The sequence below is a fragment of the Vulpes vulpes genome, chromosome 8, assembly GCF_048418805.1.
Source record: "Vulpes vulpes isolate BD-2025 chromosome 8, VulVul3, whole genome shotgun sequence".
Classification (NCBI taxonomy): domain Eukaryota; kingdom Metazoa; phylum Chordata; class Mammalia; order Carnivora; family Canidae; genus Vulpes; species Vulpes vulpes.
This window is the reverse complement of record NC_132787.1, coordinates 39745161-39889339: the sequence shown is the minus strand read 5'-3', so window position 1 is coordinate 39889339 and position 144179 is coordinate 39745161. Positions and strand designations below refer to the sequence as shown.

Sequence of the window (144179 nt, the reverse complement as noted above, 5' to 3'; positions counted from 1 at the left end):
CCTCTTCCTGTTATGAGCAGAGGGTGATGAGCTAGCTCACTGGGCTCCCAGATTCTTACAGCTCTTTGGGTGTACTGCTCAGACAGCATGGACAAGAGTATGTGATTCCCCAGGGCCAGCTTCTTCTTTCCCAATAGATTCCAAGTTGCCCAAGACAAGGATTGTGTCTTGTCAGGTACGTGATGCTGAATGGATGATTATTTCACAGAGGCAGCAGCAGGACAGGTGGATACTCCCCACATATTTGGCTCTTCAGGGCAGCATGAGAGTGAGAAAGGGGGCAGTGCAGTGTGAGGGGGAAACAGCATACTCCCTTCCTTTTGCCCCTTCCTCCTTTCCCCACTCAAGCCCCCCAATGTTTATTGTTTACAAGGCACTTCCGCATGTGTTAATTTAGCTGAGATGAATGTGAAAGCTTTAGACTGGTATGCCAGCTGGCTTCCCAGTACCACACTAGGGAGCTTGGGTTTTCAAAGCTACCTTTGTTATGAATACTCAGTAAGCATTTGTGGAAGGAATATGCCAAAGGTAGAGGGAATAAACTAATCAAAGTAGGTATGGAGCATATTTCTGCACTAGCTTTGAGGTTACACTGATGATTATTCACCTCTTACTTAGCTATATGAACCTGGGCAAGTGATTTAACCTTCCCTCATCTCGAGTTAACCTCCGTTCCCTTATCTGTAAAATGGGGCAGTAAGAATTATTATGTCATAGAATTGGAGTTAGCATTAATTGAAATAATGTACAGAAAATTATTGGTATAGGGACGCCTGGGTAGCTCCGTGGTTGATCATCTGCCTTCAGCTTAGGTCATGATCCTGGGGTCCTGGGATGGAGTCCTACATCAGTATCCCTGCGGGGAGCCTGATTCTCCTTCTGCCTATGTCTCTACCTCTCTCTGTGTGTCTCTCATGAATAGATAAATAAAACATTAAAAAAAAGAAAGTCATTGGTATAACACTTGGCACATAGTAAAATAAAAAATATTGTTATTACTATAATTCTTCTCTATCATGAACCACTTTGCATTAAAAGCCCTAAAAAACTTTGTCTTACTTTGTCTTTTTTTCTGAATCACCATTCCTGCAAAACCTGCTGTGGGTTATTGGACATTTTTGCTTTTAAGCTCTGCAGTTATTGACTGAATGACTCGGAGACCATGAACTTGTATGAGAAGACCACAGAATTAGGACATACAGAAGCTGCACTGCTCTTCGGAGCCTCTCTGGACCGTGGTTTCTTTACCTGTGCATGGGGTGTAGAGTAAGCCACAGAAGCTAAGATTGTTGATGATCAAAGCTCTGGAGCAACATCACTAGGAGCAAGGCACTCAGGATTGATTGCAAATTACTAAGGAATAAAACTACACTGATTAAAAGTCTGGTGCAGGGGTGACTGGGTGGCTCAGTTGGTTAAGCTTTGCACTCTTGATTTTAGTTCAGGTCATGATGTCAGGGTCCTGGGATTGAGCTCCACATGGGGCTCTGTGCTGACCGTGGAGCCTGCTTGGGATATTCTCTTTCCTCCCTCTGCTACCACTACCCCACTCTTACCCCAGCCCCTCTGTGCACACTTGCATGTGCATGTGCGTGCTCACTCACTCTCTCTCTCAAAAAAAAAAAAAAAGAATCTGGTGCAGATTGATGAACAAAATATAGACTCCAGAAGTTGATCCAAATATGTCAATATAAAATAAAAATGGACCTGAAATTCATATAAAATAAAAGTAGCATTTCAAATCACTGGAGAGAACATGGTGTTAGAACAACTGGATAATATCTAATAATAATAATAATAATAAAAATAATAATAGTAATAAAGTTTGATTTCTTATTTCACTCCTTATATTAAAGAAAATTCTATAAGTAGCAAAGGTTTTATTTATTTATTTATTTATAAGATTTTGTTTATTTATTTGACAGATAGAACATATGTAGGGGGAACAGCAGAGGGAGAGGAAGAAGCAGGTGCCCCACCCAGCGGGGAGCCTGATGTGGGGCTTGTTCCCAGGACTCTGGGATCATGACCTGAGCCAAAGGCAGAAGCTTAACTGACTGAGCCACCCAGGTGCCCTTATAACTTGCAAAGATCTAAATGTAAAAAAAGAGAACCTTAAGAGTCCAGAAAGAAATTTGATTTAAGTAATCTTGAGTCAGGAAGACCTTTTTGATGAGGACACAAAAAATTATGTACCATAAAAAAGTGAAACCAAATAAATTTGAGTCTGGTAAAAGTTGCCTTAAGCAAAACAAAAATATAAATAGCAAATTCAGTTAAAAAATCGTAGCAGTACTGGGGCACCTGGGTGGCTCAGTTGGTTGAGTGTCCAGCTCTTGATCTCAGGGTCATGAGTGCAAGCCCCATGTTGGGCTCCATGCTGGGTGTGGAGCCTACTTAAAAAACAAACAAACAAACAAACAAATAAATAAATAAATAAAATGAAAAATAGTTGCAATGTATATGTGTTGGAGAGTATATTTTGTTACCGTACCTTAACTGAGAAATGGACTGTTTATGAATAGAACATTCACAGAAAAGGAAATACAATTAACATTTGAACATAAGAAAATATACCTAATAAGAGAAATCTAAGTCATAATGATGAGGTAACATTTTTAATTGTTTAAGAGAAATCAGATGTTTTGAAAATATTCTTTTTTTCTTTCTTCCTTCCTTTCTCTCTCTTTTTTTCTTTTTTAGAGAGAGAGAAAGAAGGTGTGAGCAGGGTGAGGGGGGGCAGAGAGAGAGAGAGAGAGAGAGAGAGAGAGAGAGAGAATGCCAAGCAGTCTCTGCACTGAGCACGGAGCCTCACTCAGGGCTCCATCTCACGACCCTGAGATCATGACCCAAGCCGAACTCAGTAGTCTTGACACTTAAACCACTGAACTACCCAGGTGCCCCTTGATAATATTCTTTCATTGATGAGGGCATGAAGATTAGGAATTCTCATGTAACATCTGTGGGTGCAAATATTGTTAGAACCTCTATAAAGAGCAATTTGCCAGTATCTACTAGAATAAAAAAGGAATATAACTTTGACTAATAATTCTGCTTCCAGGAAGTTATCTTACCATCCAGCTCCTACACATGTACAAGAGTTACTCCCTGCAACATTATTTATAATAGTAAAAGACCAAAAACAACAAAGCGTCTATTAGGAGGGAAGTAGTTCATTCCATTCTGACAAATCCACACAATTGAATACTCATGAAAAAATACGGAACCGCTCTGCGCACTGACTTGAAGTGATCTCAAAGACATACCATTAAGTGAAGAGGCAAGGTTCAAAACAGTGTGTAGTATGCTCTTATATGTGTGACTTTATAAAATAACAGTGAGGGAACACCCTCAGGACACAGGTTCTTCTTGGAGCAGCACATAAGGAGCTGGTCCAGTGTCTTTCTCTGGGGAGGTAGGTACTAAAGGCTTCAAGATGGCAGTGTGAAGGGAACCAGATTTCCATGGCATATTCTTTTGCACTGCCCCCCCCCCCCCCCCCCCCGTGTTCATGTATTATCTAGTCATGTAAGTAGATTATTTAAAGCAGGAAAGGAATTCAGGATACGAGACAGGCCGGGAAAGGAAGTGAGAAAACATTTGTATCCAAAACCAGTGGTCCCCCCTTCTCCTGTCCAGGCCCTGCCACCCTCCACTTGCCCCTCTGTTCTAACTTACACATCCCTGGAGAGTAACCCAGCGTCAGCATCCAGGAGAATGCACTTCTGAGCTGGATGATGCTTACAGAGAGGTTTCGATGTGGTTTGCAAACTGTCGAGTGGAAATGAAACCCTGGTGCTAGGGGGCGGGGGACGGGGGAGCCGGTGGAGGGCGGGGGAAGGGAGACTCTTGAGGGCATCTGCCCATATCCACCATTTTAGGATGTGTCCAGTTTAAGAACCCAGGCTTTCCCAGCATCTGGGGCTCCTGAAACATTGTTGAACTGTGCATGACAGTGGTTGTGTGCACTGTGCTCATCCCATCTCTGCTCATCCCATTTCGATTACTCAAATTCCCTCTCCATTAAGAAATGTTTTCCTACTTTTGTTTCTTTCCATTTGATTCTTTTTTTTCTAGCCTCGCTCACATTCCTGGCTTCCTCAGAACGGTGTACAAGAGTGAAACAAGAGAACTTTGCTTTCAGAGGAAGTTTGCTTTCAGAGCCACCTCTTTCTCCTGAGGATCCCTTTCTTGCACCCCTCCGCCCTGTTCTTGGGGTGCAGGTGGCAGGAGGTCAAGACCCTTTCTCTGAACTCTTTGAAGTAGCCGAAGCTTCAGGCCAGTGGGATTTTCCTGCTGCCCAGACTGATGCCCAAAGTGGTATCCAGCCCCAGTCCCTTAATCCATGTCCACCGCATCCTGAGCCCGGTTCTCATGGCCCGGGAGTGCTGGCTGCTTGGCTCTGGTGAGAAAAGCACTCGTGCCAAGTGAATGCCGTGTTAATAAAAGCAGCTACCATATATTATTACTTGAACAAATGAAAATAATTCCACTGGATCATATTTCCTGGGCCTGCCGGGCCTCAGGCCCCAGCGTGACAACGTCTTAAATTCCATGTTGGTCTAATCAGACTTACGTGGAACCAAACTCCAAAGCCATCAGCTCTTACGTGGAGAAGAGCATTTTGGAGAGGGGTTTGTTTTGCAGAGGGCTGTTTCAGCATGTGACCTCTGCCAAGAAAAGCCCCTTATGATAGTCTAGGGTAGATGAGACATCCATCCTCTTGTCTCCAGGCAGAGGTAAGTCACCTGGGCTGGTGGAGGTGGATGCTTGTTGTTAAAGTTCTTCCTCCCAGGGCTGCCCTTGGCCACTTGCCCCTATTATTCCTGGTTTATGAGTGTGCATGGGAAGAGCAGGGATAGGAGGTATTTGAGGAGTCGGGTAAGGGGGGGGGGGAAGAATTTTATCCTAAGACCCTTCCTTCTGCAGCCCCTGACAACTTCTTTTTTCTGTCCTTAGCTGAAATGGAGAAATAAGATCTCCCAGCTCTGGAGAGGTCTATATATTGCAACTCCCTTTCATAACACACAATTGCATTGTCAAATTAGAAGTTTGAAAGGTTTTCTTTCTTCTTTCTTTCTTTCTTTCTTTCTTTCTTTCTTTCTTTCTTTCTGTCTTCCTGTCTTTCTTTCTTTCTTTTCTTCTTCTTCTTCTTTTCTTTTTTGTTATTGAAGTTCGATTTGCCAACATATAGTATAACACCCAGTGCTCATCCCTTCAAGTGCTGAAAAGGTTTTCAGCAGGCATATCATTCTTCTCATTCCTGTGTAGCTCTGTGAGCAGGCAGGCCGTGTGTCGGGGAGGGCTGTCTGCAGGGCTCTCAGGTCCCACCCCCCAGTATTTCCCCTCTGTGCTAACACATCCTATCAGAAATCTGTTCTTTGAGCTTTGCTGCTGAGTGTGGGCAGGGATTAGTCCTCACCCTCCCAAAGTAATGCCCGAGAGAATAATCAAAGGTCTTGATGAATGAAACAAATACTGTGTTTTGCACGTTGTCATGCTACTATTGATTAAAAGGATATAGACACAGTTATAATTAGTAAAACTAAAATTGCTTAAAAGCATAAGTGAATTCCTACTAGCTTCTTGTCAGTATACATTTTTTTCTGGGCCAAAGGATTCTCATGGAACATTGGCAGGTGGAGATCTTTGATAATTTTCAATTTTATTTTTAAAAGGATGAAGGAGAGTGGAATTCACTGATTTCTGCCTCTGTTGATATTGAGAGAACAGAGATCCAGCCTGAGAGAAGGTCAATGATTTTGCCACAAATGGGAGAGTGGTGGAGGGTAGATGGGGCAGGAGCTAGAACTCGGGTCCCAGTCTGTACACCAGATGCACCGCTGCCATGGGATTTCTGCGCCTTACCTGCAGAGCCCTGAGGCAGCTCTGCATACAGCTATGATAATGCAAACTTAGAGACCTAGTGTCCCATCTGTAAAGGGAGGATAAAGATCACACGCACCTCCTTGGGATGCTGGGGCATAATGTTTGGAAAACACTCTGCAGGGTGCCCGCCAAATAGTAGGTGCTCAATATGGGTGGCTATTTATATTGTCTAAGCCGGGCAGAGGTACCCTGTCATGAGGCTCTGCACCCCTCTTTCCTAGAGGTGACACATGTAGGAGGCCACTCTTCCTAGGTGGGTTTTCTGGGATCTTATTCCCTGACCCCGAACTGTCCCCTGTCCCTAGCCCCAGCATGGGTCCCCTCCCTCCATGAGAAATCACATTTAGTTGCAGGCAGTAGCAGCTGAGCCCTGGGAGATGAGGCAGCTCTAGGGGCTTAAGGGAAATAGTGTGAATGAAATCATCACCCAGCAGGAGTCTTCCTGGCTCCAGGGATCAGCTGGCAATTGTTTTTTTAGACTGTGATAACAGGCCCCAGAGGGGTAGCAGGAGGGGGCAGAGGTGGTTCAGCAGCATCTGATGCACAGCCACACAAAGCATCAGTTGCCCAAGCTTGGGGCACAGTTTGGCCAGACTCCCTCATCCAGCCCTACTCTCTGTACCCTGGCCCTGGGCTCCAGAGAGGACAATCTCCCACCTCAGAGAAGGTGCTCCTGGGCCTGATGCTGCTGGGGTATGGGACCAGGTGGGCAGAGAGTGCAGAGTGTACAGATCTTTCCTCAGGACAGCCCCACTTTTCTCTGGACTTGCTCACTTAGTGAACCCTCCAGCTCATGGGCCCACTTGAACGACCCCCCCCCCCAAGTCATGTGCCCTGGGGGCAGGGCGGAGGTGTCTGTGACTTCAGGAGTCAGCCCACAATTCAGAGTGGCTCCTTCCCTTTAACTACTCAATGCTTTACCACTTTGCCTGCTTTCTTGTCATTCTTTTCTTTCTTTCTTTCTTTCTTTCTTTCTTTCTTTCTTTCTTTCTTTCTTTTCTTCTTTCTTCTTTCTTTTCTTCTTTCTTTCTTTTTCAACATGGAGCTTGAACTCATGACCCTAAGATCAAGACCTGAGCTGAGATCAAGAGTCAGATGGTAAACTAACTAAGCCTCTCGGGGAATCCCTGCAGTGCTTTCTCTGCTTGATGAAAGCTCTGATTTTGGAATCTCATATAGGTTTTCTTACCAGGGACACACATTTCAAGTGGGAAGTGGATAATTGTTCCTACATATATGCCCTCTCTCTGCCTCAGAGTTGAGCATCCTTCTGGGTAAGGAGAAAGAAATAGGTTTTCTGTTGTCTGGGCTTCCTTCCAGGAGATCTACCTCCTAAATAGTCCCTTGCAGACAGTGCCACAGCCAACACCACCCATTCCTGGCTCTCCAATCAGGGGGACCCCAGGTACACACAGACTGGCGAGAAGGGGCTTTTGGGGATGACTCATGCCATGGAAGGGGCCCTGCTGCACCCAAATCTAGGTTGGTCCCAGGCAACCTCCTGTCTTCTCCATCACCTTTGTGCAGAGTGGTCTGAGAAAAAGGGTGTCTGGGAATTCCAAGCCTCATGCTGGGTTTCAACTGCCCAGCCCTCCAAAGTCCATGTTGCTTGGTGGTCCCCAAGCCTGCCCGTGTCTCAGAAATACCATAGAAGCTTCAAAAATAATAAACAAACCAATTATCAGGCCCCCATCTCAGCCCTGCTGAGTAAGCATCTTTAATGGAGGTCCCTGAATTCAGTACTTTGAACAAGTTACCAAGATGATATGGATGCAGAAGTTCTTCTTTCATGTCTTGCCTTTAGGAAAGAGGAGTGCAGAGCCTCATGGAGGGTACCTCTGCCTGGCTTAGACAATATAAATAGCCACCTATATTGAGCACCTACTGTTTGTTGGGCACCCTGCAGAATGCTTCTTGAGCATTATGCCCCAGTACCCTCAGGAGGTGTGTGTGATCTTTATCCTCCCTTTACAGATGGGATACTGGGTCTTTAAGTTTGTACTATCACAGCTGTATGCAGAGCTGCCTCAAGGCCCTGCAGGTAATGCGCAGAAATCCCATGGCAGCGGTGCATCTGGTGTTCAGACTGGGACCCAAGTTCTGGTTCCTGGCACCATCTATCCTCCAGCTATTTCCTCTTCAGATGCCCACTTTTAACCCATGCCTTGTCTCCATGCAAACCAACCCAGATTTAGTGTCAGCACTAAAGATTACAGGGAAGAAGCTGAGTACCCCCTTTGGGTATGTAGCAGACCCCTCGGCCTCCCGGAACCTGGCACCAATCCTGGATCTCTCCTCATTTCCCGATGCTCAGTCTGTGTCCAAGGAGAAGTAGAACAGCACTCCACGCCCTTCCCATAAATAACTCTGGTATTCCTTAATAATTGTTCAGAGGTCTACCTTTTTAGCCTTCTTATTTCTGTCAAAAGAACTCCCAGTTTCTTCAACTTCATAGGGATGTTTTCCCAGTCCCTATCTTGGAATAAGCTGAATCATAGGAGGAGAGCCCCAGGACTACTGGACTGGGTGTCAACGAGAGCAGAGATTTTGGTAAATATGCTTAGCGGTTGGCTGTGTTTACAAAAGGGCTTGAATTTGCCCTCCCTTGGGTGATCTGTGTGGGGGAGGGAGCTGGAGGTGAGGTGCCAGCCCAGAGGGCGGAATAGGAGGATGCTTCTCCAGCCTATGGGAGCAGAGGTCAGAGGACTTAAAATCTGAAAGTAAAATTTCAATACACCAGTGAAGGTGGGGAAGAGAGTCTCCATCTCTCCTCTTCCTGCATTCTAGGTGGGAAGGTACCTGCCTGAGGTGGGTCATGGGACAGAGCAGCCCAGGCTGAGAGACAGGCTGGCTCCTCTGGGCCTCTCCAGTTCGGGGGATCAAACCTGACCATAAGCTCAGATGACGGCTTCATGTCAGGGTGCAGGTCTCCTCCAGAACCAGTAGCCTCCTGAGCTCTGATTCCCATTTAATGACAAAGGACGGAAAGGTCAGGAAAAGCATGGTGCAGAGCAGAAGCCAATCAACTGTGAAGCAAACCAAGCATGAGCTGCCAGGGCTGTCACTGTGATGGACCCTTCCTTCTTATTCTAGACCGATATTCACTTCTCTACTCAAGCTTTTGTAGTATTTTTTCCAACTGTGCAAGCTGCAGCCCTCATACGACCTGGAGATCCCCCAGCCCAATGGACTCACCGTTGTGTATAATCTGCCTTTACTGTTCATGGCAACGAAGAGGGCACTTTTCACTCCAAAGAGACTCACCACACCCCGCTCCACTGTGGAAATCTCCAGCAGGCCTGACAAAGAAAACAGGGGGCGTTACCCAGGGCTTATGCAGAGCAGTGGGATGTTGATCTAGAGGCAATGCCACAAGGGCATCTAAGTCTGTCCTCTGCTCCTAGAAAGCCAGACCCTTATCACCTCTATGCCTGATCTCACTTTGGACTCGGCACGTCCTGTCACTATACTGTCAAAGGTCCAGTTCCGCAAGGAGGGTTCTGACATCAGAGCCAAGGGCTTGCAGCATATCTACAGAAGATTAGCTTTCACTGACTTAATCACATGAGGTCCTTGCCTGGAGTAGAAAAAGGAATGCCGATTGGTTTTTTTTAATAAAGGACATACTCTACATGTTTCAACAAATCTCAGCTCCTCTGAACTTGCAAACACTGCAGCCGCATGGAAGCTGATGGCTTGCCTGGATCCTGCAGCCCCCATCCTCTCTTGGGTGGGAGTCTATCTATGCAGCAACCCATCAACTTGTAGGACGAGGAAGCTAGGGAGGTTGGAATAAAAAAGAAAGATGTGCTTCAGCAGGGAAATTTTGCAGATCACTTGCCTTTTCTTCTCAAAGAGGGAAGCTAAGTAAAAATCAACCTGGGTTTAATCTGGTCCTGCTGCCCTCATTTACTCTCACCACCCTTGCCTTATGGCTTCCCGGCTGATGGTTCCCTGTGGCCTTGTACAGCCACAGGTGCGTGTCTGTAATGCTAAAGTAATTGGTGCCACTGGGGCTCCAAGGGGTGATGGCAAAGGACACCAGAATGCTTGGACCTCAGCATATTAAGCCTGCAACTAGGCAGGGTCCCAGTGAGTCTGGGAGAGGTGACTATGTTTATGAGCATCCAAGTAGGGAATCACGGTTCTCTCCCCATTATAATAGGAGCCCATGCACCAGAGCAAGTCCCCATCGTCTTTTAGTCTTGCTTGAGCCCAAGCCCCCAGCTTCCCAACTGGCTGCAGCTGGCACTCACTGTAGGGGTTCTCCTCGTGGGTCCCGCTGATCCGGCCGTCGGGGGGCACCTGGAGGTGAAAGCCGATGCCCACGTTGCAGTAGAGCCTCCTCTGCCGCTTGATCCCCACCAAATAGCCACTCTCCCAATTCACCCCGGCAATCTCTCCAGCTAGCCCGGCTCGAGACCTTGACAGCAGAGTGCCCCAGCCCCTGGAGTCCAGCAGTGTGCTGTTGGCGTGGGTACCTGCAGGCAAGGGCACCACCATGCCCACTAGGACGCCTAGGAAGACGAGAGCCCACAGCGTGCCCTGAAGGCGTCCTGCTCCCCGGGACATAGTGATGAACAGCCTCTGTCCCAGGGCCATCCACCTTGCCTCTCAGGCACGTGGTCAGAATTAATGGCCCTAAAAATACCGCCCTTCTTGTTTTTCTCCCCTCAGCATGGCGGCAGGGGCTTATTTTTGGAAGGCAGATGAAGGCTGCTGACATGAAACCAAAGCCTGCTTTGGGCACTCGGGTCGGGAGCAGAGGGACCCAGGCTGAGCCGCGGCTGGTAGGGACCATGGCTTGGGGACGGTTTCTAGCTTGCCCGCTCGCTCCGTCCCAAGTTGATTATATTTGATTTGACCTATCTTTATAGTTCAGCAGCCTGGCCCTCCCCTCCACCCATCATCACCCTGACGTCAACTGGCCCAGCTCATTTATCCAGGGCTGTAACATTAACCTGCTCCTGGGCCTGGCTGCCTCCCCAGACCCCCATCACCCTCCCCACACCCCAGGGATTCTGGGAGCCACTGTCATTCCAGCTATGAGGCAGGAATGAAGTGAGCAGAGAGCATCTCTGAGGGAGGGAGGATTTGGCTGGGAGCCCAGGGGAAGAGGGAGGCAAGAGGCTACCCACAACCCAAACCGGGCAAAAGTTCTTCGCCTGGCAGTGCTGCTGGCTTGCTTATTTAGAGGGCAAAGGGTAAAGACAGTGATAGGGAAAGTTTGGTGGTGGGTAATGATCATGGCCTATGGGCTACCCTAGAGACCTTTTCATGGAAAGAGCTCATGGTGGTTCATGGCAAGGTAGGCTTGGGGGACACTGAGAGCTGAGCCCTTTAAACAGGAGAGAACAGAGATTTGGTGGTGGGGGGTAGGGAGGTGGCCCCAGGAGCTTTGGGATTGTCAAGGAAGAGAGGGCTAGGTCAGGCTTCTGCTTGCTGTGCTGGCTATGACATTCACCCAGTCAATGAGGTGGAAGTTGCACCTGACATAGCCCACTTGCCATTTTTCTACCTGGGCTTGTCCTTGGCATCCAATTGATAGTATTTCCATTTTATAGATAAGCTAAGGTATAGAGAACTTCAGTGACTGGCCTGAGTTACCATAGCTAACAAGTGGCAAAGCCAGAATATCTATAGTTGACCTGAATCCAAAGCCTGTGCCTTTAACTCCCCCACAGGATTGCCTGTAGTAGAAGATAGATGACCAGGCTGGCCCACAGAGTCTATTGAGCTCATTCTGTGCTAAGAGTACATCATAGAATTATTTCAATGGCCCAAAATGATTCACCTCCCTCCCCATACAGGCTGGCAGTTACAGGCAGCCTGGGGAAAGCTCCTAGGATGAGTGCCACTGCCTAGGAACTCTTCTGAGATACCATTTCCTCCCCTCTGCTTCCAAGTCTCCTGCTCCGGTCTGTGTTCAAGCCTCTAGTCTGTACTTCTCCCTGCCTTCTGCCTTTCTGCCTTCATTTGGATTGTTGCTTTGGCTAGAATTTCTGTCAGGCCATGCATTTCAGTTTGCCCTAGATATGTTGTCTAAGATTCCCTGAAGTCCTGACATCTTCTGCCATTATCCTCTGCTGGTAAAATGAACGGGGAAGGATATATATACTCCCCTCACCATCAGGCCCCCAACTTCCCAACCATCTTGCCCCTCCCTGGCACCTCCACTGCCTTGTGCCCAGTCTTACCATCACCAGCACCCTCGTTTCCCAAAAACAATGAATGATTGGCACCTGTGGGCACAGACTGAGTCTACTGTCTAGGTGTCTGTTGGAAAATTGTACAAAAAATATCTACAAAGTAGGAGAATCACGAATAATCTGAAGACAAAAAAATGACCTTCACTTTGGATCTCTAGCTTGATTTCATGTTTTCATGATTTTAAGTTTTCATGTACAGAAGAACAGTGGAGGCCTCTTAATGATGTTCAGTTTGGAATATCGTATAATTATGTGCTTGCTGTGCTGATGTAGGGAAAAGGCATCCCAGAAGGATGCTGGGTGGTAAGAAGTCAGACTGAAATGAATACTTGCCTTGGATACTTGGAGAGACGCTCATCATCATCACTGTGGAATTCTTCTTGGGACCCATTCACTTTGGGACTGCGTCAGAGAGACTGAACTATAACAAAGTCTAAACCATATATCAGTAAAAATGGTAAATCTATTTAGATTCATCTCATCCCAGAATCTTTTGTGTGCAGAGATTGTGAGTGATGTCTTATAAGGCAAGGAACTTTTGAATGGAAGACACTTGAGTCTAAATCCTGACTCCACTATTTATTGCTGTGTGACCTTGCAAAATTTTTGAACCTTTCTGAGCCTCATTATTTTTATCTGCAAAATGAGGTCATTATTTCATAGGACTGTTATAGAGATTAGCAATAATATATGCAAAGGCCCAGTGCAAAGCACAATGTAGCTCTCCTTAGGCTCTGTATCTGAAACATTTTGAAAATCTCTTACCCAATTAAGGAAGGACAAGCCCAAAGTGAGGACTCTCATCTCAAGGGGTGGGAGAAACATATGGGCTTCCAGTTCTTAATTCCAGGCCACCAGAGCATATGTTGTGATGGCTGTTAACATACGCAGAAGCAGGCAGTCTAGATTCCTAAAATATTCTAAAAACCAGTAATAGCCTTGGTATTGTCCCTGTTAAATATAAAACTTAAGTAATTCATTCTATTAAAAAGCCTGAGTCTTATTTTTATCGGGTGATGTGATGAGGCCCTGTTCTAAATGCGCCTCCTGGGCCTGTCTCTATAGCAACTCCGCTGTGCTCAGATATCCATATATTTCTCCTGAAGGCTAATTAAGTTGACAACTGCTAGGGCTTCTTGGTTTACCAGATTTGCACTTGACCCTTCTCTTGGGGCTTAGGGACCCCTATGGATGTGAAGTGATAGAGAAAAGAGTAACAGGTGGAGGAGGCCTCTCTGTGGACCCCTCTTTCAAATAGTTGCCCAGCAGCCTTTGGGGTTGTCAATCACTTTCTCTGGATGAGCCAAGTGTAGTGGAGGTGAGTGGGAAACAATGTTAATGTCTGTCTCCTTCTATGACAGGGTCTTTGTTCCTGGAGTGGAGTACCACCCAATATAGATTGGTCAAATTTGGCACATCACCTACACAGTGGAACCATTTCTGTAATACCAAGCAGGTTGCTTTGTAGGACTCCTGTTTATTACATAATAAAGCTTGAGCACCTCAGAGTGACCATATGGGTAAGCGCACATGGCTCATGTTGACTGTGAAAAGCTGTGTTCATTTATATTTTTCACATTTGATTTTGAAAAAGTAATATTTGCCTTCTTCTAAAGCTATTTTGGAAAATACAGAAAATTGTAAGGTAGAAAATAAAATACCTATTTGTGTTTAGTGTCTTTATGTCTTCTGTCTCAAGCTTTCTTTGAGCTCCTTTGACACAGGGACCCAGCCACCTCCCTTTGCTTCCTCCTCCCTCTTGCTCAGACAGGCACCTGTGTGCATATACCTGGTGTTTCAGGGTTGCATTTGCTTGGCAGATTTGATGGGTATGATGTGGGCATATGCACAGGGGAGAAATTAAGAAGAACCCTTGCTCTTGAACTGAGCAAAACGTGGTACTGAGGGCTCATAAACCTTACTACAAGTGGGAGGATTCAAGAGAGAAAGTTTGACTAGAACAGAGGTCTTCAGCTTCTGCCAAGAGAAGTCAGGTGCCATCTTGCTAGCTGGTCTGCGAAAGAATCCATACTTTGTTCTTCCCTAGTGGAATTCACCTTTCCCAGGTCTCACGCATGTACGTGGGACTCCCCTGGCAATCATGATCCAAATTTCCTGAACTTTTGCCAGCTCATGTGGAGGGACTTCAACCCACTATAAATTGTCTCCAAGTTATTTGTGGAGTTCCGAGAGCATGTCTCACACACATTTGTGAATACGTGACTACTCCTTCCTGGGATCACTGCCGGGCATCTGTATGGACCATTCTTTCCATCAGCCTTCTGCCTTCCCCTGACACCATGGACATGACATTTCTCATTACAACTCATGACCTGAAGCCCTCAAGGATTGAAAGCTGCTTTATGTTCTGTTTCAAATAAGGAATGCATCTCTTAGCCTCTTCCTCATAGTTATACTTGTTAAGGGAATGTCTGACTGGTACTAGTTGTCCCCTGGTGATTTATTCATTTGGATTTTATTTTCAGATTCCTTGCCTGTAGAGTATCTAGTCTTTGTTTATGGGACAAGATCATCAGGTTCGGTTCCCTTCTCCTTCCACATGGAGGCCCCTGAGTTACTAGCACACAGACTTCTGCTAGGGCCAGCTCACTGATTGTCCACGTGTATCTGAATCCTGACCTAAGTTCACACAGGAGACCATGCTCTGCTCCCTGCAGCCCCTTCTTTGGGGAGGAAGGGTGGCCTGGACACAGCTTTGTTGCCTGGCTGTTCAAAGATTTGTAGAGTCTGTTGGGAGGAGGCCATGTCCTCCTTTTCATGCCAGAAATCATCTTCTGGATCTATCCTTCAATCTGAGCCCCTATCTGTGACTCAGTGTGTCTTCCTGTCTCCCAGCTCTCTGTCATTCTTCTCTCTTTGTCTTTCTTGCTCTTTCCCCCTACTGTTTCCCTGTCCTCTCCCCTTACTATTCTCCACCATATGTATAAGCCTAGAGGGCTAGCCAACTGCCAAGGAGGCAGCACCTCAGTGTTGGCTGACCACCATGGCAGCACATCTCAGCTGAATTTGCAAAGGGGCAGAGGAGTCAGATAACTTTCTGGAGCCTCAGAACGTAAGGGATTTTGGCTCTGCTTAGACTTTTGCGGTTTCTCAGATTTGCCTTTCATGATCATCATCTAATAATACCTACTGCGTGCTGAGGAGGGCATGCACCCTGCCAGCCACCATGCAGAGTTATGTAAAAGACTCAGCCCTTAGTGGCAGGCTCCCCAGTGTGGCACAACAGGCCCTTGGTGTCCTGACCTCTTCTGGCCTCTCTAGCTCTGGGGATTTTTGCTTCAGGAACCCCACATGGCCTGTTGTTGTTCTCAGGCACACTTTGTGCTGCTTCTGCCTCCCTGTCTTTGCTCTGTCCTCTCTTTACCGGGTAGAGTGCTTCCCATCTTTAAGGACTCAGCTTAAATGTCACCTCCGGAAGCAATCTCCAACAACCTTCCACCTGTCTCTCAGCTGGACTTAATGCCCCTGTCTTCATTGCTTGCCCCACCCTCACCTCATTAGTGTTTTGCACATATTTTCATCACTGCCCTTACCAGTTTATGTTATAATTTGACAAGGTCATCACTCAGAGTGGGATCCTTGAGGTAGCAATAGTATCTTATTGCTCTGTATATTCAGAACCCAGCACAGTGTCTGCCACATAACAAAGCTGATAAAATGTCTGAATGGAAGTTGTTGAATTAAAGGCTTGAATCTATGGATTTCCCTAGGCAAGGGATTCTCAAACAAAGGCCCAGCCCTCTGTGGAGGGGTGATCAGAATTTTGGTGGAGATGAGCCATATTCTTTAAAAAAATCCAAAATACTTTCAATATACTGAGTTCATTGTGTCATGAAAAACCAAAGTTTCACTGGAGACTTTTTCTTTCACCATGATGGGGAAATTCGCACTGGACTTGTTGCTGCCACTGCAGACAGCAAGAACACTAACGGGTGGAACAATGGTTTTTAGACATTGGTTAATGGGCAGCTCAGGACTGTGATCTCTGGAAGAAAGGAAACAAATGAGAAGGATTCTAACATCACCTTTTCCTTCTGCCTGGAGACACTTTTCACCACAGAGCAGGAGAAGCAGAACCCAAGCAGGGCCCAGAGGTCACAGTGAGTTGAAGATAGAGACCAGTGTTTGAAGGAGACTGGGGCATCAAGAACTTGCAGGGTAGAACACCAAAGAAGAGGGACTGTGTAGAGAAAGAGCTCCAGAAATCTGAGTGTGTTTGTCTTGAAGTCTGTTGCTCAATACCTAGCCATATAAATATAGGGTGAACTCCATGAGAACAGGATAAGCACTATCAGAACGCTGGAAGGTGGGTGATTTCCAGAGCTCAAAACTGAGCTGGTCTGAACAGAGTTGTTTGTGTTCAGACCAGCCAGAGTGGAAAGAACTAGATTTTCTCAGTAGAGAGCATTCAGCAGATACCCCAGAAGAGGTACATTTTAGTAATAGTGATAATAAGGCCTTGGACTAAGGCTCTGGGACCTCCCCTCAACATTTTCAAGACTTCTACTTCTGGCTAAAATGCAATAACAGAAACTGAATTTACCCTCTTGTTCAAAACAACTAAAAAAAAAAAACTGGAAAAGATGTATCAAACAACTGTTTTTCAGACATGAGATATCAGGACAAAAAGGCCAATGATCCCTGAGAAAGAGAAATTAACAAGGTGAATGAGGCAATTGTCCAGTTTACTGACTTTAAGAGAATTCTCAGGCATGGCTCAGGGAGAAGAAATGTAGGTGGAGCCTGGTAAACACTTTGAATTGAGGAAATGAAGTTGACTGAGGGAGATGAAAGCAGAATTTTCAGGGCAGAGCACCAGACAAGAGACAGCTGTACGAGAGAGAACTCAGAGACGTGCAAAGAGGCAACCCCCTGGAGTGGTCAGCAAGGTACAGATTAGCATGTGTAAGCTACCTGAAATTGGGGAGAGAGCTTCCCAAAAGGATTAGAGAGAATAGTACTTGGAGCCCACATAGGACTGGAGACAATGCTTGTTCCCACTAGACAGATGGAAAAATTTAGTAATTCAAGGGACATTAGTTTGAGTACTTACAAGGATTTTCCCTTAATAGTGGGGAATAATTATCCTCAGATCAAATGCTTCTATGGTCCCACCTAGCAAATGCTAAAAGAAAAATTCAAAAGGATCAATCTATTTTCAAATAACTTAAATTCACTCCAGGAAAAAGCTCAAGAATATTCATAAATATAAAAGAACATGCAGGCCCCAACAGGGTAAGCTTCAAATGTCTGGCATGCAATAAAACATGACCAGTCATACAGGGAAGCAGGATATTAAGAGTTATAATAAGGAAAAATGTAAAAAGTGGAAAGAAACCCATGACTGACCCAAATATTAGCATTATTAGACAAGGACATTAATCTAGTTATTATAATTGTATTTTGCTCAAAAAGCTAGAGGAAAGATTAAACATGGTAAGTAGAGACACAGAAAATATAAAAATGACCTAAATGGAACTTTAAGAGATGAAAACCATAGTGTCTGAAATGGAAAACAGACTGGATGGAATTAATTACAGATTAGACACTGCAGAAGAAAACATTGGTAAAATTAAACAGATAACAATAGAAACTATTCAAGCTGATAGCAGAGAGAAAAAGTGATTCAAAAAGTGAAGACAGCATCATTCAAACAACCTGGTATATGTGTAACTGGAGTCTCTGAAGTAGGAGAAGGGACACAAAAAATTGAAGAAGTAATGGCTGAAAAATTTCCCATTTGAGAAGAACTATAAAGTCATGGATTGAAGAAGCTCAATAAACCATAAGCACAAAAATTAAAAAAACTCTAAGGCAATCATAACCAAATTACAAAAAACAATGGCAAACAAAATCTTAAAAGCAACCAAAGAAGAAAAACACTTATATGCAGAGAAACAAAGGTAAGGATAACAGCAGATTTTTCTTTTTTGGAGGAAATATTGCAAGTGTTTTTTTAGTGGTGAGCCAATATCTTTAAAATACTGAAGGAGGGTCACCTGAGTGGCTCAGTCAGTTAAGTGTCTGCCTTTAACTCAGGTCATGATCCTGAGGTCCTGGGGCTGAGCCCTGCATCAGGCTCCCTGCTCAGTAGAGAACCTGCTTTTCCCTCTCCCACTTCCCCTGCTTGTGCTCTCTTTCTCTCACTCTCTGTCAAATAAATAAACAAAGTCTTTTTTAAAAAAAGAGTTGGGCACCTGACTAAGCCACCCAGGCACCCCCAAATCTATTTTTTAAAGGGCGGAATAATATCATTTCAGCTAAAAAAAGTTGAAGGAATTTATCAATAGCAGACTCATGCTACAAGAAATGTTAACGGAAGTCCTTTTGGGAGAGTAAAAATGATACCAGATAGAAGTATGGATCTACCTAAAGGAGAGCATTAGAAATGGTAAATATGTTGATAAATATATATACTTTACTATATATATATATATATATATACACACACACACATATATATAGTCATTCAAACATCATATATATATTATATATACATATATATGATGTATATATATACACATCATATATATATTAAAGATTTTATTATTTATTCATGAGAGACACACAGAGGGAAGCAGAGACTTAGGCAGAGGGAGAAGCAGGCTCCATGCAGGGAGCCTGATATGGGACTTGATCCCAGGACCCTGGCACAAACCTGAGCCAAAGGCAGATGCTCAACCACTGAGCCACCCAGGTGCCCCTGTTGATAAATATATAAAAGTTTAAAACTTATTTAAATCTCTTTCATGATAACTGAATGGATTAAAATAGTAATAACAATATAGTGCAGCGTTTATATGTAGAAATAAAATGCATGACAATAGTAGAAAGTCTAAGAGGATTAGAAATGCTGTAAGATTTCTATGCTATACATGAAGTAGTATAATATCACTTTAAGGTAGAGTATGTTATGTCAAAAATGTACTCTATAAACCCTAAACCAACCGCTAAAAAAATAAGAGTTATAGCTAATAAGCTAACAAATGAGTTAAAATAGAATCCCTCACAATACCCAGCTAACCCAAAGGAAGGCAGAAAAAAGAACAAGAGAGCAATGAAAATAAATAGCAAGATGCTAAATTTAAAATCCAACTGTGTCAATAATTACATTAATGCAAGTAGTCTAAATATATAGATTAGTAGGGAAGGAATGTTATATTGGATAAAAAAGCACAACTCAATGTGTACTGCCTAGAATAAAACCATTATACAAGTACAGATATAAATACATAAAAAATAAATTTTAAAAAAGCTGAAATGTCTATGTTAATATCAATCAAAATAGATTTTATATCAAAGAATAGTATAAAAATTTTTTAGAACTTCATTTCATAATGAAGAGATAATTAAGAAAACATTATAGTCATATGTATTTACACATCTGATATCAAAATTCCAGAAAACATGAAGCAAAAACAGTTTTTGCTTCATGTTTTCTGGAAGTTAGCACTACAAAAAGCAATAGAGAATCAACAATTACTGAGATTTCAATACCTTTTATTAGCAATTCATAGAACAAGGACACTAAAAATAAGTAAGGATAGAGAAAACCTGAACGCTATCAACCAACCTGACATAGCTGACATTTATAAAACTTTCCTTTCAAAAACAGCAGAAAACTCATTCTTTTTAAGGGCCTATGGTATTTACCAAAACAAATTTAGTTGGATTCAAATCATATGAAGATGTTTTTTGACAATAGAATTAGAATTGAACAACAGAAAATATCTGGAAAATCTCCAAATACTTGAAAACTAAATAACTCACTTCTAAATAATCCACAGGTAAAAGAAGAAATCTAAAGGGAAATTAAAAAGTATTTTGAACTAAATGAAAATGATAATACAACCTAACAAATTTTGTGGACTGCCATGAAAGTAGTATTCAGAGGAAAATTTAGAGCAATAAATGCCTATATTAGAAAAAAAAGGGCAGCCTGGGTGGTTCAGCGGTTTAACACCTGCCTTCAGCCCAGGGTGTGATCCTAGAGACTCAAGATCGAGTTCCACGTCAGGCTCCCTGCATGGGGCCTGCTTCTCCCTCTGCCTGTGTCTCTGCCCCCCCACCCCCACCTCTCTGTGCCTCTCATGAATAAATAAATAAAATCTTAAAAAAAAAAGAAAGATCTCAAATCAATGACCTCAGCTTTGACTTTATTTTTTTTAATATTTTATTTATTTATTCATAGACACACAGAGAGAGGCAGAGACACAGGCAGAGTCGGAGAGGGAGAAGCAGGCTCCATACAGGGAGCCCGAAGTGGGACTCGATCCTAGATCTCCAGGATCACACCCCAGGATGCAGGCAGCGCCAAACCGCTGCGCCACTGGGGCTGCCCAGCTTTGACTTTAAAGAACTAGACAAAAAAAGTAAATTAAATCCAAATTTAAAATAAAGGAAATAATAAATATAGAGGGATCAATAAAATAAAAAACAGGGAAAACAGAAAATTAATACAACTAAGAGCTGATTTTTTTAAAGAATATTTATTTATTTATTTATTTATTTGAGAGAGAGTGTGCAAGTGGGGGGAGGGGAAGAGGGAGAGGGAGGGGAGAAGCAGACTCCTTACTGAGTTGGAGCCTGATGCAGGGCTCAATCTCACTACCCCGAGCTCATGACCTGAGCCAAAATCAAGAGTCAGGCGTTCAACTGACTGAGCCACTCGAGAGCCCCTAAAAGCTGAATTTTTAAAGAAGATCAATAAAATTAATGACCTCTAGCCAGGCTGATCGGGAAAAAAATAGGATGAAAATGACCAATATCAGGAATGAAAGAAGTGACATCCCTACAAATTCTACAGATATTGAAAGAATAATAAGGGAATATTATGAACAACTTTATGACAATAAATTTGGTAACTTCACTGAAATGGATCTGTTCTTTGAAAGACCCAGGTTACTAAAGCTCACTTAAGTACCAATAAATAATGTGATTATAACCTCGTTCTGCTTTCTCTCTCTTAAATAAATAAATAAATAAGCAATCTGAATAGCCCTAAATAAATAACCTGAAATTTATAGTTAAAAACTTTGTCAAAAAGAAAACATCAGACCCAGATGGCTCACTGGTAAATTCTATTAAATATTTAAAGAGGATATAATATCCATTCTCCACAAATTCTTTTTTTTTAAAGATTTTTTTAAAGATTTTATTTATTTATTCATGAGAGACAGAGAGAGAGAGAGAGAGAGGCAGAGACACAGGCAGACGGAGAAGCATGCTCCATGCAGGGAGCCCGACGTGGGACTCGATCCCAGGTCTCCAGAATCAGGCCCTGGGCTCAAGGTGGCACTAAACCACTGAGCCACCCGGGCTGCCCATTTCTCCACAAATTCTTGCAGAAAATTGATGAAAAGGAAATTCATTTTATGAGGCCAGCATTACCACTTACCAAAACCAGATAAAGAGATTACAACAGAAAAAGTACTGTTGATCAATATCTCCATAAATATAGATGCAAACATTCTTAAGGAAATTTTAGCAAATCAATGATAAAAATATAGAAAAGTCATTACTCATGACAGTGTGGAATTTATCCCAAGAATGCAATTTTGGTTTACCACTTAAAAATCAATCAGTGTAACGCACCATTTAACAAACTAAAAAAGATTACAACATAAACAACATAAGCAGAAAAAATGTTTGTCAAAATCAATATCGATTTCTTATAAAAACTCAGAAAATCAAGGATAAACTGGAACTTTTTCAACTTGATAAAGGACATCTATAAAAAAATCTATGCTAACTTTACATTTAATAGTAAAGTCTGAATGCTTTCTCCCTAAATTAAGGAACAAGGCAAACATGTTTCTTTTCTCACTTCAACTCAAAATTGTAGAAGTTCTAACTAGTGCAATTAGGCAAAGAGAAGGTAAAAGGCAACCAGATTGGAAAGGAAGAAGTAAAAATGTCTTTATTTACAGATGACATTATATCGTAGATAGAAAGTGCCAAGAAGTTAACACCAAAAAAACGGGTTCAATAATAAATGGGTTCAATAAGGTCATGGGGGGCGGGGCAAGATGGCGGAAGAGGAGGGTCCCCAAGTCACCTGTCCCCACCAACTTACCTAGATAAGTTTCAAATCATCCTGAAAACCTATGAATTCGGCCTGAGATTTAAAGAGAGAACAGCTGGAACTCTATAGAGAGAAGAGTTTGTGCTTCTAACAAGGTAGGAAGACGGAAAAATAAATAAATAAAAGGCATCCAGTGGGGTAGGGAAAGATATCCTGCAAGGAGCCGGGCTAAGGCTGGGAGGTGAAAGCCTCCGGGACAGGAAAGCCCAGGCCCGGAGAAGCAGGAACTTTAAAAATCTTCCCGGAGGGAAAGGTGCTCCCAGGGAACTGGGGCAGGACCCAGGAGGGGCAGTGGAGCCCCTCAAGAGTCAGCCGTTCAACTGACTGAGCCCCTAGACCCAGGTTCCCCGGGTCACTAACAGGAGGTGTGCCCCAGGGGAGAGCACACCACACACCACTGGCCGAGCTCCCTAAAGGGCTGGAGCGCACACCAGGCGGCACGGGAGCAGCTCGGTGGTGGCTCTGGGCAGAGGGGTCTGCATGGCCCTGGAGCACGATTCCAGCAGTGCAGGCCCAGAAGCCCAGGGCTCTGGGGACACAGCCCAGGATCTGGTGCCCCACCCTGGACAGGCGGAGACCCAGATGACAAAGGGCAGCAAGGACGCTCCTGCCCCTGGGCAGCCCCAGAGCTGTGCAGGCCAGCGCCCCCCACCCGGAGCATCCAGGCCCCTGCGGACTGGGAGACTGTGGTGGTTACTGCGGCAGCTGACTCCAGGGCTGGAGAGCTGGCCACACCACTGTTGTTGTTCCTCCTGGTGTCACCTTGTGCCTGGGACTGAGCACGGCCCAGGAACAGGGGCCTCACAGGATAAACAGCTCCCACTGAACCGTGACCTGGCAGGGGGCGGGGTGGCTCCCCCAGGTGCACACACCTGAGAATCAGCACAGCAGGCCCCTCCCCCAGAAGTCCAGCTGGAAGGCCGGGGAAGAGCAAGTTCTTTTTTTTGTTTTTGTTTTTTGTTTTTTTTTTTTGTTTTTTTTTTTTTGAAAGAGCAAGTTCTTGACTGAGCAGAGCTGGAAAGTTCCAGGGGAAGTCAAGGGATTTACAGTATATAGAACCAGAGGATATCCCCTCCTTGTTTTTGTCTTTGTTTTTTGTTCTTTTTTTGTTTGTTTTTCCCCCTTTTTCTCTTTTCTTCTTCCTTTTCCCAGTACAACTTGTTTTTAGACACTCTGCACTGATCAAGATGACTAGAAAGAACTCACCACAAAAGAAATAATCAGAAACAGTACTGTATCCCACAGAGTTACAGAATTTGGATTACAATTTGATGTCAGAAAGCCAATTCAGAAGCACAATTATAAAGCTACTGGTGGCTCTAGAAAAAAGCATAAAAGATTCAAGAGACTTCATGACTGCAGAATTTAGGTCAAATCAGGCCAAAATTAAAAATCAATTAAGGGCAGCATGGTGGCTTAGTGGTTTAGCACTGCCTTCGGCCCAGGGTGTGATCCTGGAGGCTCAGGGTGTGATCCTGGAGACCCAGGACTGAGTCCCACATTTGGCTCCCTTCATGGAGTCTGTTTCTGCCTCTCTCTCTTTCTCAATCCTTCTCTCTCTGTATGTGTCTCTAATAAATAAATAAAATCCTTAAAAATCAATTAAATGAGATGCAATCCAAACTGGAGGTCCTAATGATGATGGTTAATGCGGTAGAAGAAAGAGTGAGTGACATAGAAGACAAGTTGATGGCAAGGAAGGAAGTTGATGAAAAAAGAGAAAAACAATTAAAAGACCACGAGGAAAGGTTAAGGGAAATAAAGATAGAAGAAAAAAATCTACGTTTAATTGGGGGTCCAGAGGGTGGTGAGAGGGACAGAAAAGCAAAAAGTGTATTTGAACAAATCACAGCTGAGAACTACCCTAACTTGGGGAGGTAAACAGGCATTCAGATCCAGGAGATAGATCCCCCCCTAAAATCAATAAAAACCATTCAACACTTCGACATTTAATAGTGAAAGTTGCAAATTCCAAAGATAAAGAGAAGATCCTTAAAGCAGCAAGAGACAAGAGATCCCTAACTTGTATGGGGAGAAATATTAGATTAACAGCAGACCCCTCCACAGAGACCTGGCAGGCCAGAAAGGGCTGGCAGGATATATTCAGGGTCCTAAATGAGAAGAACATGCAGCCAAGTATACCCTATCCAGCAAGGCTTTCATTCAGAATAGAAGGAGAGATAAACAGCTTCCAAGGTAGGCAGAAATGAAAGAATTTGTGACCACCAAAGCAGCTCTGCAAGAAATATTAAGGGGGACTCTGTAAAAGAGGATGCCCAAAGAAATAAGCCACAGAACAGAGACTGAATAGGTATTATGATGACACTAAATTCATATCTTTCAATAGTAACTCTGAACTGAACAAGAATGGGCTTAATGATCCCATCAAAAGATGCAGGGTTTCAGACTGGATAAAAAAGCAAGACTCATCTATTTGCTGTCTACAAGAGACTCATTTTAGACCTAAGGACATCTCCAGCCTGAAAATGAAAGGTTAGAGAACCATTTACTGTTCAAAGGGTCCTCAAAAGAAAGCAGGGGTAGCAATCCTCATATCAGATAAATTCAAGTTTATCCCAAAGACTGTAGTAAGAGATGAAGAAGGACACTATATCATACTTAAAGGATCTATCCAGCAAGAGGACCTAACAATCGTAAATACTTATGCCCCTAATGTGGGAGCTGCCAAGTATATCAATCAATTAATAACCAAAGTAAAGATATACTTAGATAATAATACACTAATACTGGGAGACTTCAACACAGTGCTTTCTGCAAATGACTGATATTCTAAGCACAACATCTCCGAAGAAACAAGAGCTTTAAATGATACACTGGACCAGATGGATTTCACAGATATTTACAGAACTGTACTTCCAAACGCACCTGAATACACATTCTTCTCAAAGGCACATGGAACTTTCTCCAGAATAGACCACATACTTGGTCATAAATCAGGTTTTAACTGATACCAAAAGATTGGGATAGTCCCCTGCATATTTTCAGACCATAATGCTTTGAAACTAGAACTAAATCACAAGAAGAGATTTGGAAGATATTCAAACACTGAACATGAATGGGCTTAATGATCCCATCAAAAGATGCAGGGTTTCAGACTGGATAAAAAAGCAAACACATGGAGGTTAAAGACCATCCTGCTAAAATATGAAAGAGTCAACCAGGAAATTAGAGAAGAATTTAAAAGATTCATGGAAACTAATGAGAATGAATATACAACCATTCAAAATCTTTGGGATATAGCAAAAGCAGTCCAGAGAGGGAAACACATCGCAATACAAGCATCCTTCAAAAAACTCAAATACACAAGCTAACCTTGCATTGAAAGGAACTGGAGAAAAAATAGCAAATAAAACCTATACCAAGCAGAAGAAGAGAGTTAATAAAGATTCAAGTAGAACTAAATGAAATAGAGACCAGAAGAACTGTGGAACAGATGAACACAACCAGGAGTTGGTTCTTTGAAAAAATTAATAAGATAGATAAACCATTAGCTGGCCTTATTAAAAACAAAAGAAAAAGGACTCAAACTAATAGAATCATGAATGAAAAAGGAGAGATCACCACCAATACCAAGGAACCACAAACGATTTTAAAAACATATTATGAGCAGCTATATTCCAGTAAATTAGGCAATCTAGAAGAAATGGACACATTTCTGGAAAACCAGAAACTACGAAAACTGGAACAGGAAGAAATAGAAAACTTGAACAGGCCAATAACCAGGGAGGAAATTGAAGGAGTCATCAAAACCTCCCAAGACACAAAAGTCCAGGGCCAGATGGCTTCCCAGGGGAATTCTATCAAACGTTTAAAGAAGAAACAATACCTATCCTACTAAAGCTATTCCAAAAGAATAGAAAGAGATGAGTACTTCCAAACTCGTTCTATGAGGCCAGCATCACCTTAATTCCAAACCCAAAGACCCCACCAAAAAGGAGAATTATAGACCAATATCCCTGATGAACACAGATGCAAAAATTCTCAATAAGATACTAGCCAATAGGATCCAACGGTGCATTAAAAAGATTATTCACCATGACCAAGTGGGATTTATCCCTGGAATGCAAGGCTGGTTCAACACTTGTAAAGCAATCAATGTGACAGATCATATCAACAAGGATAAAACAAGAACGATATGATTCTCTCAATAGATGCAGAGAAAGCATTTGGTGAAATACAGCATCCATTCCTGATCAAAACTCTTCAGAGTGTAGGGATAGAGGGAACATTCCTCAGCATCTTAGAAACCATATATGAAAAGCCCACAACAGGGATGCCTAGGTGGCTTCGGACGCCTGGGTGGCTCAGCAGTTGAGTGTCTGCCTTGGGCTCAGGGCGCGATCCCAGGGTCCTGGGATCAAGTCCCACATCAGGCTTCTCACAGGGAGCCTGCTTCTCTCTCTGCCTATGATTCTGCCTCTCTATTTGGGTCTCTCATGAATAAATAAGTAAAATATTAAAAAAAGAAAATACCACAGCAAATATCATTCTCAATGGGGAAACACTGGGAGCCTTTCCCCTAACACCATAGGGATGTCCACTGTCACCACTGCTATTCAACATAGTACTAGAAGTCCTCGCCTCAGCAATCAGGCAACAAAAAGAAATAAAAGGCATTCAAATTGGCAAAGAAGAAGTCAAACTCTCCCTCTTCCCGGATGACATGATACTGTACATAGAAAACCCAAAAGACTGCACCCCAAGATTGCTAGAACTCATACAGCCATTCGGCAGTGTGGCAGGATACAAAATCAATGCCCAGAAATCAGTGGCATTTCTATACACTAACAATGAGACTGAAGAAAGAGAAATTAAGGAGTCAATCCCATTTACAATTGCACCCAAAACCATAAGATACCTAGGAATAAACCTAACCAAAGAGATAAAGAATCTATACCCTAAAAACTACAGAAAACTTCTGAAAGAAATTGAGGAAGACACAGAGATGGAAAAATATTCCATGCTCATGGATTAGAAGAATTAATACAGTGAAAATGTCAATGCTACCCAGGGCAATTTACACATTTAATGCAATCCCTATCAAAATACCATGGACTTTCTTCAGAGAGTTGGAACAAATCTTCTTAAGATTTGTGTGGAATCTGAAAAGACCCCAAATAGCCAGGGGATTATTAAAAAAGAAAACCATAGCTGGGGGCATCATGATGCCAGATTTCAGGTTGTACTACAAAGCTGTGATCATCAAGATAGGGTGGTGCTGGCACCAAAACAGACACACAGATCAATGGAACAGAATAGAGAATCCAGAAATGGGCCCTCAACTCTATGGCCAACTAAAATTCAACAAAACAGGAAAGACTATCCACTGAAAAAGGACAGTCTCTTCAATAAATGGTGCTGGGAAAATTGGACAGCCACATGCAGAAGAATGAAAACTAGACCATTCTCTTACACCAGACACAAAGACTAACTCAAAATGGATGAAAGATCTAAATGTCAGACAAGAATCCTTCAGAATCCTAGAGAAGAACATAGGCAACACCCTTTTTGAACTTTGCCACAGCAACTTCTTGCAAGATACATCCATGAAGGCAAGGGAAACTAAAGTAAAAATGAATTATTGGGACTTAATCAAGATAAAAAGCTTCTGCACAGCAAAAGAAACAGTCAACAAAACTAACAGACAACCTACAGAATGGGAGAAGATATTTGCAAATGACCTAGCAGATAAAGGGCTAGTATCCAAGATCTATAAAGAACTTATTAAACTCAACAGCAAAGAAACAAACAATCCAATCCTGAAATGGGCAAAAGACATGAACAGAAATCTCACAGAGGAAGACATAGACATGGCCAACAAGCACATGAGAAAATGCTCTGCATCACTTGCCATCAGGGAAATACAAATCAAAACCACAATGAGATACCACCTCACACCAGTGAGAATGGGGAAAATTAACAAGACAGGAAACAACAAGTGTTGGAGAGGATGTGGAGAAAGGGGAACCCTCTTGCACTGTTGGTGGGAATGTGAACTGGTGCAGCCACTCTGGAAAACTGTGTGGAGGTTCCTCAAAGAGTTAAAAATAGAGCTACCCTATGACCCAGCAATTGCACTGCTGGGGATTTACCCAAAGATACAGATGCAGTGAAACTCCGGGACACCTGCACCCCAATGTTTATAGCAGCAATGTCCACAATAGCCAAACTGTGGAAGGAGCCTCGGTGCCCATTGACAGATGAATGGATAAAGAAGCTGTGGTCTATGTATACAATGGAATATTACTCAGCCATTAGGAATGACAAATACCCACCATTTGCTTCGAAGTGGATGGAACTGGAGGGTATTATGCTGAGTGAAATAAGTCAATGGGAGAAAGACAAACATTATATGGTCTCATTCATTTGGGGAATATAAAAAATAGTGAAAGGGAATAAACGGGAAAGGAAAGAAAATGAGTGGGAAAAATCAGAGAGGGTGACAGACCATGAGAGACTCCTAAATCTGGGAAACGAACAAGGGGTAGTTGAAGGGGAGTTGGGGTGACTGGGTGACAGGCACTGAGGGGGCACTTGACGGGATGAGCACTGGGTGATATGCTATATGTTGGCAAATTGAACTCCAATAAAAAAATAATTTAAAAAATAAGGTCATTGGGTATAACACCAGTAAACTAAAATCAATTTTATTTTTATGTACTAACAATAAACAACCTGAAAATGAAATAAGAAAATAATTCCATTTTCAATAGCACCAAAAAGAACATAGTACTGAAGAATAAATCTACCTAAACATGTTGAAGAATTGTACACTAAAGATTAGAAAACATTGCTAAAAGAAATGAAAGAAGATCCAAATAAATGGATAGACAGTCCATGTTCATGGATTGCAAGGCTCAAATTATTAAAATGGCAATTCTTCCTAAATTTATAGATAGATTCAACGTAATATCTATTAAAATTTCAGCTTTTCTTTCTTTTTTTTTTTTTTTTTTTTTGCAGAATTGGGTAATAAAATTCTAATATTTATGTGAAAATGAAAAAACCCAAATAGCCATTCTTTTGAGAAAGAACAAAATGGAAGATGTCTTGGTTTTAAAACTTACCATCTTATTAAAATTAACTTTGGGGACGCTTGCATGGCTCAGTGGTTGAGCATCTGCCTTTGGCTCAGGGCATGATCCCTGGGCCCAGGGATAGAGTCCCACATCAGGCTCCCCACAGAGAGTTTGTTTCCCCTCTGCCTATGTCTCTGCCTCTCTTTTGTGTGTCTCTCATGAATAAATAAATAAAATCCTAAAAAATATTAAAATTAACTTTCTATTAAGTTTTTAACAAATCTTTTGCATAAGGATGGAAATGCAGTCCAGTAGAATAGAATCGAGAGTCCAGGAATAATCTTGCATTTTTATGATAAGTTGATTTTGGATAAAACTGCCAAGGTATTCAGTGGAGCCAAGAGCTACCTTTTCAACAAATAGTTCTGAAGAAAACTGGATGTCCATACACAAGAACATGAATTTAAGTTTTTACCTCACATCATATACAATTAACTTTTAAAAGGTTGAACACCAAAAAAAAATTAAATTTATTATTAAAAAAAATAAATAAAAGGTTGATAAATTGGCTCTTTTCCATCTTGAAAGATAGTGAGTGAAAAATCTGCAAAGCTGGATACTGAGGAGAGAAACCTGAAGCCAAAAAAATGTGATGCTGGGGATACCTGGGTGGCGTAGTTGGTTAAGCATCCAACTCTTGATTTCAGCTCAGGTCATGATCACAGTGTTGTGGGATTGAACCCTGCTGTGGGTGGGCTCTGCACTACTTGAGGATTCTCTCCCATCCCACTCTCTCTTTCTTTCAAATAAATAAACAAATCTTAAAAAAACAACAACCCAACAACAAAAAAAGAAGAAGTTTGATGCTGGTGGCATGGTAAGAATGGTAACTTCAAGGCTAAAAATGCCAAAGAAAGGGAAGCCCTACTGCAATTGAAGCCCTGTCCAAGTCAGAGGAATTGGCAGATATTCGGGGCTGGCTATGTATTCCAGAAAGCTCAGGTACAAGAGGAAATATTCAGCAGCTAAATCCATGGTTGAAAAGAAAATGAAAGTTCTTGCTACTGTCATAAAACCAGTTGGTGGTGACAAGAATGGTGGTACTCAAGTGTTTAAACTTCACAAAATGCCTAGGTATTAGCCTCCATGCAGGGAGCCCGATGTGGGACTCGATCCCGGGTCTCCAGGATCACACCCTGGGCCGAAGGTGACACCAAACCACTCGGCCACTGGGGCTGCCCCCAAAAATAATTTTAAATATCTAAATTAAAAACTTCTACTCTTCAAAAACAATGTTAAGAAAATGAAAAGCTAAGCCACAGCATAGGAGAAATTATTTGCAATACATATATCTGAGAAAGGACTAGTATTCAGAATATATAAAGAATTCTCATGGATCAATAAAAAAATAAACAACCTGAATGAGCAAAAGATTTGAACAGACTCTTCATAAAAGAAATAGAAAAAAGGTCAATTAGCACATGAAAGGATGCTTTATGTCATTATTCTATCAGGGAAGGGCAAATTAAGCCAGGGTGAGATACCACTTCACACTCACTAGAATGGTAAAATTAAAAAGTGTCATAATGCCAAGTAGTGGTGAGGATGTGGGATTACTTAGGACTCTCAAACATCGTCGGTGGGAATGTAAAATGATACAACCACTTGGTAGTTCTTACAAAGTTAAATACATTTATTGTCCAACTCAGCAATTTCACTCAGACATCTTTACCCATGAGAAATGAAAACATATTCTGTACAAAACCTACCAACTTGTACATGAAAACTGTAAACTCACATAGAGAAACTCATCACAGATTTATACATAATTGCCTCAACTGGAAACAACTCAAATGTACATCAACATGAGAACAATTAATGAACTGGTATATCTTATGAAGAAAAACTGCTGAACAATAAAAAAGTAGGAATTGTTCTATGCAGTAACATTGGTGACTGTCAAAAACAATTTGCTGGCCCAAGCTAACTTACACAGCAGAATTCGTGCTTTATGATTCTATATTTTAAATGAAATGTTCCAATTGACAAAAAAATAATAATCTATAATGACAGAAAGTAGATTAGTGGTGCCCTGAGCCAGGAGGGTTGAAAATTGACTGCAAAGGAGGATGGGGGAGCATATTGGGTAATAGAGATGTTCTGTATCTTGATTGTCGTGGTAGATTGCACGTATTTCAAGACCATTATACTTAAGATGATAGTATTTTATTCTATGTAAATTATATTTCAAGAAAGTTTATTTAAATATAATTTGAGAATTTTTAAGGGTCATAGAAGGAAGGTTATAAAATATTGATTGAATGAATAGGAGCTCTGCCTCAAGATATCTAAGAAATAAAAGAATACAGTCTCTTAGATCACACCAACTCTGGTATTCTACGACTTCATGAAGTAGATTGAAAGCTCAACAAAAGAGGTTTATGCTGACATCAGGAAGAAATTCCTAGCAGCAAATATAGAAAAATTGTAGAAAAATTGATTTTGGAATTAGAAAGAAGATTGGTGGTCATACTATGCAAATTTCCCTCCTATAAAGGAATCTATAGGGCAGCCCGGGTGGCTCAGCGGTTTAGCACCGCCTCCAGCCCAGGGCGTGATCCTGGAGACCCAGGATCGAGCCCCATGTCGGGCTCCCTGCATGGAGCCTGCTTCTCCCTCTGCCTGTGTGTCTACCTCTCTCTCTCTCATTAATAAATAGATAAAATCTTTAAAAAAATAAAGGAATCTATATTAGCAACTCCATTGTTGGACTACTCCAATTGCTGAAAATGTTTTTCTTTTTGTTTTGTTTTTTGTTTTTGTTTTGCTAGTATTGAATTGGTAGTCTCTCTCCTGGTGGCTTTTATCCCTGGGTCTTTATTCAATTTTGGTTTTGTGTTATAAGTGAAAGTCACTTAAGGGAATGTGCCTTTCCTGAAACTCATTTTAAGGGTGAGAAAGATACCTGTCTACGTGGTGCACAGAGCATGCTGAGGCAGTCCCTAATAAAAATAAAAAGCTCCACTAGTGCTTCCAAAGTTCTTGCTACTAGTGAGGGGCTCAGGAATTGTCCCCCAAATAGTTTGGCCTCAACTTTTTACATTTCCTACAATTCTGCACTTTGGCCAGAAGCCTCTGTTATATATTTATGGCACCCAAACTATTTTACTAGAGTGAGAGGAAATTTTGGTATATGGTAATGTTCCCTGGATCTGAGAGAAGGGATGCAAGTATTACATGGGAACAGGACTTAGTCATCTCTAAGATCCTGTGGTTCTAGGAAAGTTACAAGTACACTATTCATATTACTCAGTTGGGAGTGTCACACCAGTTTCTGTGGCAAGCAGGGTTAGCTGGCTACCTGATAGATATTCCTTTCTTTCTGCTTTCATATACAACTGTGTAAACATGTAATGTGGGCTGTGGCAACCATCCTGTGACCATGAAGGAAAAGCTAGGAAAACCACAGAAAGGTTGAACAAGAACCTGATATTGTTAAGCTACAGAACTAACTAACTCTGAAAACTCCCAACTCTAGATGCTTTCATAAGTGAAATCAATCTTACTGTTTAAGCACCTTGAAGTTTAGTGTTTGTGTTGTTCTCTTTCTCTAACCAGATGCAGTCTAACTAACACAGATTCCTAAGCCATCTTAATATGCAGATCCTAGACTGAGACCACAGATATATCTTTCACCTCTCTCTGTTATTAGGTGGCAGATGGTCAGTCTCTAGGATGGACCCTCTTGATCCTTGCCTTCTGATATTTGCACTCTACACTAGCCTTCCCCAACACTGAAGCAAGGCTGGTCACCGTGACCAGTAAAGTATGGTAGATGTGATGGTATATGACTTCTGATACTGGGTCATACAAATACTGCAGTTTCTGTCTTGGCCTCTTGGTTTACTTACTCTGGAGGAAGCCAGCTGCCATGTTGTGAGAACACTCAAGCATCTCTGTGGAGAGGCCCATGTGGAGAACTGAGGCTCCTCACCAACAGCCAACACCAACTTGCCAGGTGTGTGAGTAAAGCAGGTCCTTCAGTTGTAGTCAAGTCTTCAGATAGTGGCAGTTCTGGCTGACTGTCTTTACTTTATGAGAAATCCAGAGCCAAAGCAGCTGGCCAAGCCATTCTTGACTTCCTGACCCACAAAAACTATGAGACATGATAAGTATTTATTTTTGTTTTAAGTTATTAGGTTTGGGGTTAATTTGTTAAACAGAAAAAGATAAGTAATACAGGGAGATAGTTCTTTCGTGTTAGAACCCAAATTCTACCTCTCAGTACTTGGTCACATGCTTTCCTTGCAGGCACTCAAAACCCCACTTAAAGATTTCCAAAGTTTCACCCACAAATGGCTCAAACTGGGAATGTGCTTCCTTTTGTACCCAGCCTGTATGTTCAGATGCTCCATGTTGTTTTTATTCTAAAAACAATGATTACTCATTCTTCACTTCTTCCTTTTCTTCCTTTCCTTCTTCATCCTTACTGTCTTTTAGTCAAAACGTATCAAGATTTTTCAAAACCAGGTCCTTAGCAAACTACCTCCCACTGGCTAATCTAACCATCTGCTATTTTTGTAAATAAAGTTTTTTTTTAAATAAAGTTTTTTAAGAACAGATTATTTATTTATTTATTTATTTATTTATTTATTTATTTATTTGAGATGGAGTGTGAGTGGAGGAGAGAGAATCTGAAGCAGACTCTGCGCTGAGCACAGAGCCTGACTGGGGCTCAATCTCACAACCATGAGATCATGTCCTGAGCCAAAACCAAGAGTTGGTTGCTCAACTCAGTTAATTGACTGAGTTAACTGAGCCACATAGGTACCCCTGTAAATAAAGTTTTATTGAACATATCCATGCCAATTTTTTTACATATTGTCTATGTCTGCTTTTTCACTACAGAGCTGAGAAGTTGTAACAGAAATCATATAGCTTACAAAGTCTAAAATATTTACTATTTGACCTTTTATAGAAAAAGTTTTCAACTCAGACGTAGGGGTTCTAATATTTTATTGCATACCACTCTCTGCAGGGCTCTGTGTTGCAAAACTTTGAGAGACTACTAGTCACAAACTATCTTCATGGGGCAGCAGTCACCTTTATAATCTAGGAATTCTGTTGCTCTCAGGTTCTCATCACCTGTACTGTAACTATCAGTACATTTCAGCCCAGCTCACTTCACCTTTTCTGCTTTGTTGATACTGGAGTCCTCAATCCACTGTGAAGTTGTGGGGTAGGGGATGATTCTAATTTTCTTCCCTCCTTCTTTCCCTCCCTCCTTTCCAGTAAGGATGGGTGAAATGGCAAAAACATTTAAACTCATTATTTATGAATTGAAAAGCCATGCAGGGAGGCAGGAACATTTTATTCTGGAAGCAAACACACACATACACACACACACACACATGCACATGCACACACACCAAACCAGGCTGAGCAAGTCTGGCAAAGAGATGCCATACCCTGACCCATAATCACAGAGCACTTCTCAGCTCTGGCCCTTCAAAGAGGAAGAGGAACATGGATAATTCCAGCTATTACAGGCTCCTGGACACCAAATGAAACACTCTGCTGTAAATTGTATATAATCACTGAGGAAGACTTTTATTTCTCCGTGGTTATGAATGGGACTTTTCCTTCCTCTTGTCTAGGAGGAAAGGAACGGGTTTAGATCAGTCTGGGGGAGTTTCATTTGGCCAAAGTGACCAGAACTCTCTCTGGATCCTAACAAGGCTCTGGTCCTATATCCAGGAACTGTGTAAACAGAGCTTCTTAGGTCTTTTTTTCTTATGTCAAAATTTCCCTTTTCCTGATGGCACAGTTTCTGTCCTTAGGACCAAACACATCAACTACAAGGTGGTAGTAATTTTCAGATGCTTAAATGTGGTAGATATAGAATATAAGCGCTTGCTCATTCTGTAACATTTCTGAAGCTTTTCACATGTAGTCTCTGCCCTTTGGGGGCTCACAATTTTGTAGGAGAGGCCAATTACTTAGAGGAAAATGGTGAGTTACAGATGTCTGGACTTTTGAGAAGTTAGAGGCACTCAGGGCTGTTGGGGATCATCACATAACTGCATACACTTTCATCATGCTGGGCCAAGCTGAACAAGATCCCTCTAGGTTGTTTTTAGAGATGAACCTTCCAGGGGTGATTGGGGATGTCTTACAAAATGGTGACACTGGTAGTTGGAGACTGGAGTGTCTCTTATTATTCCCACTTCTATACCAGGACTGGACATCTGCACATTTTTTCTCCTCCTCATATTGGGTGAAATACCATGAAAGTGGAGAGAGTAGTAGACACAGTCTTTTGGAATGGAGACAAGAATTGCATACACAAAGTAGTTAGAAAACCAGACAGAAGAAAATAATTTCTGAACTGTACAGAACAGAGAACAGGGGGTTCTCAATTGGAAGAACGTGATCTGGAAGCCAGAGAAGATGGAGCTGAACTGTGTGGGACGAGTTCATGGAGCAGGGCTGGGCAGGGGGACCGCAGCCTCCTCCATCTCACAGACTGGAAGTCATTCACTCCATTGTGACTGAGTCCTCACCACCTCCCTTTTGTCTATCCTTTATGTCCCCTCTTTTCATTCTGAGCTTATCGTCTATCTATATTGGTTTATCTTTCTCAATTATATAACTTTATCAGTTACTCTTTGCCACCATTTTCCTACATTTGCGATGTTCTTACTATGTAATGTCTTTATTTCTCAGTATCTTTTTATTTCATATCTATCAGTCAAATCATCTGTTTCTCTACCCCTATTTATCTTCATCTATCTGTTTTAATTTTACTGTCCTTTCTTCTTCATGTCTAAATGGTTGTCTACCTTAAGTCTTTCATCCTTAATACTGCTTTTTAAAATTCTTCATTCCCTCTATTTTTCCCATCCTTATTTCCACCTGATAGTTTTCCTTTGTGGGGCAACACTTCTCCCTTCTCCTATTTTTTCCCTCTTTTTTAAAAAAAATTTTATTTATTTATGATAGTCGCACAGAGAGAGAGAGAGAGAGAGAGAGAGAGAGAGGCAGAGACACAGGCAGAGGGAGAAGCAGGCTCCATGCACCAGGAGCCCGACATGGGATTCGATCCCAGGTCTCCAGGATCGTGCCCTGGGCCAAAGGCAGGCGCCAAACCGCTGCGGCACCCAGGGATATCCCTCTTATTAATTAATAATAATAAACAAACACTTATATAGCTTTTCTTGTGTGCCAATCTAATGGGCTTAATCCCAGATAGTTGGTTCCTAGAACCTGTGGAGTGACCCCTATGTTGTACTACCTACCTCTCAAGAAGGTCCCCAGTGTTTCAAATTCTTTAAGTGTGACTTTGAACCTGCCAAGCTGGTGGTTAATACAGTCTCTATTATTGTTGGAGTTCCTTATTCCCCAGGACAAGTAAAATATCAGGAGTTTTTGCTAAATAGAACACTTACAAGAGAGCTTTTCTGGTCTTTAGTCCACTTTGCCACACTTGGGCACAGCAGTTCTTTTTGAGGCTTGCAGCCTTGGAGCTCTGGGACCCAGGGTCAAGCATGCTGTCACCTCCTCTGAAGTCCCTACTATTCTCAGAATCAGAAATACCCTTAAATTTTTGGGGGGAATCTCCCTCTCTGCTCTGTTCTCTCTGCTCTCTCAGCTTCAGTTCCCACTGTTCCCAAAGGGTCTCTCTCCTCCTCCAACACAATCCCAATATTGAGTTCAGAATTCCTAAAACAGAGGTCAGGAAGGGTAGCTATCCACAGGCAACTTGCTTTTTGGCCTAGCTCCAAAAACCGCTTAGGCTAAGAAACACAGATGTCTGCTATCTTCTTGGAACAAGGGAGGGGAAATACAAGAAGCACAAGACATAGATTATTATCTCAAATTATCCTGCCATAAGCCTCACTATCATGGACAAAGTGAGAGGATCATAGATAGGAGGAGGCACTAATTCTGGTCTAGGTCTCTGAGCCTTTGAACTTCTTAGCTTATTTCTGTGTCCAGTTTATTCCCACATAATCATTCCTGCTCCTGTAGTTGGGGTACTCTGCTTGAAATATAGATTTATCCCATGAATTCTCTGTTGAGATATATTCAAAAGGATTTTGTCTGTCCTGGAATTAGATCATGGTGATCATCGAATAGCTTTGTGAATATACTCAAAACCACGAGTTTTACACTGTAAAAGGGTGAATTTTATGGTATATGAATTACAACTCAATTAAAGAAAAAAAGTATATTACCTCCCCCCTTGGAGTTAAATGCCAGTCTTCAAGATTTTCTACTACAATCTTTCATTTTTCCTCCAGCTTTATTTCCCACTCCTGACCTCTCCTCCCCTCTTTCCACACTCAGTTCTCCTCATCACCTCTGGCCATGTCATCTCCTCTTAAATTCTTTTCTGTTTCCATTCATAAATCTCTACCCCATACTGTCCAGTTCAAGTTCCACATCCTTGATGAAACTTTCTCTGGCCACTTTAGCCTTTATAGATATCTTTAAGTCTAAATCCCATTTAAATTATATATTCCTACTGGGAATTTTAACAGACTGACAGTATATTTGAGTGAACTCTCCCCCTGTGACTTAGTATCCCACACAGTGTCTGGCATTGAGTTGGTACTTCAAAAAGTGAATGAGTAAACATACAAACGCACTTTACTAATCTCTAAATGGTTCAAACATGCCTGTATTATGTTTAAAAATAGATGATAAGGTCCTGCAGGAATAGTTCACGTCTTTACCGGAGATTTAGCACTAGTTGAGAACAGGACACATGGTTGATCCCTCAGATACTTAATTACCTGATGGCTTAGCAAAGAAAGTTATCCTTTTTCCACTTTATTGGTAATGGACTGGAAAGGGAGGACATTGGACGGCAGGGAGAGTCCCCAGGATGCTTGCTTGGTTGAATGGTGGTTGCTCCACCCTTAACCACAAATGGTTTATTGTCCACCGCCTTTGGCATCTACAACAGCCTTTGGAAAGAGATGTAGCAATTTCCCCCTTGGGGCTTATTTTTAAAATCAGTGGCTGAGAATGCTTGCTGAAAGTGGGGTCAGACAGCTCTGACTTGCCTGGTAGATGGGATGAGTGCTGCCTGAGAGGAGATATAGTGGTTGGTCCTTAATTTTGGACCTCTACTTCCCTGGAAGAAGAAGCCACGCCAAAGGAAAGGGATGGCTTGCCCAAAACAGATCACAGCTTCCATGGAGATACAACCATCTAGTTAGGCAGTATTTTCCCAGCCCTGAAGGTTTAAGACAGGGCCTAGGTCAGCCAGAGGGCTCTTGGTTTTCCTTTCACTCAAGGAAAAACTGAAAGTTTTATTGAGTACTTATATGTGTCAAGTACTCTGCTAGACACTAAGGATTAAGGTGTGGACATGATGTAGTTTTTGCCCTCCAGAAGCTTTTAGACAAGTGGGAGAAGACAGACAAATAAACAGGTAAGCATATCAGTAGGTAAATATATTACTGTGGTAGGTGCAATGATGGAGGTAGAGGGACAGGGAGTCTAAGGAAAGAGTTTGAAGAAGTGGCATCTTCAAGTATGGCATCATCAAGTTTGAAGAAGGCTGATATCTGGTGCTGAACTGGAAGTAGCCAGCCAAAGGAGGGAGACATTCCAGACAGACAACAGATTGTGCAGTACTCAAGAGAGAAAACACCATGTCTACAGATTTGTAGGTAGTTCAGTTGTCTAAAGCAGGAGTCAGATTCCATCAAAATCCTAGAGGAGAACACAGGCAACACCCTTTTTGAACTTTGCCACAGCAACTTCTTGCAAGATACATCCATGAAGGCAAGGGAAACTAAAGCAAAAATGAATTATTGGGACTTAATCAAGATAAGAAGCTTCTGCACAGCAAAAGAAACAGTAAACAAAACTAACAGACAACCTACAGAATGGGAGAAGATATTTGCAAATGACCTAGCAGATAAAGGGCTAGTATCCAAGATCTATAAAGAACTTATTAAACTCAACAGCAAAGAAACAAACAATCCAATCCTGAAATGGGCAAAAGACATGAACAGAAATCTCACAGAGGAAGACATAGACATGGCCAACAAGCACATGAGAAAATGCTCTGCATCACTTGCCATCAGGGAAATACAAATCAAAACCACAATGAGATACCACCTCACACCAGTGAGAATGGGGAAAATTAACAAGACAGGAAAGAACAAGTGTTGGAGAGGATGCGGAGAAAGGGGAACCCTCTTGCACTGTTGGTGGGAATGTGAACTGGTGCAGCCACTCTGGAAAACTGTGTGGAGGTTCCTCAAAGAGTTAAAAATAGAGCTACCCTATGACCCAGCAATTGCACTGCTGGGGATTTACCCAAAGATACAGATGCAGTGAAACTCCGGGACACCTGCACCCCAATGTTTATAGCAGCAATGTCCACAATAGCCAAACTGTGGAAGGAGCCTCGGTGCCCATTGACAGATGAATGGATAAAGAAGCTGTGGTCTATGTATACAATGGAATATTACTCAGCCATTAGGAATGACAAATACCCACCATTTGCTTCGAAGTGGATGGAACTGGAGGGTATTATGCTGAGTGAAATAAGTCAATGGGAGAAAGACAAACATTATATGGTCTCATTCATTTGGGGAATATAAAAAATAGTGAAAGGGAATAAACGGGAAAGGAGAAAAAATGAGTGGGAAATATTAGTGTGGGAGACAGAACATGAGAGATTCCTAACTCTGGGAAATGAACTAGGGGTGGTAGAAAAGGAGGTGGGCAGGGGGTGGGGGTGACTTGGTGATGGGCACTGAGGGGGCACTTGATGAGATGAGCACTGGGTGTTATTTTATATGTTGGCAAATTGAACACCAATAAAAAATAAATTTATAAAAAATAAAAAAAAAATAAAGCAGGAGTCACCACATAATGGCCCATGGGCCAAATCCAGCCAGATACTACTTGTTTTTGTAATTAAAGTTTTATTTGCAAATAATTCTACCCATTTGTTTACATATTGTCTATGGCTCCTTTTGCACTACAAGTACAGAGTTAAGTAGTTGCAACAGAGAATATATGGCCCTCAAAACCTAAAATATTGACTATGCTGGTTTAGAGAATATAGTTAGGGGGAGGGATTAGGGTGGCAAGGAATGAGAATAGAGAGATGATCAGAAGGCATAGTATGAAAAGCCTTGTAACAGGCTAAAAAAAAATCACTATTTTAAAAGCATTGGGGTAGCAATTGATATTTTAAACAGAAATGCAGACTGGCTTTTAAATTTTATGTAATTGGAATGGAATGAAGAAAGAAATAGAAGGCAAAACTGGAGTTAGGGAGACTATTTGGGGAGACAATACATAGATAAGAAATGACCAAAGCCCCAGGGGTGCTTTGGTGGCTCAGTTGGTTAAATGCCTTTTTTTTTTTTTTTAAGATTTTAAAAATTTATTTGAGAGAGTCAATGACAGAGAGAAAGAGCATGAACAAGGGAAGGAGTGCAAGCAGGGGAGGAGACTGAGGAGGGGGAGGAGCCCAGCAGGGGGAGAAGCACAGCAGGGCAAGGGCCAGAGGGAGAGGGAGAAGCAGACTCCTTCCTGAGCAGGGAGCTTGATGGTCGGCTTGATCCCGGAAGTCCAGGATCATAACTTGAGCCAAAAGCAGATGATTAACTCACTGAGCGACCCAGGCGGAATATAGGAACTTGATTGGTATATAAACCCTTTACCTTCTCCCTTTATTTTTTAGTTGTTAGGTAGTTCCATCTACATACATTGAAATCCTCATTAGACAATGTTATAATTTTTCTTGCTTTTAATTGTCCAATATACTTTAAAGAACTCAAGAGAAGTATAGTCTATTATATTTACTCAGACATTTAACATTTCTGTTGCTCTTTCTTCATTCTTGATATTCCAAATTTCTTCCTGGAAGTCATTTTCCTAATGTCTGAAGAACTTCCTTTAGCAATACTTTCAAATCAGGTGTGCCAACAAGTTCTCTTAGTCTTCCTTCATCAAAAAATGTCTTCTCTTTAAATGAAATATTAAAAAATGTCTTTGCTTCACCTTCATTCTTGAATATATTTTCCCTGGATACAGAATTCTGGGTTGACAATCTTCTTAGCACCTAAAAAATGTTTTTCCACTTCCTTCTGGCATCTACAATTTCTGTTGAGAAATTAGCTGCCATTCAAATTAGCCTTCTTTATAGTTAATGCATTGGTTTTCTCTGGTTGTTTAAAGGCTTTTTTCTTGTCTTTAGATTTCTGCATTATCATGAGGTTGGGTGTAAGTTACATTGAGTTTATCTTGTTTGGGGTTTGCTGAACTTCTTGTATCTATAAGTTCATATTATTCACTAAATTTAGGAAGTTTTCAGCCAACATTTTCTTCACATGTTGTTTTAGTACTATATTCACTCTCTTTTTGGGACTCCAATGACACAAATGTCAGGCTTTTGGGGCAATTTCCTATAGGCCCCTGTGGCTCAGCCCATTTTTTTCCCTCCAATCCTTTTTCTCTCTATTGTTTAGCATGGAGAATTTTTATTGGGTTATCTTCAAGTTCACTGACTCTTCTCTTTGTCATCTCCATTCTCTTTCAGATTCTACCCAGTGGGTTGTTTTTTTAACTTTAGAGATGTCATTTTTTAGCTCTTAAATTTTCATGAGATTTTTTTATATCTATTTCTTTGCTAAGAATTTCTACTGAATAATGAGTTAAAAATTCATTTCAAGAGAGTTTGTACTTAGTTCATGAAACAGTTTTATAATAGCTGTTTTTAAAGTCTTTGTTATATAATCCTGACATCTGTGTAATCTCAGAATTGGAATTTGTTGGTTGTCTTTTGGAAGTTGAGATTTTTCTTGTCTTGTGTATGACAAGTATTTTTAGATTGCATCCAGGACATTTAAAATATTATATTATAAAATCATGGGTCTTGTTTAAACCCTATGGAGAATGTTGATATTTTTCTATTAGCTGGCAATCAACCCAGTTTCATTCAGGCCATAAATTCAAAGCAAACTTTTGTGAATTATGGTTTCCAATGTAAGTTCCATTTTCAAACTCTTTGCAGGGCTATTTGAATTTTTCTCACACGTGTGCTGGTCAGTGAACAATCTAGAATCTGGGTGGTGGTCTATCTTGTACTTCAATTATCAAAGATTTCAGTATGATGTTTAGGATGAGATCCATGTTGACACATGGAATAGGCCTAGGAGTAAGCCTAGGAGTTCATAAACAACTTTATGGGGTATTAATGCTCTCACTGTCTATGATTTTCCTGTGTCTCCTATTTTTCATCTCTCTAGTCAGAAATCTGGGGCTTTAGTTTCTACCTTCAGTTGTATACTTGTTTTATACATCTGCTGCATCTGCTGAATTAAAAATTTTTTTTTACTTGTTCTTTGTTTTATTTTACTTCCTCAGCCTGGGAAAACCTCTTCCTCAATTCTTTGTCTGGCTAATTACTATTAGTTGTACAGGTCTTAGCTTAAATGTCATTTCTTCTTAAAATACCATATTTGCATATCAATTATATTCCTCTTATTTTTTCCCCATAGGAATCATCATAATTTATATGTGTTTACTTCTTAATTTATTATACCTCTCATACTAGGCAGAGGATAAGATCATATCCATCCTTTTCACCATTATGTAATATTTCTAGTATTGAAACAGTGTAGGACACATAACAGATATTCAATAAATAATTATTGGATAACTTTATTCTTCCTTCTGTCTACCTACCTCCCAAAAGATATAAGATTTTCATATTCAGATATGGCTCTGGATCTTAAGAATAAAGTTAAATCTTAACTTTTTTGTAACTTTAACATTTGTAAAGAATTCTCATATCTCATTTTTTCCTTGCCTGATTCTATGAAGTTGAGAAAAAAGGTATTAATTGTACTTTATCGACAAGTAAACTAAAAGTAAAAAAGATAAGCAACTTAACTTTCATCTCAAGGAAATAAAAAAAGAATAAACTAAGCTCAAAGTTAGTAAAAGGAAGGCATTAGCAAAGATCAGAACAGAAATAAAGGAGATGCATACTCTAAAGATAATAGAAAATGCCAATAAAACTAAGAGATAGTTTTTTTTAATAGGCTCATGCTCAGAGTGGAATCCAATATGGGCCCAAACTTATGACCCTGGAATTAAGAGTCACATGCTTAACTGACTAAGCCACCAGGTGCCCAAAGATAGTCTTTTTAAAAAGATAAATAACAACAACAAAAAACTCTTTAGTTAGACCTCTGGAGAAAAAAAAGAGAGGAATCAAATAAATACAATTAAAAATGAAAGAGGAGACATTAAGACTGGTATCCCTCCAAAATACAAAGGATCATAAGGAACTACTAGGAAAAATTACATGGCAAAAAATTCAACAACCTAGAAGAAATGGATAAATTCCTAAAAACATACAAGGTAATAAGACTGAATCATGAAGAAATAGAAAAGCTGAACAGACCAATTATTAGTAAGGACATTGAATCAGTAACAACAACAAAAAAATCTTCCAACAGAGAGAAGTCCAGGACTAGATGGCTTTACTGCTGAATTACATCAAACATTTCAAGAAGAATTAACGCCAATCCTTGTCAAATTCTTCCAAAAAACAGAAGAGGAGGGAATACTTCCAGACTAATTTTACAAGGCCAGTGTTACCCTGATACCAGCACTACAAGAAAAGAAAATTATAAGACACCATTCTTGATGAACATAGATGCAAAAATCTTAAACAAAATATTAGCAAACCAGATTCAACAATACACCAAAAAGATCTTATATTATTATGATAAAGTCGGATTTTGCAGGGATGAAGGATGGTTTAACATTTAAAAATCAATCAATGTTATATACCACATTAGCAAAATAATAGAAATTATATGATTATCTCTATAAATGCAGAAAAAAAGCATTTGACAAAATTCAATATCCATTCATGATTAAAAACTCACAACAAACTGGATATAGAGGGAACGCTCTGTGAGAGAATAAAGACCATACATTGCAAGCCCACAGCTAACGCAATACTCAATGGTGAAAAGCTGAGAGCTTTTCCTGTAAGATCAGGAGGAAGACAAGGATGCTCACTATCCCCACTTGTATTCAACATAGTACTGGAAATCCTAGCCAGAGCAATTAGGCAAGACATAGAGATAAAGACATCCAAATTGGAAAAGAAGAAATAAAATTGTCTGCATTGTATTATGGTATTATATATAGAAGATTCTAAAGACTCTAAACATAAACATACAAAACTGTTAGAATAAATTCAGTAAAGTCGTAGGATACATAAAAACCAGTTGCATTTCTATACACTAACCATGAACTATCAGAAAAAGCAATTAACAATCTCATTTACAATTGCATCAAAAAGAATAAAAGACCTAGGAATAAATCTAACCAAACAGGTGAATGACCTCTACACTGAAAACTATAAGACACTGATGAAAGAAATTGAAGAAGACAAAAATAAATGAAAAGATATTCCCATGATTATGGGTTGGAATAATGTTATTAAAATATCCACACTACATCTTTGGTTAGGTTTATTTGTAGGTATCCTGTGCTCTGAAAAGTATAAAATATTGATGGAAGAAATTGAAGGTGACACACAGAAATGGAAAGACATTCTATACTCTTGAATTGGAAGAACAAATATTGTTAAAATGTCTATACTATCCAAAAACAATCTATACATTTAATGCAATCCCTATCAAAATACCAACAGCATTTTTCACAGAGCTAGAACAAACAATCCTAAAATTTGTATGGAACCACAGAAGACCCTGAATAGCCAAAGCAACCTTGAAAAAAGCAAAGCAAAGGTGGAGGCATCACAATTCCAGACTTCAAATTATATTACAAAGCTCTCGTGGTCAAAATAGTATGGTACTGGCACAAAAAAAGATCAATGTGACAGCATAGAAAATCCAGAAATAACCCACAATTATATGGTTAATTAATCTTTGACAAATTAGGAAAGAATATCCAATAGGAAAAAAGACAGTCTCTTCAACAAATGGTGTTGGGGAAACCAGACAGCAACATGCAAAAGAATGAAATGGAACTACTTTCTTACATCATATACAAAAATAAGTTCAAAATGGATGAAAGACCAATGGAAAGACAGGAAATCATTAAGATTCTAGAGGAGAACACAAGCAGTAACCTCTTTGACATTGGGCATAGCAATTTGTTTCTAGATATGTCTCCTGAAGCAGGAGAAATGAAAGCAAAAATAAACTATTGGGACTTTATCAAAATAAGAAGCTTCTGCACAGCAAAGGAAATAATCAACAGAACTAAAAAGCAATCTGTGGAAAGGGAGAAGATATTTGCAAATGATATATGTGATAAAGGGTTCGTATCCAAAATACATAAAGAATTATCAAACTCAACACCCAAAACCCCAAAATCCAATTAAAAGATGGGGAGAAGGCATGACCAGACATTTTCCCAAAGAAGACATCAATAAGGCCAACAGACACAGGAAAAGATGCTCACCATCATTCATCATCAGGGAAATAAAAATCAAAACGACAATGAGATATCACTTTACAGCTGTCAGAATGGCTAAAATCAAGAACACAAGAAACAACAAGTGTTGGTGAGAATGGAGGGAAAGGGGAAACCTCCTACACAGTTGGTGGGAATGAAAACTGATGCAGCCACTGTGGAAAACAGTATGTAATTTCCTCAAAAATTTAAAAATAGACCTATGCTATGATCCAGCAATTGTACTACTAGGTATTTATCCAAAGAATACAAAAATACTTGGGTGCCTGGGTGGCTCAGTTAGCTAAGCATCTGACTTTTGGTTTCAGCTCAGGTCATGATCTCAGGGTCCTGAGATTGAGCCCCCACATCACGCACCGTGCTCAGCAGGGAGTTTGCTTGAGGATTCTCTCTCTTTCTCCTTTTGCTCCTTTTCCCACTCACAATCTCTCTAAAATAAACAAAAATAAATCTTAAAAAAATACAAAAATTACCAATTTGAAAGGATACACACATCCTGATGTTTATAGCAACATAATCAATAATAGCCAAATTATGGAAAGAGCCCAAATGTCCATTGATGAATGGCTAAAGAAGATGAGGTATTTTTTAAAAAAGATGCGATATATATATATATATATATATATATATATATATATATATATTTTTCACTGTTTAAGGAATTTTTATTAAAGCGAGAATTTTATAATCCAAATTACGTTTCCTTGCTCAGTCATCAATTCTGTTATTTAAAACAGAAGTGACATTCTGAGCTATTCCACAATAAAGAATTACAAAATTAAAGAAAGGAATGCTTTAAATTTTTGTACTTTGCTAAAAATTCTTTTTCCCAGGGTCTATAAAACACTAACTTGTTTTTATATTTTACTATTTTTTTCCATTTTTTTTGCTTGTTATTAAATCAGTAAGTAATCTAGGACTAGCATTATGTTTGCTATACCTGGCATTTGCTCAGTACATAATACATATGTATATACATGTATATGACATATATACATATGTACATAATATATATGTTTCACATATATATTTACTGAGCATATATATATATGTTCCATATACATATATACATGTATATGGAACACTATACCACACCACACATAGGTATGTATATATTAAATGGAATACTACTCAGCCATAAAAATAATGAAATCTTGCCATTTGCAACAACATAGATAAAGCTAGAGAGTATTTTATTAAGCGAAATAAGTCAAAGAAAGACAAATACCATATGATTTCATTCATATATGGAATTTATGAAACAAAACAAACAATCATAAGGGAAAAAAGAGAGAAGGGCAAGCCAAGAAACAGACTCATAACTATAGAGAACAAACTGATAGTTATCTGAGAGAAAGTGAATGGAGGGATAGGTTAAATGGGTGATGGGGTTTAAGGAGTGCATCTGTGATGAGCAGTGGGTGTTGTATAGAAGTGCTGAATCATTAGATTCTATACCTGAAATTTATATTACACTGTGTGCTAACTGGAATGTAAATAAAAGCTTAAAAAATATCCACACTACCCAAAGCAATCTATAGATGCAAAGAAATGCCTACCAAAATTCCAATGTCAATTTTTATGGAAATAGAAATAATAATCCTAAAATTTGTGTGGAACTACAAGTCTCTGAATGGCAAAAGTCATCTTTAGAAAGAACAAAGCTGGAGCATCACACTTCCTGATTTCAAACTATACTACAAAGCTATTGTAATCAAAATAGTATGGTATTGGCATAAAAACATAGATCAATAGAACAGAAGAGAGCAGAGAAATAAACCCACACTTATATGGTCAATTAATTTATGACACAGAGCCAAAAATAGGCAATGAGGCAAGGATAGTCCTTTAGTATATGATGTTGGGAAAACTGGACCACTATCTTACACTATACACAAAAATCTATTCAAAATGGATTAAAGACTTGAACATGACATCTAAAACCATAAAATCTCTAGAAGAAAACATGGTTTCTTTGCATTGGTCTTGGCAATGATATTTTTGGGTGGGTTGCCAACAAAAGAAAGACAACAAAGGCGAAAATAAAGAAGTGGAACTTAATCAAAATAAAAATCTTCTGCACAGCAAAGGAAACCATCAAAGGTAACCTGTGGAATAGGAAAAAATATTTGCAAATCATGAATCTGATAAGGCGTAAATATCCAAAATATGTGAAGAACTCATACAACTCAAAGGAAAAAAAAATAAAACAAACAACCTGATTAAATATGGACAGGGACTATATAGGACTTTTCCCAAGAAGACATACAAATAGCCAACAGGTACATGAAAAGGTGGTTAATATCACCAATTGTCAGGGAAACGCAAATCAAAACCACAATGAGATATCACCTCAGACTTGTTTGAATGGCTATTGTCAAAAAGACAAGAGATAACTAAAGTATTGGTGAGGCTGCAGAGAAAAGGAAACCTTGTGGAGTGTTGGTGGTACATTGGGCAGCCACTATGGAAAAAAATTTGGAGCTTCTTCAAAAAGTTGATAGAACTATGATATGATCTAGCAATTACATTTCTGGGTATATATCTGAAGGAAATGAAATCACTCTCTTGAAGAGATATTTGCACTCCTATGTTCATTGTAGCATTATTTATAATAGCACATACATGAAAACAACATAAGTGTCCATTGACAGAACAGATCAAGAAAATGTGATGTGTATATATGTATGTGTGTATAATGAAATAGCATTCAGCCATAAAAAGGAGATTCTGCCATTTGAGACAACATTATGTTAAGTGAAATAAGTTGGACAGGAAAAGACAAGTACTGTGTGATCTCACTTGCATATGCAAAAAATAACTCATGAAACAGAGAACAAGTTGATAGTTGTCAGAGGTGAGGATGTTGGGGAGGGAAATGGGTGAAGGTGGTTAAAAGGTATAAACTTGTAGTTACAAGATAAGTAAGTTTGAGACTATAAAACAGAGCATGGTTGCTATTGTTAACAATACTGTATTTTATATTTGAAAGTTGCTAAGAGAATAGATCTTTAAAAGTTCTCATCATAAGAAAAAATACTTGTCACTATGTGAGGTTATGGATATCAACTAAAATTATGGTAACCATTTCACAATATATATGTATATCAAATCATTATGTTGCAGTATTATATATCAATTAAATCTCAATAAAAGGGAGAAAAAGACAAGGGATAGCACACCCTGGTGAAGATGTAGAGAAAAGGGAATCCTGTGTACTGTTAGTGGAAATGTAAACTGGTATATCCACTTCGTGCTCCTTCCCACTGGGAAAGAGGATGAAGTTTCCTCAAAAATTAAAAATAGAACTATCATAGGATCTAGCAATATCACTCTGGTTATCCATCCAAAGTAAATGAAAACAGGAGATTGAAGAGTTATCTGCATTCTCATGTTCATTGAAGCATTATTCACAATAGCCAAGATGTGGAAACAACCTAAATGTCTATTAACAGATTAATAAAGAAGATGTATGTGTGTGTATAAACACACACACACACACACACACACACACACACACACACACACCCCTAATTCAGCTATGAGAAAGAAGAAAATCCTGTTAATTCACAACATGAATAGAATTGAAGGCATTATGCTATGTGAAATAAGATGGAAAAAGAAAGACAAATACTGCATGGCACTGCTTATCTGTAGAATCTTTAAAAAAGGCAAACTCTGGTAGTCTAACTCTGGGAAGTAGGGAAAATAGGGAGAAGTTGGTAAAATGATACAAACCTCCATCTATAAGATACATAAAATCTATGGATCTAATGTAAAATATGGTGAGTATAGTTGATAACTCTGTATTATATAATTGAAATTTGCTAAGAGAGAATTTAAACGTTTTACCAAAACAATAATAATAATAATTTAATGGTCTGATAAGCATATAATAAATATATCTCAAATGATTAAAATAATAGAATATAAAACATAAGAAAAGAATAAGACACTACAAAAAATACCAGACAGATTTTCAAGAATTTTTATAAATGAAAATAATGTAGAACTTCTATACAAAAAACATGTGGTCCTTGGCAATGAAGTTAAATGAAATGGAAAGAAAGAATAAGTTACAGACAAATGTAAGAGAAACAGTGAAAAGATAACAGTTAAAAGGCATTGACTTAGAATGGTGGAAAATAAAAAAATAAAAAATAGGTGGAAAATATGAAATAAAGGTTTAGGGCAGCCCAGGTGGCTCAGTGGTTTAGCACTGCCTTCAGCCTAGGGCATGATCCTGGAGACCTAGGGTTGAGTCCCACGTCAGGCTACCTGCATGGAGCCTGCTTCTCCCTCTGCTTGTGTCTCTGCCTCTCTCTTTATCTGTGTGTGTCTCTCGTGAATAAATAAAGTCTTAAAAAAAAAGAGAAAGGTTTAGAGATGGAGCAATTCTGATGAGGGAAATGATGTCTTGACTTAACTAAGGTGGATGGGTGTACCAACAAAAGGACACTAGCAAACATTTAACAGAGACTGTGTACCATGTGTGGTGCTCCATGGCTAAACTCTCAACGTAGTTCAGAAAATCCATAAAAACTAAATATTTTTGATTACTTGGCCAACTTTCTCTTGGCCTTCTGTTTTATATGAACAAACGCTATGTTCTCAATTTGAAAGATTCTCCCTTCCCTTGAAAATAAGTATCCTTCTTTCTGAAGTAAAGTAATTTCCTTGAGAAGATCTTTTAGACAGTTCTGCTAGTTGAAACTTCCTTTTTGGAGTTAAATGTGTTTATGTAGATGTATCGCTTGAATGATAATTTAGTTGGGTATAAAACTTTTAGTTGGGAGTTATTTTTTCTGACACTGGTCATTTTCTGGCATCTGTTATTGCTACTGAGAAGTCTGCTCTTTTTGAAATTATAGTTCAAATCACTTTTGTTTGGTTTTTATTTAAAAAATTAAACTATTGTTAAGATTTTTATCTTCATTTGGTGTATCCTGCAGTTTTACCAGGAAGAGCCTAGATATAGGTTTAGTTTTGCTTTCCTACTCACATCTCAGAGTGATAAATTCACCACATTAAAATAGAAAACTCTGTGAAAAAATAAAATATAATAAAAAGTAAAAAAAACCTATAAACTGGGAAAAAGATGTATAAGAATAAATTATAAAGGTTTAGTGTGCAGATCGTAAAAAGATTGTATGAAAAAAATGAAAAAGACAAAAAGCCCAACAGAAAAAATAGACAAAGGATTCACACAGGCAACTGCAACTCAGGAAAAATTTAAAGAGTCAACAAATGTGCCATTCTATTCATCATCACCAGTAACCACAGAAATGTAAAGCAAAAGAGCAATGAGATGCTATTTCATACATATCAAAATAGGAAAAATTAAAATTTCTGAAAATTCTTGCCTCGATTATATGGGATTTGGAGAAAAGGGGTGTTCACATACTGCCAGTAGAAGCAGAATTTGGTACAACTACTTTGGAGTAATATTTGGAACTATCAAATTTGAGGATGCCAATACTCTATAATCCAGCAGTTCCATTCATAGATATATACTCTGGAGAAACTAGAGCACATGGATAATAATACCTGTGTAAGAATATGGCTACTACAGCACAGTACAAAGTGGTACAAATGTACAAATAACTTCACATTGTCCATCGATAGGAGAATGAATAAATAACCTGGGCTGCAAGCATATAATTTAGAGCATTCAAAAATAATATAGCAGCTAAAATGCATAAACTAGCTCTGTGTCAACATGATTAAATCTCAAAAACGATGTTCGATTTTAAAAAAGCAAGTTGTTGAATGACATGTAGAAAATAAAGCTCTCACTATGATACTTTGGCACATTTCAGTAGGACATATTTCACAGCTACACTGTATAGATATGGCTACACTATATAGGTATGCATCAAAACTATAGATAAACCCATAAGAATGAAAAATAACATCAAGAAAGTGGTTATGGCTAAGGAGTGACACATTAATAGCAAACGTATCTCCAGTTCTTCTCCCCATCCTGCATCCATGCTCTTTACAATGTGACTTCTGTAGCCCTTCTCATCAAAATGTGCTGTCTACTACCTCACCACAAGTAGGGGCTGGCTTTGTGACTTTCTTTAACCAACAGAATGTGTTGGTGTATCAGCTCTGAGTCTAGGCCTCAAGACTCAGTGCATGATTCCACTCTCTCTTTTCTAACTCTGCTACTGCTATGTGAAAAATTCTGGACTATCGTCCTAGAGTCCAGTTGTTCCAGCTGAGGTCACTCTATTCCAGCCTACAGCCAACCAACACTCAAACACTGGAAGAGAGCCCAGCCAAGTTCATCAGAGCTGCCTATCTGACCTACTAAAGGAAGTCTGGAGACTTGCTTGTCAATGAGCCCAGGTAAGACCAGAACTATAGAGGTGACCCATAGAGTCATGAATAATAAATGCTTACTGTTCCAGCCACTAAATTTTAGACTGGTTTGTTATTCTGATATCCAAGATGATTTTTAAAATAAAGAGTTGTACTTATTAACACCCCCCCCTTCACTGCTGCCACATGCACAAAGGACATCAAATAGGCTAGTTATCTGAATTATAATCCACTGCTCTCATCTGCAGGACTTCTTCCCTATACCTGTCTAGCTTTTAATCCTTTGCCAGCACTTAATCCTCTGACCTCAGTCACCTGTAAGATAGGAAACTTTTGATCAGCTGAAAGAGAGTCATAAGAGAAGAATCAAATTCTATATTGCTGCTACAGGGCTAGGAGACTAACTTTTATAACTACTTCATACTACTGTTATGTCTAAAATCTAGATTCACCTGATAAGAATAGTCCTTCCTGTTCCACTCAAATACAGGGTTACTCACCTACCTTGTGACTTCCTCCTCACATTTTAACCTGCCCTGTCCTTTGTTTCTGAAGTTGTTGCTGCCACTGGTGCACAGGTGGCATTCTGTCTCCCTGCCAGGAGGATTTGTGCCTGACCTATTGAGAATAACAAGGGCTCCCAGAGGATACTCACTCAATCCAGAGAAAGGCAGGGCTAAGCAGCTCTCAAGAGGTTCAACATCCCTCTTGGCTCAATGCATTGCTCATGTTTCTATTTTGACTTCCACAGCACTCTGTGTACACTTTCTTCTGCACGGACTGTATACCCGTATTATATGCTGGCTAGTACTGTGAGTTACACATGTTGCCTTCTCAGCTCAGTAAGGCTGTAAGCTCCTTGAGGACATGTTTTAAGTGACTTAGTATCCCTACTATCTATCTAGTGAAAGGAAGGAAGGAAAGGAGGAGAAAGGTCAGACAGGAAGGAAGGAAGGGGAGACAGGAAGGCATGAAGGAAGGATAATAGCAGCAAATATTTATAGAATGACTATATGCCAGGTAGTGTGCACTTTCTTACATAATCCTTCCAACTACTCAATGAGGTAGATACTATTATTAATTTTTCCTAGCTTACAGGCAAGGGAACATGCTTAGGGGTGTTAAGTAATATGTCCAATGTGACAAGCCACAGCATCAATCAGGGAGGTGGCACTTGAACCTGGTTCATTTAATTCTAGGGACTGTGCTCTCCATCTCTGATGCCATACTGTTATCCTGAGTAGTTTTGAATACAGATTTACTGACAAGAAGGAGTTAGGACTTCATTATAAAGAAGGAAATAAAAAGGTTAGAAAGCAGGAGAGAATGAAACAGCCTCGGAGGAAAAGACCCACAAATACATTCTCCTCCCACAGATGTCATAGCTAACCTATGTCAATAATTTCTGCTTAATTCCTAAACATCTCCAGAAAGGATTTGTTTCTCTGGTAATATGTTCTATGTCTTATTCCTCTTGTGCCAAAGATAATCACAGGTAGCTCTTGATGTGCTCTGGCCTGTGAGAGAAGACACACAGTTGATTCTAGTGCTGTGGACATGAAGGATGAAATATTGAGCCATTGCTCCTAGAGGAACCACGGGGTGAGGTTCCTGCAAACCTCTCACTATATTTTTGTGAGCTAATCCATACATAACATTTTCAAATGTGTGTGTGTTTTTTAATACATCTTATTTGATAAAGATTGTTGCCTCATTAACAATGAATTCACAACCAACAGCACTATAACTCACATCTGGACAAAGCTTCTCTAACAAACACATTTCCTCCACTAGGCAGGCACGTCTTAACCTTCTTATGCTCAGGAACACTAGATAGCACTTCAACACTGCACTCGGGGACCATCTAACAGCAAAATCACAACAAAAAGCATAAAGGTGACCAAAAAAAAAGCAAAGAGGTATGAAAAACATGACATTAAAGAGACCACGAAACGGACACTTTGTTTACACTATGAGAGCTGAAACCTGAAGGCAGAGTGTTACCTTTCCCATCTCAGCTGGCAAGGTTCATGTCTTAAAATTTTCAATCCGAGTGATACCAAAATGCTGACAAAAGTCCTCCATTTCATTCTGTGGGCCAGTTACAACAGTCATACAACTTGGATTTGATAAAAACCAGTGCTTTTGTAAATGATTGTGTGCTTTAGTAAATGCCTTTTTAAATTTTAGAATCATAAATTTGAGCAAGTAGATGAAATCATAGTCTATGATTAATGAGAATTGACTATATATGGCATGAAATTAGGCCAAATGTTGGATTTGGATATATCAGGAAAATAATGGCAAAAGAGATCTGGATCTCACTGCAATACTTGTAGCTGTATATATCAAACAGGAGATCACAAACCCATATTATTAGTCCTGTAGGTATTCTCAGGAGACTACTTATCCCTTCACCTGCTTTACCTGGGATTTTATCTTGGTCATACTATCACAGGTCACAGAAAAGCTTGCCAAACCTTCTTAATCAAATAGTTCCTCAAGTCCCTTGTATGGCCTTCGAGAGGCTGACTCTTGCTAAGCACCATGCCTTTGTGTGGTGTAGAAGAAGCTCAGTAAACACTTGGTGTTTATTGAATAGGATTCTAGGGTCAGTCTGCCACTCATGTTTTCCTTATCTCTCTCCTCCCTTTGTAATGTACTCTCACGTAAGTATTTCTGTCTCAAGTTGTGGTTCCCAGTTTGGGGTTCCTGGGATTAGTGGTTCTTGGAGATGTTACTGAACTATTTAAAAAAAGTTTTCTAGGGCAGCCGAGGTGGCTCAGCGGTTTAGCTCCGCCTTCGGTCCAGGGCGTTATCCTGGAGGCCAGGGATCCAGTCCCACGTCAGGCTCCCTGCATGGAGCCTGCTTCTCCCTCTGCCTGTGTCTCTGCCTCTCTCTCTCTCTCTCTCTCTCTCTTTCTCTCTCTCTCTGTGTGTCTCTCATGATTAAATAAATAAAATCTTAAAAAAAAAAGTTTTCTAAAATACATTGCACTGGGATGAGACCTTTCAGGTTAAATAAAACAAGTCTGTTTTTGTGAATTTGCCTGGAATTACACAATATTTCTATGTATTCTATGTGTAAAAACTATGTATGGGAATTTAAAAAAATATTTTATTTATTCATGAGAGACAGAGAGGCAGAGACATAGGCAGAGGGAGAAGCAGGCTCCCAGTGGGGAGCCTGATGTGGGACTTGATCTCAGGACCCCTGTGGAGGCCAAGAAAAATCAAGGCCATTCCACCTCAAGTTCAGCGTTTAGCACAAGTACAGCCATCCCAGGCCCCTGAGAATAAGAGCTGAAATTTACATTACTTCAGTTACAGGAAGAAAACAGTTTTCTAGGACAGCTTAATGTCCTAGAAAGCCCCATATTAGAATAAGAACAGAGCTCAATGAGCTTGAAAACCCCACATCAGAATGTAAACAGAACTTGAGAAATTGCTCCACCCCTTCTGGAGGTCCCCTAGACCAGCCCTTAAAACTAAGCTGAAACCCACCTCTTGGGTCCAAGTCCCTGCTCCGCTGTGTCAGGTATACTTGGACCCAGGTTCCTGTGTTTGCATCAGTGTCGGCTCCTTGGTGGTTTCTCGAATTCTCAATCTTGGGCACAACACCCTGGGATCGCGACCTGAGCTAAAGGCAGATGCTGAACCAGTGAGCTGCCCAGGTGCCCCATGTATGGGAATTTTACAATGACAATCCATGTGGGAACACTATGTATTGCTCACTAATAATGTGGCTCAGCTCTAGAGATAGGTTTTTAACAACAGCAACAAAAAAGATTACTGCTCAAGGGACTTCAATTATTTGCTAGATAAAAGTTTTCAAAACATTTCAGAAAAATATGGGGAAGATAATAGAAAGGGTCTTTGATGGTTAAAGGGCAGAAAACCATTGATCAAAGGGTTCTGAATAAATGGTCCTTTTGGTAAATAGGTATTGTAAAACATTTTTTATTTCCTAAGTGTGATAATGATTTTTCACACTGCTGTAACTCCTTTTGAGCAAAGCAGTCCAATTTCATCTAGACTGAGAAACAGCCAAGACTCTGCTGAGTTTTGTCTTCTTTTGGCATGGCTCTACTGATTTTCCTTAGGGCCTCTAGAACAGGAATGTTTCCATGTGTTCATCTTTCCTTTGTGGAACATTTTTTGTTTCTTTTGAGAATGAGCCAGCATCTCACCGAAGTGGCACAAATGATGTGTGGTACTGTGCCAGTAAGAGATCTGCCAACTCCCAGGCAAACTAAGTTGTGTTTCTGTGGAAATTCTTTTTCATGCATTTCTCCCATTCTGGCCACATTGTCATGCTGAGAACAGCTGGTGCCACATTTCTTGATCAATGGCAAGGCTATAGCTTTGCTTGGTTTTGTGCTTTGAGAACAAATATCAGGGAAGGGGAGGCCAGGGCAGTACAAAATGGAGACAGTCTCAACGCCCCTGTGTGATTTCCAAAGCTTATTTTTAAGGCCTTGAGGACTATATTGTCATTTCTCTTCAGAACACTTGAATTGTTCACTCAAATAACCTCATGCTCACTGGAACACGCCTCACCAATATTTGAGCTCCACTCCACTCCCGAAAGGCTTTTGTGGTCAGCTTCTCTCAACTTATTGGCCATTTACCAGTGCTTCCCTTTGATTTCTGTTCCTATCTGTATCTTAGACCTGGAATGCCCCTTCCATTCTCAGCCTGTTGATGTACCTTCTTCATATGAAGTGCCTCAAACCACTCCACTCCATGAAGCCCTCTAGAACTTAGAGAAAGGTCATGATCTCAGCTTTTCTAGTTCAAACACAAAATTCCAGACTTCCTCATTCACTGCTTCACTAAAATAGATCCTCACACTTAAATACATATAATTAGTGCTCTGAATTATATATTTGTTATTAACTGAGGCTTTCTTATGTCTTTATATCAGTGGTATATAACATCATACACATTTTTCCAATTTTAACCACTTTTGTATATCCCATAATAGAGTAGCATGTGAAAAAAGGGACATTTGATACATTTCTCTTGATTCCATGGGCCAAACAGTATTTCTAATTGCCCTGGAGTGAAAGCCACTACATCATATAGTGAAAAAGGAAGGATGGGGCAGCAGCATTCACCAAGTTTCCACGAGTGAACCCTTACTCCTACCCCCTGACCTCTGGCTGTGCCCCTGGCTATTGGCTGTCCACTTAGTTACAGGACTTCTATGGAAAGATTCTCAGTTCCTCTTTTTGAACACCTTTTATCAATATGACTACACTCACCTCCAACTTGACCTTTTCACATTAAAATCTAAAGTAGTCTTTGATACTGATCTAACACACCCGTTTTCCACCTCTGTCTACCTTGCTTTGTATTAGAATCAGTCTCAAAGATAATAGTGGTGCCTGGAAAACAATTTCTCACTGCAACAGCAGAATACCTAACTTCTTCTGGGTGGGATCAGCAGGTGGATCACCAGGTTCCCTGGTGGAAGGCATGTGGAAGGTGTTATTGTGTAATGGACACAGTCTGGAGTGGGTGTTCTTACTGTTGTTACTTGGACAGTCATTTCCTTGAGTAGAAAATCAAGACACATTTTGGGTTATGGAAAAGCATTCTGTGTGTCAAAAGAGTTTCTGTAAATTACTACATTTAGGTATGTAGCTATACTAACAAGAGTGCTTTCTGTTTCTTGGAATCAAGACATACCACCTTGTCATGATGTCAAAGGTCCTCCATTTCATTTCACTGGCCAGTTACAACATGGATATGATGAAACTATTGCTTTTGTAAATGTCTGTGTTTAATGTAGTCACTACTCATAGCAAATGTGTTATAGATGGGAGAAATAAGTGATATGCATTATCTGAGAAAGCAGGAAGCGTGATGAAAAAGGAGAGGAAACAGCAGAGAAAGAAATGGAGACATAGTTATCAGCGATGGAATGTAGGAAGAAGAATGGTTAAGGAAGTTGAGGATGCAGGATGCAGGATGGAGAAATAAAAATGATTTTTGTTGTCTGATTATAATAATGTTGATAAGCACTAAAATCCTGCCAGGTGCTGGTTTGGACTAACTTTCCATTGAGCTTACAAATAAGCATACTATTTTCCCAGCCCATGAGATGTTATTTAATAAACAAGGGCAAACTCATATAAAGAAGATGAGACAAAGGTAAAGAATTCAAAATCCTTTCCTCTTTTTTTTCCTGAGTTATAAAACCTTAGAAAGAGTACACTAAAAACAAGTCTTTGAAACAGGAGAATTTAAAAGAATAAGCACATTTGTCTCATATGCTTGTGTCTCTACAAAGATTTTTCAGAAGAAATCCAGACTTGCAATGTATAGTTCAGTGCGTTTTAATTTTTGCTTGGCAAATAAGGTAAAAGAAATATTTTATTTTTATGCTCAATTAAGTCTCGTACTTGATATGATTCAGACCTTTTGGAAAAGTCAACTGTCTCCATGAAAATCCAATTAACAATCTCCTATATCAAGTGTCCAGGTATGATGTGTAGGACGTTTTAACTTACTAATACAGATAGTGCATAACAGGAGAAAAAAAATATTTTTTTCAAAAAGAAAATTTAAGAATAAATGTACGAGTAAAAGGCTGATCACTAGACTATATAGTATATGAATTTTTGGAAGGTTTTACAGACATACATCATGACTCAATTTGTGGCCTGAATTACAAGTTCTCTTTCTGGGCTTCTTTTGCTTGACAGAATCCAAGCACAGCTCAAGTTCCTGGAAAGTTTGACAGTCTTCTTCTGCCAGTGTGTCAGTCTCTAAGGGTTTAGTGCTTAGACGTCAGAGTAAGTGTTGATGATACTCGGAAGATCTGGGGGAGCATGTTACTAAGTTGATAAAACATTTCTTCAGAAATACTCTGTAAGGAGTAAAAAAAAAAAAAAAGTTCACACCTGTTAAATCATCATTGATTTTAAAAATTTTACAGTGATTTGAAATATGAACTTGTCCTTGATATGGAGAATGGTATATGAAAATTCTCTTTCAAAGCAATTGCTTGGTTATGGGCAAGTGGTGTTTTTCTTCTGAGAACCTATATTGTTTACATCAAATAATAAGTTTAATTAACAGAAAAATCCCTAGATAGTGTAATCAGTAATAAAAGCATCACTAATTTTGCTAAGCTCTATATGGAATACAGAATCATTTTCTGCTAATGCCCTTTTAAATGAATTCTTCAAGATCTAGAAGAACATAAATGTAGGGAAACAATAAAAGATGAATGACTCATATGTGGAATATAAGAAATGGTGAAAGGGATTATAAGGGAAAGGAGGGGAACTGAGTGTGAAATATTAGAGAAGGAGACCAACCACAAGAGACTCCAAACTTTGGGAAACAAAGAAAGGATTGTGGAAGGGGAGGTGGGCAAGGGGTTGGGGTAACTGGGTGACGGGATACTGAGGAGGGATAAGCACTCGGTGTTACACTATATATTGGCAAAGTGAACTTCAATAAAAACAAACAAAAAAAGAAAAAAAGGAGAAAAGTAAATAAATAAATCTAAAAAGATGAATGAAATTTAGTTTTGGGGTTAAATAAAAGAGCCCTTGAGTGGTAGATGCTGACATCTTTGACAATAAACTAAATGCCTTTATGGCATCCACTTTTCCCCTTAATATAGAAAGCTGTTACAATTTTATTATGTTATATTGAGTTTAAGGACAGTGTGCCTAGCTGTATGTGGGAGCAATATTATAACAGAGATTAAACAGGGGAGAGGTCTGTTCAGATAACATACCTGTGGTACCAGAAACTGTACCGTCCTGGATATGCCTCCATCCCATGAAGCCATTTCCATCATGAAACCTAAAACAGAACAACACACTTTGCTGAATTATGAGTTCTGGTCTTCAAATATACCAGTCCCTTATGGAGATAAACTGAATTTTCACTGTGGTGCTTCATGTCTTGCATTTTTCTTAAGCTCTACTTAGTCTCCATACAATGAAGCTAAAGCAGGTTATTAAAGGTTAATTGAAGATGTGGTTCTATTTTTTATTTTTTTTATTTTTTTAAGAAAAAGGCAAGAAAGCAAGCTATAATCAGAGCAAAACAGAATTAACATCCAAATATACTTGTATTTCAAGAAGGCCAGATATTTGTTTATTTTGTGACTGGAGAAAGATAAGTAAAGGGATCACTGGGTGGCTCAGCAGTTGAGCGTCTGCCTTTAGCTCAGGGCGTGATCTCGGCATCCCAGGATCAAGTCCCACATTGGGCTCCCTGCATGGAGCCTGCTTCCCCCTCTCCCTCACCTCTCTCTCGCTCTGTCGTGAATAAATAAATACAATCTTTAACAAAAAATATTTGCCTTGTTAAACTACTTTCAACCGAGGCACCAGATGACAGAGGTTAATAATCATCTCTTGGGTTGTTCTACTTTCAATAGTTGGGACTAATAAATACAAGTCACGTTAAATATAAGGTTATGCTCACCTTTGACACACTTAAACACAAGTTCTGCTCTCCTTAAGCACCATGGTATAGTCATTTCCTAAAAAGAGAATCAAAACAAATCATAGGTTTTTAACAGAACTTTGTAAAAAAAAAAAAAAATCAGATCTTAATTTATCTATAACGTTGACCATCTACTTTGTGAAGATTCAAGCAACTATTGCTAATGTTAGCTGGGTTTCTTCTGGTCCTTCAGTATAACTCCTTATAGCTGTGGACTACATTTGTGGAGTACAAACCAATTTTATTATCCTAGTAGATAAAATTTTAAAAATAAACATACCTTTAAAATTTTCTAGATAATTAATTCTAAAGACAAATAAAGTGACATAAGAACTCTAATTTCTCTCAATTTTAGCATGAATAATTCCATTAACTTGTATAATATTTGAACAATGCATTAAAATTCTTTTATTGTATAACATGCTATTATAAAAGTAACAGAAATAAACAAACATCCCATCCCAGCCACCTACCAAACCTACATTTCTACATTCCTTTCTAGTCTCTGATCAAATGCACACATGATGCTATTGTCAGACTATAACTGACTCATTTATAATTTTCTATAGTTATGATCAGTGGTTATACCATTTTAAATTCTACTTTTCATTATCACCAGAATTACTTTTCCATGTTGCAAGTCTTTATAATCATAAGTATAATATACACTTATTATTTCATTAGAGTGGTTCTCTACCTTTTTGGGTCTTAAGGTCTTTTACACTCTTAAAAATCAATGAGGACACTAGTGAGCTTTTTTTTTTTTTTAATTCAACTAGCCAACTTATATTGCATCAGTTTCAGATGTAGTGTTCAATAATTTATCAGTTGTGTACAACACCCAGTGCTCATCACATCACTTGCCTTTCTTAATGTACCAACGAGCTGGTCTACGTGGATTTTTATCTCTTGATAGTTATTACAGTAGAAATTAAAACAGAAAAATATAAAATATAAAATATAAAAAATACAAATATAAAAAATATAAAAAATACTAATAATGAAGCAGCAGAAAGAGAAATTAAGAAATCAATCCCATTTACAATTGCACCAAGAAGCACAAGATACGTAGGAATAGACCTCGCCAAAGAGGTAAAAGATCTGTATTCTGAGAACTATGAAATACTGATGAAAGAAATTGAAGACCACAACAAATGGAAAGGCATTTTGTGTTCATGGATTGGAAGAAAAAATATTGTTAAAATGTCTATACTATCCAAAGCAATCTACAGATTTAATACAATCCCTATCAAAATACCAACAGCATTTTTCACAGAGCTAGACCAAACAACCCTAGAATTTGTATGGCACCACAGAAGACCCTGAATAGCCAAAGCAACCTTGAAAAAAGCAAAGCAAAGCTGGAGGCATTACAATTCTGGACTTCAAGTTATATCACAAAGCTGTAGTCATCAAGACAGTATAGTGTTGGCACAAAAATAGACACATAGATCAATGGAACAGAATAGAAAACCCAGAAATGAAGCCACAACTATATGGCCAATTCATCTTCAATGAAGGAGGCAAGAATATGCAATGGGAAAAAGACAGTCTCTTCAACAAATGGGAGTGGGAAAACTGGACAGCAATATGCAAAATAATCAATTTTACTTAAAAATGACAATGAAAAACCCACTGCATGTTAACATATTTTTAAAAAATTTTTAAAAAGATTTATTTATTTATTTGAGAGAGAGAGGGATATATAGAGAGAGACAGAGAGCACACACATGCGCACAAGCAGGGGACAGGGAGAGGAGAAGACTCCCCGCTGAGTACAGAGTTGGGACAGAGAAATCTGTCTCACCACTCTGGGATCATAACCTGAGCTGAAATCAAGAGTCTAGCGCTTAACCGACTGAGACACCCAGACTTCTCAACATTTTTTTTTTTTTTTTTAGTAGAAAGTAACTATATTTCCCTAAACAAAAATATTTAAGTGAGAAGAGTGGCCACGGTTTACATATCTGTAAATTTCATTAATGCCTGGTTTAATAGAAGACATCTGGATTCTCGTATCTGCTCTGCATTTAATTTGTTGTATAAAACCTCTGGAAAGGGATCCCTGGGTGGCACAGCAGTTTAGCTCCTGCCTTTGGCCCAGGGCGCGATCCTGGAGACCCAGGATCGAATCCCATGTCAGGCTCCCGGTGCATGGAGCCTGCTTCTCCCTCTGTCTATGTCTCTGCCTCTCTCTCTCTCTGTGTGACTATCATAAATAAATAAATTAATTAATTAAAAAAAAACCCTCTGGAAAAACTCACTGATGCTCATGAAAGGATGAGAATGGAAAAGATAAATAATGCCTTAGTATTGTTAAGAAAATATTTTTAATCTTGCTGAGCCCCAAAGGAGGAGCTAAGATCGTAGGGGGATCTTCAGAACACAAATTTAAAAACTGCTGTTTTATAGAATTGATGTATCATAACTTATTTAAAAAAATATATACACTATTTTTAAGTTTTTATTTAAATTCCAGTTAACATACAGTGAAATATAAGTTTTAGGTACATAATATAGTGATTCAACACTTCCATATAACACCTGGTACTTATCACAGGTGCCTTCCTTAATCTCCATTACCTATTTCACCCATCCCCCCACCCACCTCCCCTCTGGTATCCATCAGGTTGTTTTTTTTTCATAAAGAGTCTGTTTCTTGGTTTGCCTCTCCCTCTCTCTTTTTTTCCCCTTTGCTCATTTGTTTTATTAAATCCCACATATGACTGAGATCATATGGTATTCTCTTTCTCTAACTGACTTATTTTGTTTAGAATAATACTCTCCAGCTCCATCTATGTTGTTGCAAATGGCAACATGTCTGAGTAATATTCCATTGTATATACAGACCACTCTTCTTTATCCATTCATGAGTTGATGGACATTTGGTTTCTTTCCATACTTTGGGTAATTGTTGATAAAGCTACTATAAACATTAGGGCGCATGTATCCCTCCAAATTAATATTTTTGTATTCTTTGGGTAAGTACCTAGTAGAGAGAAGCTTCTTACACTGTTGGTGGAAATGCAAACTGATACAGCCACTCTGGAAAATAGTATGGATGTTCCCCAGAAACTTAATAATTACCCCACAAACCAGAAATTGTATTACTAGGCATATTTATTATTTTATTATTTATAAATACTATAAATATAAACACATATTTCTGATATATTTCTTACATTTATTATTCATCAATGAAGTTATATATATGTGTGCATATATAAATATATATAAAATATGTAATCATATATATACCTTTTTGTTTACTAAATAATTTTCTGGGTTATTTATTTGTATAGATCAGTGAAACAAAATTTAGATTCTTTTTTAAAAATTTTATTTAAATTCAATTTGCCAAGATATAATACCCAGTGCCCAACTCATTGTGTACCCTCCTAATGCCCATCAACCAGTTACCCTATCCACTGCCCCACCTCCCTTTCTTCAACCCTTTGTTTCCCAGAGTTAGCAGCCTCTCGTGGTTTGTCTTCCTCTCTAATTTTTCCCCTACTCAGTTTCCCCCCTTCCCTTACGGTCCATCTCACTATTTCTTATATTCCACGTATGAGTGACACCATATGACAATTGTCTTTCTCCGATCAAAATTTAGGTTCTTTTCTAAAAGGTTATATCAATTTACACAAGCCATTAGCAATGTATGTTACCCAATTTCACATGTTCACCAGCACTTGAACTTTTAAATGGTATTTGAAATATTATCTAACATTTTTACTATTTTAGTAGATCCAAAGTGGTATCAACCTGATGGCTTAAAAAAAAAAACCAAACTAGACTTCAGGGGTGCCTGGGTGACTCAGTCAGTTAAGCATCTGCCTTCAGCTTAGGTCATGATCTCAGAGTCCTAGGATGGAGCCCCATGTCAGGCTCCTCACTCAGCGGGGAGCCTGCTTCTCCCTCTCCCTCTGCCTGCCATTTCCCCTGCTTCTGCACTCTCTCTGTCAAATAAATAAGTAAAATCTTAAAAAAAAAATCCCAGACTTTACTTTTTGAAACAATTTTAGGTTTACACAAAAATTGTGAAAATGGTACACAGAGTTCCCATACACTCCCTTGCTCCGTTTCCCCTATTATTAACATTTTACATTAGTATAGTACTAACAGTGAGGCTGTCTATGCACCCATCAAGAATAAAGAGACTAGACTATATCAAACAACAGCAGGGAAGATTCTTAGCAATTCTAATTCACTTGGGGTTTTCAGCGATGTATACATCTACAGCAATAGTAGACTAATGGTGGATTTTTTTCTACAGTGTAGAGTTACAACCGTGGGATTACAGGAGTTCTGGTGATGACAGTAAAGTGAAATAGCCTCCCACCCCACCCCACTGGCTCCATTTTAACAACTGGCATGAAAACATATTTTAATCAGAGAACCTATGACTTCATTCTGAAATGTTTTCTAACCAAATAATGTCAGGAATAATTATAATTAATAATAATAATAATAATAATAATAATAATGGCTCCTCCCCTATCATTTAAGGAACCAGATGAATTAGAAGCCTTAGTAGAGAGAGGAAGCTGTAGAATCTGATCTTCCAAGTACCCTGTGTATCTTTATTGAACTTAATCAAATACTGTCAAACTTCCATTATCTCACTAAAGGTTCTCTATTTGCTGTCAGTTATAAAACCCTGAATACATGATTAGTCTTTCTACTGGGTGCATTACATGCAGTACAATAAACAAATGAGTAACCAAAAAAAGAGAGAAAGAATTGCTATTGATACCCTGTTATTAACAAATCCACAGTTTATGCAGATTTCCTTAGCTTTGACCTAATGATGATTTCTGTTCCAGAAAAACTCAAAAAGTTAATAATAGATCTACCCTATGACCCACTAATTATACTACTGTATTTACTCAAAGAAACAAAACCAAGAATTCTAAGGATATATACATACTATGTTTATTGCAGCATTATTTACAATAGTCAAGCAATGGAAGCAGCCAAAATGTCTATCAATAAGATGAATGGATAAAGAAGAAGTGGTATATATATATATATGCAATGGAATATTATTCAACCATAAGAATGAAATCTTGCCATTTGTAACAACATAGATGGATGTAAAGAGTATAATGCTAAGTGAAATAAACCAGAGAAAGATTTTACTCATATGTGGAATTTGAGAAACAAATAAACAATGGAAGAAAAAGAGAGACAAACCAAGAAACAGACTCTTAACCATAGAGAACACACTGATGGTTAATAGAGGGGAGGGGGTGTGGGTAAACTAGCTGAAGGAGATTTAAGAATGTACTTATCTTGATGAGCACTGGGTGCTGTATGGAAGTGTTGACTATATTGTATACTTGAAACTAAAATAACACTATATGTTAACTACACTGGAATTAAAATTTTTTTAAATTGTGACTATAATTGCAGACAAGACCTTCTACCATACTTTGACTACTCAACTTGAATCTTCTTATAAGGGTAAAGTTGAACTGCAGAGGTGATTAAGATTTAATTGGTATGTCTTGAAAATTAGATATCAGAATTATTTCCTGAGTTCATGCACCCATGGGAAAAACGGAAAGAATATTCTTTCTATTCAGCCTCTGACGTATTTCAGGTACCTGAAATACTCATATTAATCTGTTTCTCAGTCATTACCTGAAGGTGAGGAACAGTGTGGCTTTCTTATTTTTCAGATTCAAAAACAATGGGTTAGGTACAACCACTTTGGGAAACCATTTTATTGTAAATGCCAAAGCTAAATGTAAGCACATCATGATACCTAACATTTCCATCCTTAAGTATACACTTACCAAAAATGCCAACATTTCTATACCGAAATGTTCATAGCAACATAAGTCATAATAATCAAAACCTAGAAACTACCCAAATGTACATAAATAGTAGAATGGCTAAATAATTGTGGTCTAGCCACAACGGAGTTATATGACAAATGTGAATGAACAATCTACAACCACAGACAATAATATGGGTAAATTTTACAACATAATTATTGAGTGAAAGAAGCCAGATACAGGAGTATGTACTATATGATCCCACTTATATAAACTACAAAAAACAAGCCTAAATAATCTATTTTTTCAGCTTTCTAAGATGAAAAAATACATTTACCCTCATGGAGAGAGTGTGGTTCATGTGGCTGGAAGGGAGCACGAGGGTGGCTTCTGGGGTGGTGGTAATGTTCTGTTCTATGATCTGGGTATTGGTTACATGCGTGTGAAGTGTATGAAAATCTGAGCTATATACTTATGCATACTTTTCTATTTGTGTATCAAACTCTAATAAAAATTTAAAAACAAATAACATCATCAACCACAATTATAATAATGAAAACCTCTAAGTCCCAAATTATTCAACAAGTTAACAGCAATATGTAAAAAGAAATCAGCAACTCAGGATTCTTGGCTTGCAGGTTCATTCCACATCTACCAGGTTAGCTTGGCTTCTTCAGATCACAAACATCTACAGAGGTAAACTAGATTATCAAGATCTTTCTTCTTGCTGATAGGTTATTGATAGATTATTTTTTCCTTTCCTTTTTTTTTAAACTGTGATTAATTTCTTTAGCTCCATCTATCACAGAATATGAGCTGTTTCAGACATTATTGTCATTACTGTGCACACTCTAAAACGTAACCGATGTCTAGAAATTCTGTTTGTTAGAGGAAGTAAACAACACCTGAAAATGCTTTGGGACTCTTGCATGAAACCTAAAACAAAGATTAAATCTATATCCTGTGCAGTGTTGTCTGAGTTTGTAGAATAAACTTCTTGACCTGAATGGATGTTTAAATACAACAAATGGGAGGATCGTGGCTCAATATACTTTTGTGAATTAAAATGGACACTTTGGAAACAAACTTAATGTCCTGCAGCTGGCTGTCCCAATTTAAGACATGTAACTTTTGTAACATTGTGGGAGAGGGAATGCTAGTAGTATCAGATGTCTGGAAGTAAATCCAAACTTAGTGACTTTTGGAAACACTGTTTTTGAGGTTGTTTCCCACCTACATATAACCATTTTTATAAACTGGTTAACCAGGAGTCCAGCTGCAGAAATGTTTGGATGTTTCCTTGTGGCTGGAATTCAACATAAACTTTCATTGTTATTCTCCAGTGACTTTTATAGATGGACTAGTTAGGGATGATAACTTAACAATGGCTAAACATTCCTGATGGAACTAAAACTCTACAAAGCTACAGTTGAAAAAACCCCAAACAAATCATGTTTGTCAATCTCTGTTGATACCATATTAGGTATGACTTAGACTACATACGTGAATGGAACAAGAAATTAGGCAGTCTGATGCAGCTTTCATAGGATAATCCAGAATTCTCTTAATTGAAATACTGTGTCTGATAAAAATACAAATAGGTTGTAAGTGGTAAATCATTTAACATCACCTCATCTTATCTGGAATTGATTTTGTATTTAAAATGGCCTCTTTTGGGGATCCCGGGGTGGCTCGGCAGTTTAGCGCTTGCCTTTGGCCTAGAGTGTGATCCTGGAAACCCGGGATCAAGTCCCACATCGGGCTTCCAGCATGAAGCCTGCTTCTCCTTCTGCCTGTGTCTCTGCCTGCCTCTCTCTCTCTCTCTCTCTCGAATGAATGAATAAATAAATATTTAAAAAAAATAAAAAATAAAATGGCCTCTTTTAATGAAACAAAGTGTTTTGCTCTAAAAAGTAGCATTTTAGCATTTATACATATATTTTATTTCAGGAAATAACTTTTAATAATCAGTGGTCAAACTTCCTTCCCGACATTCACAATTTCATTAAGCCATTTTATTAAAAAAAAAAAAAAAAAAAAAAGCCACTTCCAAACCAGCAGGCACCAAGTTGCTCACCAGGCTGGACTACTAGCTCTCCTAGGACTTGCCTGCACCCATTGTTTTGAGGCAACTTTGTTTCTCTAGACTATTAGAAGTTGAGGTTTTGGTCTTTGTATTATTTCTTCAGCTTATCCCCTCTAACCAGTTTTTATGTGGATGAGAAGGAAAGCAGGAGAGAAAGCAAACAGCCATGGGAAGATTTTTTTTTTTCAAAATATAAAACAAAGCACAGTACATAATAAATGGACAATTATGCCATATTTTAACTGTAGGGGTCAACACTTGTATTATCTAAAAAGCATTCTTGAACATTCTTGAGAGAATGTTAAAATGAGGCTGGCTTCTTCCTGTTATCTAGTATCTCCTTCTATTGCCTATTAATGCATACTCAGAGAATGCAAACTAATTTTAATGTTGGTGTAGGCTAAATATGAATGTGGAGATAAATCTAATGCCACTTAAGACAAAAGTGGAGGAAGAGGGAGAGAAAAGGGAGGAAGGAGTAGGGGCACATGCCTTATCCAAAGCTAAAGCTAATTTTGATTTTCTAGTTTACCTACTATAGGATAATGCTATAATTCTCTGAACATAAATGGTTAAGGATTATTCACTGTTTTGTATCATATGTCACTCAATACTATTAACTAGATATGAGATAAAAAAAGATAAAAAATTAGTTTTTTAAAAGGTACTTTTAAAATGTAAAGTGGATTACTATTATTATTATTACACAATATGATGGTTAACATATTTATAAAATTATGATATTCTTTTATCTGCTTACCTCTGACATATCATGCACCAGCAAGAGAGGTATGCTTATCGTTGTGATGTCATGGGTACAGCAAACCTTGAGTATATTTCGGAGTCCCATAATGGCAGGATCTCGAGCAGTGATGTTTCCTGATTTCACGTTGTCATCCACACAAAGGTGGAAAGCAACATGTATTTCTGAGAGATTAGAATGCCGTGTAATGTAAAATTCTCCTGTGAACACCAAATACAATCATGATTTTCAAATGAATAAATCACATTCATCAACAGGCTTTATATAACTATAATTAGGGCAGTCAATGAGCTGAACTAGGAGAGGTATATCAGGAACCTATGCTGGCCTCGGGAAGCAAATATAGCCACTGCTCCTTTATTCTTGGAAAGTTTATGAAAAAAAAGACAGTAGCCAATTCTGCATTAGATTCATAAATTGGTATGAAGTGACGACCACATGGTAAGTAAATCAAATGAGTACTCACCACTATTTTGATGTAAATGCTCCAAATGTCCTACTTAATTCAAAGTGAACGCATGAAATCAGGTTGATTACCTGTCTTCCCCACACCTTAAATCAGCATTCTCCATTTCAATTTGTGGATCTAATCTCCCTACAGTTAGTAATGGCACAGGGCAGAAACATAGAAGTTGCCCTTAATTACTTTATTTCAGTATCTCTTCCTTAATCTACAATTCACCATCAACTACTTTCAGTAATATTGCCAATAAATAACTCAAATCTGAGCTATTACCCTAGCTCACGCTACTATCATCCTCACTGAGGTTTCTGTCAAAGCCTCTTAATTAATCTCTCTGCTCCCAGTCTTGCCTACTTACAAGCCATTTCCACAGTTGCAGGCAAAACAATTTCAATATAAATCAGATTACATCACTCTGCTACTTAAAATCGTCCAACAGGCTTATACTTCATTCAGAAAACAATCCAAGCTCTTTACTGCGGTTTGCATGGCCTATATGATCAGGACACTGCCTATCTGTCTGAGGTCCTCTTGCCCCACTCCCTCCTCTGCCCCAGTCACACAGCTTTTGTAAGGTTTTTCTAACACACAGAGCTTGTTTCTAAATCAGGGCTGCTTTATCCAAGTTTTTCTCCTAAGATTCTCATATGGCTGACTTCTTTTCACCAGTGATGATCCAAGGTCACCTCTTCAGAGAACTCTTCCTCGACTGTCCCATCTAATACAGGACAGCCCTCACTTACTGTCCTCTACATTGTTCTAATTTTCTTCTTAGCATTGAAATTCTTTGAGATTATTTAAAAATTTTTTTAAATTTAAATTCTATTTAACATATAGTGTATTATTAGTTTCAGAGATAGAGGTCGGTGATTCATCTGTTGCATACAATGTCCAGTGCTCATCACATCAAGTACCGTCCTTAATGCCCATCACCCAGTTACCCTATCTCCCCATCTAACTTTTCTCTAGCAACCCTCAGTTCATTTCCTATAGTTAAGAGTCTCTTATGGTTTGCCTCCCTCTCTGTTTTCTTCTTATTTTATTTTTCCTTCCCTTCTCCTGTGTTTATCTGTTTTCTTTTTTTCTTTTTATCTGTTTTGTTTCTTAAATTCCGCTTGTGAGTGGAATTATATGGTATTTGTCTTTCTTGGACTTATTTCACGTAGCATAGTACCCTCCAGCACCATCTTGCGAATGCAAGATTTCATTCTTTCTGATGGCTGAGTAGTATTCCATTGTATATATATAAGACATCTTTATCCATTCATCTGTTGCTGGACATCTGGGCTCTTTCCATAGTTTGGCTATTGTGGACATTGCTGCTGTAAAGACGGGTGTAAGTGCCCTTCGGATGACTATGTTTATACCCTTTGGATAAATACCTAGTAATGCAATTGCTGGGTCATAAGGTTGCTCTATTTTTAACTTTTTGAGGAACCTTCATATTGTTTTGCAGAGTAGCTGCACCAGCTTGCATTCCCACCAACAGTATGAGGGTTCCCCTTTCTCCAGTCTCGCCAACATGTTGTTTCCTGAGTTGTTAATTTTAGCCATTCTGACAGGCAGGAGGTGGTATCTCATTGCGGTTTTGATTTGTATTTCCCTTATGCCGAGTGATGTTGAGCATTTTTTCATGTGTCTGTTGGTCATTTGTATGCCTTCTTTGGAGAAATGTCTGTTCATATCTTCTGTCCATTTCTTTTTTTTTTCTTTAAAGATTTTATTTATTTATTCATGAGAGACACACACAGAGAGGGAGAGAGAGAGAAAGGCAGAGACACAGGCAGAGGGAGAAGCAGGGTCCATGCAGGGAGCCTGACGCGGAACTCAATTCCAAGACTCCAGGATCACGCCCTGTGAAGGCAGGCGCTAAACTGATGAGCCACCCAGGGACCCCCTCTTCTGTCCATTTCTTGACCAGATTTTTTGTCGTTTGGGTGTTGAGTTTGATAAGTTCTTTATAGATTTTAGATATGAGCCTTTTATCTGATAATACATTTGCAAATACCTTCTTCCATTCCATACGTTGCCTTTTAGTTTCATTGACTGTTTCCTTTGCTGAGCAAAAGCTTTTTATCAGAGACCATTGTTTCTGCTCAGCAACTATAGGGATCTCATCTATCTTGTTTAGTGTTCTCTCTCCAGCACACAGAACAGTGCCTGGTACACAGAAGGTACTAAATACATATTTGTTGAATGACTGGATGAATGAATGCATAAAGACTGAATGCCAGAGCGGCATTTATCAAGCCTTAAAATCCATGCTTCCTATAATTGCTCCATTTTCTATGTAGCCACCTAGCCATCAGCCTTTATATTTTGCAGCTTCTCTTGATATAAATATGTAAAATATGCAAACATAAAAAGAGTATGTTTTTACATACTCTTTACAAACAAACATGCCTCACTGGAAATTCTGATAGGAAAATTTTAGGAAAGCTTTGCTCTTCTAAGAACTATACCTCCATCACTAACCCCTGCTCTCACAAATTCTGCTTCCCCTTGCTTCAAAGTCATTATCTTACTTATATTGACTTATAAACAAATAATATGCTTAAAAGTACTTGATATACATCAGCACAATGTTTACTCGTTTGTAGTTACCAGTATTTGTAAACTGTACCCATGGATGCCACTAACAGGCCCAATGCTAAGGTATTTTTTTTAAACTTAACATAAAACATTTAGATAAGGGGATCCCTGGGTGGCGCAGCGGTTTGGCGCCTGCCTTTGGCCTAGGGCGCGATCCTGGAGAGCCGGGATCGAATCCCACGTCGGGCTCCCGGTGCATGGAGCCTGCTTCTCCCTCTGCCTGTGTCTCTGCCTCTCTCTCTTTCTCTCTCTGTGACTATCATAAATAAATAAAATGTTTTTAAAAAAAAAACAAAAAACATTTAGATAAGCAGAAAAAGAAATTAGAGTATAGTGACAGAGACATCAAAATGGACTATAGACTATAGACGAAAAAAAGGAAAAGAAAAATTGTCTGGTGGAAGAATATAGTTACAATTTCCCTGAAAGGCAATAAAAGATGCAGACTGCTTATTAGAAACCTGGCAGACTGTATGAGACAATATCATTTTGGACCCAATGAAGTGTATTACCTCCTCAACACTGGCTGATCATTTAGATGAGGAGAGTGGCAGCATTAAACATGGGCTATGGTCCAGTGGTGAGGCAGATGACTTAGTGAACGAGTCAGGTGCTTCTAATCCCCAAATTGGCACTGCTTTGTTTGACCTTACATGACTTGTCTCTTGGCCTCATTTTACCCAGTAGTGAAATGGGGGTCAAAGAGTTGGCAGTGGTAATCAAAATATTGTGATGTAGCATAAAAAGGACTAGATTGGGTATTGAGAAAATCTGGTCTAAGCACTTATTGGCTGAGTGATCTTGGGCAAATCAATCCAATTTATAGATCCTCTGTACTTCATGTAAGAATTGGGAAGAATAATGCCTGACTGCTTTCCTCACAAAGTTGTGAGAATTAGATGATGTAACCCATAAATACTTAGATAATGATAGAGCAAACCTACTGGTAAAAAAAAAAAAAAAAAAAATATATATATATATATATATATATATATATATAAATAAAACTATTTTCTTTTGCAACTTGAAAACTTAAAAGCATTTGTAATTTGGATCTTTGTTCATCTCTGGTAAACTTTCTGGCTGTGTAGGCATCCTTAAACACGTGGAAATTCATATGCTGTCAGCATATCTAATCAAATAGTTTGATACTCCTTTTCTAATGCAGACTATGACATATCCTCCTGATTTGGTGGTAATACTGAGATACTAACCTATAGGCATTTCCCAAAAAGGAGCAAGAAAGGAAATAAATATAGCAAGAAAGAGGTATGTTGAAAAAAAAAAAAAAAACAAAACCCACACATCAGTACCTCCGGAATAGGTAATGAGATTGGCACATTTTAAGAAAGCCACAAAATATGGATGATTTAAATTATGGATCTGTGCAGAGAATACAATAAATCCTGTCTCAATGAAGGTATTTTTAGATAGAGAGGAGGACAGTTTCCTGTTCCACAAAGTGGAGGAAGCAGCATGTGGTGATGTAATCCTGCCTCTAACATTACCCTCGAAGGTAGGATCTCTGAAGGTGGGAGGGAGTTGGGAAGCTGATGACCACAAGCTAACTGACTGAGACCAACAAGATGAATACCAAAAGGGGGATGCTATCTGCTTACATTAAATGGAATGTGACCTACATGTAGAAGATCTGGGGTAGAAAGAGGAAACAACCTAGTTATTCAAGAAACTGCAAACTTTACTAGTTACCTTAAAAGACTTTATGCCTGTGAACAGATATGCCTTCCTTGTTATACCCTGTCATACAAACATTACCAAGGATCATCAGAGTGAATTCAATCTGGAAGAGGATCAAGAGCCTGAATTTCCAGTTGATAAGTGATCTATCAAAAAATAATAAAGGAAATTAAAGAAATGGGAAGCAGGAACATTTATGGGGAAGTGGAAATAAGAAAGATTCTAAATTATATGACCCATGTTCTTTCTACAAGTTCAACTGTTTCCATCGTAGTGTTGTTTATATTGCAGAATAAAAATGACTTCTGCTTTACTTAAGAAACTAAGAAACAATGTATAACAGAAGAAACTTAAAATAGCAAATACAATCAAATTTATGCAATTGTTTGAACAATTTTTTCTTGTATAGAACTAGAAAGTCCAGTATTAGTATAAGAATAAAAATTTAGGGCAGCCTGGGTGGCTCAGCCATTTAGCACTGCCTTCTGCCCAGGGCATGATCCTGGAGTCCTGGGATCGAATCCCATGTCGGGCTCCCTGCATGGAGCCTGCTTCTCCCTCTGTCTGTGTCTCTGCCTCTCTCTCTGTGTGTCTCTCATGAATAAATAAATAAAGTTTAAAAAAAGGTTTAAATTGCAGAACATCCATGAAAGTATATTCTGTAGATACAATGTTGTTTCAAAGTGATACACTGACAAGCTGTTTTATAATGTACACCAAGAACTTCTATTTCAAATCTATGATGTCTATGGATGTGATTATAAGAAAATCATAATTTCAAATAAAATACCACTTACCAGGTAAAATATTTAAATAGTTTCTGTCAGCATTTTTAGCCTTATCGTCACTTCCTCCATTTCGGTTTCCAGAATCTATTCATGAGATAATACAGCATGAAAGAATATAACAACATATGAAAACACATTAATTCTACTGCTCTCTAAACAATCACAATAACAGCAAAAAGTTTACTAAGGATAGCTAGGTACAAGACATTCTGATACATGTTTTACATGTATAATCTCATTGGATTTCACAAAACCCCTATAACCACAACCTCATGAGGTAGGCACTATTACTATCTTGATCGTATATATGAGGCAACAGAGGGTTACATAAGTTAAGTAACTTAACCAAGGATGCACGGTAAGTGGTAGAACCAGGTCTTGAACTCACACAGATTCCAAACCCTATGGTCTTAACCACATTTGACTTGCCATCACCCTATTTTTCATCTGGGAGGCTCAGTGCACTAAATTAACTGCACATAAAACAACTTCGTTAGATAGTTGTAGGGTGGCCATCTTTATTTTTAGATTCTGAGTCATTGTTGTTGATATAACTTGTTCAGGATTACAAGCAAATGGTTAGTAGTACCAGGAACCACTTGATATTCAGCCCATTTTGAAATCTGTTACTTCTTATCTGACACCATATACAATTTATTTCAGATTTGTGAGGTTTTGTTTCAAATGGGAACTTTTTATTTAAGATATTCAACAGGCTTTCTTTCTTTCTGGAAGGCATGATATTATTTAGAAGGATAAATATTGGTAAAGTAAGATACATCACAATTGACCATATATTATTATACTTGGACACAAATTATTTTACATATGTACATCTATTTTTAATAGATTTCTTATAAGATTCAGATGTATTTTCTACTAAAACTCAAAAATGCAGAATGAATATTAGCATTCAAAGCAGCTATCTTTATGAGGGTATATATGTATTCCAATTAAGTACAAAACTATTTTGGGATGGCTGTCAGCATCAGAATATCAGTTGAAAACTGTCAGAACTTCAAATACGTAAACAGAAAATACCAAGGGAAATTGTATTTTCAAAAATGTTCTAAATCAAAGTAACTTAATATTTTTACTTAGTCACTACTTTGAATAATTCATATCACTGTACCTTGAAAATGTACATATTTAATCGATAGGGAGAGAAAGGCAGAGAGAGGAGGCTCTGTGTTGCCAGAATCTATATTGAATGTAATAGTCTGTTTCTCATACAGACCCATGCAACTGATAGGCTCTGAATAAATGTCCAATCATGGCACAGAAAACAAAAGAAATGATAAATAAGGACTCTAATTTCATTCACATGGGGGATGAACAAACAAAATCCCTACTAAAGGAATAAGAACAGTTGAGAGTCCATTCCTCTCTCCATGCTGTAATTGTAATACCTTATAATACTAAGAAATGACAATTTTTCATTTAAAAATGTATATAAAATGGCGCAGAAAACAAAATTGCTTTTGGCTTGTTATTGTGGATTATAAAGAGATTCTAATGTAATAAACACAGTAAGGAAGATAATGGAATGCCTTAGAGTAAACAGGTACTTGAGTATCAGGATGTAAACGTGTAGAACACATACGTGGGCATGCACAGAAAAGGAAAAAACAGAGACAGTATTTTCACAGAGCTCTTCTATGACAACATGTGGGTTCCTTTCAGAAAGTTGTCTTTTATAGACCTGCTTGTTTCCCTGACTCACTTAAACCACAAAATAGTTGCTTGAACAAGAACAAAATAATACCATGATTTACACACATTGCCTTAACCGTATGTGGTTTGCAAACTTCCTGTCATTTGCTGCACACTTTCTATCTCTCATAAATATACTTAGAATCCTCCTCCTTCTCCCACACCTGTCATGATCTCAATCTTCATGCTTTTAGTCACTGCTAAGAATAATATTAAGATGTTTCTGATCACATCACTGCTAGTTTGAATGAGATGGAGGAAGAAGATGGTAGAAGAATAAGAGGACACACTGGAATTTTCTTTTTTTTTTTTTAATTTTATTTTTTTATTTTTATTTATTTATGATAGTCACAGAGAGAGAGAGAGAGAGAGAGGCAGAGACACAGGCAGAGGGAGAAGCAGGCTCCATGCACCGGGAGCTCGACGTGGGATTCGATCCCAGGTCTCCAGGATCGCGCCCTGGGCCAAAGGCAGGCGCTAAACCGCTGCGCCACCCAGGGATCCCCACACTGGAATTTTCTGAAAGGCCCTCTGTTTGGATATATTTCCATATGGTTTTCTAACACAGCCTGGCTCTGTCACATATACCACACAGTGCCAAAGCAAAGCCACACTTCCCTAGAGCAGGAATCAAAACTAGTGGTGCTGCTATAGTATAGTTCTGGACATAGTAATTTTTCAAAAGAAAACTGAATCGAATCAATATCAATTCTTATAAGATTTACAATTGACTTCCTGCTACCTAAGAAGGATGAAAGATGGAGCACATTAAGTGTATGTTTTATGCTAACATTTACTCTCTCACTTCACTGCCCTTTTGAGGTAGTAATTATGTCCACTTTAGAGATACAGAATTTGTATCACAAGACCACCGACTTTCCACTGAGTACTTCAAGTTTAACTATAGAATTTAAATTTAAAAACAGTTTTTGCTAAGGTTATTGGACAAAATCATGCAAAAAAGGAAATTAAGAACAGAATTCAAGTTTCTAGAGAGCTTGAATTTTGTTCTTAATTTCTTTCTTCCATTTTTCCACCAATACAACTTTCTGTATTTTAGTAATGGTCCATATGTTATTAGAGTGCTTAAGGACAGAAAATACTAAAAGTAAAATTTTGAAAATTTTGAGTTTTACTGACCATGCGATTCTTTCAACTTACTCCTTCGCTGGGTTCTAGCATAAAGTACCACCTGCTGGACAACTTCCAGTTGCTCCTCAATTCGGGGAAAATGGAAGTCAGTACATTCTTGGCAAACTGTGGCAAAATCTAAGGGACCCAAAACATTTATAAACTACTAGAGGTGAACTATGAAATAGTATTATAGACAATGACAGCTAGGAGGAATAAAATATAAAATTCATAAGTGTGATTTCTTATACTTGTCCTTTCAATAATTATGTCTTAAAGGAGGGGAAAGCGATTTTGTTTGAATCAGAAACCTAATCTCTCAATCACTTGAAAGAGTAAACAATTAATAGACCAGGAGATTTTCATATAATTCCAAACCGTTTTTTTAAAAATTCCAAACTGTTTTAAATAACAGTTACCTTAATGTTAAAAAATACAAGAAAGTTCTTATATTTATGATGGGAAATAAACTCCATTCAAGCTTCCTTAAAAAGTTATACATTTTAATATACATTATATATTTAAAAATTTTTTGCCTTTTGTATATTTTTATTGGAGTTCGATTTGCCAACATACAGTATAACACCCAGTGCTCATCCCATCAAGTGCCCCCCTCAGTGCCCATCAATAAAATTTTTAAAATAATCATAAAGAGTGAGTTGTACAGAGGGAACACAGAATTTTACCTAGCACATTTAAGAAATACGCTATCTAAAATACCTAGGAAGAAAGGACAAAGGGATGAACTAAAATTCACTGAGCCAGGATCTGCTTCTGAAATGAATACATTTATAGCTTGATTATTCTTTTTGTTATGCCTTGAAGCAAGAATCCTATAAGAGCATTGCTTATAATAGAATTTTAAGAAAAAGTAAATATCCTGAAGCACTTTACCATGCTGAAGTATGAAAGATATCTAAAATAGTCATGGCTAGGTATGTGTGTTGCTTGGCTACTAGGATACTAGGGCTAACTAAAATTTTTGTTTTCCTATAATCCCTTTCTTTGTAAGAATGAAAATTTAATGAAATAAATATGGTAATGTTGACTTACCTCTTTTAATACCACTATAGGAATTGATTCGATTATCTACTAGCAAAACGAGGCCACAGAGAGACGTAGAATAAAGTGATAGTGCAGTCTGGAGTCGATGGAGTTTCACGCCACTTCGATGATTTCTTTTGTGCTTACAAAAGTCCAGCATATCTGCTCTCAGCAATCTCAAATTATGCATGGTCTTCAACTGGGCTCCTGGGGGGTGGGGTGGGCAACAGTCCCAGAAAGAAACTCAGACAGCTGCAAAAATCCAGTATAACAGGATGCAAATCTCTATGGCAAGAATTCAGATAAATCTGTGCTATAAATAATTAGAAATAGGCTTTCCAATTTCCAATTCTAGTAACTATTCAGATTTAACCTATTTTTTAAAAAAATAATGTTATTTTTTATTATTAGCTAAAACAAAATGTACAGCCAACAAACTATAGGAGCAAAACATACTTTTTCTTTATTTTAAATTTTAGTTAATATACAGTGCAATATTTGTTTCTGGAGTAGAATTCAGTGATTCATCACTTACATGCAACACCCAGTGCACATCACAAGTACACTCCTTAATCTCCATCTCCCACCAGCCCATCCCCCACTACCTCCCTCCATCAACCCTCAGTTTGCTATAATTAAGAATCTCTTATGGCTTATTTTCCTCTCTATTTTTTTTTTCTTTTCCTCCTTTCCATATGTTCATCTGTTTTCTTTCTAAAATTCCACATATGACTGAGATCATATGGTATTTGTCTTTCCCTGACTGACTTATTTCACTTAGTGTAATACACTCTAGCTCTGCCACCATTGTTGCAAATGGCAAGCTTTCTTTTTTTGAGGGCTGAGTAATATTCCACTGTACATATATATACCACATCTTCTTTATCCATTCATTGGTTGATAGACATTTGGGCTTTCTCCATAGTTTAGTTATTGTTGATAATGCTACTATAAACATGGCGTGCATGTACCCCTTTGAATCTGTAGTTTTGTATCCTTTGGGTAAATACCTAGTAGTACAATTGCTGGACTGTAGGGTAGCTCTATTTTTAACTTTTTTGAGGAACCTCCAAACTGTTCTCCAGAGTGACTGCATCAGTTTGCATTCCTACCAACAGTGCAAGAGGGTTCACCTTTCTCGGCATCCTCACCAACACCTGTTGTTTCTCATGTTGTTAATTTTAGCCATTATGACAGGTGTGAGGTGGTATCTCATTGTGATTTTGATTTGTATTTCCCTGAAGATGAGTGAGGTTGATCATCTTTTCATGTGTCTGTAAACCATCTGGGTATCTTCTTTGGAAAAGTGCTTATTCATGTCTTCTGCCCATTTCTTAACTGCATTATTTGTTTTTGGGTGTTAAGTTTGATAAGTTCTTTATGGATTTGGGATACTAACTAACTTGTATCTGTCAGTTGTCATTTTAGTTTTGCTGCTTCCTTCACTGTGCAAAAGCTTTTTATCTTGATGAAGTTCCAATAGTTCATTTTTGCTTAAGTTTCTCTTGCCTCTGGTGACAGGTCTAGTAAGAAGTTGCTATGGCTGAAGTCAAAAAAGTTTCTGCCTATGTTCTACTCTAGGATTTTGATGGTTTCCCATCTCACATGTAGGTCTTTAATCCATTTTGAATTTATTTTTGTATATGGTGTAAGAAAGTGCTCCTGTTTCATTCTTCTGACTTGCTGGGAGCAGGACATAATTTGTAATTAAAAACAACAAGGGTACCTTGTACTCATATGCTAGGGATTTTTCTCTTACAGCATAAAAAAAGCTTCCCAAGATACAATAAATTATGCCTACAAAAAATGAATTCACTTACCTAAGTGAATGGTAAAACTTTCTTCCAACTTTCTCTGCTCCTCATAAATCCTTCCATTTGCTTCTACAGATTCTCTGAACTGACTCGGTTGAACTTTAATTTCCTCACTGAAATTAATAAAATTATTCAAATGCTTGGTCTATTTGTCAAGAACTTTTCTTGAAAGAAAGAAAGGTTTACAACGCAATGACACAAAATGAAAGCTAAGAGTATCACTTAATTTATTCCTAAACTACTCCTTAATCTATGGTAACAAGGGAGAAGCATAAACACCAAAATTTTTTTTTATATATTTTTTACTGGAGTTCTATATGCCAACATATAGCATAACACCCAGTGCTCATCCCGTCAAGTGCCCCCCTCAGTGCCCGTCACCCAGTCACCCCAACCCCCTGCTCACCTCCCCTTCCACTACCACTTATTCATTTCCCAGAGTTAGGTGTCTCTCATGTTCTGTCACCATCACTGATATTTCCCACTCATTTCCTACACCAAAATTTCTTAAAAATCCTTACTTGTTCTTTCATTTCCTTACAGTAAGTAATGCACATGATTATTTCTAGTTATTAGAATATCAACTCATGTGGTCTAAGAATGATTAAATGAAGTGATTTACATTTTAAAATGGCAAACTTAAAACAATATATCCTCTATCAAGGCTGGCTCGAGGCAAAACTAAAAATATAGATGAAGTATGGGACATCTGGGTGGCTCAGTGGTTGAGCACCTGCCTTCAGCTCAGGTCCTGATCCCAGGGTCGAATCCCGTATCAGGCTCTCTACAGGAAGCCTGCTTCTCTCTCTGCCTATGTCTCTGCCTCTCTCTGGGTTTCTCATCAATAAATAAATAACTTTAAAGAAATAGGTGAAGTGATAGAAACAAAAATTTAAAATTAATAAGTCAAATAAAGGAATAATAAAAAAGATGAAGTTCATTTTGATGTATTCACATCTTCTATTTTTTAAATTTTTCCCTGTTTTTTTTCCCCTACTCTGTTCTTATTTATTTGCTCTACTCTGTTCTTGCTTATTTGCTGAAAAGGTTTCCAAATAGGTGCTGTATGATTGTATAACTGTAAATTCAAATTTCATGGTATGAAGATGATCTAAGTCTATGATAGTCATTTTGGACTACATTTTTGGGGTTATTCCAAACAGGTTACATTAGATTCACTAACTTCATTAGTTTATGTGGCAAACTAAAACATAAAAATAAATTTATATTAATAAAACTTCCTTATTGTAGGATGCGAAAAGCCACAAGAAAGTGTTGTTCCCACCCTAACAATAAGAAAAAGTCAGATAATCTATAAAATCATAACTTTTCTGAAATTTGAGGTAACATGGCAACCAAGTAAACTCAATTCTAAAGTGTAAAACCCCTCCAAGGGCAGACAGCAGACATAGTTTTCATTTTGGGCAGAGCATGGTAGAAAGGAGTTGCTGTAATTTAAGAAGGTAAGAAGAAATCGCTAAAATATTAATGAACTCTTAAAGGCCAAGCATGGGCTAGCATGTAAATTTAGAATAGCTATGAGCCTCAGGCACAAGGGAAGTTTGCATGTACTTGCAAATTCTTTTCCATTGGCCTCCACCAGGTGTTTCCAAGGAAACACTGAAGCGTGCAGGAGACAAGAGAGGCACAGGTAGAAATTCTGAGAATGCTCCAAACCCAAGCCCCAAATATATGGGGCGTGCCCAAGACTGAAGCTTGAAAAAGACAACAAAGACCTGTTTCCTACCCCCAACTATAAGTCTAGCACCAAAGTCACAAACAATAATGGTCTATTGTTGTTACAACAGCATAGAGAGAACAACAGCATTGAGAGAGACCTCATGCTGTGGCACAGACCTGCAAAGACTCCTGAAAGCAGAGGATGGAAGAGAATGACAAGGAAAAATCTTCAAGGACCCAAAACCCCACTCTAAGTACCAGGCAGCAGCTTACTATAGTAGAAAGTGAAGCCTGTGGTATCATTGAAGGAACAGAAACCAAACTCAGCTCAACTACTGACTAGGCTGAATGACCTTCACATTAAGGCCCTGTTCATTTCTGGACATAAGTATTATTTATCTTAGTCTCTTCTAATACACACAATTTCCAACATTTATCTTTTAAAAAAAAAAGAGAGAGAGAGACCCCAAAAAAGCAAGCAAAAGAAACAAATAATTCATTGTCAAGAGATAAAGCAATTAACAGACACAGACTGAGAGATGACCCAGATACTGAGCTGCAAAGAAAAAGACTTTCACATAATGATGATAACTATGCTAAAAGATCTATTGGAAAACAATGCACAAGGACACATAAGGAATTTCAGCAAAAAGAGAAAGGAAATTTAAGTACTAGAAATAAAAACATGACATCAGATTGATGATCACAAATATCAATTCCTTTGACAGGCTCATCAGCAGATCACCAACTCATTTTATGACACCACCATTACCCTGATGCCAAAACCAAATGAAGATCTTATAAGAAAAACAGAACTATACATCATCATATACATAAGACATATTTATTCATTATTTTACAGTATATTTCCTTATATATGATGTATGTGAAACAATATATAACATGAATACTTACTTCATATAAAATTTCTAGAATACTAGTGAGCAATAAAAAGAAAAGAACCATTTATAAATGAAACATTAAGTCACAAAAGCATTATGATAAGTGAAAGTAAAACACAAACTACTTATAACAGTTTGATTCTACTTAAAAGACATTCTGAAAAAAAAAAAAAGAAAACAGGGACAGAAAAATCAGAGCAGGTTGACATAAGTGGGAAGAAGAAAGAAGTTATAAAGGTAGAAAAGTGAAATTCCATATCTTGAATGTAGTGATGTTTTCATGACAGTTAAGTTTGTCAAAACTCATCTAAATGTAAACTGAAAAGAGATAAATTTTAATTTGTATAATTTACCCTTCAGTAGGCCTGACTTTTTCTTCTTCTTAGTATTGTAATTTTTTAAAAAATTTAAAGTCAATTAGCCAACTTATGGTACATCATTAGTTTCAGATTAGCTGTTTTGAAAAAGCAAAAATAATGGCTAAAAATAAATTGCCACTTTTATCAACTTCTTATAGGAATTCTATATGGAGTTGAGTTGAAAATAAGTTTCCGTTGCCCAAGGAAATTGCTATTAAAAGAAAAGCAAAACCCTACCTCTGAAATCAATAATACATTATATGTTAATTAACTGAATTTAACTAAAATTTAAAAAATTCATGACAAAAAAAGAAAAAAGAAAAACTGACAGTCACAGTAAAAACATTCTTTCCTAGGACTATTTGTAAAAGTAGTGTCAGCTAAAGGCCAATATGTATACAATGGAATTGATTCTATAGATTGAATTTCAGAAACTAGAGCAGCAAAGCAAGAGATAATGTTTAAACAAGGGGCGTTCTCAGCTTCCTGAAATGTGTGACTCTCCACATTTCTGATCACAACATACAGTATATACTTTATATTCTGGCTTAATACACACATTTTTTTATAGAAAACTTCATGCATGATGTGCTTTTCTATTTTTTTTCTTATTCTACTCTGCTGTACTCCGTTCCATTTCATTTCATTTTATTGCTGTTTTTAAAAGTCTGACTGGAAAGTAAAGAATCTAGAATGGTCCCAACAGACTGCAGCCAGCAGTTTGAGAAACACCACTGTACATTATAGGATACAGATGTTCCCAACCCATCTTTCTATTCACTTCCCCCTTTGTATTACATTCATTATTTTTAAAAATTTTTATTATTTTTATTTGAAATGAGGAGTATAGTCAAATATGTTAGTGTCAAGGATGTTATTTCTAATCATAAAAAATTGTTTAAATATTTCTAAGGTGTTGTCTTGGAGAAAATAAGGCAAATGAAAGATTATAATGTTTGGATAAGAGGTGATATAGATATCAGACAAACAGCTTAGTGATAATTCATCCATCTGCCTATGGTCCACCCATCCTATAACTATTGAGCAGGTCTTATGTGCTTCTTATATTAAGAGGTAGACCCTTGGCAAGGATCTGAGTATACAAGAGTAGAAAAAACAGACATGACTTTCAACTTCAAGGCAAGACTAGTAGGGGAGACCAACATTATATAAATAAAATGCTATTTCTAAATGTTTAGGGCAAATATCAGGCGAATGCTGGGAATAGGATTATTACACTGTACTAGGAACATTTCCAGTTGAATATATTTTAAGATTTGAAAGAAAGAAATTCTCAAATATACGAGTATACAACCAGGAAATAACATAGGCACTGTCAAGCTCTAGGGCAATATATGAAATATAATGTCAACACCAAAGAAACAAACAATCCAATCATGAAATGGCCAAAAGACATGAACAGAAATCTCACAGAGGAAGACAGAGACATGGCCAACAAGTACATGAGAAAATGCTCTGCATCATTTGCCATCAGGGAAATACAAATCAAAACCACAATGAGTTACCACCTAACACCAGTGAGAATGGGGAAAATTAACAAGGCAGGAAACCACAAATGTTGGAGAGGATGTGGAGAAAAGGGAACCCTCTTACACTGTTGGTGGGAATGTGAACTGGTGCAGCCACTCTGGAAAACTGTGTGGAGGTTCCTCAAAGAGTTAAAAATACACCTGCCCTACAACCCAGCAATTGCTCTGTTGGGGATTTACCCCAAAGATACAGATGCAATGAAACACCGGGACACCTGCACCCCGATGTTTATAGCAGCAATGTCCACAATAACCAAACTGCGGAAGGAGCCTCGGTGTCCATTGACAAATGAATGCATAAAGAAGATGTGGTCTATGTATACAATGGAATATTACTCAGCCATTAGAAATGACAAATACCCACCATTTGCTTCAACGTGGATGGAACTGGAGGGTATTATGCTGAGTGAAGTAAGTCAATCGGAGAAGGACAAACGTTATATGTTCTCATTCATTTGGGGAATATATATAATAGTGAAAGGGAATAGAAGGGAAGGGAGAAGAAATGGGTAGGAAATATCAGAAAGGGAGACAGAATATAAAGACTCCTAACTCTGGGAAACGAACTAGGGGTGGTGGAAGGGGAGGAGGGCGGGGGGTGGGGGTGAATGGGTGACAGGCACTGAGGGGGGGCCCTTGATGGGATGAGCACTGGGTGTTATTCTGTATGTTGGCAAATTGAACACCAATAAAAAAATAAATTTATTATTAAAAAAAAGAAAAGAAATATAATGCATTTAGGTCATCAAGTACCGTACAAGTCATGAATTAAAGAAGTCCTCTATTCTCCTTTTCTACCTTGTATACACTTCTATTATTGCACACATCATTCTACACAGTATTATTTTATTTATAGGTCTGTCTCTCTAGAATATAAGCTCCACATACATAGGAATCATCTTTGTTTTTCTGCTTAGATAGTGCATTGCATTTAAGATGTATTTGGCCAATGCTTATTGCACTGAACAGAAGCCAATTTAAAACAAGAGATAGTAGTTGGGGTATTTAGGTATATACACTTAAGAGATTTATAGCTAAGTTCTAGGGATGGGAAATCACTATTTTAAGCCAACCAATTAACCCCTCTCTCAAATAATCCACATAATTCCAGATAACACCAAAGGTGTTAGAAATATAAAATTATCTTGAACTGTTATTGGTAACCTAAAAATAGTTACGACTAAAAGGTTCAATTTTACAATACACAAAAACTCTTACTAACAATGAACTTTCATCCGATAAGAACAATAGATGAGTAATACCTGAGGGAGCTGTTGTTGGGGTTTTTTAGGTCTTGATGAAGTTTTATCACCCATTCCTGATACTCTTGCTTTTGGATGGCAGTTGATTGTTTTAGTTCATTGGACCATTTATTTTCTAAGTCCTAAAAAGAAAGAATATACCAAGTGGTGAATTTTTTTTTTTACAAACATAAGTGAAAACAAAATGTAACTATATATCTAAAAATCACTGTATTTCACTTACTTGCTGGGATTCAAAATGCTGAGCAGCCAGTGAGTTTACATCTTGATCGGTCAGTGATTTTCCCAATTCCTGCATCACTTTTTCCATTTCGATGCCTTGTCTAAAACATAAATGAGTGCATCAGACATACTCATAAAGTCTTTAAGGGGTATGGCCACTCCAGATTCACTGAACAATTTCTACAAAGCAAAAATAAAATTTTTCATTTATAGGAATATGTCCAGCAATGGCAATCAACTGTAATACCTGGAAAGCACTTTGAAGCCTTGGAAATGGGGATGTGGGAATACTGATAAGGTCATATAACACATCATTTGTCAGCTAAATCTTTACCTAAATTTAATGCATAAGTGAAATCAGCAGTCAAAATCTAGGCAATCTTTCAATTTCCATGACTAATGTTTGAAACTAGACTCCTTTCTCATCTGCAGATTTCCTCAAAGAAGATACTCCACAACTTCAGCTTTAATACATTTTCTACTTATATGCACAGGAGTTAAAGTGACTTCAAGCTTTGAAAGTTAGCTTATAGTATTGCCCGAAGCTGTCAATTAGGTTCTAAGAATCAAACTGGTAATTAAGTCACAAAGTTCTCTTTATGGGGGAATATATAAGATATATTCTAAAGATATGTTTTAGTCTTACCTTCTTCATTTGTGCAGAAATTAAACATGGTTTTCCCAGAAGAAAAACTAATCACTGATGTTAGAAGTTCAGACACAAGTTATTTATGGGAGAGAGGGGCTGTGATTAGCTGGGCCTGAGGGCCTTCTGCAGTGCTGAAAATACTCCATTTCTTGAGCTTAGTGACGGTTACATGGGTATGCTCACTTTATAAAAATGTAATGAAATGTACACCTACAGTTTGTCTTTTCTGTATGTTATATTTTAAGTTCTTAAAAAAATTTCAAATTAAAATATTATCTTCAAATATAAGTGTCTTTAAAAAGTTTGTTCTAAAATATACTTTAAACAAATGTGGAAAGAATAAAGACATGAACTAAAAGGATTTTACTGTCACTCTAATTAATTTAATTACTTTTAAAAGAGATCTTATGCTTATTTATAACAACTAATTAAGACACTTATATGCATATGATAAGTAAAAGTCATTTATATGGTACACATTTGTACATTTCTAGATTTACCTTCTAGGATTAAGTATTCAAGACCATTTAGTTTCTACTTAATTCTAATGCAGGTGACCTCATTAACTTTTTATAACTATTGGGGGCCAGGTGCTTGCAAGTAAGATTTTTATTTAAAGCAGAAAGAATTGCTAAACAGTTATAAATACAAACTTTGATATAAATAGATTAATATTTTACATTATGCATGTTCCCTCTAGTGGATAAAAGGTATCATTGCCATTTTTAAGTTTTAAAGATTCAAGATCTTTAAATATCAATAAATAAATATCTTTAAAATATTTCTACCTTAAATCTGGTTTGCTAACAGCAGCAAATTAATAGCAAGGAAAAAAAGACTAATAAATAATTCAACAAAAGAAATTCCATGAACATTTATTTCATGCTAAACGGGTCAGAAGTGAAAGTAGCTTATGATATAGTTAATGATACAATATGCATTTTCTCAGATTAAGATCAAAGGGAATTTTATTATATTTCTATCTAACTAGATATTGGCTCAGTATGTCGGGTCTGACAATTCTAACAATCTGAAAATTAACTTGAAGACTTACAAAAAGCTAACAGTCTTATAACAAAAAAAAAAAAACTTGGAAAAAAACCGATTATGCTGTGCTGAGAAACTGTCTTTTAAAGATGTAAAGTAGGATTAAAATGAAAAGAGAAATAGGAAAATGTGTCACTTCTGCTCATGCATTGGGTAAATGAATTTCGTGAACTTCCACAGATACCAATGAATTCCAACTAGCCTTAAGTTATACTGTTCACCTTTACAATTACCTACCTCAGAAGGAACATAACTTATTTTTCTCTTTCAAGCTAATAGTTTGGGTGTGTGGAGAATAAACTACAACCTACTGTCAAAATAAATGTATTTCAATATTGTTTATGTTTAAAAGAAAAAAAAGCAAAACCTCATCAAGAAATTGGGCCAAAGGACATCTCAATAAATAACATAAATCCAAACAAACTCCTACTAAAAAGCTATTCCACAATAGAAAAAAGAGGTATGAAGTATCAGTAAACGCAGATAATTTGTAAGTTAATGCAGCTTCCCAAAAGGTGAAGAATCACGTGGATAGGAATCTTCTGATTTAGAATACTGATGGCCAGAAATGGAATTTTCTGTGAGATGCACTGAGTAGGTAGCAAAGTTGGCCACATTCAGAGTAGCTGACCAGCTAAATGAAAGTACTGGTCATGGCTACTGATATGGACTATGGATAGCCAAGCTGAAAAAATTTTAATATACCGAAATAGGTAGAATGAGGACAGTACCAGAAAACCTGGGATTCAAGAGTAGATTCAGAATGAGTTGACGGTTATATTATTTGAAGCCTTGGTAGGAAAAAAACAAATAAATGAAGTTCAACAGAAAGTAATTAGATATTAGATAATTCTACTTCCATATATACTTTCATCTATATTTCATTCTTGTTCTAAAAAATAAATTCACAGTTTTACTGGCTACATACTAAAGGACTAAAAAAAAAAAAAAAAAAAAAGAAATCAAATTTTTGTCTCCCTCAGGGACACAGCTTAAACTCTTTAGCTGGTGGCAACTATGCATACCACTGGTATCTCATGTAGAAAGGAATAAACTGCCTTGATACAGCTGATCAGCAAAGCTAAATCCATATGGCGTGACAAAAGTCAAAATATCAAGTTCTTTCTGACAGGGACAGTTCTAATATTTTACTGGATAGGAAAATAAAAGGTTAAGAGAGTAGAATTGTTATAAAAATGTTTGAATTTATGCAATACAGTAAAAATGCTGATCTGGCAGAGAGAAGAGTATTTTTCAGGAAAAAATTATTAAATCCATTTGCTTATAATTTTTGTGTTTTAAATTTTCTTAACTATGTCAACCGTCAAAGTAACAGATTATTCTTATCTTGCTAGTCCCAAAGTTTTCTAATGAAAAGCAAACGAGAACCAGAAGCAAACCAGTACATCATTTTAAATTTACTACCTTGAGACAGAGTATCAAGTTAGACACAAAAAATACATGTGATTTCAGGTCCTACTGTACTTTCACAATCAAAGAGATTTCACATCAGCCACTCAAAACATCTTAATGCCATGTAAGTCCTAAGTGAATGTTTTTATAAGGTAATTACCATAAGCTAGATTAAAATGGATTGTCTAGAAGAAGCATATCCTGATTATTATTACATTTTTGTAGAACTGCTAGGAAGCAATCTGGAAAGTCATGTTTTAAAATAAATGATGCTAGCAATTTTTTACTTACTCTGAAGGGAAAAAAGTGAATCACAAAAGCATTGTTTGCAATACCGTCTGCAATGAATTAAGATAGAATTAAAATGTCTTGGAATAATACTAGTGCTATTTTTTCCCATCATGTAAATAAACTTATAAAAATGAACTGAAAGAGACCGTGAAGCTGGTAACAATAGGGTTTAAATAGGTTCTGAATAGGGATAGAGCATGGTTAAGTGGTTATAAGCTTTGGAGTGGAGCTCTGACTTCAAATTCCAGCTTGTTCTCAGACAAGTTATTTAACTTATTTAAGCCTCATTTTCCTAATCTGTAAAAGGGGTGATAATAGTAGGGTTGTGGTAAGAATCAAACAAGATAGAGCATCTGTTATGGACTGCATGTTTGTGTCCCCCCAAATTTGTATGTTGCAACTCTAATCCCCAATGTGATGATATTTGGAAGTGGGGCCTACTAGGTTTCAATGAAGTCATGAGGTTGGAGCCCTCATGATGGAATTACTGTCTAGAGCTCTCTCTCTGAAGAGATGCATCAGGACCACACACTGAGTGAAGGCCATGGGAGTGCACACTGAGAAGGCACCAGTCTATAAGCCAGGAGATGGGTCTTCCAGATACCAAATCTGCTGGCATCTTGACCTTGAAGGACCTACCTCCAGAACTGGGAGATATAAATATCTCTCGTTTAAGCCATTTAGTCTATGGCGTTTTGTTACAGCATCTAAGCAGGCTAAGACAATCATCTGAAGCACTTTGCACATGGCCTAGAACAGAGCAAATCTTCAATAAGAGGTAAGCTATTGCTCTTATTAGAAATAATATTTAAAGCCTCCATTATTTATTCAGGTAAATCACCTGAGAAGTTTTATAAACCTCTGAGGACTTCCCAGTTGGAATTATACATTGAAACACAGAAGAAAATTAATTTCTCATATTAGAGAATTTTTTTCTATTTTATTCTCTAGTTTTACAATTAAATGAAAACCAACTGTTATGCAGCCATCATATCTGACAATGGAACATTTAATTATGATAGTGCAAGAAATTTGAAATACCTCTCTCGTAATTTTTTCAGCTCCACATCTCTTTCACCAATCAGTTCTGAGATACTAACAAAGTAATTATGTTCCAAATTTAGGAGAGTTTCAGAGGCCGGAGAGTGGATTAGGTCATGGTATACATCTGCAAAATCTTCATCCCAGCTGGGCTCTTCAGGCCTTGCATGCTCTAAGGTGGTCTACAAGATGACACACAGACATTCTTAAATCATGATACGGCATTTTCATTTACTATGCTACTAGACGAGTAAAACTATATTACAAATCCATTTTTGTACATCAGACATGGATAGAGACCTCCTATTTATGTATCTGTACATATATAAGGTTATATAGGTTATATGGGATTATATAGGTTATAGAGGATTATTTAAGTATACAAAAAATATGGAAAGATATAAACTAAGTTGTAGTGAGTCACCTAGAGGCAGGGATGAGGAAGGGGTGCTAATGTGAAGAAGGAAGGGATAGGAAGTGCCCCTAGTTGAAAAAAAAATTAAGGATGCTATGATCTCATTTCTGTAAAATAACGCACACAGACACACATGAAGATGACCAACAAAATGCTAATGGTGGCTGTTTCAGGAGAGTGGAATTTCTGATGACCTTTATATTATATTATTATAATTAGAAAAAAGCTTCTAATTATTAAAAAATACACTGCTAAAAAGGTTTTATAGAATATACATTTAGAAAATGAGGTTACAGGGATCCCTGGGTGGCTCAGCAGTTAAGCACCTGCCTTTGGCTAAGGGCGAGATCCGGGATTGTGTCCCACATCAGGCTCCCTGCATGGAGCCTGATTCTCCCTCTGCCTGTGTCTCTGCCTCTTTCTCTCTTGCTCTCTCTCTCTGTGTCTCTCATGAGTAAATAAATAAAATCTTTAAAAAAAAAAAGAAAATGAGGTTACATATATTGTCTACATATGTAGTCACATGTTTAGTGATGCAATGATAATGAAAACCCAATTCATGTGTAGGATTTTACATCAAGGCAAGACAAACCTATGCAATTTTCTTATTTTGACTTTTTCTAGTATTATGCATTCTTCTTAAGGGAGAAAAACCACGAGAGACTCTTAACCATAGTAAGCAAACTGCAGCCTGCTGGAGGAGAGGGGAGTGAGGAGATGGGGTAATTGAGTAAAGGCATTAAGGAAGACAAATGATGTGATGAGTACTGGGTGTTATATGCAACTGATAAATTATTGAACACTACATCTGAAACTAATAATGTTGGCTAATTGAATTTAAATTAAAAAAATAAAATGCTTTTAAGAATATGAAATCTCTTAACAATATGCTTTTAAGAATATGAAAAACAGTAAGCTATCAACCTGATAAAGGACTGAGTAAATACTGGTAAACAAGAAAAACAGAAACACGGGAAGAGGCAAAATGGGGATACCCTCAGCACACATGCAGATCCATCCAGGGAAGTGTGCACATAAATCCATCTGGGGAGGACCAGACACCTGTCCCAAGGACCTGGCATATGTCAATACATCAGACAGACACAACGCTTTATAGGTGAGAAAACTGACTGAGCAGTCCTTTGCCAAAGACCACACAATTTAATGGCAAAAGTAGAAATAACACAAAGGATTTAATGTTTTTTCCATTATTGATCTTTGGAGACAAACACCTGTAAAAAAAAAAAGAACAGGGATCCCTGGGTGGTGCAGCGGTTTGGCGCCTTCCTTTGGCCCAGGGCGCGATCCTGGAGACCCGGGATCGGATCCCACGTCGGGCTCCCGGTGCATGGAGCCTGCTTCTCCCTCTGCCTGTGTCTCTGCCTCTCTCTCTCTCTCTGTGACTATCATAAATAAAATAAAATAAAATTCTTTAAAAAAAAAAAGAACAATCTGAACTCTTCCCTTTTATCAGTGAAAATATTAAAAATTGTAACCAGTGACATAACTCAGAGTAATAATTTACCTAAAAATAAAACAAGTGGACAAATCACAGAAACAGGTATCTTGAACTCTGTCAATCAGTAGGTAAACCTTTCCCCCTTGTTTTCTCTCACTCATACTTCAATCAACTTCAGAAGTTGATTGAATCAACTTCAGAAGTTCAGAAGGGAAGAGTTTAAGGTGACTGACTAGCTGAAATCTGAACATGGATTTTACCTGCCCTAATGCCTCTGAAAACTTGAAAGCCCATTCTGGTAACTGCTCTAAGGATTTAAACAGCCCATGCGACTTAAGCTTAGTTAAAAATTCACTTCAGGTTCAGGCTAAAACTTTGTACAGGAGCCTGTAAGAGATCATTGGGATCTGCTTGCCCATACGTAGTACCAGATCAGATATTCAGGAACCCCACTAACCAGATCAGCTTAACTACAATAACTGGCAGCATCAATTTAAAACTCAGTGTAGAGCAAGCCCTATGAATAGGTAGAAGCACTAAACAGAATTTTCCCTAACATAACTCATGCCATTCCCTCAGAAGAGAGGATACTAGGAATGGAATTGTGATGGCTGAGGGGAATAGGGACAATGAGTAAAGGTCTGCAGAGAGAAAACTATTTCATGTCCAGGCCATTATGTCTCCACCTCCACCTTCCCCGCATCAAGCTTTGGCTCCGAGTTCACAGACTTCCTCCTTTCTGTTCCACCTCCTGCCATCAGCCTGGGTTACCTGGATGTCCGTGTGGATAACCCAATCCAATGCCCTGTCTCTTGCTTCCCTGAACTTATCTTTACTAAGTCTTCTGCTCCCTCCAATCACCCATTCTGTATCATCCCCAGGAACAGCTCAGCCTCTAAAATCGAAACATTCAGTCTCTGACTATAACATCCAATCAAGATTCACATTCAATTACTCCCAGGTAATTGGTTCTTTAATCTCATCAGTATCTCCATGGCACAGATCCACCTACTTATATTTATTTTACCAGCCATTAAGTCCTGCCCAGCTTCACTTTATTCCTTAAGTAGTTAGGAAATGGTCTAGCATTCAAATATTGTCTTGCCAAAATCCTCAAATCTCGGGGATCCCTGGGTGGCGCAGCGGTTTGGCGCCTGCCTTTGGCCCAGGGCGCGATCCTGGGGACCCGGGATCGAATCCCACATCGGGCTCCCGGTGCATGGAGCCTGCTTCTTCCTCCGCCTGTGTCTCTGCCTCTCTCTCTCTCTCTGTGACTATCATAAAAAAAAAAAAAATCCTCAAATCTCTTGACTGATCCCTTTCTCTTGCCCACCTAACAAAACTCTAATCTTATTCCTCTCCTGTGCCTGCAGTCAGGCTGTAGAACGCTGCAGCAGAAAAACTACAAAACTGTAAAGTTTATGATGACAGATTTCCCTTTCCCTTCAGTGATGCCCTTGTAATCCTATCTTTTTCTAGTCAGTTCTCTCTTCAAATATCCAACTGTGTCATCAGTTCCCCACCTCATCTAAACATGTGGCCTGTCTTTTATTTCCCAGATAAAGTAGAAGCAATTAGAAGAAAGTGTCCTCAAACTCCCTGCTACTAAAGCAGTAAAATTTTGAGAATCTATATCCATCTTTTTCTCCTTCCTTTCTGCCATAACCAAGGAAGTGTCCCTCCTCCCAGGCAAGATTAAGTATCTACTTGAGTTCTGGATTCTATCTGTTCTAGTCTTCATCTCTACCATCGTAAACAAACCTCTGACCTTGTGTTCTTATTTTGCAAGTGTCTCATCCTTCTTTTCTATGCAACCAAGCTTCTTGTGCTATCTATACTCATTCTATTTCCACACTCCCACACATTCTTAAAGTCACTGAAATCTAGTTTCAGCTCCGGCAATCCATTAAAAACTGATCCTGCCACAGATAAGATTACTTGATAAACCCAATGGACATCTTTGAGTCTTTTCCTCACTTCATTTTCTTGGAAGCATTTGACATTATGGACTATTCCTTCCTTCTTGGCATCTCTTTTTTCTCAACTTTCATGAGACCATAATCTTCTGTTTTCTTTCTACTTCCTGGGCCAATTCCTCTCTTCCCTTTGCAGTCTTTTTTCTCTATTCATCCCTTAAGTATTAGTGCGTTCATTTATTTGTATATTCTTACATCTTCTCCTTTTTTTTTTTTTTTTTGCCACCCATCTATACCATCTATTCAACCCATACCAGAGAACTGTTATTTTCAGGCACTGGGCTAGGTGCCAGAGCCATAGCAGAGAATACACTATACATTTCCAGATGGCTATCCACACAAATAGGAGATATAGATAAGTCAATAGATAATAGACAATTATAATACAGGGTTTCATTGGGATTCTGAGCAGGCATGTACTATTCTCCTTCTACATAATCACCTTGGGCAATTACATTCATTCCATGACTTCACAATTCATCTATGTATGAATGACTCCCATACCCATGTCTCCAATCCAATCATCTTTCCTGAGTGCCAGGTGTACACAGCTAAGTGCTTATGAGGTATCTCCACATGGGTGTCTTGTAGGCACTTCACATATCCTTTACACTGAAATTTGCTTCTCAGGTAAAAGGAGCTCATGTGAAGGGAGCCACCATTCCCTCAGTTGTCTAAGCCAGAAATCTGAGCCAAGTAATCTTTTATCTTTGAGTCTCAGCTTAAATATTACCACCTTAGAGAAGAGTTCTTTAATTCCATATAAATTAGGTTCTCCCAACCCATATCTTCCCCTTCATGGTTCTCTAGGATGGCACTCATTTCCTTAGTAACATTTTGAAAATTATAATTTATGTACTTATTAACTGTTTCTTTTTTTTTCATTACCATTACGTGGGAATAAGGATCAGATTTGATATTATGTTGATATATCCTCAGTGCCTAGCACAGGGTCAACACACAGTGTTTGCTGAATAAACAAATATATGAATGGAAAGTTATCTTCTCTTTATCTCTACTATCATTACTCTAGACTAAGCTTTCATCATTTCTTCCCTAACTACAATAGTCTTCTAACTTATTCCAATATTTCTCCCTTGCAGGATAAACTTTTCACACTGATGCACTGAACTGTTCCTGAAGCGCAAATATGATAATCCTCTTACTCTGCTAAACTTTTTAAAAAAATATTGTATTTATTCATACAGAGAATACACAGAGAGGGTAGAGAGAGAGTGAGAGAGAGAGAGAGAGAGAGAGAGAAAGGCAGAGACACAGGCAGAGGGAGAAGGAGGCTCCATGCAGAGAGCCCGACATGGGACTCAATCTGGGGTCTACAGGATCATGCCCTGGGCTGAAGGCAGCGCTAAACTGCGACTCAATCTGGGGTCTCCAGGATCATGCCCTGGGCTGAAGGCAGCGCTAAACTGCTGAGCCACCCTCGATGCCCTGCTAAACTTTTTTTTTTTTAATGATTTTATTTATCTATTCATGGGGGGAGGGGGTGGGGAAGAGGCACAGGCAGAGGGAGAAGCAAGCTCCATGCAGGGAGCCCGATGTGGGACTCGATCCAGGGTCCTCAGGATCAAACCGCGGGCTGCAGGCGGCGCTAAACCGCTGCGCCACTGGGGCTGCCCAACTCTTTTAAAGCTGCTCATTACCTTTGGCATAAATTCAAAACCCAAGATGGTGTGCAAGACTCTTTCTTGGCCATTCTGAACTTCTTTCAGTTCTTCTAATGTGTCATGGGCTCTCTCACCTTACTCTTTGCCTAGGATATTCTTTCTATACTCTCCCACCATATACCTTTCACCTATTTCCAACTAATCTTTCAGGTCTCAACTCAATTTTTCTTTCCTGGAGGAAGCTTTCCTGACATATTCTAGACTAAAATAGGTGCACCTACTCTGTACTCTCCTAGCACTCTATCTCATATCATAGCACTTATCACATTCCACTGCATTTAATTTTAAATATCTGTCTGCTGTCAGTCTGTATACTCTGAAGGTAAGAACTGTGTCTATTTTGTTTTTGCTTATCCCAAGTGCCTAACATAATATCTGATATCTAACAGAAGCTCAGTACACATTTGATGAATGGATGAATACAAAGAGACTTGAGAAGAGAATACTGAAATGGAAGGTTATGGCACCAACGAAAATAAATAGCCAACTTCACAATTTTGCCAACAACTGGCTCCATTTGTCTTTCCTTAACTATCCAAGCCTCTTCTCATTATTTTAAAAAATTAATGCCATAGCAAAAGATACAGCAATGATTAGAAAGAACTACATAAGATTCTTAGAGGCTGGAAACAGAACAAGATGCCTAGAAATAGCTTCTATGACAGTCAACAAAAAAAGGAAACAGAGAAGAAAACAGAATTACTCCACACAGTAGGGATTACGAGTCATAGACACTTTAATAGGCCATCAGAACCTGCCATACGAGGCAAGTACATCCATTAAAGTACACAATGGTCCTCCATATGGAAGTTCCTTATGCAACAGCAACGTACACCTCTGCAGGGATGGGACAGACCATCCTCCCTTGTAGCCATGTCTCACTGTATCACCTAAAGGTATAATCACTTATATTTATAATGATTATTCAGGGTCTTCAAAGTTAGAACTGAATTTTATATACTGTGTTTAAGAAAGCAAGCAAATGTGTACTACAATCTTTATTTAAAAAATCTTTTAAGTTTATTTATTTTTTAGTAATCTAGATCAGAGGTGCACAACTCCTCCTACTGAGCCAGCCAGGAGCTCCTATACTATATTTTTAAAAGACCTTCGTTAAAAGGTGGTTAAGGCAAAAGATTCACAATTTAAATATATTAGCATCTGAAATATCTAATAAGTCCATTTATAGTAAATGGAGCTCATTCCTTCATAACCAGGGTAATTGGTACTACTGTAAACATTATGCTATTTCAACTTTTTACTTATGGCTCAGTTATTCTCTGGTTGCTGAAATACTGTTTATTCATATACTACAGCGATACGTTAGCCCCCTTCTGTTCCATCCTCTACTCCATTCTGCTTCCACTATCACGGTCAGCTGCTCATCATACTTGGATTCTTTTAATCACAATCCAGCAGCTTCTAATCTCTGCCAGCTCTTTGGCGATCTGAAACATAGCTTCCTTTTCTATTTTAATTTCTTCTTTTTAGTCACCTATTTCTACATTTCTTGAACTTGTACTAGCTGTTTGGCTTTTATAATTTACGCAGCCAGTGGCAGCCCAAATACATCCAAGTGGGTATAACAATATTTGAGTCCTTTCAGTTATTTTCCTGACAGCCAATATTTCCTTTTTTTACTGTTAGAATTAGCTTCTTTGTTCTTTCTTTCCTTAATTCTTTAAAAACAAACAAGCAACTATACTTCTAGAATCCTGGCATTGCTAGAAAGCTGAACTCAATGTAACAAGAGGTGCTATGTATCTACTAAATTTGCAGAGGGTGAGGACAGAGTATTTGCTCAATTGAGGCTTGTTGATTTTAATTCACTATAAATCTGTACTCATGATTAAATAACTAAGTATAAAGTGTTCTTAGTTTTATTAATATTACTCCTATTACTATTGTTGTAATCATTAATCTGGTAGATAGTCAAATTCCTATTTTTAGAATGTATAATGTACAAAAGAATAAGGAAAACCATAAATTAATATGATAATAATTTTTTATGATAATATAAACACTTGTGCATTTATTGACCTAACATCTGGGAAGTTTTCTCTTTGGTTATACAAAATTAGGGGTGAGAAGAGGTTCTGCTTCCAGATTTTGTATCAAAACAACAGCAATCCTATAAGAGGGATTGACTGCTTTTTACAAGAACTCTTGACCACTCTTCTTCCCTCAACTTCTCTACATGCTCCCATTTACCCTGATCCCAACACTGATTGCACAGTGTTATTGGCTACAGATTTGTCTCTTTCTACTAGATTATAAGCTCCTTGAAGGCAGACTTATTATCGTTAGCTGTGTACCCAACCCATTTTAGATATACAGAATGTATTGCTTGAATAAATTCAGTGGAATTATTCTTTTACTATATCTTATAGCTTTATTCCCTTTTATCAGCAGAAAGATTAGGTTTCTTTAAATAGTAATTATTACAGGCATATCTTTTTTAATGCAACAATTGAAAAAAAAACTGAAAAAAAATGCAACAACTGTATTCTTAGCATTTAAGATAATACATGTAAATAGCGTCATCTTTTAAACATACTAGGAAACCTTAATGGGCATGAAGCAAACTGCTTTGAACAACAAAATATGACCCCACAAAATTGATCTTCAAACTCTTATAGGCCAAGTTGCTTAAAGTGGGATGTAATTCACTCATGATAGTCTGCAATTATTGAATTTGTCTGTTTATGTAGTTTTGTTTCTGGCTCTCTAACTAAAATGTAAATTTCATCTTGTGTCTGTCTGTCTTGCTCACTGTTTTATGTCCAGTACCTGGCATGTAGTAGATTTTCAACATCAATTTAATCTTATCAATTCTGAGATGCATATTTTTTTTTTTTTTACAACTCAGAGAAATCAGAATGCATCTTGTGAACCAACTCCTGGTTTTGTTGATCTGTTCCACAGTTGTTCTGGTCTCAATTTCATTGAGTTCTGCTCGAATCTTTATTAACTCTTCTTCTGCTGGGTGTAGGATCTATTTGCTATTTTTTCTCTAGCTCCTTTAGGTGTAAGGTTAGCTTTTGTATTTGAGTTCTTTCCAGTTTTTGGATGGATGATTGTATTGTGATGTATTTCCCCCTCAGGATTGCTTTTGCTGTATCCCAAAGATTTTCACTGGTTGTATCTTCATTCTCATCAATATTACTCAGCCATTAGAAACGACAAATACCCACCATTTGCTTCGACATGGATGGAGCTCTGAGGGTATTTATTATGCTGAGTGAAATAAGTCAATCAGAGAAGGACAAACATTATATGGTCTCATTCATTTGGGGAATATAAAAAATAGTGAAAGGAAATAAAGGGGAAAGGAGAAAAAATGAGTGGGAAATATCATAAAGGGAGACAGATCATGGGAAACAAACTGGGGGTGGTGGAAGGGGAGGTGGATGGGGGGTGGGGGTGACTGGGTGACAGGCACTGAGGTGGGCACTTGACGGGATGAGCACTGGGTGTTATTCTATATGTTGACAAATTGAACACCAATAAAAAACAAATTGATAAAAAAAGAAACAAACAAACAAAAAGAATGCATCTTATACTGATGGCAGCTTGGTATTCTATTACTGCTTAATTGGTAGTAGTGTTCTATCTCTGTAGTAAATAATGATGTGTGCTATGACCAAAGGCATCTTAGATTTTATAAAATAAGATGTAATAATTTAAATGGGAAAATGATAACATTATGTAACTATAAAAATAATAGTAAGGGGGCACCTGGATGGGTTGAGGGACTCTTAATTTCAGCTCAAATCATGATCTCAGGGTCGTGAGATTGAGCCCCATTTTGGGCTCTGCACTGAATTTGCAGCCTGCTTAAGATTCTCTCTCTTCCTCTGCCCTCTTGTCCTCTACTCATCCTCTCTCTCAAAAAAAAGGCAATAACAATAGTGAGGATAAGAGGACAAAACTGGAGGGTATGATGCTGAGTGAAATAAGTCAATTGGAGAAGGACAAACATTTTATGGTCTCATTCATTTGGGGAATATAAGAATTAGTGAAAGGGAATAAAGGGAAAAGAGAGAAAATGAGTGAAAATATCAGTGAGGGTGACAAAACATGAGAGACACCTAACTCTGGGAAACGAACAAGGGGTAGTGGAAAGGGAGGTGGGCGGGGGGTTGGGGTGATTGGGTGATGGGCACTGAGGGAGGCACTTGGTGGGATGAGCACTGGGTGTTATACTATATGTTGGCAAATTGAACTCCAATAAAAAAAAAATAAAAAAAAAAGTAAGAGGACAAAAGTAAAAGCTTAAAATGGGCACCTGAGTGGCTCAGCCAGTGAAGCATCTGTATTCAGCTCAGCTTGTAATTTCTCCTGGGATTGAGCCCCGATTGGGGTCCCTGCTTAAAGGGGAGTCTGCTTCTCCCTTTGCTACCCTCCCTTCCCAGCTTGTGCATGTGTGCACTCTGTCTCTCAGATAAATAAATAAAATCTTTAACAACAACAAAAAAAGTAAAAGCTTAAAATGAACTACTGTTAGTTTAAGATTGCCAGATAAAATACAGGTCACCTGGTTAAATTAGAATTTCAGATAAGAAAAAAATAAACGTTACTGTAGGTAACATATAGTATGTGGGATATACTTACACTAAAAAAATTATTCATTCTTTGAGATTTGGATGCCCTGTATTTTAAATTATTAAATCTGCCGACCTTTGCCTGTTAGAAATAGAAGTAGCTCCTCTTTTACAAAGACATTACATAAAGTGTTTGGTGTTCATCCTAACATAAGAATGAGGCACACGAACATCAATATAGATCATATATCATGGAATAACGTCTTGTATGTGGAGAAAAAAAGATTCCACAACTGTTTCAGTATTACTTTTACCAATTTAAAAGCTTTATCAAAGCCCAGAATATCTCTGAAATTTACAATCTGATCTATTTTCTTACCTCAGCATAAGCTTTGGCCCATGAACTGGCCAGCTGATGTAAATCTACTTCACCCGATTTCACAGCTTCCAGGGATGCCTCGGCGTCTCTGTCATAATCTCTTAGAGATTCTTCTTCTATAAACTGGCTCAGAGCTTCTTTTAAGTCTGTAACAGGGACAATATATGCCAACATCAGCAAAATCCCAATATAAACAAGGAATGTTTTACCTGCATAAGCATTCCAATGTGAAATTTTATCAAACCTGTATGCTGAACAAATGTCTAAAGACAATAAAATTAGTGTGGGGATCATTTGACTAGTTTCACAATTATTTTTATTTATTACTACAGGCTATTGCATTGAGAATGGTCAAAATTCTTAACTCTTATGTATAACCTTGACACTAAAAACATTACTTTCTTGAATCTGATTCTTCAGTTTGAAACTAATCAGGTAAAAGCACATAAAGAAAAATCTACAGATTTTGAGGGTCTGAAGATTACTGTATTTAAATGAAAAAGTTTCCTATATATAGAGTTACATTCTTTGAGTTTGAAAGAGAAATTGGATGATTAGCATATTAAAGTGGAATTGGGATGATCTATAATTCCAGCTTTAGAGACACTACTTAGAGATGATATAATGGAAATAGTACAGGGATAGAAATCAGGATACTTGTGTTTTGGTTTTGGCTCTGTCACTATGTTTGTAACTTTAGATCAGTGGTTCTCAATTTTTAGCATGCATCAGAATTCCCTGGAGAGCTTACTGTAATAGATTGCCACCCTCAGAGTGTCTGATTCTGAAAGAATGGGGTGAGGCCCAAGAATGTGCATTTCTAACAAGGTTCCAGGTGATGCTGTAGCATCTGATCAAGGAATAACCTCTGGGAACCACTGCCTTAGGCAAACAATTTAACTTTTCAGTGTATCAGTTTTCTTATTTATATAATGAGATTGTATTAAAAAGTTCCTAGATTCCCTTATAACTGTTTCTATGATCCAACATATTCTTTTTTAAAAAATATTTTATTAATTTATTCATGAGAGACAGAGAGACGCAGAGACATAGGCAGAGGGAGAAGCAGGCTCCCTGCAGGGACCCCGATGTGAGACTGGATCCCGGGACTTCAGGATCATGCCCTGAGCTGAAGGCAGATGCTCAACTGCTGAGCCACCCAGGTGTCCTGATCCAACATATTCTTAGCTTAAAATGTTTTTCTCATCTGTGAGATAGAACATATAGACCTTTTAAAAATGATTTAATACAGATGACCTTATGGAATTCCTTTAGGTAAGCAAAAATTATTCAAAGATTAGTACTCCTTCTCTTCTATGACATCTCAGGAATTGAGGACCAGATCATTAAAAGGGCAATGTACTTAGCAATACAATTCTATAATATCATAATTAGTGATAGTTGAAATGGATCTACCCAACTAAATTAAGAGATTAGGTGTTCTAACCCAAACTTTGTAACTAATTTTTCATCATATAAATTAATTTTCATATATTTACTTATTTTTAATTTTTTTTAAAGTAGGTTCCACAGCCAGCATGGAGCCCAACATGGGGCTTGAACTCATAACCCTGAGATCAAGACCTGAGCTGAGATCAGGAGTCAGACACTTAACCAAATGAGTCACCCCCATGCCCCTATAAATCAAATTTTATAAAAAATTGCCTAATAAACAACTATAACGGTTACAGAAAAAACAACACTCAATAAAACAAAGGCCTGGGGAATCTTTTTCTTATTGGAAGCAGTTAAAGTTTTCTAATATGAGATGTCTAAGGAAAGAGACTATCAGAAATCAGTCCTCAGGGCACCTCAGTGGCTCAGCTAGTTAAATGTCTGCGTCTTGATTTTGGCTAAGGTCATGATCTCACGGGTCATGAGATCAAGGCCTGTGTTGGGGTTTGTGCTCAGCAGGGAGTCAGCGTGAAGATTCTCCCCCTCTACTCCTCCCCACCACTCTCCCTCTCTCTAAAATAAATACATAAATCTTTTTTAAAAATCACTTCTCACCTTTTTCTATAAAGCATGGTAAACTGTGCAGCAGCATCAGACGCCCGTGTAAATGACTGGCATTTTCTTGAACAGGAAATTTGAGAGGCACCTTCAGTTCTAAGCACTGACTTCCTACTTTGAATTTATACACAAATTCCCTCTCTCTGTTGCAGAATCTTTCTATGCTTTTCTTCATCTTCTTTGGCAGGATTTCTATAGAACAAACAAACAAACAAAACCCCAGCTGGTTATAAGTCCATAAAAATCATAGTGTCTCATCATTGTTGTACCACTTCTAAGAAAATGTTCCATCACTTGGTAATTTTGTTTGCATGACTGGGAGCTAATTATTCTAGGCTTTCCTATCCTTAGCCCTGTATTTTCACCTTCATGAAGAAAATGAAGTGCTTCTTTTTTTTTTTTTTATGAAAAAAATTTTCTTTTAAACTTCACTTAGAAAAAAACAACAACATCATCATACCCATAAAGTACTTTGCATTCCTAGGCAGAGTTCTCAAGAACAGAGAGAGAACATGAGAAGAGCAGAGAAGATTCTTAGGAGGACATGAATGGGTGGAAAGATATAAAGGCTATGAAATAACTGGTGAATACAAAGTCAAAGAAATAGATCCGGGACCAAGAAGTGATCTCGAAGATCCTAGATGTTGTGAACATGAGATCTTATTGGACATGGATGGAAGAAAGATGGTGTTGGAAAGATTTCCATGTGGGAAAAAGACATACAAAAAAGGACAGGATATCCCCAAAGGTAAATTGGACACTTTTCAAAAAAGAAGAAAATCTGGCTACAAAAAGTAAGAATTGATATCAATTAAGGATTTATTTACCAGCTTCCTCACTGGACTCCATCTCCATGCTTTTCATCATCAAATCAGTTTTCACAGTATTCTCTATGCTGAAGTTACAGTAATCTTTCCAAAGAGCTTGTCTGATTATATTGCATCTGCTTAAAGCCTTTTGATCATATTCCATTGCTCTCGGGACAAAATTCAAACCCCTTGACCCAGTGTACAATGCTTCTGTCTGTATTTCGAGGCCTCCCTCCCAACACCTACACTCCTCAACACCCCAACACACAAACCATTTTCCAGGCAAAAACCTTTCTTTCCACTTCCAACCTTTTTGAATGCTTTTTCTTTGCCTAGAGCAGCACTCTTACTGCTTTTCTTTCCTTGGATAACAACCACTCAGGTTCTTCAGGTAGATGGGCATAGATGGGCACCGGGGAGTCTTTTAATTTGTGGGATTGTCATAAGGATTAATAGAATGACAGATATGAAACGTCTGACAAAAAAGATGATCAATAGATGAAAACTAGTAATAATAAAAGAAGTTCTCTAAGAACTTAATAAAAAAATCGCAGATTGCTGATTGAGTACACATGATGAAGACAAAAGCAGTAAAGGAACACCGTAAAAGGGGACTGAAACGTATGGATAAATAGGTTTATGATCTAATCTTGTTTAGATTCAATATTTCCGATCAACAAAAGCCATTAGCTCCGGTTTCAAACGGTTCAAGATTTAAATTTATTGTCTGAAGCTTTAGTTCCCTCTCCCCACTTTTTTTTTTTTTTAGCAGGGGTGAAATTATTATTATTTTTTTAAATTTATGATAGTCACAGAGAGAGAGAGAGGCAGAGACACAGGCAGAGGGAGAAGCAGGCTCCATGCACCGGGAGCCCGACGTGGGATTCGATCCCGGGTCTCCAGGATCGCGCCCTGGGCCAAAGGCAGGCGCCAAACCGCTGCGCCACCCAGGGATCCCGCAGGGGTGAAATTAAGAAAGGTTTCCCAGGCAAACTTGGGACGGGAAGAGGAGAGAGCGGGACAGAACTGCCGCCGCCAACAGGGTGCGGGTTCTGCGCGCAGGAGGGAGAGGGCAGGCTACCAGCGCGAGAAACTCCAGCCGAGGGAGAACACCCGCTCCATTAGGCGGGTTCGGTCTGAACGGGCTTCCTCGCTTTCGGTTCTGGGCTCACCTTCCCCGGTTCCGAAGCCCCGAGCCGGCTGCACACTCGGAGCTGTCAAGGAGCTGCGGCGCAGGGAACATCAGCTGACTTACTCACCCATCTGTGGGCTGTAAAACCTGCTTCAGCAGATTCGCCCTTACCTTTTCCTCGGTAGAAAATTCCTCGGTCTCAGTGCCCCCTTTTTCCATAATGCCCCAATTTAATCATTTAAAAATGTAAAAAAAGGTGTATTTCTACTGTTATTATGAATCTCAGAGAAGGCGTAAAAAAAAAAAATTCACTGTCGTGGCGAAAGTTGCAGCGGCAAAGCACAGACTCGGCTTTGGGAGAACGGATGCGGAAGGGCAGTGCCTTGGGCACGGCATCTTCTCAGAGCGCATGCGCAGCTGCCGGGATGGCTGGTAATCATTGGAAGGCTGGGGGCTGGGGGCGGGCCGCTTCTGGGTCTGGTTTTGCGCGGGAATTGAAACCGCCGCTCCTGCCAACAAGAACTTGGAAGCTGCGAATTTTCCGTCGCGGAGGCGACCATGGTGCGTCCTGTGAGGTGAGTAGTTCATGACAGCAGCGAGGACGGGGAGAAAAGGCAGGAAGAAGGTGTAGGGAGCTTCGTCTGCGCACGATTGGGCGGAAAGGGCCGGGTAGAGCCGAGGGTAGCGCGGCTGGGACGGGGTGGACGGTTTCTGGGAAGCCCTCGGGTCTCCACCGAGAGTCGCGAATCCGCAGAAGCATCCGCGCACCAGCCCTTCCTTCTCTTTGCCTCCCGTCACAGCTATTGCGGAGTCTTTGACCCGCTCCATTGAAATAAGCCCTGGTCGTGTTAGCATTCGAATGGCGCTTTACATTTCACCGAGCTCCTACTTAGGTGTCATTTCAAATTTTTTTTCTTTTTTTTTTTTTTTAGCAGTTTAGGTATCCCTATTTTTTTAAATTTTTATTTATTTATGATAGGCACACAGTGAGAGAGAGAGAGAGGCAGAGACACAGGCAGAGGGAGAAGCAGGCTCCATGCACCGGGAGCCCGACGTGGGACTCGATCCTGGGTCTCCAGGATCGCGCCCTGGGCCAAAGGCAGGCGCCAAACCGCTGCGCCACCCAGGGATCCCCGGTATCCCTATTTTTAATCTGTTTAGAGTACTAGGCATAAAGGCCAAGTTAGCCGAGTCGCACAGCTACTGAGTGGCAGGATAGCGCACCTCAATCATCGGCCCCGGATCCCTCTGCTTTCCGTTATACCATTTGAAACCATTCTTGTGCTTAACCACGGTGGAGTGCTACGGAGGCCTAGAGTCAGCCATTCATGGGGAAAGCTACTCCGTGTATATACCTCTGTACGGTGCTAGTGGTGACTAGTTACATCCTGGTCAAGGGTGCCGTGAGGGGCCGCAAGGAAATACTGCAAAGTGATAGAGAGTGAGCAGAAGGAGAGCCTTACTTTAAAAAGTGTCGTTAGGGTGTGCCTCTCTGCAAAGGTAATACGTGATCTGAGACATGAATCCTGAGAGGGAGCTTGCCAGGGAAAATCTGGCTCTGAGCTTGACTGTTCGAGAAACTGGAAGAAGGCCACTAAAGCTGTAGCATTAGCAAGCAGTGGGAGGAATTGTAGCGGATTAGGGCAAATAGGCAGGGGCCAGAGTAGGGAGGACCTTGTAGGCTTTAGGAGGAGGGAAGCTGGACAGAGCTCCTGCCAGTTTGGATTTTATCCTACGTACAATGGGAAGTCAACGGAGAGTTTTAAGTAGAGCAGACAGCCCTAATTTTGGTTTTATAAAATTCACTGGCTCCTGGTGGAGAAAGAATGGAAGATGGGGTAACAAGAATGGGAACAGGGAAACCGCCTTATCATTTGGGTAGTGGGTTGGAATAGAGTCTTACCAGTGGACATGGAATGGGGCAGATGAATTTGGGATGTATTTTGGAGATACTGCTGACAGACCTTGCTGATGAAGTGAATGTGGAGGTAAGGGAGAAAAAGAATCAAGGATGACTTCACAGTATTTTTAGCCTGAGCTACTTGAATGGATGATCTTTGTACTAACCGAGGTGGGGAAGACTAAGAAAGGAAATAGATTCAGGAGATGTGGGGGATCAGAAGTCCCATTTTGAGCACATGAAGTCTGAAATTTATTTTAAACACCCAAGTAGCAAAGACATAATCCCCTTGTCTGCAATAGCAGTTGTCAAAATACTGCAGACCCTTAGGGTTCCTGAAACCCTCTAGCCAAGAAAAAAAAAAAAAGAGAGAGCCAGTTTCCCTTAAGAATGTGATGTTGATGAAGCAGTAAGAAATCTCATATTCATTATAGCTCAACTGTTGAGCATACTTCTTTTTAAAGTTTTTATTATATTTTACAATTATTCAGTTTCAGTTTTTAAAGGGGTTTTCATATTTTATTCAGCTTTCAAATTCTTTAAAGAGTAGGAGAGTAACAAGAGTACTCTTCATTTGAATATTCCATATAAGGAAATGAAATGTAAAACATAAACTACTTCTACAGTGGTTGTCTTCAGAAAAAGCACTTGTGAGATTGAGTTGGGAACTGACCTCTTTTTTCATAGAACACCATTCTGCTTGAAAGAACAACTGGCCTACTAGGTTATTCACACTTGGGTACTTGGCAGAGGGTAGAAAAGAAAACCACATTTAACGCCTAGAGGAAGGGAGAAGAAAGTGAGTTTATTTTCTCCAGTTTAAATATCACTTTCTTTTTTCTTTTTTTTTAAGATTTTATTTATTTATTTGAGAGAGAGAGAGCACGAGCAGGGGGAGAGGCAGAGAGAGAGAGAGAGAGAGAGAGAGAGGGAGAAGCAGGCTCCCTGCCCTGGGGCTCAATCCCAAGACCCTGGAATCATGACCTGAGCTGGACACTTAATGGCCTGAGCCACCCAGGCATGCCAAATATCACTTTCTTCTAATGGCTCTCTAAAGTAATAGATTTGTTTCAGGTGGTAGGTACAAAGTCATTCATCATTGTTTCAGTGTCTATTCCATAAAGAACTTTGGTATTGTGGGGAGAGAAAAAAAAGAGAGGAAAATAGCTTTCAGTTTGTTCAAGTTTATAATCTTTAATAGGACGACAGAATGCACATACAAAACAAGAGAATACATAAACAGGAATTTATAAATGCCCCACAGCAATTGAACCGTATGTCAACTGTGTTAATGATGTTGATTACTTTTACTTTGATGGTTATCTGAATTCATTTTTTTATCAGGTGTATCAAGTAAAGTTGTGATTATTTCAGCTAATGCTAACTTCCTACTATAAAATCCAACTTTTGTTTCAAATTTAAGTATTCTTAAGAGGATTGAAGCACATTTTCCTTTACTCAAGACTGTGAATAGTCTTAAAGACTGGAGGTGAGAAATTGGCATTTGTGTAATTAAAAAATTTCTCTCTTGGTCATAGGCATAAGAAACCAGTCAGTTACTCACAGTTTGAGAACTCTGACAGCGACGGTAAGTAGAGATTTGTATTTTTGCTTTAAAATTTTGGAAATTTATTCTCTCAGAGTTTCTCAGAAATTTAGTTTCTCAGAGTTCCATGTAGAACTCTTACCTTGAACATATTGCCCAATTGTATATGAGTTAGGGCTAAAAAAAATCCTGTAAGCATTTGGGATGATTATGGTGATAATTAAACTGACAAGAATTATGTATGTAAGTGATAAACGAACAGGGCCAGGTGAAATGGCTCTTTAGATCTAAGCTATTCCAGGTTTCTGTTTCTCATGGTAGGCTTTGTCTCCTCCTCTCCCTTTACCTAAGAAGGAAAACATTGTCTTTTGAAACACAGATGTGTTACAGATTATAATGTGAAATCCCCAATAATTGTACAATAAAAGAAGACCTTACATACCACATTTTCTTTATCTAGTTATCACTCAGTGGACATTCGGGCTCTTCCATAATTTGACTATTGTAAATAATGCTGCTATAAACATTGGGGTGCATGTATCCTTTCGAATTAGTATTTTTGTATCCTTGGGTAAATACCTGCTAATGCAATTGCTGGATTATATATTACTCAGCCATAAAGAAGAATGAAATTTTACCATCTGCAACGACATGGATAGAGCTAGAGAGTATTATGCTATGTGAAATAAGTCAGAGAAAGACAAATACCATATGATCTCACTTATATGTGGAATTTAAGAAACAGAACAGCTGAATGTGGCAGAGGGAATGGGGGCGAGAGGCAAACCAAGAAATAGACTTAACTATAGAGAGCAAACTGATGATTACCAGAGCAAGGGTAGGAGAGGAGATGGGTGAAATAGGTGATGGGGAATAAGGAGGGTAGCACTTGTGATGCAGACTGAATGTTGTATATAAGTGTTGAGTCACTAAATTCTAATAAAGTAATATACTGTATATTAACTAACAGGAATTTATTTATTTATTTTTTTTGTTTTTATTGAAGTTCGATTTGCCAACATATAGTATAACACCCAGTACTCATCCCATCAAGTGCCCTTCACCCAGTTACTCCAACCCCCCACCCGCCTCCCCTTCCACTACCCCTTGTTCGTTTCCCAGAGTTAGGAGTCTCTCATGTTCTGTCACCCTCTCTGATTTTTCCCATTCAGTTCCTCTCCTTTCCCCTTTAATTCCGCTCACTATTATATTCCCTATATGTATGAGTGAAACCATATGATGATTGTCCTTCTCTGATTGACTTACTTCACTCAGCAAAATACCCTCCAGTTCTATCCACATCAAAGCAAATGGTGGGTGTTTATCGTTTCTAATGGCTGAGTAATATTCCATTGTATACATAGACCACATCTTCTTTATCCATTCGTCTGTCGAAGGACATCAAGGCTCCTCCCACAGTTTGGCTATTATGGACATTGCTGCTATAAACATTGGGGTGCAGGTGTCCTGCCGATTCACTGCATCTGTATCTTTTGGGTAAATCCCTAGCAGTGCAATTGCTGGGTCGTAGGGAAGTTCTATTTTTAACTCCTTGAGGAACCTCCACACAGTTTTCTAGAGTGGCTGTACCACTTCACATTCCCAGCAACAGGGCAAGAGGGTCCCCTTTCTCCACATCCTCTGCAACATTTGTTGTTTCCTGCCTTGTTACTTTTCCCCATTCTCGCTGGGGTGAGGTGGTATCTCATTGTGGTTTTGATTTGTATTTCCCTGATGGCAAGTGATGCGGAGCATCTTCTCATGTGCTAGTTGGCCATGTGTATGTCTTTGGTGAAATTTCTGTTCATGTCTTCTGCCCATTTCGTGATTGGATTTGTTTCTTTCTTGGGAGTTGAGTTTAATAAGTTCTTTATAGATCTTGAATACTAGCCCTTTATCTATATGTCATTTGCAAATGTCTTTTCCCATTCTGTAGGTTGTCTTTTAGTTTTGTTAACTGTTTCTTTTGTTGTGTAGAAGCTTTTTATCCTGATTAATTCCCACTAGTTCATTTTTGCTCTTGTTTCCCTTGCCTTTATGGATGTATCTTGCAAGAAGTTACTTTGGCCGAGTTCAAAAAGGGTGTTGCCTGTGTTCTCCTCTGGATTCTGATGGATTCTTGTCTCACATTTAGATCTTTCATCCATTTTGAGTTTATCTTTGTGTCTGGTATAAGAGAATGGTCTAGTTTCATTCTTCTGCATATGGATGTCCAATTTTCCCAGCACCGTTTATTGAAGAGACTGTCCTTTTCCCAGTGGATAGTCTTCCCTGCTTTGTTGAATATTAGCTGATCATAAAGTTGAGGGTCCACTTCTGGATTCTCTATTCTGTTCCATTGATCTATGTGTCTATTTTTGTGCCGGTACCACAATATCTTGATGACTACAGCTTTGTAGTACAACCTGAAATCTGGCATTGTGATGCCCCGGCTCTGGTTTTCTTTTTCAATATTCCTCTGGCTATTTGGGGTCTTTTCTGATTCCACACAAATCTTAAGATGATTTGTTCCAACTCTCCAAAGAAAATTCACGGTATTTTGGTAGGGATTGCATTAAAAGTGTAAATTGCCCTGGGTAGCATAAACATTTCACAATATTTATTCTTCCAATCCATGAGCATGGAATATTTTTCCATCTCTTTGTATCTTCCTCGATTTCTTTCAGAAGTTTTCTGTAGCTTTTAGGGTATAGATTCTTTATCTCTTTGGTTGGGTTTATTCCTAGGTATCTTATGGTTTTGGGTGCAATTGTAAATGGGATCGATTTCCTTAATTTCTCTTTTTTCTGCCTCATCGTTAGTATATTGAATTTGGAATGCCACTGATTTCTGGGCATTGATTTTTGTATCCTGCCACCTTGCTGAATTGCTGTATGAGTTCTAGCAATCTTGGGGTGGAGTCTTTTGGGTTTTCTATGTACAGTATCATGTCATCTGAAGAGGAAGAGTTTGACTTCTTTGCCAATTTGAATGCCTTTTATTTCTTTTTGTTGTCTGATTGCTGAGGCTAGGACTTCCAGTACTATGTTGACTAACAGTGGTGAGAGTGGATATTCCTGTCGTGTTTCTGATCTTAGGGGAAAGGCTCCCAGTGTTTCCCCATTGAGAATGATATTTGCTGTGGGCTTTTCATAGATGACTTGTAAGATGCTGAGGAATGGTCCCTTTATTCCTACACTCTGAAGAGTTTTGATCAGGAACGGATGCTGTATTTTGTCAAATGCTTTCTCTGCATCTATTGAGAGGATCATATGGTTCTTGTTTTTCTGATATGATGTTGTTGTTGCTGATATGATGAATCACATTGATTGTTTTACGAGTATTGAACCAGCCTTGCGTCCTGGGGATAAATCCTACTTGGTCATGGTGAATAATCTTAATGTACTCTTGGATCCTATTGGCTAGTATCTTGTTGAGAATTTTTGCATCTGTGTTCCTCAGGGATATTGGTCTATAATTCTCCTTTTTTGTGGGATCTTTGTCTGGTTTTGGAATTAAGGTGATGCTGACCTCATAGAACGAGTTTGGTAGTACTCCATCTCTTTCTATCTTTCCAAACAGCTTTAGTAGAATAGGTATGGTTTCTTCTTTAAACATTTGATAGAATTCCCCAGGGAAGCCATCTGGTCTTGGACTTTTGTGTCTTGGGAGGTTTTTGATGACTGCTTCAATTTCCTCCCTGGTTATTGGCCTGTTCGGGTTTTGTGTTTCTTCCTGTTCCAGTTTTGGTAGTTTCTGGTTTTCCAGAAATGCGTCCATTTCTTCTAGATTGCCTAATTTATTGGCGTATATCTGCTCATAATATATATTTTTTTAAGATTTATTTATTTATTCAGAGAGAGCAAAAGAGAGGCAGAGACACAGACAGAGGGAGAAGCAGGCTCCATGCAGGGAGCCCAACGTGGGACTCAATCCTGGGTCTCCAGGATCACACCCGGGCTGCAGGCGGCGCTAAACCGCTGCACTACCGGGGCTGCCCTCATAATATGTTTTTAAAATCGTTTGTATTTCCTTGGTATTGATGGTGATCTCTCCTTTCTCATGCGTGATTTTATTAATTTGAGTCTTTTTTCTTTTTAATAAGGCTAGCTAATATTTTATCTATCTTATTAATTCTTTCAAAGATCCAGCTCCTGATTTGGTTGATCTATTCTACAGTTCTTCTAGTCTCTATTTCATTGGGTTCTGCTCGGATCTCTCTTCTTCTGCTTGGTGTAAGTTTTATTTGCTGTTCTTTCTCCAATCCTTTAGGTACGAGGTTAGCTTGTGTATTTGAGTTTTTTCTAATTTTTTTGAGAGAGGTTTGTATTGCGATTTATTTCCCTCTTAGGACAGCTTTTGCTGTATCCCAAAGATTTTGAATGGTTGTATCTTCATTTTCATTAGTTTCCATGAATCTTTTTAATTCTCTAATTTCCTGGTTGACCCATTCGTCTTTTAGTAGGATGCTCTTTAGCCTCCACATGTTTGAGTTTCTTCCAATTTCTTCTTGTGATTGAATTCTAGTTTTAAGGCATTGTGGTCTGAAAATATGCAGGGGACTATCCCAATCTTTTGGTATTGGTTGAGACCTGATTTGTGACCCAGTATGTGGTGTATTCTAGAGAAAGTTCCATGTTCACTTTGAAGAATGTGTATTCAGTTGCGTTCGGATGGAAAGTTCTGTGTATATCTGTGAAATCTATTTGGTCCAGTGTATCATTTAAGGCTCTTAGTTTCTTTGGAGATGTTGTGCTTAGAAGATCTGTCATTTGCAGAAAGTGCCATGTTGAAGTTTCCTACTATTAGTGTATTATTATCTAAGTATGTCTTAACTTTGGTTATTAATTGATTGATATACCTGGCAGCTCCCTCATTAGGGGCATAAATATTCGTGATTGTTAGGTCTTCTTGTTGGATAGAACCTTTAAGTATAATATAGTGTCCCTCTTCATGTCTTACTACAGTCTTTGGTATAAACTTTAATTTATCTGATATGAGGATTGCTACCCCAGTTTTCTTTTGAGGACCAATTGAATGGTAAATGTTTCTCCACCCCCTCAATTTCAGGCTGGAGATGTCCTTAGGTCTAAAATGAGTCTCTCGTAGACAGCATATAGATGGGTCTAGCTTTTTTATCCAGTCTGATGTCTGTGTCTTTGGATGGGATTATTTAGCCCATTCACGTTCAGAGTAACTATTGAAAGATATGAATTTAGTATCGCTGTATTACCTATTCAGTCCCTGTTTTTGTGGATTGTTTCTTTGGGCTCCCTCTTTCTTTTACAGGGTCCCCCTTGATATTTCTTGCAGAGCTGGTTTGGTGGTCGCATATTCTTTCAGTTTCTGCCTATCCTGGAAGCTCTTTATCTCTCCTTCTATTCTGAATGACAGCCTTGCTGGATAAAGTATTCTTGGCTGCATGTTCTTCTCATTTAGTACCCTGAATATATCCTGCCAGCCCTTTCTGGCCTTCCAGGTCTCTGTGGAAAGGTCTGCTGTTAATCTGATATTTCTCCCCATATAAGTTAGGGATCTCTTGTCTCCCACTGTTTTAAGAATTTTCTCTTTATCTTTGAAATTTGCAAGTTTCACTATTAAATGTTGAGGTGTTAAACGGTTTTTATTGATTTTGGGGGGGGTCTTCTCTATCTCTTGCATCTAAATGCCTGTTTCCTTCCCCAATTAGGGAAGTTCTCAGCTATGATTTGTTCAAATATACTTTGTGGGCCAGTCTCTCTCAACCTCTTCTGGAATCCCAGTTATATGTATATTCTTCCTTCTCAAGCTATCATTTATTTCCCTAAGCCTTTCCTCATGGGCTCTTAATTGTTTTTCTCTTTTTTCCTCAGCTTCATATCTGTTTTTCATTTTGGCCTGAATAGATCTCAATTATGCGTAACGAAGTCTCTAGCATCCTTTATGTTTTTTTTTCCAGAGCCACCAATAGCTTTATAATTGTACTTCTGAATTGAATTTGTGACATCATATTGAAATCCAATTTCTGTAACTCTGTGGCAGAGAGTACTGTTTCCAGTTCTTAATTTTTTGGTGAATTCTTCCTTCTAGTCATTTTGTCCAGTGCAGAGTGGCTGTATGAGTGGGCTGAGTCAAAAATATCAACCACGACCTAAGTAAAATATACCCTAGGTGATTCTGAAGAGTCAGAGACCAGAAAATAAAGAACAGAACAAAATTAAACAAAAGGAACACTAAAGTTGAAAAACAAATTTTAAAACATAGTAAAAATCAAAAGCCAAAAATCAAAAACAAAGAAGAGAAAAAAGAAAGAAAACAAAGAAAAAGAGGAAACAGAAAAAAAGGGGGAATGGTAGTGTGAAGAAGTAGTAGAGGAGAGAGAGTGCAGTCTGCCCGAGGGGTCCTAGAGAGTGATCCTCTTGGTTCTGAGTGTATTTTATTGTGTATGTTAGAAGATGCTCAATCCCAGAGTTATATAAGCCAGCAATACTTATAGAAAGCCCCAACGTTGACCACCAAAACATAAACAAGATAAAAGAGGGGGCAGAATGAGACAGAAGAGAGAATATAATCTCACAGAATGAACCAACATGCTATTATTCCACTTGGTTCTGGGTATATGTTCATTGTGTTTTAGAAGGTATTAACTTCTACCATTGAAAAACAAAATGTGGCAGAAAAAACAAAAACACAAAAACCCATGTCTTGTCTATCAACCAAAATTAAATTGAATACATTGAAGGGAATCCAGAAGTGGAAAATATATCTAAGACATTTAATTGTATAAATATGAAAATCAAAAAGGAATAAAGTTAAAAATGAAGAACTGGCAAAATATTTAAGGTGGGAAAAGAGAAAAAATATTGGAGATTTTCAGTCTGATATAAAAATGAGTCATAATGGAAAAAGGGAAAAAAAAAAAGAAAAAAGGGACCCTACTATTTTCCCTTGGTTCTGGAGCTTTCCAGTGCTGCTTTGTCAATAAACTTGCAATTCCCTTCCAGCAGTTCTTCTTGGGGAGGGGTCTGCTGTGTTGATTCTCAGGTGTGTGTTCCTGGGTGGAGATGCCCTGTCGCCGCCAGGTGCTGGACTTAGTGTGAGCTGTTTATCCTGTGAGGCTTTGTTCCGTGGTGGCCTCGCCCCTCCTAGGCACAGGGTGAAACAAAGAGGAAAAACGACAACGCTGTGGCCAGATTTCAAGCTCTGGAGTCGAGCTCCCCCCCCCCGAGTAACCACAGTCTCCCAGTCTGCACTGGCCTACATGCTCCTTGGGGCAGGCACAGGTGCACTGGTCTTCACAGCTTGCGAGGCGCCTAGTGTCAGGAGAGTTCTTGCTTTCCTGTGCCCTGCCTGCTTCTGTCTGTCTCAGTGGGAATACAGGATCGCTGGCTTTGTCCACTTGGGCATCCTGGGATCCGAGACCCTCTGCCAGTGGACCCGTGCTCCCGGGGACCGCCTCTTCCAAAGGGAATGGGGCACAGCCACCCCCTTTCCGGAGCCAGCCCACCTAACCAACTGGCTTCTCCCAAGTACCCCAGAAGCTGGCGGCACTCCAGCCCTTTACAGATATTGGACTGCGCTTTGCAGTGAGCTTTCCCCCGGGTGCCCCTCCTCTTATAGTGACTCTGGGAGTCTTGAGGCTTCACTGCGTCTCCTGCAGTTCAGCACGATTTCCCTCCTAAGCACTTTTCCATCAGGGAAAAAACTCTGGCGGCGGGGATTTTTAAAGTTTCTGCTTCTCCAGGGCTGGGCTTTCCTGCCCTGAAGGCTTTTGCCTCTCTGCTTTAGCCTGGCTACTTGCAGTTCCCCTCCCCCAGTTAATTCTTTTTTATTTTTACTTTTGCCTTCGTACCTTGTTAGAAGCAAAGACTTTTCTCTCTGTAGCATTCCAGCTGTTCAGGTCGAATTCATAGGTGTTTAGGATGTTTTGAAAGTTATCTGGGTAAGTTTGTGAGGCCAAGTGAGTTGAGGACCCCTACGCTTCCACCATCTTGCCCCTCCCTCATCTAATAGGAATTTAAACAAAAACTTGGAAGAAAAAAAAGCAAGACCTTGAAGAAAGGTATACTCTATTGGGTTATGTATTTTTTTTTTTTTTTTTTTTTGTCTCTGCTATTAGGGAACTTTGGTCAGAAAGTGTGAGAAACATTTAGTTAAAAAAATATATATTTAAAGATTTTATTTACTCATGAGAGATACAGAGAGGCACAGGCATAGGCAGAGGGAGAAGTGGGGGGCCTGATGTAGGACTTGATCCCAGGACCGTGGGATCATGACCTGAGCCAAAGGCAGACACACAACCACTGATCCACCCCGGTGCCCCTCCATTATGTTTTAATGTAGGTTTTGTATTTCTCAGACCACCAGAGCTTTCTGTGAGTTAAATGTTTAGTTATCTGAGGTACGAGGAACCTAATTCTTGCACTGGACTCAACCATAAGTGCGTCTAAGATTTGGGACAAATATTGACTCAAACTTGTAGCTTTTTATTACTGTCATCAGTAGGTCAGCAGATTTTTATAAATTGCCAATTGTGTTCTAGACATTATGAAGTGGAGGTGTGGGGCAAGGCACAGGTTATCATATTCCTATATGAGAAAGCTTGAAAAAGACAACATGTATTAATGAATACTGATGCTGCAATTAAGATTACATGTGCCTGGAAATTATGTACACATGTGTCATGCATGAGTGTCAAAGCTACAGCAGCAGTTTTGTGTTAGATGTCAATGGAACTGTATTAGTTTTTTAGTGAATTGTCTTTACTAGACTTGATAGTTTAATAAATAAAAGCCACTAAAACAAAGTTGAAAAGCATGAGCGGAAATAATACAAACAATATGCCAACATTTTTTACATTGTGGTGTTAAACAATTTTCTTAATGTTTAAAACTTGAACACATACTGTAATGAATTTCAACTGCTCAGAAAATGTTTTTATTTATTTCTTACTTAGGAAAAGCAATTTCATATATCCTTTTATTTTTGATTCACATATAAATAGATGACTTTGTTTCTGCAACTGCACCTTTAAATAAGAAACCCCGAACAACACCAAAGGAGCTAAAACTAGAAACAAGGAAACCTAAACTGAAGAATCTCCAGAAGGAAGATATCCCAGCACAAGAGAAAACTCCTAAAAAAAGGTGAGAGGTAAGACATACAGTAAATATACAGTAGATATGTTAATTTAAGAGAGACAGATTCAAACTCTTGGCTTAAATTATTACTTGAGCAGAGTCATAGGTATTATTTATTTAGTGCATGTAGAAGAATAGGAATGTACCATTATTAATCCCCTTCTGACTTCCTGCCTTAAAAAAATTCACAAACATGTAAGGAAATAATCATTTCAGTATTAAGACAATCGTAAGATAATCATAATTACAAAGTTTAGGAGTTACAGCTTAATTTTATAGGAATCTGTACCTGTCTTGAAGTCCTCAAATCTTATAAGACCACTTTTTAAAAATCACATTTCTAAGGATAGTTTTATAAAAATTAAAACCCATGAATTTTTATGCAGATAAAAGATACTTCCTCTTTATATTGTTGAGACTTGTCCAGCACTGAGTGGGTCCTATAGCTTGTAGACATATCCTGGATTTCCATTAGTTAGTACCAAGAGAGAAGAGAGAATGAGGGAAGGAAGGGAAGGAAGTCCCAAGTGGCCCCAAACCTGTATTATGGAGAGGAGATGGGCAGATGGGGAGTGTTAACAAATGGAACATGGGGCATGATATGGTTCAGCATGATATGATATGCTGCGGGTATTAGAAAAGTTCATTAACCTAGAGCGATTTACCCTGTGTTCTGCTCTTTACCTTTTTCTCTTATTTTCATTTTTGTTTTTGAGCTTCTTATTCGACATTTCAAACACAGTGAAAAAAATAACCTATAGATGGGAGAGAATATTTGCCAATCATATAATTAATGAGGGATTTGTATTCAGAATATATAAAGAACTCTTACAGCTCAACAATAAAAAGACTAATAACCCAATTTACAAAATGGGCAAAGGATTTGAGTAGACATTTCTCCAGAGAAGATCTACAAATGGCTAATAAGCACATAAAAAATGCTTGTCATCCTTAGCCATCAGGGAAGTACAAATCAAAATCATGGTAAGATGGTACTTCACACCCATTGGGATGGCCATAATCTAAAAGACAGACAATAACTAGTGTAAAGAGGAAATGGAGAAATTGGAACTCTCATACATTGTTGCTGGGAATGTAAAATGGTGCAGCCACATTGGAAAGCAGAGTTAGCAGTTCTCAAAATGTTAAACACTGAATTATTCATGACCCAGCCTATTATATATCCAGGAGAAATGAAAACATATACCCACAGAAAAACTTGGACGTGAAGGTTCACAGCATTATTCATAATAGCCAAAAAATGGAAGCATCCTAAATATCCATCCACTGGTGAATAGGAATAAATAAAATGTCTGTCTATATGCTGGAATATTTTCAGCAATGAAAAGAAGTACTGATGATATATGCTACAAGATGGATGAACCTTGAAAACATGCTGAGCAAAAGCAGCCAAACATAAAAGGCCATGTGTATGATTCCACTAATATGAAATGTCTAGAATAGATGAGTCCATAGAAAGTAGATTAGTGGTTTCCAGGTGTTGGAAGGGGGAAGCAGGGCGTGACTGCTAATGGATATAGGGTTTCTTTTTGGGGTGATGAAAATACTCTGAAGTTAGATAGCAGTGACGATTTCTCAACTCTAAATATACTAAAGACTGCTGAATTGTAGCTTTAAAAGGGTGAGTTTTATGCTATATGAATTATATCTCAATAGAACTTTTGTTTTTTAAAAAATAGTAAATCTTGAAAGATACATCTCAATATTTTATCCTTTATGTAACCTTTTTCTTTTTAATCTTTGATTTCTTTTCTCAAGTACCATAGTGCTTTTGACCACTGCAATATGAAACATAATAATCTACATGTGTAGGATAATTATTCGTGTGTCTTATTTCCCTACATTCATTAATTGCAGACACCTTGAGGGTACTTTTAGTATTCTATCCAATGTTGTGTCGCATACACAGTAAGTACCTGGTGACAAATTTGTTAAAGTCAAGATGAGGAGGAACAGATTTGTTAAAAGCCATTTTAGTAGAAGAGCTATAATACTTGTCTAAGGAGGTATAAGTGAGTTCGGGGAAGATTCCTAAGTGGATTTTTGAGCCAAGCCTTTATAATAGGTTGAGCAGGTGCTTGGAATTGGTAGTGAGGATTGGCATTATACAGAAAGGGAACAGTTTTTACAATGGCACTTGCTGCTTCTCTTTTAAATCTCTTATGCTAAATGCAACATGACATTACTACATATTTAGCAGTGTTGTCATTAAAGTCAATTATGATCATGATTACAATTTAAAAGCATTTTTGTGAGGTTAGCAGCTCTTAAATAGTAATTCAGGAAAATCACAGATTTTGCTATTTGGTCGAGATTGGCATTTTTAAAAACTCATTTTTATTTGTGTGTTTACCTCAGGATGGCTTTAGATGACAAGCTCTACCAGCGAGACTTAGAAGTCGCACTAGCTTTATCAGTGAAGGAACTTCCAACAGTCACCATTGATGTGGAAGAGGCTCAAGATAAAAGTAATTTTATTTTCCATGTATTTATCTTTATGTCCTTATTGTTTTCATAATCATTTCTCTGGGTGAGCCTTTACAGAGGAAAAGAATAAAATTTTAAAACTTTGGATAACAAATGGAATACTTTGCAGAGGGCACAATTAGATTCAGTTGCTTATTCTGCTGCATAAATCTCATACACACACACACACACACACACACACATACATCTCTGCTTAACACTTAAACTTGTGGTCATGGACTATGAGCTTGGATTTTTGTGTATAGTGGGGATTTAATCTCTTGATCAAATGAATTTATCTATACAATCATAACAATCCAACTATTTTCTCTCAAAATTCGAATCAGTTAAACATGACCTGTTGATGGTAATTTTTATTATTTATAGGAGTTAAAGATTCTAGTTTGGTTAGCCATCTCAGTGGAAGTAAGAGATGTGTGACTTCTGGACTTCTCTGGGTTTTTCTCCTTTGATTTGTCTGCCACCTGTGCAGCAGATGGCAGAGGCAGAAATCATTATTCCTGGAAAAGATACTGAAACTGTTAAAATACCTTTTTGATGAAACAAAACAGTTTCAAAAGGACTTAACTTATGATGGAGGATAATTTTTAGCTCATTAGCTTATTTAGGGGTATAGATGTTTAAGTCAGTATTGCCTTCTTTTTGGAAATGAATGAGACTCTCTTGATTAGGGAGCCATTTAGTAATTGGGAAATCAAGGAAACATAAAAACAATTGTTTTATATCCAAAAATTGAGGAAATGAAATCCATCTTTCTCTTTTAAGGGATGGTAAAATACATAGCAGAATTTCCTTGGAAATATCACTTTTCATAGATGAATGTACTTTATAGTAATGAGATTTAATAGTACCAATTATTGTGACTAAAAGTCCTCTTGAAATACTTTAGATCATTTTAAGGTTATTATAATGATTGAAGAGGCTTTGTTAGTAAGAGTGTGTATCTGCCTACACAGAAATGACAGTTAATATTTATTGACTGTTTCCTGTGTGCTGGGCAATAAGCAGTTCCTACATGTGGTTGACATTTAATCCCCCACAATAAACCCAATTAATCCACACACTATTTATTATTTCTGTATTATTGATGAGGACATTAAGTCTTAGAGGGGATAAGTAACTTTCCAATGGTCATATAGCCAATGTTTCAGCTGAAGTCTCAGTCTGATTTCAGAGCCCAAACTCTTAACCATATCCTTTCCAAGGTAAATCATTGTGTTATAAGTTTGCATCATTTATCTGTATCTGTATGCCTTTACATTTGAGCACCAATTTTCCTATTTCTGCTCATTGGCTGATTAAGATGCATCTGTACTTTTTGTCCTCTTCCTTTCTTTAGGCACTGAGAAATGTGGCGGCAGTGAAACTGGGACAATGAATAAGGCTCCCCATATCTCTAATTGCAGTGTAGCCAGTGATTATTTAGGTAAGTTTTGATATTAGTAATAATACTTACTTCTTCTGGGATGCCTGGGTAGCTCAGTGGTTGAGCATCTGCCTTTGGCTCAGGGTGTGATCCCAGGGTCCTGGGATCAAGTCCCCACATCAGGCTCCCTGCAGGGAGCCTGCTTCTCCCTCTGCCTATGCCTGTGCCTCTCTTTCTCTCTCTGTATCTCTCATGAATAAATAAATCAAATCTTTAAAAGAAATTTACTTTTTCTATTGACAGTGCTGTTTTCCTAACTTTTATTTAAATACCTGACCCTGTAGAGACTCATTGGGAAAGGGGGAGAAAATTGAATGGGAAGAAATCAGAGAGGAAGACAAACCATGAGAGACTCTGAACTCTAGGAAACAAACTGAGGGTTGCTGAAGGGGAGGTGGTTGGGGGATGGGGTAACTAGGTGATGGGCATTATGGAGGGCACAGAATATGATGAGCACTGGGTGTTATGTACAACTGATAAATCACTGAATTCTACCTCTGAAACTAATGATGTATTGTATGTTGGCTAATTGAATTAAAATTAAAAAAAAAAATACCTGACGCTAGCTAGAACCAAGATATTTAAATTTGTTAAGGTTCCCTTCACCTCTTCTCCTTTGTTTCTTTGTGTTTTAGCTTTCTTCCCTTTTACTGCAGACCTGTTTTCCTCTTCTTTCCAGGGGGAAGGTCATGACTACCCATGGCTTCTAGTCAATAGCTGTTGACCACTGAAAAAGAGGGGCTTCATCTTCCCAGCTCCAGTTTTACAATTTCTTGGGGCAAGACTCCTCAGTTGGGCTGTCTTGTCAGGAGACTGGGGTATTATGATTGACCCACATTGGACTGTGTGGTCTCTCAGAAGTCACGGAGGGACGAGGCAGGGCAAATAAAAACAACAGATGTGATAGAAGCCTGCTCTGCAGTTCTTTAAGTATTACCTGTCACAAAAAGTTTTCCATTGGTTTTTATGCCTCCCCTGAAGATTTGGACAAGATCACTGAGGAAGATGATTTTCATGGTGTTGAAGGGAAAAGAAAAGCAGCATCAAAAGCTGTGGTACAACAGAGGAAGATTCTTCTGGAAGGCAGTGATGGCCATAGTGCTAATGACTCCAAACCAGACTTGGCAACTGGTGAGTTCTGTCCTACTTCAAAACTAAACCTATGGAAATTCAGTAAAAAGTTCTTAGAGACCATTAATGTATGTGAAGCACTGTGCTAACTGTTTGGTGTATGCAAACTTGAGGAACACGGAGGACAGTTCAATTCAGCTCTGCCTTTGGGAAAAAAGCTTTATGTAGAAGTAACCTTTCGGCCATGCCTTGAAAAATGAATAGCATTTAGGCAAAATAGCAGGGTAAAATTGCATTCCTGACATTCCTGACTGACAGAAAGGTGTAAACAGTGGAATAGACAAGCACATGTATAAGAGGTCACTGAGCCCACAGGAGAGAATGTTATAGAAGAGGTGAAAGAGGCAGGTTGGCACAAGATCAAGGAGGGTCTCAGACCCATTCTGAGCAGTGTACACTTTTTTTTGTAGGTAGTAGAAATTCATGACATATTTTGGGGTTGAAGTGATAGGAAACCTGTATTTTATTGTGACATGTTTTCAGACTTATTCAGAAATTAGGGGACATGGGAAGCATAGTGACCTTGACAGAGCATCATAATATATTAATTAAAACTTAAAATGAATAAATTCATAAGTTTGTGCCAAATCAGACATATAGCTTGATAGATTTTAACATGCTGTTGACAGATGGATTTGTTCGCCACCATTCTGTAAATATTTGAGTATCTGTTGTATGCATTATATTCTAGATGCTAGAAATACAGCAGTGAACAACAACGACACAGAAACCAGGGCTCCCTTAAGGAGCTTAAATTCAATTGAAGGGACAGACAATAATGAAATGGAGGATGTGTCCAGTGTCATCATAGAAGAGCTATGAAAAACGGAAATGCAGGGTAGAGCCCAGAAATCTGTCTTTTGAACCAATACCTGCCCTTTTATATGACCCACATCGTGCCAAAGCAGGTAGAGATCTTCCTATCTGGAGAAACTCTGACATAAGTGGAGCACTAGAAGGTAGAAGCCAGTGAAAGAAAAAGCCCTGAAGTAGTATAGTAGAGCATGGACCGAGTTGCTTCCCAACTTAAGGGTCCTTAATCCAAAAAAGCCCAAAATAATAAAAATAACCCCTTGTCAGTTTGTTTTTTCATGGATGATGATCAGAGCATTTCTGCTATGATTTCCTTATCACTATCTGATGCATGCTTGTCAGAAAAATCTGTAATTTTAAAGTTATAAATTGCAAGCCTACTTATCATGCCAATGAAATTAATTTGTCTTTAACAAACATGGCTAACATGTTTGTTTTCTATGTGGAAATGAAATCACTTGCTTTGTTTGTTGGGTTTACTTTTAAAATTTTTATCTCTTTTATTTTTTAATTTTTATTTTTTATTGAAGTTCGATTTGCCAACATATAGCATAACACCCAGTGCTCATCTCATCAAGTGCCCCCTCAGTGCCCATCACCCAGTCACCCCATCCCCCGCCCCCACCTCCCCTTCCACTATCCCTTGCTCATTTCGCAGAGTTAGGAAACTCATGTTTTGTCACCCTCTCTGATTTTTCCCACTCATTTTCTCTCCTTTCCCCTATAATCCCTTTCACTATTTCTTATATTCCCTATATGAGTGAGACCATATTATGATTGCCCTTCTCCGATTGACTTATTTCAATCAGCATAATACCCTCCAGTTCCATCCATGTCGAACGAAATGGTGGATGTTCATCCTTTCTGATGGCTGAGTAATATTCCATTGTATTTACAGACTACATCTTCTTTATCCATTCATCTGTCAATGGACACCGAGGCTCCTTCCACAGATTGGCTATTGTGGACATTGCTGCTATGACATTGGTGCAGGTGTACTGGCGTTTCACTACATGTGTATCTTTGGGGTAAATCCCCAGTAGTGCAATTGCTGGGTCCTGGGGTAGCTCTATTTTTAACTCCTTGAGGAACCTCCACAGTTTTCCGGAGTGGTTGCATCAGTTCACGTTCCCACCAACAGTACAAGAGGGTTCCCCTTTATCCACATCCTTTCCAACACTTGTTTCCTGTTGTGTTCATTTTTCCCATTCTCACTGGTGTGAGGTGGTATCTCATTGTGGTTTTGATTTGTATTTCCTTGATGGCAAGTGATGCAGAGCATTTTCTCATGTGCGTGTTGGCCATGTCTATGTCTTCCTCTGTGAGATTTCTGTTCATGTCTTTTACCCATTTCATGATTGGATTGTTTGTTTCTTTGCTGTTGAGTTTAATAAGTTCTTTATAGATCTTGGATACTAGCCCTTTATCTGCTAGGTCACTTGCAAATATCTTCTCCCATTCTGTAGGTTGTCTGTTAGTTTTGTTGACTGTTTCTTTTGCTGTGCAGAAGCTTTTTATCTTGATTAAGTCCCAATAATTCATTTTTGCTTTAGTTTCCCTTGCCTTCATGGATGTATCTTGCAAGAAGTTACTGTGGCTGAGTTCAAAAAGGGTGTTGCCTGTGTTCTTCTCTAGGATTCTGATGGATTCTTGTCTCACATTTAGATCTTTCATCCTTTTGAGTTTATCTTTGTGTATGTTGTAAGAGAATGGCCAGGTTTCATAATTCTGCATGTGGATGTCCAATTTTCCCAGCACCGTTTATTGAAGACTGTCTTTTTTCCAGTGGATTGTTTTTCCTGGTTTGTCGAATATTAGTTGACCGTAGAGTTGAGAGTCCACTTCTGGATTCTCTAAGAGTTGAGAGTCCACTTCTGGATTCTCTATTCTGTTCCATTGATCTATGTGTCTGTTTTTGTGCCAGTACCACTCTGTCTTGATGACCACAGCTTTGTAATACAACCTGAAGTCTGGCATTGTGATCCCCCCAACTCTGGTTTTCTTTTTCAATATTCCCCTGGCTATTCGGGGTCTTTTCTGATTCCACACAAATCTTAAGATGATTTGTTCCAGCTCTCTGAAGAAAGTCCATGGTATTTTGATAGAGATTGCATTAAACGTGTAAATTGCCCTGGATAGCATAAACATTTTCACTATATTAATTCTTCGAGTCCATGAGCATGGAATATTTTTCTAACTCTTTGTGTCTTACTCAATTTCTTCCAGAAGTTTTCTGTAGTTTTTAGGGTATTGATTCTTTATCTCTTTGGTTGGGTTTATTCCTAGGTATCTTATGCTTTTAGGTGCAATTGTAAATGGGATTGACTCCTTAATTTCTCTTTCTTCAGTCTCATTGTTAGTGTATAGAAATGCCACTGATTTCTGGGCATTGATTTTGTATCCTGCCACACTGCCGAACTGCTGTATGAGTTCTAGCAATCTTGGGGTGGAGTCTATTGGGTTTTCTATGGACAGTATCATGTCATCTGGGAAGAGGGAGAGTTTGACTTCTCTTTGCCAATTTGAATGCCTTTTTTTTTTTTTTTTTTTTGTCTGATTGCTGAGGCTAGGACTTATAGTACTATGCTGAATAGCAGTGGTGAGAGTGGACATCCCTGTCATGCTCCCGATCTTAGGGGAAAGGCTCCCAGTGTTTCGCCATTGAGAATGATATTTGCTGTGGGCTTTTCGTAGATGGCTTGTAAGATGCTGAGGAATGTTCCCTCTACCCCTAACTCTGAAGAGTTTTGATCAGGAATGGATGCTGTTTTTTGCCAAATGCTTTCTCTGCATCTATTGAGAGGATCATATGGTTCTTGTTTTTTCTCTTGTTGCTATGATCTATCGCATTGATTGCTTTACAAGTGTTGAACCAACCTTGCATCTCGGGGATAAATCCCACTTGGTCATGGTGAATAATCTTCTTAATGTGTTGTTGGATCCTATTGGCTAGTATCTTGTTGAGAATTTTTGCATCTGTGTTCCTCAGGGATATTGGTCTATAATTCTCCTTTTTGGTGGGATCTTTGTCTGGTTTTGGAATTAAGGTGATGCTGGTCTCATAGAACGAGTTTGGAAGTATTCCATCTCTTTCTATTCTTTTGAAACAGCTTTAGTAGAATAGGTATTGTTTCTTCTTTAAACGCTTGATAGAAATCCCCTGGGAAGCCATCTGGCCCTGGACTTTTGTGTCTTAGGAAGTTTTTTTTTTTTTTTTTTAAGATTTTATTTATTTATTCATGATAGACACACAGAGAGAAAGAGAGGCAGAGACACAGGCAGAGGGAGAAGCAGGCTCCGTGCTGGGAGCCCGATGCGGTACTCGGTTCTGGGACTCCAGGATCGCACCCTGGGCCAAAGGCAGACACTAAACCGCTGAGCCACCCAGGGATCCCCTCTTGGGAAGTTTTTGGTGACTGCTTCATTTCCCCTCTGGTTATTGATTGGTCTGTTCAGGTTTTCTATTTCTTCCTGTTCCAGTTTTGGTAACATGTGGTTTTCCAGCAATGCATCCATTTCTTCTAGATTGCCTAATTTATTGGCGTATACCTGCTCATAATAAGTTTTTAAAATTGTTTGTATTTCCTTGGTTTTGGTGGTGATCTTTCTTTTTTCATTCGTGATTTTATTAATTTGGGTCTTTTCTCTTATGTTTTTATAGGGCCTGCTAATTATTTGTCTTTCTTATTAATTCTTTCAAAGAACCAACTCCTGGTTTTGTTGATCTGTTTCACCGTTCTTCTGGTCTCTATTTCATTGAGTTCTGCTCGAATATTTATTTATTTATTTATTTATTTATTTATTTATTTATTGCTTGAATATTAACTCTGTTCTTCTGCTGGGTGTAGGATCTATTTGCTGTTTTTTCTCCAGCTCCTTTAGGTGCAAGGTTAGCTTTTGTATTTGAGTTCTTTCCAGTTTTTTGAGGGATGCTTGTATTGCGATGTATTTCCCTCTTAGGACTGCTTTTGCTGTATCTGAAAGATTTTGAATTGTTGTATCTTCATTCTCATTAGTTTCCATGAATCTTTTTAATTCTTCTTGAATTTCTTGATTGACCCTTTTTCATCTTTTAGCAGGATGGTCTTTAACCTCCATGTGTTTGAATTTCTTTTGCACTTCTTCTTGTGATTTAGTTTTAGCTTCAAAGTATTATGGTCTGAAAATATGCAGGGCACAATCCCAATCTTTTGGTATCAGTTAAGACCTGATTTGTGGTCTATTCTGGAGAAAGTTCCATGTGCACCTGAGAAGATTGTGTATTCAGTTGCGTTTGGATGTAAAGTTCTGTAAATATCTTCAAATCCATTTTGTCCAGAGTATCATTTCTTGTTTCTTCGGAGAGGTTGTGCTTCGAATATCTGTCAATTACAGAAAGTGCTGTGTTCAAGTCTCCCAGTATTAGTTTATTATTATCTAAGTATGTCTTTACTTTGGTTATTAATTGATTGATATACTTGGCAGCTCCCACATTCGGGGCATAAATATTCATGATTGTTAGGTCTGCTTGTTGGATAGATCCTTTCAGTATGATATAGTGTCCATCTTCATCTCTTACTACAGTCTTTGGGATAAACTTGAATTTATCTGATATGACGATTGCTACCCCAGTTTTCTTTTGAGGACCATTTGAATAGTAAATGGTTCTCCAACTTTTCATTTTCAGGCTGGAGGTGTCCTTAGGTCTAAAATGAGTCTCTTGTAGACAGCAAATAGATGAGTCTTGCTTTTTTATCCAGTCTGAAACCCTGCATCTTTTGATGGGATCATTAAGCCCATTCTCATTCAGAGTTACTATTGAAAGATATGAATTTAGTGCCATCATGATACCTATTCAGTCCCTGTTTTTGTGGATTGTTTCTTTGGATTTCCTCATTCTTTTACAGAGTCTCTCTTAATATTTCTTGCAGAGCTGCTTTGGTGGTCACATATTCTTTCAGTCTCTGCCTATCTTGGAAGCTCTTTATCTCTCCTTCCATTCTGAATGAGAGCCTTGCTGGATAGAGTATTCTTGGCTGCATGTTCTTCTCATTTAGGACCCTGAATTTACCATGCCAGTCCTTTCTGGCCTGCCAGGTCTCTGTGGAGAGGTCTGCTGTTAATCTAATACTTCTCCCCATAAAGGTTAGGGATTTCTTGTCTCTTGCTGCTTTAAGGATCTTCTCTTTATCTTTGGAATATGTAAGTTTCGCTATTAAATGTTGGGGTATTGAATGGTGTTTATTAATATTAGGGGGGGATCTCTCTATCTCCTGGATCTGAATGCCCGTTTCCTTCCCCAGGTTAGGGAAGTTCTCAGCTATGATTTTTTCAAATACACTTTCTGGTTCCCTGTCCTTTTTGGCGCCCTCTGGAACCCCAATTAAACATAGATTTTTCCTTCTGAGGCTGTCATTTATTTCCCTTAACCTTTCGTCATGATCTTTTACTTGTTTTTCTCTTTTTTCCTCAGCTTCCTTCCTTGCCATCAACTTGTCTTCTATGTCACTTACTCTTTCTTCTACCTCATTAACCCTTGTCGTTAGGACCTCCAGTTTGGATTGCATCCCATTTAATTGATTTTTAATTTTGGTCTGATTAGATCTAAATTCTGCAGTCATGAAGTCTTTTGATTCCTTTATGCCTTTTTTCCAGAGCCACCAGTAGCTTTATAACTGTGCTTCTGAATTGGCTTTCTGACATCGAATTGTAATCCATATTCTGTAACTCTGGTAGAGAGTACTGTTTCTGATTCTTTCTTTTGTGGTGAGTTCTTCCTCGTAGTCATTTTGCTCAGTGCAGAGTGGCTAAAAACAAGTTGTACTGAAAAGAAGGAAATAAGGGGGAAAAAGGGGGGGGGGGAACAAACAAAAAAACCAAGGAGGTGTATCTTCTGATTCTATATACTGTAAGTCCCTCAACTTCCCCTGGAGCTTTCCAGCGCTGCTTGGTTAAGAACATGTTCTTTGGCTGCCCTCCCAGCTGGTTCTGGGGGAGGAGCCTGCTGTGCTGATTCTCACGTGTTTGTGCACCTGTGGGAGCTGCCCCGCCCCTGCCAGGTGCACGGCTCAGTGGGAGCTGTTTATCCTGTGAGGCCCCTGCTCCCTTGTGGCCCTGCTCAGTCCCAGGCACAGGGTGACACCAGGTGGAACAACAACAGTGGCAGCAGCCAGCTCTCCAGCCCTGGAGTCAGCTCCAGCAGTAACTACCGCAGTCTCCCAGTCCGCACTGGCCTGGATGCTGGGGCGGGGTGGGGGGTTGCTGACCTGCACAGCTCCTGGGCGCCTGGTAGCAGGAGCATCCTCGCTGTCGTGTGTTCCCCGGCCTCTGCCTGTCCCAAGGGGAGCACTGGGTCCTGGGCTGTGTACTCTGGCGCCTTGGGCTCCGGAGCCTGTGCTGCTAGAATCGCACTCCTGGGGCCGCGCAGTCCCCTCCGTGTGGAGCCACAGCCTGAGATGCTCCCGGGGTCCCACCAGGCATGCACTCTAGCCTTTTAGGGAGCTTGGCCCGTGGTGTGTGGCGTGCTCTCCCCAGGGCGCAGTTCCTCTGTTAGTGACTCAGGGAACCTGGGGACTCCACTGCCTCTCCTGGGTCCTGCCCAAGTTCCCTGGGAGTGCCTTTCATCTGGGAAGTTTGTTAAAGTTCCTGCTTCTCTGGGACTGGGCTTTCCTGTCCCAGAGGCTCTCGCTGGCAGGCCTTAGCCTGGCTCCTCGCAGGGGCCTCTCCCCAACAGGATGCTTATTTATTTATTTATTTTTTTCAATCTTCCTACCTTGATAGAATCCCGAAATCTTCTCACTGTAACATTCCAGCTGTTCTCTCTTTAAATCTCAGGCCAAATTCGTAGGTTTTCAGGATAATTTGAAAGTTATCTAGGTAAGTTGGTGGGGGCAGGTGACTTGGGGACCCTACTTTTCTGCCATCGTGCCTGGATAGTGATTTTAAAGTTGCCTTTGTGCCTTTAAAAGTAAATTGTTAAAATCTCTAAAGGTAATACACAAATGACCAAAAAACATATCAGTTTCATTAGGGAACTACAAATCAAAATCACAATGAGCTGTCATCTTACACCCATTAGGATGTCAAAACCCAGAAAATAACAAGTGTTGTTGAGGACGTAGAGAAATTAGAACCCTTGTGCTCTGGTTGTGGAATTTCTGCTGTGGAAAATAGGACAGCATTTCCTCAAAAAATTAAAAAATAGAAGTATATGATCTAGCCATCCCACTTCTGGGTACATATCCAAAAGAATTGAAAGCAGGATCTCAGATATTTGCACATCCATATTTATAGCAGCATTCTTCACAATAGCCAAGAGGTGGAAGCAACCCAAATGCCCATCAGTGGATTAATGGATAAACACCATGTGATCTACACATACAGTGAAATATTCAGCCTTAAGAAGCAAGGAAATCCTGTCATGTGCTACAAGTTGGATGGACCTTAAGGACTTTATGCTAAGTGAAATTAGCCAGTCACAAAAGATGAATACTGTGTGATTCCACTTAGAAGATGTTTCTAAAATAGTCCAATTCAAAAACAAAGTAGGACGGTGGTGAGCAGAAACTGGGGAGAGGCAAGAATGGGAGTTGTTTATTGGGTACAGTTTTGGTTTTCCAAGACAGAAAAGTTCCGGAGACCTGTTGTACAACAATGTGAATATATTCAACACTCTGAACTCTACACTTAAAAAGAATTAAGATAGTAAATTTTATGTTAGTGGTTTTTTTTTTTTTTACCGCAATTAAAATTTTTAAAATCATTTTGAAAAAGGAATTAGCTTGGCTCCAGTTCTGAGAGAAGAATAGATTGAATTTCAAGTTCTGTATAGTTGAATGGTGATTTAGGATATAGAAAACACCAAAAATAGGAAAGAAAACATTCATTGAAATCTGAGTGCTTCTGAAGTTATGCTGGGTATGAGGACGGCAAAAAATAGTTCCAACTGAAAGTTACTCTCACTTCTTTCAAGACATGTTAGTTGTTTGGGGAGAAATGTTGCTGTCAAATGGTGATTTTATCGTGAATTCTAATAATAGGGTCATCATTTTTTAAAAAATTTATTTATTCATGAGAGACAGAGAGAGAGAGAGAGAGAGGCAGAGATGCTGGCAGAGGGAGAAGCAGGCTCCACGCAGGGAGCCCGACATGGGCCTCGAGACCGGGTCTCCAGGATCAGGCCCTGGGCCCAAGGCAGCGCTAAACCATGGAACCACCTGGGCTGCCTGGTTGTTATGATTTTAACTAGGACAGTATGTGGTAAAAATGATTTGTCAATAAATGGAATGTCTGAATCCTTGGATATGAGACTGGTTAGGACATTGGGAGAAAATAATGCTAATTGTTTATGTAGTAGTATAAATTCTTAGGTTCTAAGAAGTATCCCCTCTCTAGCATCTTTATGGACTAAAATGACTGCTACTTCTCCAGCTCTTTGAGAGCTGGTTTTTTTTCAAACCTTGTTACATTATTATGGTTTCCACCAAACTGCAAGTATGGCTGTTCTCCCTATGAAATGTCATGTGGTCCACCTTGAAAAGCAGTCCTTCTGTTAGAGGGAGCTTTGCTGTGGTGATGACTGTCCTCCCTATCCTATGCTGTGGATATGCAAACTAAATTTTAAACAACATTTTCTCCTTGTCTAACTTTTTCTGTCCCTTACCCAAGAATCCAAATGCCTTATACTATGTTCTGGCTATGTAAGCTTCCTTAAGCTATTGCAGCCAAGCCTGCTTTACCTTTAAATTGAAAGATAAAACTGTTCCTCTCCATGTGTAGTATACTTTAAGGAGCAGTACTTGGTTTATTTTTCTTTCATCCTACGTGAGCAGAGCAGTAACTGACAACTCTCCTGCCCCCTCAGAGGTGGTTTTTTATTGCACTTGAATGTGTAACTGGTATCATTTGAGACAACCTGAAATTATTTTGGAGCAAGATGCTCTGCTTTAGGTGACATGTCAGAATTTTTCTCCTATAGTGACTCACCGTAGATGAGAAGAAAAAGGATCATTTGTGACCTTCAGTAGGGAAAGAAAAATGAAGATTGGAGAGGACATAAGACTTTTCTTAAGGACATCCGAACATTCACAGAAACTATAACCCCATTGTTGGGGCTTTCCATATTTGCCAATATGGTATGCTAATGACTTGGGATTCTGGGAGCTCCAGCTTCCTATCTCCAAATTACTTAAACTACTTTCTTTGTAGACTGATAATGATCATTTGGGCCCCATCTTTAGAAAAATTTGATAAATAGAGTTTTGCCAGCTCCAACCAATATCTTCTCAAGCCAAGAACAAAACACTTACACTATCAAAACTGTTGGATACATTAGGAAGTTTTGTCCTCCTGGAGTCTCCATTTTTAAACTTTGGAGAAACTCCACTACTTGCTCTCCCTGAACCAGATCCTTTTGGAACTCCAGAAATAGTTATTTGATTTTACAAAGTACTATTTATATTAGCCTTCATGTGGTCTGCTGGTATCATGTGGCTAATTCTGTATAACCCAATAATCATAATGTGAATACGTGGGTTGATTGCTCTCATCTGTTTTTAAGTTTTTTGTGTGGAAAGACAGATTGAACAAGGAAATCACAATTTGACGATCATAATGTTGTTGCTTTAGGCAAAGACCATCAATGGAAGGCTGATGAGGACCTTCACATTAAGAGTTTGGACTAGTGTCAAGTGAGCCAGCTAAGAGTAGGACAACCATATGTTATGTGCTTTCTGATCTGATACAATATGAAGTACAGAGCATCACTTATGAAGTATATTCTTACAAAAAATAATAAGGTGAGCCTGATTCTAATTAAGTCTTGAGAAGATTTCAGCTCACGGAATAAGCTAAATGACACCAATGAGAAATAAAACAGATAAATCCAGAATGCTGGAAGTTCTGTAGGACAACTGACTTGGTTACTTCAACAAGGTAAAGGCATTGATGGGAAAAGGGAGGGGATATTGCTCTGAGAGATAAAACAAATGTAGAGAAGTATTGCTGAATATTGAGTCTGAGTGGTGGTTTATTGTCTATTATTATTGTCTATTGTTGCATATGCTTGAAAATGTTTATGTATATTTTTATATAAAATTTATTATTTCCTACAGATAGGTAGATATTATATGGTGGGCATATTTTTCCCTCCCTTCCCCTATGATCCTCTGTTTTCTTTCTTGAAATCAACATATAAGTGAAATCATATCATAATTGTCTTTCTCTGATTGACTTATTTCTCTAGCATAATACCCTCTAGTTCCATTCACATCGTGGCAAATGGTAAGATTTCATTTTTGATGGCTGAGTAATATTCCACTGTACATATATAAACCACACCTTCTTTATCCATTCATCTGTCAGTGGACATCTGGACTCTTTCCACATTTTGGCTAGTGTGGACACTGCTCCTATAAACACTGGGACACAGGTACCCTTCCAGATTGATATGTTTGTATCCTTTGGATTAATACCTAGTAGTACAATTGCTGGGTCATAAGGTGGCTCTATTTTCAACTTTATGAGGAACCCTCATACTGTTTCCAGAGTGGCTGTACTAGCTTGCATTCCCACCAACAGTGTAAGAGGGTTCCCCTTTCTCCACATCTTCACTAACTTCACCACAAACTGCATTTGTTGTTTCCTGACTTGTTAATTTTAGTCATTCTGACTGGTGTGAGGTAATATCTCATTGCGGTTTTGATTTGTATTTCCCTGATGCTGAGTGATGTGGAAGATTTTCTCATGTGTCTGTTGGCCATGTATAGGCCTTCTTTGGAGAAATGTATGTTTATGTCTTCTGCCCATTTCTTGACTGGATTATTTGGGTTTTGGGTGTTGAGTTTAATAAGTTCTTTGTAGATCTTGGATACTGGCCCTTTGTGTGATAAGACATTTGCAAATATCTTCTCCCATTACATTGGTTGTCTTTTGGTTTTGTTGACTGTTTCTTTTGCTGTGCAAAAGCTTTTTATGTCGATGAAGTCCCAGTAGTTCATTTTTGCTTTTGTTTCCCTTGCCTTTGAAGATATGCCTAGCAAGAAGTTGCTATGGCCAAAGTCAAAGAGGTAGCTGCCTGTGTTCTCTTATAGAATTTTGATGGATTCCTGTCTCACATTTAGGTTTTTCATCCATTTTGAATTTATTTTTGTGTATGGTGTTAGAAAATGGTCCAGTTTCATTCTTCTGCATATAGCTGTCCAATTTTCCCAGCACCCTTTATTGAAGAGACTGTCTTTTTTTCCATTGGATATTCTTTCCTGCTTTGTCGAAGATTAGTTGACCATAGAGTTGAGGGTCTATTTCTGGGCTGTCTATTCTGTTCCATTATTGATCTGTGTGTTTTTGTGCCAGTTCCATGCTGTCTTGATTACAGCTTTGTAATAGAGCTTGAAGTCTGAGATTGTGATGCCACCAGCTTTGGTTTTCTTTTTCAACATTCCTTTGGCTGTTTGTGATTTTTTTCTAGTTCTTTATAAATTGTAGGATTATTTGTCTCAGCTCTGTGAAAAATGTTGATTTCCAGAGCAGCTGTAGCTACTTAAACATATCACCTGACTGGCTTGTATCATCCCATGCAGTACAGAGAAGAGCCTGTGGGAAATGAGAGGTGTGTCCCACATTAAATCATGTATAGGATTATCAGTTAAGATGTGGTATGGCTAGTCTCTTCTCAATTCCCAGTGGGTTTCTATTCTAGACTGTTGAAATTTATATGATGAAGAGAAGGTATACTGTTATTATTACCATCAAGGTCCTTGTTTTGAAGGAGTTGCTAATATTATATCCTCCCATCCTTCTTAAAAGTTACTGAATTATAATGGAAAAATTGGAAGTAAAGATGGGAAATTATGATGATAATAGTAAGAGCAAACATTCCGTTTTGCTTGCTGTTGCCAGATATTATTCTAAACGTTTTATCTATATTAACTGATTTAATGTACACAAAAACCCTCTGAGTCAGGTTTTGTGATGATCCTCATTTTATACGTAGGAAAGTTAAGCCCAGTGACATGAGTGTCCCATCTGTGGTCACACAAAGTAGAAACAGAGGGGCCACAATTCACAACCAGGCAACCACACTCTCAGTCCCGCGGTGGCATGGCTCAGCACAAGCTGTACGAGAATCTAGGGCAAAGGCTGTAAAGTCGAGGCAGTAGAAACCTCACTTTGTTTTAAAATTGAAGTAAATTGGCAGAACAATGTTATATTCATTTCAGGTATACATGGGAATCTCACTGTTTAGAGCAAAGATCAAGTATGCAGTCCTCTGTTTTAGGTGAAGAGTCTGAGGATGACTCCAACTTTAGTGAGAGTGAAGACGATGACGAAGACTTCACTATGGGAAGAAATAAAGTGAAAGAAATGAAAAAGAAAGAAGTAAAGGTAAAATCCCCAGTTGAAAAGAAGGAGAAGAAACCTAAATCCAAATGTGACACTTGGGGTAAGCTTAGTCCAAAACACTTGATTTTATAAAGGAAATGTATTTGGTTTATTTAATGTTTTTCTTCATCTCTGCCTTTGTATTTGTTAATGTTTTGCCAGTGTTCATGTTCATTTCTAGTTAAGATACAAAGAAGGAAGGGAGTGATGGGGAAGTGAGAAAAGCAGACAAGATTTCTGAGTCTCACTGCCTACGTAGCTCTTACTAGAATCACCCTCCTGTAGCACTGACAGCCACACTCTGAGACAGCTATGATCACCTGCATCTTACAGTGGGAAAACTGAGGCTCAGGTTAAATAATTTTTTAGAATCCTTACCACTAATTATGTGAGGACCTGGAATTTGTACCCGGGTTTGTACATTTAGAGCCCAAACTCCAGCCACTGGACCACATATTTTCCAGGCAATGAACAGGGAAGTTTGCATTATTCTCATTTCTTGCTTTCATGTTTGACTTAGTCTTTGGTTTGAGAACCCTTCTGCCACATATTTAGGGCTTTTTTGGAATTTGTGACAACTTGAGCATGGAATACCTCTTTGTTATGTAAAAGAAGGCAGAATATTCTTGATTTCCTAATATATGGTAGATGATTATAAAATGTAACTTACATTATCCTGATTTTTCTTTCCTTATTGATATATATTTTTATGTCTTAGTTGTTTGAAACTAAAATTTCCATTATTCAGACTCCATTTATTTGTGGTAGGAGCTACTGTTAACCTTAAATAACATGGTGCTGAGTACTTACTGAGATGTGACAACTAAATGCTGAGTCATATTCCTCCCTCCACTGTATTCTAAATTAATGAGGTTTTTAATTAGTGTCTTTTTAAATTGACAAATCCATCCAATTTTCAGAAATTAGATTTTAGGTGCAAAGGGTTTTAGAGATAAACTGTGTATTAGTTTCTGATTGCTGCTGTAACAAATTACCACAAATGTAGTAGTTTAAAACCACAAATTTATTATGTTATTATTCTGTAGGCTAAAAGTTTAAAGTGGTTCTCACTGCACTAAAATCAACCTACTAGTAGGACTGTATTCCTTTGTGGAGGCTCTGGGGAAATCCTCCTTTTCCTGCCTGATGTAGCATCTAGAGGCCACCTGTGCTCTTTGACTAGTGATCCACTTCCACCTTCAAATCAGCAAAGGCATGGACTATCTCACATCATGTCACTGATTCTCTCTCTCTGTTTCTCTCTTTTTCTCCTGCTTCTCGCTTTGACTTACAACGATCATTGTGAATACATTGGACCATCCAGATAATTCAACATATTGTCCAGATCTTTATTTTAGCTCAGTGATATCTGCTAAGTCCCTCTGCTATGTAAGGTGACATGCACATATCCTAGGAAGTAGAATTTAAATGTCTTTGTAACCATTCTTCTGCCTACCACAAACTGATATGAAAAAGTCATTAACAGTATGAATATGTTTTATTTTATTTTATTTTATTTTATTTTATTTTTTTATTTTATTTTATTTTATTATTTTATTTTATTATTTTATTTTATTTTATTATTTTATTATTTTATTTTATTTTATTTTATTTTATTTATTTTATTTATTTTTTGGATGTATGTTTGTTTGCTTCCTCACCAAGACACACTAAAAACTCAAAAAAAAATGTCAGTTTCCATGTTGGAATTTATCATTTTAAGTCTTCTATATACCTTGGAGCAAGTTACTTCCTAAGGAAATTTAGTATTAGCATTAGAAGTAAAATTTAACTGCTAAATAATGGCATTACGAGTTAGAAAAACTCTAGACCCACTAATAAAGTATTGGGAAACCTTTGGAGAGTTTTTCATCAGGCACATATTACAGTTTTTTGAGAATTTTGAAAGTTGTACTGTCCAGTATGTCCAATATAGCTGGCCACATGAAGCTATATTAGATTTAATTAAAGTTAAAGAAACTTTGAGAGTCAATTCTGTGGTTTTGCTGACCACATTTCAAGTGCTTAATAACATGTGGCTAGTGGCTATCACATGGACAGCACAAAATTTCTATCATAGCAGAAAAGCTTTTGTTGGACAGTGCTGATCTAGAGAGTATAGATGTTAACATTAAGAAGAGTATATAGTGAAAATTTTCATATTCGTATGCATTTAGATATTTTTAAAGTATGTCACAATAATCATTGCCTAAAAGTGAATTTATCTTCCACCTCTCCTCTACCCTTCATTTCCAGTACATCCTTCCAGAACACCAAAACCTAGTTCCATTCTTGTGTTCATTCTCTGGGTAAATGACACCATCAAACAGCATGCTTGTGACAGGAATTTGGAAGTCATGATTATTTCTTTGTCTCTATCTCCTTGCCTCCCCCCAGTCTAATTCCTAAAAGATCTCCAATCTGTTCTTTCCTCCACTCACTCTTGGTTCAGGCCCTTATCACCTCTCCCCTAGATTACCTTAAGTGCCTTCTAATGATCTGCTTGCCTTATGGTACCATCAGAAAGATGTATTCAGTACACAAGCGAGAAAAATGAGTATGTGGCTCGCCTGACTCCTTCACTGGTATGCAAAACTCTACCTCAGTGATGTGCACCCTGTGTCTCACCTTTCTTGTGCTTCCCATTCTGCCCCAGCCATACTGAGCCAGTAGCTCTGGTGCTGGAACCTGCTGCATTCCCCAGCTTTATATGTTGTACTCCTGCCTGGAAAACTTCCCTCTAACTCATCTTTACTCTTCAGCCTTGATTTGGCTCAAACTATCCTCAAACAACTTCCCTATGACTTTGTAGACCTATGCAGATATATACACAGATTTCCTCCTACTGTGCACACCTACAGAGTCTGTCTTATCTCTTATCACACTGCATTATACACATCTTTTTGCTCTTTTCCTCCTTTTTACTAGAGTCTGGTGACTGAACTCTACTAGTCTAAGTTCCTTGGCAATGAGATCCATGAGTTATACTCTTTGCAACACTAGAGCCTAATATATTGTCTCACTGACACATACTGATGAGACTCTGTTATGTCATGGCTATAGGTATAGACTTTAGAGTTAGACCTGGTTCCTAATCCCGGCTCAGGTATTTATCATCTGTCAGACTACAGGCAGATTGCTTAGCCTCTCTGGTTCATTATCTAATAGTGGGGATAGGAATATCTGTATCCAAATTGCTCTAAGGGTTAATGGTAGTGTATGTGGTATGCTTACCACACTGCCTAGCCTATAAATGCTCATAAAAGAGGGCTATTCTTGGGCTCTCAATAAATGTTTGTGTATAATAAGAGTTTTCCAAATTTATGATATTGCCTTTTTAATTTTTATAAGATTATGTAATTTTATGCTTTTTACACCTACATGCTAGACTTAATCTTCTGCTATAAAAAACTTTTTCTATGTATATATTTTTAAATTTTTATTTTATTTAAACTCAATTTAGTTTCAGAGGTAGAGTTCAGTGATTCATCAGTTGTATATAACACCTAGTGCTCATTACTCTTCCTCTCTCTCTCTCTCTCTCTCTCTTTTTTTTTTTTAAAGACGTGACTTCAGGAGACTCTCTTCCAGCTGCCATGAAGTCAGAGTTGCAGCCTTCACCAAAAAAAGTTTCTCTTTCTTCAGAGGCCACTAGGAAACCACCACAAATACGCAGCCCTTCAGCTGAAAGCAGAAAACCTAAGTGGGTCCCACCAGGTATGGTATGTTTATTGATCAAAGGCAGGGACTTGGACAATTATCACTAGCAGATTTTTTTACCGTATCATTGCATAGTCTTCAAAACCAAGGTTTTTAGTTGCTGCATTTATTCATCATTTGTCATTCCCTTGTACTGAGCATCTAGATTGTTTATTTTCTTAATGTCATAAATAAGGTTGCAATAAGCACAAAGGTCCTTATTTTAGAAATCTGTGGGCACATCCTTGATTACTTTCTTAGGAAAGTAATGGAATTACGGTGGAATTACGGTGTCAAAGAGTGTTAACATTTAACATTCCTCATATTTATTTTTGGCAACAAATCTGTTTTCTTGAGACCTGCTGGGCACAGTCTGACAGATGCCTCAGGAGCTGTACATGGGATTTCCAGCATTTAACAATTGCCCTAGCAGACTTGACTTTTCTCTGGTTTTTTGCTCCACAGCCAAGTCTCACTGATCCTACAAGAATTCTCTGACCTTCACTCTTTTTTAACATTACCAAAATCCTAGTCCTAGCCCTGTTCATTTCATGCCCAAACAGCCTGTGGCTTCATACTAGTTCTGTATCCACTTCCTTTCACCCAACCTCATGGACCCTCTAGTCCAGGGAAATTGATACAGTTTTTCTTCCTTAGACACAATGTATGTCTTCTTCTGTCAGAGACTCTGTCTTCAGTTTCCTCTAGTCTTTCCTCATTTGTCCCCTCTCCTTCTCTAAGTCATTCCAGATCTACTCAGGTTTGGTTCACTTCTTTTCACTGACATTTCTTGATTGGTCCACAGTGGTGACCCCCTGATAACTATGTATTAATAGACAGATTTCAGTTGGAGTCAGGATTTTTGTATTGTATCCTGATGTTTGTAGCAGCACTATCAACAATAGCTAAATTACTGAGAGAGCCCAGCTGTCCATCAGCTGATGAATGGATAAAGAAGATATATATAGACCAAGCATTGGTCAAGCATCCAAGAGAATGAAATCTTGCCATTTGGTTGGAACTAGAGAGTGTTATACTGAGTGAAACAAGTCAGTCAGAGAAAGACAAATACCATATGATTTCAGCCATATGTGAAATTTAAGAAACAAAACAGATGAACATAGGGGAAGAAAAAAAGAGAGGAAGGCAAACCATAAGAGATTCTTAACAGTAGAGAACAAACCGAGGGTTGCTGGACAGAGGTGGGTGGAGGATGGGGTAACTGAGTGATGGGCATTAAGGAGGGCACTTGGTGAGTAGCACTGGGTGTTGTATGTAAGTGATGAATCACTAGATTCTACTCCTGAAACTAATATTACATTTTATGTTACCACCTTACTAGAATTTAAATAAAAATTTGAAACATTAAATAAAAAGCATTAAAAAAAGATTGCAGTCTCAGACTGCATGATTACTTAATGTCTCTTAATTACTTTGTTTCATCTTGTGAAATATCAGGCACATCTGTTACCTCAAAAATTCCATACACTACTCAGTGGTCACCATGATAAGCATAGTCACCATCTGTCCCCATTCAATGTTGTTACAATATTATTGACACTATTCCCTATGCACTAGAAGTTTGTATTCTTAACCCCTATATCCCCCATATCTATGTCACCCATCCACTCCCACCCCCAGAGAAGGATAAATACTGTATGATGTCACTTAAACGAATTAGTATAAATAAATAAAAAGAGTATTTGTGATGTTACAGTTTAACATTTGAAAAGATAGATTCAAGGAATATATGTAAAAATTGCAGGATTTTAAAAAAATGCATTAGATTTTTCTGCTGCTTTAGGAATTATAATGGCATGTAGTTCTTTATGCCTTTACAACCTATGTTACTTGCTCCCAACTTATCTCTTTCAGCTTTTGTGCTTCAAGTTTTGGTGTCATTACCTTGCCTCCGAGCATGTATGAAAATAGGCAGTACTGTATGTACTCTTTCTGCTCTTTAAAACTGTTCATTCTTTTAATCTTGTTTATAGCTTGGTAGAATTGGTATGCCTTAGTAATGTGGTATTTTTGCATCTTCTGTTTGATAAGTTGATGTCTGTCAAGAGATTTTGAACATCATCAGCACTAGGTGATATGTTTTCTTTCAGTGATATCTGGAAGCCCCAGCAGTAGCAGCAGCAGCAGCAGCAGCAGCAAGAGCCCACTGCCCGGGGTGTCTATTAAGTCTCCAAATCAGAGTCTCCGCCTTGGCTTGTCCAGATTAGCACGAGTTAAACCGTTGCATCCAAATGCTGCTAGTAGCTGAGTGTGATAGTAAACAAATGTTTGATTAAGAGAATCACAGTTTTACAGGTGTGTTGATATCTGACTTGTGTTTCTATTTAAGGAGGGTATCATAATATAAAGGAATCCTTGAATGTCTTGTGAATTGCCACTACCTATTTTGTGGTGATGTTCTCTGAAGCTATTCAAGACTTCAAGATTATTTATAAGAACTATCTTGTAATGGCATTTCCTTCTGAAGAACATACTCTATTTTTCCTGTGTTCAATAAGTCACTGTCGTTAAGTGGTTGTCACTTTGGCATGGAGGAAGTCCAAATTGCATGCTGTTGTTTTCAAGCTTTGTTTTGTTTTCTAGTAACACGATATTGCTTTCTAGCTTTGTCTAATTTATGGCACCTTAACTTTCACTGTTCAGAGTTTATCTGGCAGAAGGAAACATTCCCATTTTTTCCAGGAGACATTTCTGAAATCTTACTTAGGTTACATTGTCAGTTTTATTGCAAAGATATTTCGTATTTTAGCCAAATCTTTTTATAGTAAGAATTCAGAATTGTTTTACGTGTTAAAATGGTTGCTAAAATATGGCATATGTCTTCTACTCTGGAGTAGATATTTATTGTATAGCAAATAGAATTTCATGACATTTTATGAAGCTGTCATTGTCAAAAACCTTCAATAAAATGGAAGAGTCTTGGTATACTCTTTTCCTCGATACTGTTGCATCCATCTATCTCTGATTGTATTTCATGATTAAATGAATATTTTGCCAAAAAAAAGTTAGTCTTTTTGTTGTAAATATAGAGGGGCGAGCTGTTTCTTAAAATAATCACTTTATATTAAGCCAGTGCTTTAGAGAGTGGCTTTCAAGCACTTAGTCATCCCTATTATGATATTAGATAACATAGCTTCTCAGGAAGTTTAGATGTGAATTTATTATGAATAAAAGTAGTTATAGATATTTTATATTTTATGATGAGAATTTCAACTAGCTCATGATCACTTTTTAATAAAAACTCTTCAAATCATGTTAACCATTAGGTGTGCCTGGGTAGCTCTGTGTCTTGGTTTTGGCTCAGGTCATGATCTCCGGGTTGTGGGATTGAGCTCTGTGCTGAGCAGAGTTGGCTCCAGATTCTTTCCCCTCCTTCTCCCTCCCCTCTCTGTTCTTCCCCTGCTCATCAAGGTCACTCTCTTTTTCTCAAATGGATAAATAAAATCTTTAAGAAAAATCATGTTAACCATTAAAATGTGTATAATATTCAGTTTTTCTTGTTTTACAGAAACATCTATATTAATGTGAAAATTAAAAATTTAGAATTATGATTAAAGTGAGCATTTGGTTATTGCTGTTGTACGTTTTTTTTCCTTGTGTATATTTTTATACTGTCCAATACCACCTTCCCTACCCCACCGCATCCCTTTCTTAGAACATGTATTCAGTTACAAGATATTAAGGCGACCTCTATGGTGCAGTTCAACAGTAAACATTTATAAAGAGCCTACCCTGTATTAGGTACCGATATCACTGATTAATCATCTGGCATCAGCCTGATGAACCTGTTTTCTCCGTGTTATTCAAAGTAATAGTTTGGGGGTGCCTAGGTGGCTCAGTTGGTTGAGCATCCAACTTGATTTCAGCTCAGGTCATGATCTTGCATCAGGCTTGTGCCCAGTGGAGCTTCTGCTTGGGATTCTCTCCCTCTCCCTTTGCCCCTCCCCCTGCTCATTTTTGCTGTCTCTCCTCTCTCTCTCTCTCTCTCTCTCAAATACATACATACATACATAAAATCTTAAAGGTAATAGCTTATACTAAAAATTACCTTAAATTATGTTAAAGCTAGCCTTGCAGAAAGCACTATGACCTTTCTGTTGTTAAATCCAGTGTATATTTTTCTCACCTAATTCTATAGACCCTATTCATCATACCCTGCTTAATACATTTTGTTTCCTGGGTTCACATGACACTATTCTTTTGTAATTTTCACCCCACATCTCTGCGTGCTCTTCATTATTTTGCAGCTTTATAATCTTTTGTGTCACCTACATCTACTCTTTCCACCATAGTGCCCCATTCTGTGTGATTCTATTCTTTTCCCTTGTCCGCCCCCCCCCCCCCCTTTTTAAGCTTAGGTGACTTCAAGCTCCATTGGTCACCTATATGACAAAGACTGCCCAGTCAGAACTTTTAGCTCAGA

General features: G+C 38.5%; 3 protein-coding genes across 8 annotated transcripts in view; 1 reads left to right on the top strand and 2 right to left on the bottom strand.

The window, feature by feature from the left end:
• Positions 1-10736, bottom strand: part of FGF6 (fibroblast growth factor 6) — a 16477-nt gene extending 5741 nt beyond the window's left edge. The window contains exons 1-3 of one of the 2 annotated variants that reach the window (XM_072766186.1): positions 10146-10726; positions 9085-9188; positions 6304-6949 (exon numbers count right to left, since the gene is read on the bottom strand). In XM_072766186.1, coding sequence (XP_072622287.1) covers positions 6830-6949; positions 9085-9188; positions 10146-10491 — 570 coding nt within the window. In that variant the 5' untranslated portion in view covers positions 10492-10726 and the 3' untranslated portion in view covers positions 6304-6829. Of the gene's footprint in view, positions 1-6303; positions 6950-9084; positions 9189-10145 lie in introns of those variants that run through there. The other variant, XM_025995386.2, reaches the window with a different exon arrangement.
• A 47665-nt stretch (positions 10737-58401) lies between these two features.
• Positions 58402-105408, bottom strand: FERRY3 (FERRY endosomal RAB5 effector complex subunit 3). Of its 4 annotated transcripts, none has more exons than XM_025995384.2 (14): positions 105295-105408; positions 103311-103505; positions 101301-101446; positions 90843-91024; positions 86403-86502; positions 86180-86301; positions 80433-80539; positions 78622-78819; positions 77578-77706; positions 74734-74808; positions 69181-69383; positions 60531-60588; positions 59833-59900; positions 58402-58950 (listed from the first exon to the last, which is right to left on the bottom strand). In XM_025995384.2, exons 2-14 carry the CDS (start codon positions 103486-103488, stop codon positions 58858-58860), a joined length of 1659 nt encoding a protein of 552 aa, XP_025851169.2. In that variant the 5' UTR covers positions 103489-103505; positions 105295-105408; the 3' UTR covers positions 58402-58857. The 4 variants fall into 4 exon arrangements, with proteins under 4 accessions (XP_025851169.2, XP_025851170.2, XP_072622286.1 ...); XM_025995385.2 differs by having other exon boundaries at positions 77599-77706; positions 105295-105403; XM_072766185.1 differs by having other exon boundaries at positions 86403-86581; positions 105295-105396.
• A 240-nt stretch (positions 105409-105648) lies between these two features.
• RAD51AP1 (RAD51 associated protein 1) lies at positions 105649-143327 on the top strand. Of its 2 annotated transcripts, none has more exons than XM_025995382.2 (9): positions 105649-105829; positions 108693-108742; positions 117663-117804; positions 120178-120287; positions 121646-121732; positions 122714-122863; positions 135933-136097; positions 139601-139753; positions 141847-143327. In XM_025995382.2, the coding sequence occupies exons 1-9, from the start codon at positions 105813-105815 to the stop codon at positions 142002-142004; spliced, it is 1032 nt and encodes a 343-aa protein (XP_025851167.1). In that variant the 5' UTR covers positions 105649-105812; the 3' UTR covers positions 142005-143327. The 2 variants fall into 2 exon arrangements, with proteins under 2 accessions (XP_025851167.1, XP_072622308.1); XM_072766207.1 differs by having other exon boundaries at positions 141611-143327.
• The last annotated feature ends 852 nt before the right edge of the window (positions 143328-144179 follow it).

Bases quoted from the DNA above. Each gene is read 5' to 3' on its own strand.
- FERRY3 (XM_025995384.2), bottom strand. From the start codon at position 103,488: ATGAAGAAAAGCATAGAAAGATTCTGCAACAGAGAGAGGGAATTTGTG. The intron at 86,503-90,842 runs GTATTTCAAATT...TTTATGTTTTAG, and splicing joins CTGAAAAAATTACGAGAGAG to ACAAGGCATCGAAATGGAAA. The intron at 59,901-60,530 runs GTGAGCATAACC...GTTCTGTTTTAG, and splicing joins TGTGTTTAAGTGTGTCAAAG to GTTTCATGATGGAAATGGCT.
- RAD51AP1 (XM_025995382.2), top strand. The intron at 121,733-122,713 runs GTAAGTTTTGAT...CCTCCCCTGAAG, and splicing joins TGTAGCCAGTGATTATTTAG to ATTTGGACAAGATCACTGAG. The intron at 139,754-141,846 runs GTATGGTATGTT...GTTTTCTTTCAG, and splicing joins ACCTAAGTGGGTCCCACCAG to TGATATCTGGAAGCCCCAGC.